At 36.8% G+C, this 140441-nt stretch overlaps 15 protein-coding genes, 1 long non-coding RNA gene and 1 pseudogene across 23 annotated transcripts; 11 read left to right on the forward strand and 6 right to left on the reverse strand.

Annotated features, from left to right (window-relative positions):
• The first annotated feature begins 81 nt into the window (after positions 1 to 81).
• LOC149400343 (uncharacterized) lies at positions 82 to 773 on the forward strand. The gene is made up of 3 exons (XR_016296280.1): positions 82 to 393; positions 542 to 648; positions 741 to 773. It is a non-coding gene; the product is annotated as an uncharacterized LOC149400343 (long non-coding RNA).
• An 11-nt stretch (positions 774 to 784) lies between these two features.
• Positions 785 to 1476, forward strand: LOC149400344 (ALBINO3-like protein 3, mitochondrial). Its single transcript, XM_089610250.1, has 3 exons — positions 785 to 869; positions 964 to 1035; positions 1197 to 1476. Exons 2-3 carry the CDS (start codon positions 1003 to 1005, stop codon positions 1428 to 1430), a joined length of 267 nt encoding a protein of 88 aa, XP_089466376.1. The 5' UTR covers positions 785 to 869; positions 964 to 1002; the 3' UTR covers positions 1431 to 1476.
• Positions 1477 to 18246: 16770 nt separating this feature from the next.
• Positions 18247 to 22622, forward strand: LOC149400345 (medium-chain-alcohol O-fatty-acyltransferase-like). The gene is made up of 7 exons (XM_089613645.1): positions 18247 to 18766; positions 18932 to 19519; positions 20747 to 20813; positions 21279 to 21391; positions 21495 to 21704; positions 21806 to 21943; positions 22174 to 22622. The coding sequence occupies exons 1-7, from the start codon at positions 18488 to 18490 to the stop codon at positions 22330 to 22332; spliced, it is 1554 nt and encodes a 517-aa protein (XP_089469771.1). The 5' UTR covers positions 18247 to 18487; the 3' UTR covers positions 22333 to 22622.
• A 4223-nt stretch (positions 22623 to 26845) lies between these two features.
• On the forward strand, positions 26846 to 27748 carry LOC149400346 (uncharacterized). The gene is made up of 2 exons (XM_089610415.1): positions 26846 to 26932; positions 27014 to 27748. The coding sequence occupies exons 1-2, from the start codon at positions 26864 to 26866 to the stop codon at positions 27746 to 27748; spliced, it is 804 nt and encodes a 267-aa protein (XP_089466541.1). The 5' UTR covers positions 26846 to 26863.
• A 5455-nt stretch (positions 27749 to 33203) lies between these two features.
• LOC149400347 (Cytochrome b561/ferric reductase transmembrane with DOMON related domain-containing protein) lies at positions 33204 to 35673 on the forward strand. Its single transcript, XM_089612490.1, has 4 exons — positions 33204 to 33570; positions 34380 to 34776; positions 34853 to 35139; positions 35234 to 35673. Exons 1-4 carry the CDS (start codon positions 33343 to 33345, stop codon positions 35507 to 35509), a joined length of 1188 nt encoding a protein of 395 aa, XP_089468616.1. The 5' UTR covers positions 33204 to 33342; the 3' UTR covers positions 35510 to 35673.
• Positions 35674 to 35725: 52 nt separating this feature from the next.
• LOC149400348 (Tetratricopeptide repeat (TPR)-like superfamily protein) lies at positions 35726 to 47012 on the reverse strand. Of its 6 annotated transcripts, none has more exons than XM_089612487.1 (25): positions 46719 to 47012; positions 46399 to 46498; positions 46251 to 46312; positions 45762 to 45854; positions 44559 to 44631; positions 44233 to 44439; positions 44086 to 44153; positions 43695 to 43826; positions 43564 to 43605; positions 42970 to 43470; positions 42704 to 42858; positions 42093 to 42615; positions 41955 to 42017; positions 41758 to 41859; positions 41330 to 41650; positions 41147 to 41239; positions 40946 to 41047; positions 40727 to 40831; positions 40459 to 40592; positions 39967 to 40150; positions 39739 to 39870; positions 39386 to 39498; positions 38936 to 39023; positions 36262 to 38403; positions 35726 to 36021 (listed from the first exon to the last, which is right to left on the reverse strand). In XM_089612487.1, the coding sequence occupies exons 2-24, from the start codon at positions 46457 to 46459 to the stop codon at positions 36385 to 36387; spliced, it is 5373 nt and encodes a 1790-aa protein (XP_089468613.1). In that variant the 5' UTR covers positions 46460 to 46498; positions 46719 to 47012; the 3' UTR covers positions 35726 to 36021; positions 36262 to 36384. The 6 variants fall into 6 exon arrangements, with proteins under 6 accessions (XP_089468613.1, XP_089468610.1, XP_089468612.1 ...); XM_089612484.1 differs by having other exon boundaries at positions 46399 to 46502; XM_089612486.1 differs by having other exon boundaries at positions 46399 to 46502; positions 46609 to 47012.
• Positions 46490 to 49973, reverse strand: LOC149400349 (uncharacterized). The gene is made up of 4 exons (XM_089610416.1): positions 49436 to 49973; positions 46719 to 46834; positions 46585 to 46607; positions 46490 to 46502 (listed from the first exon to the last, which is right to left on the reverse strand). Exons 1-4 carry the CDS (start codon positions 49971 to 49973, stop codon positions 46490 to 46492), a joined length of 690 nt encoding a protein of 229 aa, XP_089466542.1.
• A 5440-nt stretch (positions 49974 to 55413) lies between these two features.
• Positions 55414 to 58067, reverse strand: XRCC3 (homolog of X-ray repair cross complementing 3 (XRCC3)). 3 transcript variants are annotated; one of them, XM_089613515.1, is made up of 3 exons: positions 57992 to 58067; positions 56472 to 56669; positions 55414 to 56393 (listed from the first exon to the last, which is right to left on the reverse strand). In XM_089613515.1, exon 3 carries the CDS (start codon positions 56391 to 56393, stop codon positions 55554 to 55556), a length of 840 nt encoding a protein of 279 aa, XP_089469641.1. In that variant the 5' UTR covers positions 56472 to 56669; positions 57992 to 58067; the 3' UTR covers positions 55414 to 55553. The 3 variants fall into 3 exon arrangements, with proteins under 3 accessions (XP_089469641.1, XP_089469643.1, XP_089469642.1); XM_089613517.1 differs by lacking the exon at positions 57992 to 58067 and having other exon boundaries at positions 56517 to 57968; XM_089613516.1 differs by lacking the exon at positions 57992 to 58067 and having other exon boundaries at positions 56499 to 57968.
• Positions 58068 to 60571: 2504 nt separating this feature from the next.
• SDG14 (SET domain protein 14) lies at positions 60572 to 67376 on the forward strand. Its single transcript, XM_089611922.1, has 23 exons — positions 60572 to 61723; positions 61803 to 61858; positions 61945 to 62149; positions 62605 to 62730; positions 62837 to 62905; positions 63042 to 63110; positions 63228 to 63382; positions 63508 to 63612; positions 63732 to 63867; positions 63959 to 64031; positions 64122 to 64221; positions 64401 to 64525; positions 64697 to 64842; positions 64952 to 65056; positions 65243 to 65307; positions 65444 to 65657; positions 65872 to 65958; positions 66053 to 66106; positions 66212 to 66301; positions 66407 to 66493; positions 66593 to 66667; positions 66777 to 66877; positions 67049 to 67376. Exons 1-23 carry the CDS (start codon positions 61067 to 61069, stop codon positions 67137 to 67139), a joined length of 2991 nt encoding a protein of 996 aa, XP_089468048.1. The 5' UTR covers positions 60572 to 61066; the 3' UTR covers positions 67140 to 67376.
• Positions 67377 to 69594: 2218 nt separating this feature from the next.
• RMF (reduced male fertility) lies at positions 69595 to 72741 on the forward strand. The gene is made up of 8 exons (XM_089611924.1): positions 69595 to 69870; positions 70604 to 70803; positions 70904 to 70948; positions 71062 to 71223; positions 71310 to 71357; positions 71563 to 71733; positions 72072 to 72179; positions 72287 to 72741. The coding sequence occupies exons 1-8, from the start codon at positions 69614 to 69616 to the stop codon at positions 72367 to 72369; spliced, it is 1074 nt and encodes a 357-aa protein (XP_089468050.1). The 5' UTR covers positions 69595 to 69613; the 3' UTR covers positions 72370 to 72741.
• Positions 72742 to 73032: 291 nt separating this feature from the next.
• Positions 73033 to 75076, forward strand: LOC149400353 (putative RING-H2 finger protein ATL21A). The gene is made up of 2 exons (XM_089613430.1): positions 73033 to 73865; positions 74550 to 75076. Exons 1-2 carry the CDS (start codon positions 73166 to 73168, stop codon positions 75011 to 75013), a joined length of 1164 nt encoding a protein of 387 aa, XP_089469556.1. The 5' UTR covers positions 73033 to 73165; the 3' UTR covers positions 75014 to 75076.
• A 131-nt stretch (positions 75077 to 75207) lies between these two features.
• On the reverse strand, positions 75208 to 78272 carry LOC149400354 (Ubiquitin-like superfamily protein). Its single transcript, XM_089613429.1, has 3 exons — positions 77529 to 78272; positions 76017 to 76551; positions 75208 to 75550 (listed from the first exon to the last, which is right to left on the reverse strand). Exons 1-3 carry the CDS (start codon positions 78191 to 78193, stop codon positions 75404 to 75406), a joined length of 1347 nt encoding a protein of 448 aa, XP_089469555.1. The 5' UTR covers positions 78194 to 78272; the 3' UTR covers positions 75208 to 75403.
• Positions 78273 to 78541: 269 nt separating this feature from the next.
• On the forward strand, positions 78542 to 82774 carry ATG6 (AUTOPHAGY 6). Its single transcript, XM_089613431.1, has 10 exons — positions 78542 to 78699; positions 78996 to 79291; positions 79707 to 79877; positions 80185 to 80309; positions 81118 to 81166; positions 81378 to 81536; positions 81731 to 81816; positions 81926 to 81997; positions 82116 to 82265; positions 82374 to 82774. Exons 1-10 carry the CDS (start codon positions 78561 to 78563, stop codon positions 82594 to 82596), a joined length of 1470 nt encoding a protein of 489 aa, XP_089469557.1. The 5' UTR covers positions 78542 to 78560; the 3' UTR covers positions 82597 to 82774.
• Positions 82775 to 89225: 6451 nt separating this feature from the next.
• Positions 89226 to 89606, forward strand: LOC149400356 (putative non-specific lipid-transfer protein 2 pseudogene; annotated as a pseudogene).
• A 3764-nt stretch (positions 89607 to 93370) lies between these two features.
• Positions 93371 to 95312, forward strand: LOC149400357 (putative non-specific lipid-transfer protein 2). Its single transcript, XM_089610417.1, has 3 exons — positions 93371 to 93720; positions 93806 to 93813; positions 95257 to 95312. The coding sequence occupies exons 1-3, from the start codon at positions 93371 to 93373 to the stop codon at positions 95310 to 95312; spliced, it is 414 nt and encodes a 137-aa protein (XP_089466543.1).
• Positions 95313 to 109382: 14070 nt separating this feature from the next.
• Positions 109383 to 113898, reverse strand: CNGC13 (cyclic nucleotide-gated channel 13). Its single transcript, XM_089612004.1, has 7 exons — positions 113335 to 113898; positions 112653 to 113211; positions 111941 to 112153; positions 111546 to 111850; positions 111176 to 111287; positions 110450 to 111081; positions 109383 to 109965 (listed from the first exon to the last, which is right to left on the reverse strand). The coding sequence occupies exons 1-7, from the start codon at positions 113364 to 113366 to the stop codon at positions 109665 to 109667; spliced, it is 2154 nt and encodes a 717-aa protein (XP_089468130.1). The 5' UTR covers positions 113367 to 113898; the 3' UTR covers positions 109383 to 109664.
• A 6721-nt stretch (positions 113899 to 120619) lies between these two features.
• LOC149400359 (helicase with zinc finger protein) lies at positions 120620 to 125463 on the reverse strand. The gene is made up of 9 exons (XM_089612654.1): positions 124881 to 125463; positions 124016 to 124159; positions 123599 to 123754; positions 123386 to 123491; positions 123117 to 123299; positions 122826 to 123009; positions 121837 to 122150; positions 121067 to 121156; positions 120620 to 120971 (listed from the first exon to the last, which is right to left on the reverse strand). The coding sequence occupies exons 2-9, from the start codon at positions 124028 to 124030 to the stop codon at positions 120904 to 120906; spliced, it is 1116 nt and encodes a 371-aa protein (XP_089468780.1). The 5' UTR covers positions 124031 to 124159; positions 124881 to 125463; the 3' UTR covers positions 120620 to 120903.
• Between the last annotated feature and the right edge of the window lie 14978 nt (positions 125464 to 140441).

The raw sequence follows: 140441 nt of genomic DNA on the forward strand, positions 1-140441 counted from the left end.
TTTTTCCCCATCTACCCTCAACCCTACCTTCCCTTTACTTACGTTTTTTTTTCTTCTGAGAACCTATTGTGGCCGATTTTTTTTCTTTTCTTCTGAGAACCTATTGTGGCCGATTTCTGAGCTGGAGTTGATGAAGCTTGCTTGACGAGACAACCGGAATCTTGGGTCGCCGGAATCTTGCTCATCCAGTGCTCGCTCGATCTTCACTCGCTCCGATGACGATTCCATGTTCTCCGAATCCGACGGCTTCGACTTCGGCACCGTCGCCGAGCTGGCGGCCGAGTCAAAGGTTTTGGATTCTGGTCCGGTTGGTGGCGGCGAAGAGTCAATCCTACCTGTTCGCGCGGTCATTTCGATGCTTGATGGATTCCATGATTTTACAGGCTTACCTTGGTGAGCCTTTTTATTCTCATTTTCGCTGCAAGCCTTTTTTTCTTTGTCTACAATTTTTTTCGTTTATAAATTTCGACAACAAAGTTATTGATCGATTTATGTTGCTTTTGATGTCTAAAAAAATTAAAATTAAAAACAAAAATTATAGGTGGATGGTTATTGCTGGCTCTACATTGGCTCTCAGAGCGACTCTGGCCCCTCTGTATATCCTTGAACTTCACAAATTGAAAAAGATTGGGGAGTTATATAAAAAATGTGAGTTTTTATGTTTCTAATTTTTTAATTTTCATTTTATGGGTTGATTATATGCATATCTGACTTGTGTTGAAACTACTTATTGATCATAGTGCCTCCTTTATTACCACCGCTTTTCTCAGGGAAAGAGTTTTATTGATCATATTTCACTCTTTCGAGAGAAAAGAAAAGAAATTCGATGTCCTTCTTATTTGTGGTACCTCGCCCACTTCTCTTTGCAGGTAATTATCTTTCTATGTTGTTGAAAATGTACATTTTATACGAATTTCTTTTGAATTTTTTGCGACATCTGTTTTCTTCTTGAAATCATTCAAGGTTCCATGCTTTTTGTTGCTGTTGACAAGCATACGAAGAATGTCATTGGATCATCACCCTGGTTTTGATTCTGTAAGTCTCTGTTAGATTAATTTTATGATGCTGGAAGTATTCGAACACATAGTTTGATTGTGCTTTAATGAATTTATGTTCATTGCAGTATATCCATGTAGTGAAATGGCTGACTTTCTTTACGATTTGTTTAATCGATGAGAAATTCCTTGGCTTTTCAGGGTGGTGCTCTTTGGTTCCAGAATCTGACTGAATTCTCGCATGGAGCTCTTGGCTCCATTTTTCCTGTAGCGATTGCTGGTTTGCACTATGTCAATGTTCAGGTAGCTGATGCGCTGTTATTACGGTTAGAGTTTTGGGCTACGTTAAGCTTAATGCAACTTCGACGCGGGGGTCCCACTTTAATCGCCGCTCTGGGGGAAAAAAATTTGGAGTCAAACCAAAGACAATCTTAGACTAGCTTTTAGTGTAAGATAAAATTCGGGTATGTTTTTGTATTAGTCTTCTACATAAATTGTATCATTCAATGAGTTATTCAAGTAAATAGGGCATGTTTTTGATTTGTTATGATTTTTTTTATATCTCATGACCCACTGTGTTGATAAAAATTTGGTCTTGGGTTATGGATTTATGGTGTTGCTATACAATATGAGTTGGTCCATCACATAATAGTAGAATTTTGGTGGAATTCAACAACAAAAAATCATCAATAAATCACATACCAATTCAACAGAACCACTTTATTCTCACATAATTCTCGTCAAGTAAAAAAAAACAAATGCATTGAAGCTCGCATATATAACAACACTCTAGACTTAACAGTTACATACCAAATCACACACCCAATTCAACAAACTACATTTCCTTCACACAAAAAGAATCAAGAAAGAATAGTTTCATCATCAACAATGGCATTCAAGAACCATTCTTTCTTCTTCTTCCTCATCTTCTTCTTCTCATTTTCTTCTTAGCGCCAACGATTGTATCTTTCATGGGTATCATAAACACATATTTCACTCATTATTACCCACTTCCCGCTATGCTTAGCATATAAACATATTTCCGCCATACATGTATACGTTCACTCGTATTAGATATGAGTATTAAAAAACGGTTTTTAACATGGAAAAACATCCAGTTCGTGACACTAGTGTCACGAAGTGAATCCAGTTCGTGACACTAGTGTCACGAAGTGAATCCAGTTCGTGACACCCTGGAAAAACCTGGAAGTGTCACAAACTGGATTCACTTCGTGACACCCTGGAAAAATCGGGAAGTGTCACGAACTTGTCGTCCGGTTTCTTGCTCTTCTTGGCGTCATCGTCCTGCTTCTTCTTGTCGTCCTTGTCCTGCTTATTTTTCTTGTCGGCCTCGTTCTTTTTCTTGTCGTCGTCATCTTTTTTTTTTCTTGTCGGCCTCGTCCTTCTTATTGTCGTCCTAAAACAAATCAAGTCACCAATTTTCAACAACTTCAAGACCAAATACAATCCAAGAACACAAAATACATCAATAATTCAAGACCAAAAGACTTCAATAATTCAAGGAATAATTTATGCAATAACACATAAATACACAAACATTGGACGAGCTTGGTATCTTTCAAGAACAATAAACAAGGCATCAAACACGAACATAAATCAAAAACTCATTTATGTCATCATCGAAAACAAACTCTCAAATTCATACCCACCAAGTCGTTTATTTTAAATGTTCAACTATTTCATAATAAGTTAATACTAAACACTAAACCGAGACTTTGCGAGTCTCCGAACTGAATCCAGTTCGTGACACTAGTGTCACGAAGTGAATCCAGTTCGTGACACCCTGGAAAAACCTGGAAGTGTCACAAACTGGATTCACTTCGTGACACCCTGGAAAAATCGGGAAGTGTCACGAACTGGATCCACTTCGTGACACTAGTGGTTCACTTCGTGACACTAGTGTCACGAACTGGATTCAGTTCGTGACACTAGTGTCACGAACTTGTCGTCCGGTTTCTTGCTCTTCTTGGCGTCATCGTCCTGCTTCTTCTTGTCGTCCTTGTCCTGCTTATTTTTCTTGTCGGCCTCGTCCTTTTTCTTGTCTTCGTCATCTTTTTTTTTCTTGTCGGCCTCGTCCTTCTTATTGTCGTCCTAAAACAAATCAAGTCACCAATTTTCAACAACTTCAAGACCAAATACAATCCAAGAACACAAAATACATCAATAATTCAAGACCAAAAGACTTCAATAATTCAAGGAATAATTTATGCAATAACACACAAATACACAAACATTGGACGAGCTTGGTAACCTCTTCTTTCAAGAACAATAAACAAGGCATCAAACACGAACATAAATAAAAAACTCATTTATGTCATCATCGAAAACAAACTCTCAAATTCATACCCACCAAGTCGTTTATTTTAAATGTTCAACTATATCATAATAAGTTAATACTAAACACTAAACCGAGACTTTGCGAGTCTCCGAACTGAATCCAGTTCGTGACACTAGTGTCACGAAGTGAATCCAGTTCGTGACACTAGTGTCACGAAGTGAATCCTATAAATGAACATTATAAATGACTAAATGCTTTCTCTTTCTCACCCCACATAACAGCTACAATATAGAAGAGAATCAAATCTGGGCTATTATCTTATCATTTTTTTTTCATGAAAACGAATTGGCATAAAATAAGCACATGATATCATATCACAAAGCTATTAACACCGACTTTAATGGTTCACACAAAAAAATCTCAACACCCCTCTTTCCATATGCACCTACTTACCATTACCAACCCATTCTTGCAAAGTCCCAATTTAATACTCCGTGTAATCAAAACCAGAAAAAAAAAATGGGCCAGTCCGTGACACATATGTCACGAAGTCAGCGAGCTCGTGACACATTGGTCACGAATTCAACCAGTTCAGTGTTCTTGCTATACAAAACTTATCGAGTTTGTAATTGGGTCAACAAGACTTCAACCACATATTCAACCAGGTTGTTGGGTTAATATATATATATATATATATATATATATATATATATATATATATAACTGCATGAGAGTAAACGGGTTTGTAATTGGGTCAACAAGACTTCAACCACATATTTCACTCATTATTACCCACTTCCCGCTAAGCATATAAACATATTTCCGCCATACATGTATACGTTCACTCGTATTAGATATGAATATTAAAAACGGTTATTAACATGGAAAAATATCCAGTTCGTGACACTAGTGTCACGAAGTGAATCCAGTTCGTGACACTAGTGTCACGAAGTGAATCCAGTTCGTGACACCCTGGAAAAACCTGGAAGTGTCACGAACTGGATTCACTTCATGACACTAGTGTCACGAACTAAGATATGTCAAAAGATAAAACCTAAAAAATCAAGTCAAAAGAACCATAACATGTGACAAACACTAAGATATGTCTACAAACATCTCCAATACATAAATCAGATTCTAATAGTAAATGCGCATTAAGAACGTACTACACCTCCTTAAATATACCATCTTCGGTCCTATCCCAAAAGGGCCGTCTCCCACAAAGTAAAATACTGGGCCAATATACGATCCAGCAATTCACCACCCTCGCATAACCTGACAGAGGATTGTTTAAGTAGTGTTAACAATGATGAAAACAAAATGGGAAAAGAAAAAGAAAAAACAAAGATTTGAAGTAAACAACACTTACTCCATAACTATGTACACGTAGGAATCGTCCTCGAATGCGTTGTGAAACTGAACCACGTTTTCGTGGCCTGTGAGTTCTTGCAATATCTTAACCTCTTAACCTCTCGCTTCACATCCTCGACAGCAATAGGAAGAACCATCTGCCATGGTAAGAAAAACCAAAGGATTCTCCACTTTATCAATTTTCGCTACTCACTAATCAAATTGACTATTGTTAATAGAACCAAATAATTCTCTCAACAGCAAATCATTATTGTTAAAAAAAGGGTACTATGCAAGCTTTTCAATTATGAAGCCAACATGAACAGAGGAGACTGATCCAACAATTGATTAATGAATTCCAACTGTTCTAATATCCCCACGAAGCTTTTAAGGCATCACATCTCAACCTGAAAGTGGAGTATCTACAATTTTTTTTTTTCAAGTCAACAGACATTTCACCCAACTGGAATCTGAATCACCCAATCAAAAAGCCATTTTTTTTAGATTAAAAAAAACTCTCATTTCTATCATAATATTCCTGATTCCCATCCAAAAAAAAAAAGTCCCAAATTCAGACAAAAAATCACAACAAAGAAACAAGACAAACAGCTTTCTCTCTCAAACTCCCACATAATCAGACTCCAAAAGAACCGCACAACAATCAGAAGAAAAAACAAATTAAACCGAAAAAAAAGGCGACTACATTTAATATTTGTATCATCATTTTTTTGGCATCATCCTCTGTATATCTACCACCCATGCAGATCTAAGACTTCAATCAACTAGAAAAAGGAAATAATAAAAAATAAAACCCAAAAGTTCAAAACCACTGTTTAAGAGCTTACTCCATGACTATGTAAACATTCTCACTGTCTTCAAAGGTAAGAAAGTGAAGTGAGAGAGTTGATTACCTTAGCCTTGGGGATGACTTTGACCGCCGACGCCGCCGGAGCACCTCCGTCGCTCCCCTCCGCCGTCGCGCCCGCGCTCGGCTTCACCGCGCCGTGCCGCCGAGCCAACACCGCCTTCAGATGCTTCACCGGAGATAGCGGCGGAAATGGCCGCTTGAAGAGCCTCCTCGTCGGAGTGGTCGGAGTTTCCGTCGCTGGAGTTCTCGTCGGAGAGGAGGATTTTCGCCGGAAAAGGTAGTGAGCTGGGCTAGGCTGTAGAAACCCCCAAACAGAGACAGTGAAGAAGAAGAAGAAGATGCGTGTTTGGGTGGGGTTTTAATCTGACAGAGTGAAGAAGATGAAGTGGGAATTGGTTTGGATTTTTGGTTTAAATGAATTTTGAGGGTAAAATAGTCTTTACTAATTGGACTAGGTACTACATGTGTCAAATTTTGGGTTTTGGGCTATATTTGGTAAGTGACATTCATTTAGTATTATTAATGTCAATCTCCCTTTTTGAAATGTTAGCACTTTATTAATATTAGTTACAACTTGACAACTTATTGTTTTCAACTTCCATTAGTTAAATAGTCATGTTTACAGTTTGACATTGTTAAATAGTCAACGTTTCGTAAATCTTAGATAAATAACCACTTTCATATATTTACAGATGTAAATTTTAAGTAAATAACTACTTTTATTTATTAGGCTACGTCATCTTTATGGTTATTTACCTAAAATTTACGAAACGTTGCTACATAGCGATTTCAAACGTTTTAGTTGGCTATTTACCTATTTTTTTTTATTCAAATGTTTACACTTCTTGAAACTATTTACATTGTATTTCTTTACCCAGTTGGACGCTTTAAATTGGGTTACGAAATTCTTATTTTGTTTATTATTGGCTTATTTTTTGAACTTTTTCCTCGCTTGAAATTGGGTTACAAAATTCTTATTATGTTTATTATGGGCTTATTTTTTGTATGCAAAATTTTGTAAGATGTCTCTCAACATGTTTTGCATCTTATTAAGACATTTTGGCCGTTGCGATCAGATCTCGCAAAATATCATATGATCCGATCTTTTGAAAAATCTCCATTTTGTTGAAGAGTATCCTCGCACAACATATGCAACGAACATCTTCTACGCATATTAGTTAGGAAACCGCAAAGAATCATTTAGCTGGTCAACCACTATAACATAAAGACTCTTCCCTTCAGTGTTTTTTCTTCATGCATTTTTCTGTTTTTGAGCGTGTGCGTTTGTGTGTCAACAATAATTTGTGAGTGTGTGTGCATTGTATCTCTGTCTTGTTATTCTCACTTATTTGTGAGTGACAATGATCGAGTTTGTAACTTGTGAGTGTTGATTTACGACTTTTGTAATTAAGAGTAACAAGCACTTGTATTTAAGTGAAAGTGATGGAATCTAAGATTTATGGATAGTTTGAGTTGAAATTCACGAGTAATAAAAAAATAATAACTCTAAATAAGTGATCATTTAAATAAGACCATCATGTACTATTGATTATTAGTTAATTTCATTTTTAATGGGCCACACTACATGTAAGTGACATGACACCAAACTCGATTAAGATTTTTTTGTGTCTTTGCTTTATGCATATTCTATTTGTTCATCTTTACTATAGGAACATCTTGTTACACATTATTTATTGTATGTGATATTTTGACTTCGTCTAAACTAAATTAGATTTATACCTAACTAGTATAGTATATGATGGCTTCAAAGTAGAGATTAGATAGTTCATTTACAAATCATATATAGATTTTAAATACATTCAAAAGAGCCATAGAGTCAGTACAGCCAGTAGTAATTGAAAATTAGGTAGTTTTAATGTAAGGCCTAAAGTTCAATTACTACCGACTATATATATATTCTTATTCTTACGTTCCAAGTTCCAATTTACGTACATTTCTAGGATGTTCGTATGAGAATATCATAATGATAAATACAATCACGTGTCTATGTTAATGCGATTTCTCGGATAACATTTACGGGACACGTGTCGGAGTGCGAGCTTGCAACGTGTCTCGATATTTTGTAGTCAGGGTCACGTTTCCTCGGCTCTGAAGAGGATTTGTGTTTTTTGAGAAGCGAGTAGGGTGAATGGGGGGTGTGATCGCACTCTTCGTGAGCTGCCTACGTACCCACTTTGCGGGATCAGGTCATGACGTAGTTCAGGGCGAGTGTGTTTGCTATGTGAGTGGATTTTTGGATTTTTGTTTTTCTTCCTCCCGTCGAGAGGTGGCTCTCGGTCTTTGTTTATGATCCGGGATAATTTTGAAGTTGGGAGAGTATTTGGCTGAGAGAATTCTAGGATTGAGAGAAAAACTGAAAGTTCAGAGGATTCTCAGTTGTGAATTGAATTTTGATTTGTGTGAGTGAGCTATTTATAGGGAAAACATGTCGCTTGTCGCAAATTCGCTTGTCGCTTGTCTCAAATTCGCTTGTCGCTTGTCTCAAATTCGCTTGTTGCGTGTTACAAATTCGCTTGTCACTTGTTGAAAATTCGCTTGTCGCAAATTCGCTTGTCGCTTGTCCCAAATTCGCTTGTCGCTTGTCTCAAATTCGCTTGGTTTTAGTCATGCGTATTTTTAGCATTTTACTAAGTTGTCCTTTTATATTGTAACGTCGTTTTAGCAATTGAGATGTCATTTTTACCATAAGAAAAATGACGGTATAACATTAACCCCCCAGTTTCTTGTGCGACTTGTCGTGCGAGAAATTTAATTGCTCTGATGGAGTATGGAAGGTGCTCGTCTAGACCGCAAGGGGTCTAACTTTGAGTTTTCGTTGATTTTGGAGCCATAGGGGCTATTAGCGATCCCGAGAATCAGGCGACCCTAATCCATAGGGGTCGGGATTTTCAGAGCCACGGAGGCTTTAAGCAACTCAATCACGGGGATCGAACGACCCTAAATCAAGGGGGTCGGGATTTTCGAAGCCACGGGGGCCTTAAGCGACTCGATCAAGGGGATCGAGCGACCCTGAACCACGGGGGTCGGGATTTTCAGAGCCACGGAGGCCTTAAGCGACTCGATCACGGGGATCAAGCGACCCTAAACCACGGGGGTCGGGATTTTCAGAGCCACGGAGGCCTTAAGCGACTCGATCACGGGGATCAAGCGACCTTAAACCACGGGGGTCGGGATTTTCGGAGCCACGGAGGCCATAAGCGACAGGATCACGGGGATCGAGCGACCCTGAACCACGGGGGTCGGGATTTTCGGAGCCACGGGGGCCTTGAGCGACTCGATCACGGGGATCGAGCAACCCTGAAACGAGGGTCGGGATTTTCGGAGCCACGGGGGCCTTGAGCGACTCGATCACGGGGATCGAGCGACCCTGAACCACGGGGGTCGGGATTTTCGGAGCCACGGGGGCCTTGAGCGACTCGATCACGGGGATCGAGCGACCCTGAACCACGGGGGTCGGGATTTTCGGAGCCACGGGGGCCTTAAGCCACTCGATCACGGGGATCGAGCGACCCTGAACCACGAGGGTCGGGATTTTTGGAGCCACGGGGGCCTTAAGCGACTCGATAACGGGGATCGAGCGACCCTGAACCACGGGGGTCGGGATTTTCGGAGCCACGGGGGCCTTGAGCGACTCGATCACGGGGATCGAGCGACCCTGAACCACGGGGGTCGGGATTTTCGTAGCCACGGAGGCCTTAAGCGACAGGATCACGGGGATCGGTCGGGATCGGTTCCGTTGCCGCTCGGGGGTTCGCCGGGGGGTGGGGATTCCGTGGAATTTCACATCGAGCGTTTAGCTGTTGCCTTTGGTCTCGGCCATGGCGGGTCCCGGGTCTCGAGTTATGGACACGTCTTGGTGGCGCGAACCTTCGAGTATCGCCGCTATCCGCCATGTCCTCTTCGTGGCCTCGGCGATCGAAGGTGGACGGACGCGACTGATCTGTTCTAGCCTCGACGAAGGAGCGAGAGCTTTGTGAGGTGGCCGGGTGGTTTCGTGGCCTTGGGTCGACCATCGCTCGGCCAGCCTGACGGCGTCGATGATGGTAATGAACTCCTCGTGCTCCTTCGAGGTGGTTGTGGCCGATGTCCTGAATGCTCGGATCGGGGATGTCATCGCTTTCTCCTTGAAGGGGCCCGGGTGCTTCGCCTTCGGGGTTGTCGTCAGGGACTTGCTCCGAGTTTTCAATTTCCGATCCCAATGGGATATACTCCGGTACGTCTTGCTCGTCGAAGACGTCGTTGATGAGGGTGTCTTGGCCTCCGAGTCTTGCTACAACGCCGGCGAGACGAAAGATACCCGTCTCGATTTGCTCCATTCTTGCGTCTCGGTCGCCTTGAACGAGTGCGGGGAGAGATTCCTCTCGGGGGGCGTCGTTCTCTTGAGCTTAGCGGGCTCGGGCCCGAGTGTTGAATGCGATACTTCCCGCCGGAGGGGCGTCGCCCTCAGAGATAGCTAGGTGGCTAGCCATTTGTTATACGTGAGTTTCATGGTCTTCCGTAGAGGAAGTGAGTTTGCCGGTGGAGAGCTCGTGGTTGTTCTCGAGATCCCCTCTTTCTAGCGCCAAAATGGTAATGCGATTTCTCGGATAACATTTACGGGACACGTGTTGGGGTGCGAGCTTGCGACGTGTCTCGATATTTTGTTGTCAGGGTCACGTTTCCTCGGCTCTCAAGAGGATTTGTGTTTTTTGAGGAGCGAGTAGGGTGAATGGGGGGGTGTGACCGCGCTCTTCGTGAGCTGCCTACGTACCCGATTTGCGGGATCAGGTCATGACGTAGTTCAGGGCGAGTGTGTTTGCTATGTGAGTGGATTTTTGGATTTTTGTTTTTCTTCTTCCCGTCGAGAGGTGGCTCTCGGTCTTTGTTTATGATCCGGGATAATTTTGAAGTTGGGAGAGTATTTGGCTGAGAGAATTCTAGGGTTGAGAGAAAAACTGAAAGTTCAGAGGATTCTCAGTTGTGAATTGAATTTTGATTTGTGTGAGTGAGCTATTTATAGGGAAAACATGTCGCTTGTCGCAAATTCACTTGTCGCTTGTCGCAAATCCGCTTGTCGCTTGTCTCAAATTCGCTTGTCGCTTGTCTCAAATTCGCTTGTCGCGTGTTACAAATTCGCTTGTCGCTTGTTGAAAATTCGTTTGTCGCTTGTCGCAAATTCGCTCGTCGCTTGTCTCAAATTCGCTTGGTTTTAGTCATGTGTATTTTTAGCATTTGACTAAGTTGTCCTTTTATATTGTAACATCGTTTTAGCAATTGAGATGTCATTTTTACCATAAGAAAAATGACGGTACAACAGTCTACACCTTAAAATATAGTAACTTCTTAGTCTAAGCAACACTTAAATAAGGATCCAGGTGCGTGTATATATTTTTTATACTATTTCCTCCCTAAACTGTAATTCATTAAATTATCAACCGCGCTCGTTATCATGTGATACATTGTCACGTTGCACAATCATTAGAAAAATGAGTATATGTAGAAATGTAAATAATGAAACTAATCAACCGATATAAAGTGGATAAATATGGGAGGCCATTCCCAATCACTCCTCCAATATAAAGTCGCGATTCATAATGTCGTTTAAAAATAAATAACTGAATTGCAGATGGATGATAAATTATACATACAAAACAAGCTCTGCATTTGTGTGAAGTTCTTCGTCTTAAAAGTTAGCAATTACAAAGAAAAATTACAGACACGTTAATTGTCAATCCAGCGATGAAAAAATATGAAAGGAAAAAAATTAATATTATTTGTGTCCACTGATAAGTTGGTACATTATTTTAATCAAAATTACGAGGCGTATACATATTGACTAAAATTCAATGCATAACTAACAACTTATTATCAAGTTGTATTGTGTTTTGATTTGCCAATAAGTTGACCCAAATTAGGTTCCCAACTAAACATTTCTAATTATAATTAATGGCGCTGAGTTATACATCAAATCATCAATACTTTGACCGGCAGACCCTCAAGCAGCCTCAAAGGCAATTATTCACTTTTGGCACAAAACTTCTGACCCGACCTGGTATTAGGACTTGAAGAAAGTTAGAACCAGTATTATATTTGAAATTATTATTTTAATGGGGGTATTTTTTTGCAGTTGCGCCATCTCTCAATAGTTTTATCTCCTGAATTATAGACATAATATTTTGAGCCCTCTGATTTTAAATTATCACGCATGCAATTTCTTATTAAATTTTATTTTTCTACTTTTCCGTCATTCGTTAAAAGCTCAATTTTGACATCATATGCTTGAATTCCTTATAATGTATGAGGGAGTTTTGTACTTTTACGGTACAAATATTTCGACATTATAATTTACAAGTAAAATTTCATATGGCGGCTGTTGATTGTATATACAAGTAATGTTAATCCAAAAAATAATATATTATTTCTGATTCCTGACTGCTGGTTACGATTTCGTGATGCAGAAACAAAATTATGACAATATATATACATAATGCCCTCCGACATATCTTGATAACTTTATTTGTAGTATAGTAAAATAATTTAATTTTAGGATTAAGTTTTTTTTAATATTTTTTTAATTTTTTATTTTGGACCGTTTGTTTAGCGCTACGTCTTGAGTGACTACTCTCTATTTGTAATTTGATTTTTTAAGCTTTTATTTGAAAATATTTATTAGCTGACATAGTTAAGTTTGACTTCTTGTTTTGGTCTATTGATCATATGGCATACTTTTGTCTCGTCCGGGGCTAGAGACCGATGGCATTTACTGATCACCATATACATGCATGCCATGAAAACTATTCAGCGGACAACAAAGAAAAACTAATATAGAAAAATATTTTCATGATTATGCTCTACGCATTTAATATGTTATGAAGTCGTCGTGTCAATTGACCTAGACCACACGAGATAGCATACAGAAGAGATGGCTTTTGTTCAACGAGAATTTATTATCTAGTTTTTAGTCTGAATTGAGCTGGAAAATGAAGAAATAAAGCGTTGCAAATTTCTTATTTGTTTGATAAAGAATGAGGTCACGATCGGAAGCGAATGATAGTCGTTGAATTTTGAATAGGGTCTTGTGTAGAAGCCAAAATTCAATTATTTTTTCTTATTTTGGAACTCTTGAGAATAAATGAACATTAAAAGATAATAATTGACAAGTGGTTATGGACTAGCTAGATTATTTGTGTCAAAGTTGTGTGTACATTAAATATGTATTCACGTACGCTGTAACCGAACAATTTTAGCATTTAAATCCTGCCTAAATTGAAGAGGATGACTGAATGAAAAAAAAAGAGTAGGGATATGCTTATCTATTTTAAGGGTAAAATTGTCACTTTGACTAATTGTTTGAGCAAATTGTCGAAAAGACAGTTGATCAAATTAAGAGTTAAACCATCAAAGACAATACAGGATAGTTATTGAAAATATAACCAACCTTTTTTTTAGATAGTCACAAAAAAAGGTCCAAATTATTATGTGGCCTTAGCCAAGAGTTAAAAAATTAAGATTTTTTTTAAATATATATTAAAAATTAGATATAATAGTTTATTTTCCCTAAAATTTGAGGCTTTTTCCTCTAAAATTTGAGACCTTTTTTTAGATTTTTTTCCACAAAAAAATTTGGAGCCTTAGCCATTGTCTAAGTCATTTAAGCCTCGGGCCGGCCTTGACCAAAAGTATAGTTTAATTTTGTATGGTATCTTTTTCTTAATATGATTTTTTTCTCTCAACAATTTGCACAATTGGAAAAAGATAACTAATTATTTTAATTCAAATTATTTTGTATATTGTGGAGTTTTAAAAACTTTTGGTATATTTTTCTTAATATGATTTTTTCTCTCAACAATTTGCACAATCGGAAAAGATAACTAATTATTCTGATTCAAATTATTTTGTATATTGTGGAGTTCTAAAAACTTTTCTTTTATCGTTTTTCCTATTTAAGACAATTACCTCTTGTATACTATTTACCCTAATGACATTATTGTGCCATTCAATAAAATTTTTTTTTAACTATTTTAATTCTTACATTCGCATAGTACAATTGATTACATTGAATATGTAATCACAAATCAGACACAAATCCTTTACACTTCAATAATAAAGACATGTTTTTTACATTTTCGGAGACTATTGTACCATTCAATATTTCATGTCAATTTTTTAATTTTCAGTCATTAAATTATGTACACCCTACCACTCAAATTTAATCCTATTATCGTAACTTAAGATTTATCAAAAGTTTTGACTGAACTATAAGCTTTTGCTTAAAAATTGCTAATTCACAACTCTAGGTCTACAAGTTTCAAAACTATCTATTTAGCGAGATACCACGTATCATACTACTTACATTATGCTAGAGTAAGAGTTAGAAATCAAACTTGGTAAAAATAAATTAAAAGAAGAGTAAACAATTAAACATTATAATCAGTAAGTAGTTCAAATCCAATTTCACACTTTCACTTTAATATTAAACGGAAGAGTAAATTTACATAAATAAAATAATATTAAGTACTGCAAAAATTTTTTTATTTTAATTTTCCCCATGCTATATTTTCTAGAAGAAACTATGATTGTAGTTATTTATTCAAATATTATGATATATCCTAACTCTTGTCTAGTTTGAAATATTTTCTTAATTATTAAATAATTAGACTAAGAATTATAATGTAAGAGGTCTAAATTAACTATATACTCCGTATTTTCTCTCTAGCACTTAAAGTTATATATATATATATATATATATATATATAATATCTATCTTTGTGCTTAGTTTTTTTTTATTTTATTAAAATATCCAAATTACATATACAATATAGTCACTTGCATGAATTTTATAGCACAGTGTACGTATCGTAAATCGTAATGCACCATTATCACATCGAACGCAAAGCACAAGCAAAATTGAGTACAATATTACTTTGAGGGATAAAGTTTGTAAAGAGATTCAAACTGCACGTAGAGCAAAATTCTATCACTTGAAAGGATAAACCAAAACATGACCTCATATGGTTATTGAGTACAATGACGTTGCATTTATATATATATATATATATATATATATATATATATATATGTTAGATAAAGAATAAAACAAAGGAAACATGACATTCAATTTGTTCTTAGGCCGGTACGCAGCATACTATTTATAGATAAATAGACAACATAAGTTAATAAGTAATAGGTATATATATACTATTTTAGAATAATGCATATATACAGATCGAATAATCTAAATTGTTAATATCGTAATTGTATCAGCTGTTTTAATCACTGTGACATGATTTCACTTTTTGATTACTATAAGTCTAGCTATAACGTCATTTTCTACGCTAATTAAAGATTTTATACACAATAAATATACAAAAAATTGGCTACCTAAGCCACCTAAACTATATGAATTGTAAATTAGCCAACCTTTGTTAAATAATTTGTAAATAGCCAACTTGCATACGTGGCAGCCTATTAACTACCTAAAATATATGTTTGGTTGTGTTAAATAAGGCTTTTATTAATTTGTTAATAAATTTACTTGACTATTTACAAGAAATTAACCAAATGTGGGCTATATCTCAATCCACTATATCCGTGTGGCTATATAACTAAATAACCCATAAATATAATCAGATATATTAATTAGTTATATCTCGAAGCTATGAATAAGTATAAAGAGTGTACTAATGGAACATACGTGTAATTATAAGAATATATATGCTAGCTCGCAAAATTTTCAAGAAGTTCGTGGAAACTTAAATGCTTTACAACAGTACAACGAGCAACTTCGTCGGTAGCGTCCGGATGTGGTAAGTAACTAATAATATCAAGTTGCGTATATGTGATAGCAACACCGCTTACTTTATTAATATTTGTCCTTGTAATAATATATTCAAGTTGCATACATGTGTCATGTGATCTTAGTTAGTATTTCTCAATGTAATAATATAATTTGTAAAAAATGCAACAAAATATGTTGTGACAAGACCTGTAATCTGACAAGTACTTAATAAATAAACAATCAAATAATGCATATATATTGCATAATCGTGGTAGATCATATTATATAACAGTTTTATATGACATATTTGATATTTAGTGTAATTTATTTTATTAATATATTAGTGAATTCCAACTCAGTTTATTTCTTATTTGTGATCTTCCCACTTCTACTCAACACATAGAACGCTTTGTGTATGAACAAATCGCAATTACAAACTCACTCCACAATTAGTGACAACATAAATATTTACTACTACTAAAAAATAGTACATTTCACGTTGGAGTTTGCATGCCAGTCAAAATTACAATTTTTTTTGTTTGTATAACAATATTTAGTGACCATCGTGCAAATAACACAAGCGTTTTAAAATTATCATTAACGGTGAGGGAGAACATTCTATTGAATAATCTTCCTCTTCTCAACAAGCTCTTTAATAAAATGATATTGAATATCTATATGATTGGTTCTACTGTATAACATGATATAACATAATAGGGTAAGATACATGACAAGATGCATAATTAGCCGCTAAAAATAAACAATAACCGTTATTTGATCATGCATATAGGTAGTTTCCAAATGAAAATTGGTGACCTAGTTCGATGTAAATGTGACATGCATATAGACAGTTTCCAAATGAAAAATATATCACTAATAATGTAATACACCATTACTTTGTGAGGAAAAACTCGATCTTCATTGCATTTTCTTATTACTATCGTGAATTTTAACATAGCCTCTTTCTGAGTCTTAGATCTCTCGCTTACACTCGCTCAAGTATTGGCATACGTAACATTTCATGAATACAACCATAACAATTAAAAAACCCATGGTCTCTGACTCTCACGATCTAGTGAACATACACGCACACTCAAAATACCAATGAAAATTTCTCAATCCAAACTTGGAATAGTACAAACTTTTATCAAAATTTCTTAATGCATAAAAAGACCTATAGTACAAAACTTCATCTTTTATAGAGATCAATGAGTTTGGATAGCTAGCTAAAAGTTTTGAGAATATCAGATCAAAGATATTCAAAGAAGATCAAAACAAAATCAAATCTTTGTATAATAACAAAATCATGCCATAGAATTCAGAGAATCGAATCACACATAATCAGATGATCATGCCACATGATGTTCCAACATTTTCAATGTGTTAGTGTTTGGAGAGAGATTGACAAATGGAGAGTTCTTCATTAAGCGTAAATGAAGAAGACGATACAGTATTTACACTAGTCAATGAAAGCGTAGAGAAAGAGGGTTAAACATAGCAAATAGAAATAAGACAGCTATACTAATGTAATAGAGAATAAACGGAGGGCTCAATGCTGACGTGGACTAGCATCTCTAACACAATGACATCTTGAACCGTTTTTTCAAAACATAAAACAAGTCAATAAACCACGTATCAATTACTCTCACTCACTACAATAAATAGATGATTTAGCTACAAAATGGATTATCGCGTCACAACAATGTATAGCCGCGGTTAATTTGAATTTTCACCGCTTATCGCTTAAAGAATCATTGAAAATAATAGGTAGAGTCACACGACCTTTTCAAGCTCTAGCCGTGACGAATGTTGTGGCTAAAGGTAGTATATATAACTATAAAATACTTTTTTACTTCTTTTTTCTTTTCGATTTGCATTCAGACAGTGCATGCATGTCTCTTAAAATTAAATCATAAACCAATGACTTACTAGGGCTTATTGCACTTTTACAATGGTTAAGGTAACATAGCAAAATTATTCAAGACAAAAGTTACCTTATATTGTATGGTACATAATTTATAATTGTAACTAGTCAATTTCCTAATTTCTTTTGAAATTTTAACTAAAATTTTATTTTAATAAGAAAATAGTTCACAGGTCCGAAGTTAATTAAATTAATTGAACAGTTAATTTAATTAAATGTTCAGTTAATTTAATTAATTTTGCACTGATGGACTATTTTATTAATAAAATAAAATTTTGACTATTTTTTAAAAAGATGGTGGAATATTGGATACTAGTTTAATTGCCCAAAAATTTAATGCTTTTTTACTTTAGGATCCTAGCTACGAAACATATTTATAAACAGTAGCATAATACATCACGTTGTTAAAAAAAAAACCTTTAAATATATATATACGCGCACGCGCACACTATATGTACATAAATATAGTCGCATAACATAAAATAAGTAGCTGCTTATTAATTTTTTACACAAATTAATCGTTATATAGACAGCTAGTAGAAGCTAAAACGCTGTGTTATTAAAAAAAAAAAAAAAAAAAAAAAAAAGCTGAAACATTATTAGTTTCGTAACCTAAAGATATTTAAAGGGAAAAAGACTAAAGATCTACTCACCTATTACAAATTAAAAGATGGAAAGAGCAATAACAATACGTAGTAGTCTAAAATCTAAATAAACTCTAAATTATCTAAAGCGACGATCCTAATTCCAAGTACAACTGCTAGATACATTCAAAGAATGAAGTATATATAAAAAAAAAAAAAAAAAAAAAGGCTAGCTAGATATGTTTTTTTTATATATAAATTAGTATTGGGAGTAAATTATTTCGTCTCATAACCATAATTACTGGAACACTACGAGGGAGTGAAAACAAGCTTTGAAAATAGCATGGCACGCAAGAATAACACACTGTCGAAAAAGCACATTAAATGTCTTGGATATGGTAGTTGAAGGTTGTTGTGAAACCCTTCATTAATCAACTACACTCCATATGCAATGCCATCTACATTCCTATCACCAAGTAGAAAAAAAAATTATTTAAAAAAAAAAAAATCCAAAAGCTAGCTAGGACCAACACTCAGACTCAATGCCCACAAAGAAGCAACTGAACTAGCAGTCCATATCTGTAATAAAGTATAGTCTATAAATAGGGGTTTGAGAGCAAGCTGTTGTGGATCACATACCTTCACAGTTGTATTATTCTATTGACACCTTGTAATTGTGAATAATAGAAATGGGGTCTGAGGAAGGGCTTAGATGGAGAGCATTGAAGGTGGATCTGAAGCCGATAGAGACGAAGCGGCGGAGCAGAGGGATCGAGCAAGAAGTGACCGACAAGGGCTGTGGCATCGACGGAGAGCCCGTCAGCCCATCGGGCCGTATGTTCCACGAGCCCAACTTCAACGTCCACGTCGTCGCTATCTTGGCTTCCAAGACAAAAATCATGCTCGAAATCGCCAAGGCCAAGTTGCCCGATACTCTTCTCAAACACCCTCGCTTCTCAAGTATCTCGGTAAACAAAACCCTAATTTATTATATACATAAATTAAGTAAAAAAAAAACATTCCCCACCATGTATTTGGGGAAACTTTTGTTTTCATCATTGGTTTTAGCAAATTTAGGGCACATTTAATTTTAAAATTTTAAAATTTTTTTTTTTTTGGGGGGGATCGATCAGGTTGTGGATGAGAAAGATGGAGGGAAAATGAAGTGGGTTAAGACAAAAGTGGACTTGGACAAGCACGTGATAGTTCCGGAGATTCCAGAGAATCTGGAATCTCCGGACAAGTTCGTGGAGGACTACATCTACGAGCTTTCGAAGTCGGAGGTTGACAAGACGAGGCCGATGTGGGAGATCCACGTGCTGAACGTGAAGACGACAAACCCGGCCGCGGAAGGGATCGGAATCTTCCGGATCCACCACTCGCTCGGAGACGGCACGTCCCTCATTTCCCTCCTCTTGGCCTGCACGCGCCAGGTGGCGGACCCCACCGCGCTCCCGACTCTCCCCGAGAAGAAGAGGGACGGCCGCGGCTTCATCCGCTCCGTGGGCCCCACCCAGTGCCTCTTCGGCCTATGCTGGCTCGTCCAGCTCCTCTGGAACACCGTCGTCGACGTGGTGGCTTTCATGGCTGCCACGTGGTACGTGGCTGATACGCAAACGCCCATCTCGGCTCCGCCGGACAGCGTCAAGAACCCTCGCCGGATTGTCCACAGGACCATGAGTCTCGATGATATGAAGCTCATCAAGAACGCTATGAATCTGGTAAGTGCGCTTTAACCACTCTTCTTGTTTTCCTTCTCCCTGGCTAATTAATTCACTTTAATTTGTTGTCAGTTGCTTTGGAGTGGTTGAATTTTTTTCACACATAGTCGATTTGTCTCACTTGGTTTGAGTCAATGTTCCTCCTAAGTTTTTTTTCCCAAAAAGTTTTGTTCTTTCTTGTTTTTATTACGCTTTCATTTCATCCTATATCGGTGCAAAATCACTGTAAGCTCTAGTTCTACCGCGATTTTGCACTTCCATATTTGTTGTTATATTGTATATCAATCCCTTACTTTTATGAAATTTTCTTCTATATACTTTTTTATCTTTTATTTTTTTTTATTTTGTACTTCTATTTATATATTATGTACTTTTCTTCTATATATATTTTTTTCTTATTTTTTTTTTTTACTTCTATTTATATATTATGTACTTCTAACTATGGCTCTTTAATGTCTATCAAAATTTAGTTTCTAAAATGTTCTACAGAATTAATAATTCCCTCGGATATGGGACCGGTTTCATATTATATGTTATTATAACTTTGGTGTGCATAATTTAATCATAATAACTTTGTAAAGTTGTTGTGGGGTGTTACTTTTTTTATACAACTTTAAAACTAAAATTTATTATAGACGTTCAAGATAATTAATTATTTATTTTTTACTACAGTGACATCGAGGTAGTAGGTCAAATTAGCTTCCTTATAAATATTATGTATATGTGTTGTAGATAATATATATTGTCCAGCATAAATGTGTACCACATACTAGGAGAACCTTTATTTAAAAAAGAAATAAGAGGAACAAACTTGGAGGACCCAGTCCATAAATATATAAGAAGCTATAGGGTAATAACTAGCAACTAACTAGTTGTACCTACTAAAACAATGTCTTTATTACTAATAAGCTTATGACCTCTATGTATTTCCTGTCGTCGTTGTTTTCTCTTTGCTGGAAAACCTGATGAGAAGTTTGACAGCTCATGAATTTATGCACCTTCAAACAAACTCCTACAAATTAACAAATAAATTACCGCTTTGAAATTCTAAAAACTTGTCTTAGCATTTATGGTACATCATATACATCCTGCTCCTATATAAATGCTCTTGAAGAAAGAAAAAGCTATATGTATATATATATATATGTATAAATTTAGTCATTTACTCAATTCACATTATTCTTACTATAATAAATGCATTAACGAACGTGTGTTGCCATTTTGCAGACCATAAACGACGTCGCATTTGGAATCACGCAGGCTGGTTTAACCAAATATCTGAACCGGAGATATGGTAAGAGCTTAGTTTTTGAAATAATTGTGGGCTGCAGTTAGAATTTTGAAAAACATTGATGGTGTAAATTAACACAAACTAATAGTATTTTAACTTATGGACCTTTTATTATTATTTGTGGAGGTATACTAATATTTAATATTATTAAATATTAAGACTAATACGTAATGTATAAATTTTCTTAGAGTTAAATTTGAGGGTGTGTATTTGAGTAGATTGCTTTTAATATTATAGTTTTGAGGGTGGAGGACCTTCAAAATGAGATGCCCTAAATTGGGTAAAATAGTTGTACTATCATGATAAAAATATATATAGTTTATTTCAAAGTGATTATTTACTGCAATAATAAATATTATAATTACTATATATATTTTATTCATTAATTTTTTAAAAGGATTTTGAATACATGGCCAAAAAGGTATTGATGATCACCTAATCTGTATATGTGTTGATGTATGTAAATAGGTGAAATTAACAATAATGACAAAGGGGAAACCGAGGAGAAAAACAACCTCCCAAAGAACATTCGTATCAGGTCTATTTTGCTCATCAACATTAGACCATCAGCAGGAATTCAGGTAAGTATATATAATGCAAAATATTAAATCAAATTTTCTATTTGCTTAGCTATGAATAAATAGTCTTTGATACGATTTTATTTTCCAACAAAAAAAATGATAGGATTTAGCTGATATGATGGAGAAAAACACAAAAGCAAAATGGGGTAATTGGGTCGGTTATATTCTTCTTCCTTTGAGCATTGGGTTCAAGAAAGATCCACTGGATTACATTCGTACAGCCAAAGCCATCATTGACCGAAAGAAGCACTCTCTCGAAGTTCTTTGTACTTCTGCCATTGCCAACTTCGTTCTCAGATTCTTTGGCGTCAAGGTATATTCGGATATATGAATATAAAATATATCATTTACTGCTTTCTGTTCGTGTGGTTAATAGTTTGCTTTGGTTTTATAAATTGATAATTAATTATACAGAAAGCGAGTGACCAATCCCACGGCATTTTCTTGAATACCTCATTGGTGTTCTCTAATATGGTTGGGCCACAAGAAGAAATTGGTTTCTACGGCCATGAATTGGCGTACCTAGCTCCCACTTCTTATGGCCAACCACACGTAAGTGATGTTATTACTCATTAAATTTTTGTGCTAATAATTTGTTTCCCAGAGAGTTAATTAGCCTTTGGCTTCCCGAGGCTAGAAAACTTATTGTTTGGCAAAAATTACTTTTCAAAACATCGTCAAATTGTGAATTTAATACGTTCATAGTTACAGTTAATATTTTTTTTCCGCAGATTAAAAAAATGATAGGGCTAAAGGGTTAACCTTGTGTTATAATATTGCAGGCATTGATGATCAATTTCCAGAGTTATATTAACAAAATAACTCTTGTGCTGTCAGTGGATGAAATTTCTTTTCCTAATCCTCACCAGTTGTGTGATGATATCGCTGAAGCTCTCAATCTCGTTAAAGATGCTGTGATAGAAAAAGGGCTAGTCAAGTAAAAAAAAAAATTAATAGTGGGATGTCTTTCCAAGAACACAACCAAACAAGATACTCATATATTGTTCTATTTTTAAAATTGTCGGCTATTTTTATTTTTGTTCATTTCTTAAGAAGTTTGATCATTGATTGTTAAGTTATCTCATTAATAAATTCAATTGCTAAGTTGTCTCATATGGTTATTAGGATTTATGTGTTAGTCAAAAATTGGTTTCCATGTTGTACACACATGTATGTCCAGTGATACGTTTACTTTAATTAAATTGTATAATATTACAAGCCTGCTTCGCCACCTCGATCACAGCCGATTCCTTGTTTGTCTATTAATATTGCACCTATATTAGGTGTAAAACTGTAAATGATGTTATGAGTTATTCGATCGGTAGATATTGGAAATACAAAGCCACGATGAATATGAAAAGATACACACACACACACACACACACATGCGTGTATATATACATCACCGTCTTAAATTGAGGAAGAATAATATGTTGTCGCATAGTATCCACAAAAATACGGAAACTATTAATATTAATAGATGACTATCTCCCACCGCATTTTTTTTTTTTAATTTTTAGAAAGTGGGCTTTTTATTTTATTAAACCAAGCAACAACATCCTCTGGGTCTGGGGCATGAATCCCCTTAAGGATACAATTAGACGATAACCATGATGAGCGAGCGAGCTTATGTGCAAATATGTTCGCTGATCGTTTGAAAAGTGATAAAAATAAAACACCACTTAACTTAACTCAAGTAACGTATTAGAATCCTTAATACGAAGACCAAAAGAGGAAGACATGCATTTGAGTCCTAGCGCATTGATTCATGTTCTTGGCATTCGAAATTACATGTTTATAAATTAACATGGTTAATTGAACAAAAAATTATATTTAAACTAAATCATCCCATGTATTTGATTTTGGGGTGAAAGATCTTGCACATCGTATGCTACCGAAAAAAAAAGACTTCTACTGAAAATGTAGCGTACGTAATTAATGTATAAAAATGTCGATGTTGGTCTCCGTCACTGATGAGAACGGATCTGATTAAAGAGCCCCGCTCAAAATATGATATAAGTTGTCGAATTTATTTTTATATTTTAAAATATTATCAAAATTATGACCATAATTTCTTATTCCAAAAATATGATTTATTGACAAACATGTCAATAAAAAAAAACTCTGTTTATTGACATATATGGTCATATTTATAGAATTAAACAATATTCATAAATTTTTATAAAAAAAAGTTATAAATCATCATAGTTTTGAAACAATCCGATATTCATATTAATTAGTCATCTTTGACACCTCCAACTTCCAAAAGCACACTTTGTTTGTTCTCGCATTGTTGTTATTTTTGGATTATCTTTCCTTGGCCGGTCATACTCATCTTTGACCTAGTCTTCTCAAGCCTGAATTATTGCTTGGGGGGCTAGAACCACTTGAAAATATTTTATTTCAAAGAAGATATAGGTAATGGACCGTTTGACGTAGCTTTGTTTTAAAAAAAAAGTGATTTTAGATTCAGTTTTTGAAAAAAAACTGTTTTTTTCAAAAACTGACAAATGTTTGGTCAACCGTTTATAAAACAGTTGTTGCTGATAACAAAAGTTGATTTAGCGTTTGGTAAAATAAATATATTATTGTAAATAGACTAAAATAGACATGTTCTTAAAAATTAAATAAAAATTATTAATATGTTTATTTATATGCATATATATGAATAATATTTTTTTTCTGAAAAGAATCAAAGAGAAAAAAAGATAGCGTAACAAGAAATACTATTATTGGACTCCAACGGTCAACGATATTCCAATAAAATGCACAAATCATTTTTGAACAAGTTTCACTCTTAGATAGAAAAAAAAAAGATGAGGCAAAGAGAAAAGTTATGTATTATGGTACGAAAATTCTCACAATTTATGAAGGGAGATAGAATTTAAAATATCATACAAATGACTTAGAAATACTTTGTACGAGGATATTACGGTAATTTGTATAGCAAAATTAAAACCACTTTTTCTAAAAGCTAAGAATCCTAGCTTTTCCATCTCATGTACAAAATCTAAAATCGCTTTTGAAGTTTTTTGTAAAAACAGTTTTGCCAAACACCAGATAAGGAGTTTAGTTTTTTCTAAAAACAAAAACAGGGCATTTTAATCTCAACCAAACGCAGCCAATGTCAAATTCTTCGGTTATCTTTGGCGTTTTTTCAAGACATCCGATGATTTGGGTTAGAGTCAACGACTTGCATCCCGTTTAATAACTGAGGGTTATAGTTATCTAGGATGACCATGGTAACCCTCAAACCTCTGGCATGTACACTTTCAGCTTTTGGTTCATCTTTTCCAAATGGCTGACCTGTTCCTTTTATCTCCTTAAATTTCTTAAAAAGGTAGGGGGGCCATCATCTCAGTGACTACTTCAACTTCAGCGGTAAAATGCTCAGAGTCTGCTTGTGCTGTTAGATCCACTAATCTATCAATCTTCCCAAGGGAGACTGAAAGATTTGTATAATAATGTTTTGTTGAGATGTGGAGTCTAATCGGTCACGGAGTTGCCAACCTGAAGAATGGTGCCGTGTTGCTATGCGGAAGACTGAGGTCGGTATGCCGAGCTGACTAGGTCGGGTTGGAGACCAGGGGACAATGCGTATGTCGTTTTTGGTCAAGGTATTAGGTCAAAGATATTTCAGGCATGTCTGTTATCCTAATTTTTTTCTCTATAAATATCTCATGTAGCCGTCAGAAGTGGTGTGTGCGGAAATAATATAGAGAGAGAACATGTAAATACCATTTCCATATTGGTTTATAGTGAAATTTGCAGCGACAAAGTAGACATAAATCTCACGTTGAGATTGATCACTGTAAATTTTGTGTCCAAACATGTTATTGAATATTTGTGTTAGAAGATTAACTTTATCATCGGTCATGGGAGAGTATCTTCACCGTCAGAGGATTTGTTAGAACCTTAGGCCACATCCAAGGACGGAGCTAGACTCCAAACTTAGGAGGGGTTAAAGTGAATTTTTTTATGGGGGGGTTGATTTACAAATTTTCAGAGTAAAAATAATAGGATAAATTTAAATTTATGTAAAAAGTATTAAAAAAAAGGAAAAATGGCATGAACTAGCCAATTCAAACTATGACTTTTGCAAAATAGCCATAGTTTTATTATGTTAGCCAAAATAGCCATCACTCTCTGCAGACTCTCGATCACCTCGCCGCCGGGGATTCTGTCGACCGGGAGGACCATCTCGACTTCCATGCGCAGCACTGCGGGGCCCGGCCGCGGGCGGTGGTCGGCCATGTGGCGGGCGGCGGCGACTATCTCGCCGGCGAGGGAGGGCAGGAGCTCCGGCGACGAACCTTTCCAGCGAGGAAGCCCGCCTCGTCGCCGTAGCGTGACGGAGAGTCGCGAATCTCCGTCGATCTCCTCGCCTTCGCCGCCGTGACGGAGAGTCCGACGGGAGGTAAGATCTGTGCGATTGCGGTGACTGGAAGGAGGTCTGAGAAGAAGAAGATCGGAGAAGGTCGATGATTAAATTTTAAGGCTGAATAAAATCCCTGGACTAAATTAATCCTGCCTGGATTAAATTTAATCCCGATATCTTGTCTGGATTAAATTTAATCCTACCTGGATTAATAATCGCAGCTTGGCTATTTTGCTTATACTTGATAAACTTTGGCTATTTTGCAAATCCTTAAGTTCTATTTGGCCATTTAGCCGCTTGACCCTAAAAAAAATTGAGTGAGGCCTAAACCCCTCCAAGACTTTAGTTGGCTCAGTCTCTAGCCACATGTTAAGTCTATTTAAACAAATAACATGTTTGCTTAAACCCCAAGATTGTTTTTGTATGTGTTGTTTGGGTATATGTTGGGTATTATGGAAACACTGAAATTGAAATGTTGTTGCCTTTAAGTCGGCTATTTCCTTGAGAAAATTGATAGTTGACTTTAATTAGTCCGCCCCAAACATGAATATAACACCTATCTTTTAGTGTGGGCATAAAAAAAAATAATAAAACAAAAAAAATATTGTTAACAAAATGAATTCTTATTCAATAAGCTTCCCATAATTTTATTTTATCTGGTACTTTTCAGTTATTTAGCGAAACATTCCATGGAATAATATCACTAAATTTAGTACGTAAATATACCTAAAAGAAGGGCCCTAAGAAGAAGATTTTGAACGAAGAAACGAAACTCCGTAAAGCGTGCACAAAAATGAAACGAAAGTTGAATTATTCCTCTGAAATAAATCAAAACGGTACATACATAGGAGCTTTGACCCAAATGACTGAATGCATTAAATAGCTGTAATTTGCCATTTCAGGATAGTTAGTTTCTGCTAAATTTAGACACGGTTTTAGCAACTTACACGAAGTCGGACGCGTTTAGAGAAAGAAAAGTATTATCTCAAACATAAACCCTCTTACAGAAAACAAGGAGATGGATTTATATATAAATTTACTCCCAAGTTCGAAACAATTAATAAGTTTTTAATAAATCGACTCTAAATTCTAACATGGGTGGTTTGAGTATGGAATGGTCTGCAACATCAGCAACAAAAGCTTATCTTGACACCATTAAACTTGTAATCACACTTTCTCTCCTTGTCATCATGTATTTTTTTTTCTTTCAAATGCTTAAAATAATTTTCATGATTTTGTTTCAGTGCAAACACGAGACTCACAAGAGACGACGAGATGATATTCAATCAAGAAAAGCGCAAGAGCCTGGAAGCAGCGAGTTCGTCTCGGCTTTGGCAGCGGGAATGAGAGCGAAGCTGATCATCGAGGTGGCTCCGGTGGCGTCGCCGTCGACGATAGCCCTCGCCGCCGCCGCCAGACACACCGGCGGGAGGCTCGTCTGCATTCTGCCGGAGCCGGACGTGCTCGCCGAGTCGAAGAGAGTGATCGGAGATTCGGGACTCAAAGACCTCGTCGAGTTCGAGACCGGAGACCCCGCCCAGTTGCTCGCCCGCCACTCCAACGTTGACTTCTCGCTGGTCAACTGCGACGACGGCCTCGCGAGGGTGCTTGGCTCGATCGACGTAAACCCGAGGAGATCGGTGGTGGTGGCTAAGAATTTCTCGGCCGCCATGGGTGATCAGAGTGTCAAGCGAGCTGGGTTAGGGTTAGGGCTTTTCAGGAGGGCGTTGGATAAGAAGAGGCTCGTGGTGAGGTCGGTGAAGCAATATCCTATTGGGAAGGGTATGGAAGTCATTACTGTGATAGAGAGGAGTAATATTAGGGATTCTTCTTCTTCTTCCTATTCTAGAATGACTAATTTGAGTAGATCATCATCGCTAGGCAGTGCTCATTTTGCGAAGAAGAGCAAATGGGTAGCTAGGTTTGATGAGGAGAGTGGTGAGGAACATATTTTTAGAGTTCCTTTGCCTAGCCCTTGATTAGATATTGTTTCTCGGTAGAAACGTCGGTGAATCAGAGTTGTATATATTTATATATAACGCATCAGTTCTGAGGAGGCGGTGACAATAGTGCATATTTGGGCTCACTGTTGTACAGTTTGCGAGTGAATAGTGTCTCTTTATCGTGATTTGAATGTTTCGGTGAATTAAGGAAGGTTTAATCATTTGGTGTTCTTGTTGATCAAGGGAAAACTCACCGAGTTAATTTGTGAGTATAGTCATGCTTTGTTTTTATTATTGCCTTTTGTTTAATCGAATTTGATTTTCATGGTCTACTACAACAAGTATTGCCATTTTAGAATTACCTAGCTAAATGGCCAAGTCATTATAATTTGGCATCTATATATGCAGAATAAAGATTATTTTATTGTTAACTATTCTATGAAATGCCTCTTTTCTATCTGGAAATAGAAGAACCCTAGTTCTTTCTCAAGTGTGGCCGTCACACCCCCTCCCCCTCAGACTTTCTCACATCAGGGGTTGGGGGAGTCAAATTTTTTTATTTCGCTTTTGTATTAGATTTTTCATTCTCAAATCTACTCTCCCCTTTTTGCTCTCTCCAAGCCAGCGACGTCGGTGTTGCCAGACCTCCGTCCACGACGTTCTTGCTCTCGGAAACTTCCATCTCCGACTTTGCCTCCGTCTCTGGCATTGTTGCCGCTCTTCCCTGAGCCCTGTTCAGGTAGATCTCAACGGCGACGGCGACAGTTCTCGACGGCGAAGTATCCACCTTTTCTATAGCAGTAGATCTTGAACATGTCTTTCAGATGAAGGGGCGGTGGCGAAGTGGGGCGTTCCCGATGGTCGAGGCGAAAGGGTTGGATCCTGTTTTTAAGTGTTGGTTTTTCATTTTTTTTGTTTGTTTCTTTTTGTGTTGTGAACTTGGTGTGGTTCGTTGTTATGTTTTGGTTTGGAGTCGATCGGGTTAGTCGTCGTCCACATTCTCGTCCGGGAAATGCGGTTAGACTCTTGCCTATATAGCCTGAATACATGTCTCCATCCTGGTCAATGGACCGCATTTCATATGATCTCTCCACCATCCAGTAAGGGATATTTGAAAGAGCTTGATTTTTTTATATTTGTATGTAGCATTAGCAGTAGATCTTTTTCGATGTAAGTCTTTATTGCTCCTTGGATCTATAAAGTCTAATAGTGTATTTGCGAGGATTATATTCTCATGTTCTAATAGATGGTTCCGAGCCATTTTTCTAAAAAAAACATATATATATATATATATATATAATTTTATTGTTTGTTTCAAGATTCTATATTTGTTCAATAGCGCTCATATTGATTTCAACCAATTTTTTTTTGCTGAAGTCGGATTTTAGACTCATGAAGTGCTTGAGCTTGAGCTAGAGCTCGAACTTATTGGAAGTAAATAATGAAGCTTATTAGAAGCTACATCTTGATATTAGAAGCGATTTGTTGCTTTTACGCCAATCATCGAGTAATTAAAATTTATATATAAAAATTCAAAAAATATATTTAAAACTTTTCCGTATATTAAATGCGACATGCTGCTTCTAGATTTGGTGAAATTTTTAGCAGTTCATTTAGCCCTTCATTTATTTCAGTTTTTAACGAAACGAGGTCGCTCAATTTGACTTGAAATTTAGAAGCGACATGCCACTTCTAAACATTAGGTCACAGTATAAGATCGCGGTTGTCTTCTTCTTCTTCCTCATTCCGATTTTGGCCAAAACAATTTACCAAACCATTCTTGCGATGCAATTTTTGTCTCCGACCACCACCTCAGTCCTTGCGACCTCCGACGAAAGGTTTGGGGGGAGTATCTCTCTCTCTCTCTCTCTCTCTCTCTCTCTCTCTCTCTCTCTCTCTCTCTCTCTCTCACACACACACACACACACACACAAACACCGTCTCTCTCTTCTTAGAAGCTCCGACCAGATCTGCTATACTCCTCTCGGCCGGCTTCGACGACGCCACTCCATCTCGCTGCACCTCCGACGCCGCCGCAAGGTATTCCCGTGACATTTTCAAGTATTTTGAAGCGACAATTGAGGTGACATGTCCTAAATATGTCGCTTCTAAAATTTATAAGCGACGAATTTTTAGAAGTCGGTATTAGAAGCAACAAGTCGCTTCTAATTGACATTAAAAAGCGACTTTTTAAGTTTTATGAACGAATCAAATTAAAAAAAAAAACAAATTAAGACAAGAAGCACCGTCATATCGTGTGAGAGATATAGACATGAATTAAGTTATATTCTTAATATTTGAATAGTTAATTGAGATAGTCATTCAATTATTTGATATAATTTAATTCCAAAATTAACATGACAGTTTTATGTCAATTAAAAAAAACTTCTGAAATTCAAATTTATCTTTGAAATAAACTATATAATGATTCATAATTAGCTAGAAATAGATAACGCTATTTATTACTCCTACAATAAGTACGAATCTTTATAAATTAATTAAATTTTTTAAAAAAGTGTCTATAAACTACATGCCCTATATTTCTATAAATTAGGACCATTACGTAAATAGAGATGCCAGATTATTAACTCTGTGTCTGCTTTAAAAATAGGAAAAAAAAAACTGATGAAAACAAAAGAAGAAAATAATTGCGGATCAAAGATTAATTAGAAATTGTTAGATTAACATCAAGAAAAAAAAAATGAATCACAAAGGAAGGACATAAGAGTAAAATGAACAAATAAAACTTGTTTAAAAAGTTGAAAAGACTTGCTATTTAAATAAAATAAAATAGTTAATATTTTTTAATTATAATTGGTTCAAGTAGCCTGAATGATTTCTCATTCAACTTATTGTAGGACCATAAAACAATTTTTTAGGACCTATCAGTAAATGTGTTGTGAAAAAATTATTATACCCTTGATGAAATCGATTATAAAATTGTTGGATTTCATGACAGATCAATCACGAATTCTCTAATTATCGTGACATATGGATCACCAAATTCAGAAATTTCGCGAAAAATTTTGTTAAGCGTATGATAGTTTTTTTTTCACAATTCAGTTACTAATATATTCGTAAAACTTACATCATAATTGATTTTGGTAAAATATTGTTAAAATGGTATTACCCGTGTAAATTTCCCTTTGGGCAAATTAGCTCTCACAAGGCACACATAAAAGGCTCATAAGTTGATCATTGCATCAGTGAAAAAAATAAAAGGAGAGAGACAGGAGAAGACATGTTAGTTTTTCATCTATGTTGATCAAGACAAATGGCAAACATGGTTTATTTATTTATTATTACTAAAAATAGTGGTACAGAATCATCATTTGGAATTCAAACCTCTGACAGTTCATCATTATTTATTGAAGCGGCCCAACAACTAATTACCATTTAAATTAAAAAAAAAAAATAAACTAACTAATAATAATAAAAAAAATGGCATGAAGTAGCCAATTTAAACTATGGCTTTTGCAAAATAGTCATAGTTTCATTAGGTTGGGCAAAATAGCCAATTCAAAAATCCTTCCCCAAAAATCTCAAACAAAACACGGTCCTCACACAATTTCCCCAAACAGAACACGTTCGATCGTGGCTGATGAAGAGGCGGCTCCGGCGGAGCCCGATGCTACAGCGGCTGCTCCGGCGACGGCGGAAGAGGGTGCTCCGGCGGCGGCCAAACAGGGCGGCGAGGCTGCTGTGGATGAGGGGCTGCCGTCGAATCCACTCCTGAATCCCCGTCGATCTCCTCGCCTCCGCCGCCGTGACGGAGAGTCCGACAAGAGGTAAGATCGACGGAGCGATCGGGAACATCGCGAGCGTCGAGGACGCAAGAATCGCGTCGCCGAAGAAGGAGATGTTTCGGTTCTGCTTCAGATCCTCGATTTCCAGATTGTCATTAAATTTAATCATGCATCGATTAATTTTAATCCAGCCATCATAAACCTTACATTATGTCTTTATAGTTCGTTGGGATTAAATTTAATCCAACCTAGATTAATCTTACTTTGACTAGTTTGCTTATAGTTGACAAACTATGACTATTTTGCAAAAGTTAAGTTCTATTTGGCTATATAGCCGCTTGACCTCGTCATAATAATACTAATCTAATTTTCAATAGACCCATGAAAATATCATGAGTACCCCTCGTGTTTAATCGAAATGTGAGATTTATCCCCTCTATTTCTAGAAATATCAGACATATCCCTTCAGTTAATATAAATGACATATACATCCCCTAAAAAATGTTAAATTACAAATATCATCTTTTTTCGTTTATTTTTTACAAAAAAATAATTTAAACTCCCCAAAATACCCTTAATGAAATAATTTTTTATTTTCTATTCTATATACAAAAAAATTAAATTAAAAAATTTCTTTATAAAAAGTTAATGATTTTTTTTATAAAGAGAGATTTTGATTTTTTTTTAATAAAACAGTAAATAAATATTTATTCTATTAAGGGTATTTTTGGGAGTTCAATTTTTTTTTTTTTTGTAAAAAATAAACGAAAAAGGTGATATTTGTAATATAACATTTTTTAGGGGAGATATATGTCATTTATATTAAACTGAAGGGATATATCTGATATTTATAGAAATAGAGGGGATAAATCTTGCATTTTGATTAAACACGAGGGATACTACAGATATTTAACTTTAAATTAAAAATATTTATTTTAGCTATATATTCTATTAAAATTAATGAATTTGTAAAATAATCAAAGTTTGTTTAAAATTAGTAAATTAATTAAAAAGTATAAATATCGATAACTTTTTAAGATCTTATGATTATGATTACTTTCAATAGAGTCATTTTATTTTTTACAATTTTTTATTCGTACATTTCATATACTTGATTACATGGAACATTTAAGCTCAGATTACTATAAAAAAAAAATATTTGTTAAGATTAAATAATGGAGATAAATCGTTGTCTTGAAAGATTGTCTTTTATGCAAGAGGAGTCCTCATGGTTGGGGGTATTAAAGAGTCATTGTTGTACATTGCACTATTGGTGTTATGTTATCATACTATGGCACACTTTTGAAACCACAATACTTGTATTTTATATTATCGATAGGTTTGATTTGCCTTGAGAGAAAATCAATTTATGTAACGAGACTCTTAAAATTTTCATTATAGTTGTTGTAAACCCCCATCATATCCAATAGAATTCTTTGATTTTAAAAAATTTAAATAAAATAAAATAATAAAATAAAATAAAAAACCAAAATTTGTTGCTAACCTTTCTCAATCAAAACAATGGGGGCGGACAACTAATTAAAGTCTAGAATGGCTTTACTTTCTCACAAAGGAACTGAAATAATTATCAAATACATAATTTGAGAGAGAGAGAGAGAGATTGGATTGGCGGGAATCACAACTACCAAGGCCCCACAAAGAAGCAACAACAGCAGCTATATTCGATGGAACCTTAGAACCCAAGAGACTATATATTACTCATCAACCACCTTTTAAGTAGAAGTTCAGTCCTTTTCACTTCTCTCACATCCACTCGTCTCTCTCTCTCTCTCTCCCCTCTGTTTTTGGCTTCTTATTATTCTTCTTTCTGTCTTTCCCAGTCTGTCGGTAGAGTCAAACCTCTTGTTCTTTCCTCTTCCAATAATGGCCAACAAAATTCCTGGAAGAGGCTTTTGTCATGTTTTGAGGTCTCTTGTTGTCGTTTTATGCGTAGCGACGACGATAGTTGTGGGCGAAGATGAGAGTGAAAGCAGCTACAACGCAAGTGGCAGCGAGATTTGCGACAACGATCTCGGAAGCTTTTTGCCACCGCCGTATAATAATCTCTCCAGCCTTGTTTGCAAGCCAATTTGGAATACTTTCGTTTTGAGGGTACGTAATTCATCACGCTTTCCTTCTTTTGTGTACCCTGCAAGGTCGATGTTTTTTTTTTGTTCTTTGCCTTCCTTTCTAAGATTAGAAATTTAACCCAGGGAAGTTATGTAACAGTTCCCATAAAATGCAAGGTAATGTAAAAATGTCAGGGTAAAGAAAAATAAAAGAAAAAGGGAAAGTGAGAAAATAGACACTAACGCGAGTTTCATATCACCAATAGTTATACATTTGGTGATATATCACCAAATTATGTAAAAATTTGGATGAATTTCGCTTTCCACCCAATCCCTTTTTAGTTATACATTTTTTCCTTATATATCACCAATTTCTGGCTGCCAATGTCTCTTTCCAAGCGGAATCACCACAACCACTTCCATAAGAGGACCATGTCCCTCTTAAGCCCCAACTCACGTCACCTTCCATGAAATTAAGTGCAGAGATAGCTATTCCTCAAAATTCTCCCAAAAGAGTACCATATCATTTTCTCAATTTCTAGGCTAACTGTGGAAGCTATACAAAAAAAAAATGAACATGTAGCATGTGGCCGACATGGGGATGTAATTTTTCGTCACTTCCGACATGTTCCACGCCTCTAAATTTGATTCACAACTCTTTCCATTTCAAGGATCCCAAATCAGAAAAATAATAAGAGCTCACAACATTTATAAGGTGATGAGTTACTTGTCTAATTTTAAATTGGAGCAAACAGCAAACACCAGTCCAAAAAATAATTGGATCCGACCCTGCAGTGATAGCAATGAAAATGTAACAATAACAAAAAGAACAAAAAAAAAATGTGGTTGCAGTACACGCAGAACGAGGAGAATGTGGTGAGCATAATCTTATCGGCGGTTTACACGGCTGGGTGGGTTGGGATGGGGCTGTCGAAAGACGGGATGATGGTTGGGTCGAGCGCGATGGCGGGTTGGGTCACAAGCAAAGGAGAGGCCAGGATGAAGCAGTTTTATTTGCAGGGCTCCAGAAAGTCGCAGGTCATCGCCGGAAAAGGCGAACTTCCGCTCACCGGAATCCCTGCCTCCGTCGTGCTCCACGGCCCCAGAATCTACTTGGCATTCCAGATGAAGTTCAACCAACCGCTTGCTCGCCAGCCACTCATTTTCGCCTTCGGCTTCGGGTATCCCACGCGCCACCATTTGACCCAACACGATGACAAAACCACCCTCGTCTTTGATTTCTCCGCAGGTTTCGTGCTCTTTGCTGAACCTCTTAACTAGATGTTTACATGATCTGGTAAAAAAAAAAAAAAAAATTTGGGCAGGGTCTGCGACAAGTGGGCCGAGTGATTTTGGAGGGATGAAGAAGAGGCATGGGATATTGGGGATACTGGGATGGGGTCTGATTCTTCCATGTGGAGCAATAGTGGCTAGATATTTCAAGCACAAAGATCCTCTGTGGTTCTATCTTCACTCGATCATCCAATTCATTGGGTTTGTGTTTGGCCTTGCTTCTGTGGTCCTTGGCCAACAGCTCTACAACAACATCGGAGCCCATTTCCACACGCACAGAGGCATTGGCATTTTTGTTCTTTCTTCAAGTATCCTTCAGGTCCCAAATCCAGTATTAACTATGAACATTTGGTTGCGTGAATGACAAGAAAACGTAAATGACTGGTTTATCTGGTTTGTTCTGTTATGCATAGATTTTGGCGTTTTTCGTTCGGCCAGGAAAGGAAACAAAGATCCGCAAGTACTGGAATTGGTATCACCATTCGTTGGGAAGGCTTGCTCTCTTTTTTGCTGCTCTGAACATATTGCTCGGCATCCGAATCGGAGGCGCCGGGAACGATTTGAAGATAGGCTATGGATTCATTTTGGGCGCAATTCTCCTCTCAACCGTTGCTCTTGAAGTGTTGAGATGGATCAGAAGGAAAGAGGATCCGAAAACAGACCCGAACTTTGCAACGGATGAGCACTGAACAAGGCTTTTTTTCGATGTTTTGTGTATATAGCCTGTAAAAAGGTTTGCCAATTTTCCCGCCATAAATTGACATACAATTTGAACTGTGGCTGCAAGTACTTTTTTAAAAACAAGATCGATCCATGACAGGTTTTTTGTTTTCCTTTCGTAGAACATAATTGTGCCTCAGATTGCATTCATCTTACAACTTTTTTTGTTTTTTTTTTTTTAACAAAAAATAAAATAAAGTAAAGGTTGTAAATGGCAAACTAGTTTAAGAAATAATGAATAGGCCAGTCAGAAAGGCAAACAAAAAAAGTTACCGAAAAAAAAAAGAGGACAAAATTGGAGGTCGTATACAGTTTATTCCAGTTATTGAGCAAAATCAATGCTATAAAAATCGAAAAAACTGATTTCAATATTAATGCTGTGGTCCAAACTAAGAAAGATTTCCTACTGTCTGATTAAGCCAAAATTGTCACCTCAAGAGCACAGCCTCGAGGAATTCCACGATATTTTCCCAACATGAACCTGCAATTCAAACATACAAGAAAGTTCAAACATTTTTAGTTACTTCAGAATCCTTCATAGGTCCCAATGTTGAAAAATTGTAATAGCTGAAAGCCTAGAACAACTCCAAAAATGTTGGTGCTTTTTTGAATCAGTCGTTCAAATAACAAAACCAGTTTTGGAATGTAATACTAGGTTTCTCAAGAGAAGATTATCTGAATGGAAATACAGATGACAAACACCAATAATCAGAAGACTAACCTTTCCCGTTGCTCGGTTTACTCGGAAAACGCAACATCTTATCCTCCATTGTCCCTTTTTTGCTTTTACAATAGATGTTTTTCCATAAACATAGTACATGATCGTAAAAGTAACAGGGCGGTTTCACGTAGCACTGGCTTTGCTATCTTCCCTTGGAGGAAAGTCGGTTGCGTTTGGAGCATCACTCCCTCTGATTACTCTGTTATATATGACTTTGAAGGCCTGAGAGCCATAGGGTCGGCTCAGCAAACTGATCGGCATTCTCAGAGTCTGCTTTCTGTTCCTTCTTCCCCTTATCAAAATACTGAATGTTTTCTCTCTGTCCATCTTTTCCTCAGCACTTCCGGCGGGCTTTCCATAATTCTTGATTTCGGGCTCGGCCCCAGAACTTTCAACCGTTCCTAGATCTTGAGGACCATTTTCTTTCACATACCTGGAACCAACTCCAGCTAATTCATCGGCATTATTACCTGATGCCTCATTTTCTACGAGGCTCACTTCTTTCGCTATCTCCACCACGTTGTCGATGTCGGCGGGAAGAATTGGAGAAGAATCGTTACGTTCTAATTTCGGCTCCGGTACAGGATTAGCCAGCAATTCGGAAATCGGTGCAGGGATGGGAAAATCAGCCGGGTGGCCGCCGGGCCAGACCGGGCCCGCAACGAACTCAGGGCCATTTGGGTTCATGTTGCAATGCCACGTGAAGTGGTTCGGGTGAAACCCGCTGCTTGTCACAGGAAAAGTACTGCAAATTGGTTGGGGCTGAGTGAAAGGAGGGTATATGAACGGCAGCGGCTGAATCATGTTCGGGGTCGGAGGAGGAGATGGGAACATGTGATGAGGGGACGAGCACATAGGACTGACCGCAGACAAAACTCCCCCAGGACCCGCGTGGAGATTCATGCTCACTGACCAAGGTCCCATTGGTGGAACGGAGCCGGGACCCACAGGGAGAGTCAGGTTCAGAGAAACGGGCACGGGATGTGCAATGGGTGGTGATGGGTTGAACGGAGCCGCAGAGGCTGATAGCTTCTTATTGGTAAGTGCACGGCTATCGCCTGAAGGCACCACCACAGACTTGTCCTTCACTTCCTCTGTCCCGGCCAAGTTAGGGATGGGATTCTCATGAAGTTCAAAAGCAGTTGATAATTTCTCGGATATCAAGTCTGTAGAAGCAAAAGAGTCTTCAATTACATCAAGAACCTCGACATTGTCTTCGAACACCGTCGCGGGGGTTTCTTCTGCTGAGTTCGCCAAGTGAGACTCCACTTCCTTTATAATAACTTTAGTCTCCTCCTTCAAAAGATCCGCAGCGTTCTCATTTTTCTCTTCAACCATTGTTTCTACACTTGAAATGATCGATTCTCCACTTCTTTTGGCGTCGTACGCTTCGTCTACGTGTTGGTGGGGTGCCCCGGATTGTGTCCTAGTGATAGTACCGGGTGGAGCCAAAGCCACTTCTTTGTACGAAGGAGATTTTCCTAGACTAACAATAGAGCTCTTCACAGCAGTAGGCTCAACCGATGAGGAGCTTTGACCAGGCTCCGAGGGAGAGCTGAAAGACGGGCCACCATTCCTTGAAGTCTCTGACACGTCAGTTTTATCAGACAAAGGCACCGACTTAACCCTGTAGGCTACGGATTTAACCATCCTCCGACCATGCTTTGTAACCTGGGAGGGATTGGAAGCCTGTTGTTCCACTTGGCTTCCATTTCCATGAGGTATGGCCTTCTTCTTTACAACATAGTACCTACTGTTCTGAAGATTATTTGAAGCAGCAGGATAACTGGTGTCAGTCTCAACTTGCTTCTTCTGGTAAACGTAGACTTTGCCAATAGTTGACCGGCGGTGCTTTGGACGCCGCCCAGAAGAGTTCGCTGATCTAGGCTTTTGAACTGGCTGCCATCCTTCATCTCCTTCGCCAACAAATGTATCAGAAGATACATCACTGGAACTGTTTGGCCTTTCTGGGGCAGAGTCTTCTAATGCTACCAAATGGGGCTCCCCTGGTGCATCGGAGATTTCCTGGATCAGCTCTGCCTCGCTTTGAGGTTTATGTACCAGTGTCTCTTCATCCGACGTATCTTTTGGAGACTCGTCGGAACTTGCTAAACCAATTGTTTGATAGGATTTTCCCTTCAACTAGAGAAGAAGATTGAGTTAGTACTATAAGAATTTGCATTGAGAAAAAAATAAAAATTAAAAAAAATAAAAAAAATAAAAATAAAAATAAAAATAAAAATAAAAATGAACAGTGAATGCTTTCATGTGACATAATGCAGAAGAAAGTACAGAAGCCTAGGGACAAGGTTTTCAGTACCAAAGTGGAGATTTGTCACTTTTCTAATTGAAATTTGGGTATCCCTTCTAAATTTTTTTCACAATTTTACGTGGTACGAATCATAGGTTCTAACAAAACTTATTTCTCACTTGTGCGTGCATGTGTGGGTGTTTCATATTTCTTGCAAATAATATATAAAGACTAAGACAGTCAAGTTTCCTCCAAAAGTTGGAAACTTGAAGCTGCAGCCACAAGCACTTCTAGAGTCTCAAAGATTTTCTTGAATCGTAAACCTTCAAAGAAGATTTTAGCTCAACTAATAACCTGAACAAAAAAAAAAAAAAAAAAAAAAAAAAGCTATCCATATATCAGAAGTTTCAAAAGCTAATTTACCTTTGTAAAGTTGTTCCTCCTCTTTGCTGCTGCATCTCTTCCCTTTACATCTTGATTCGGATTAATGTAATCAAGCAAATCAGACACACTGGCAAGTTTTATTTCAGATAAAATATTAGTATAAAGAATTTGTACTAAAACAGGCGAATTCCATGCCCATCATACAGAATAGATAAGCACATAAGTGCATGATATTCTTAATACAGATGGATTCCCTCCATATTTCATCTGGAACAGATTAATTATGTTATTTATCTTATTGTGATCTATAATTAGTAAAAATAGGCTCAAGCCTATGTAGCCTCAGGTATACACAAATAATGAAAGCTTCCAAGGAATTATAGGCATGGGTAGGCATTTTTGTGCTGCAAGCCACAGAAGAAAATGAAACCCGATGGAATCACGGTCAAAATAACGATGAAATGAAAATGAGTGACCATTTTTTTTTACCTCAGGTGGCCTTTGCTGGCTATAGAAGCATCAGGCTTTCGAGTGCCGTTCCGTGCAGCTTCTTGCTGTTCAAAAGCCTTGGACTCAAAATACTCAAGCCACGCAGCAGCGTCCTGAATCAATTAATCAAACAAATTCAACGTTAGTTCAATTGTGGGTGATAAAGAAAAACGCTGCGTACATACATGAGCCTTCAAGTGTAACAATTGACAAACCACACCAAAATCTAGAATCACGCGGTGATCATATCTATCCAATTATTTGTATGGTCAACTCAGACTACTAGAGCAGAGAAGATAAGAGTGATTTAAAACAAGAGATATAGAGAAGCTGTCGGTATGAACAGAGTATACCTGGGTACGCAGGTCATCGGGACCAAGCTTTGCCCTCAGAATTTGTAACGTGGTCTGCTCGTGCTGAACACTTAAAGGGTACGCTTCCATCAATGACAGAGCTATTGCGATGGCATGGTAGCTTGCTGCTGTCTGAAGGATTAGAAAATAGGAGCGATACTTAAAGTTTCAGAGCAAGAAACTAAATTGCCTCGTAAAAATTGAAGTGGATGAATAAATGGTACAAACCTGAATATGGTCCGGTCCAAGTAACCTCTGGTTACATTTCAGAGCTTTGTGAAGATATCTGAGAGCGACATGCACATTTCCGAGACCTTCTTCCATCATAGCCACATTGATGTACGTTGCAGCAGTGTTCGGGTGAGATGGACCACATGTCAAGTGCAAAAGGTACAACGCACGTTTTACATACCTGGACAACAATTTCCATACATTAGCGGCGGAAAGATGTTTGGCATAAGGGAATTCATTATGCACATATATGAATGGATTAGAATAACTGTGTACTGTAGGATTACGATAACCTATTGATATGAGCACCATATAGATGTATTTTTGTTGGTCCATTTTCTGTTCGGTTAGAATAAATTATCGAACCACAAAGGTGTACGGAAGAATTACAATAAACTAAAGCGTCACCGGACAAAGACCATAAAGGAAAACCTACATCAGAAATCACTCAACAATCAAATATATTATATAAGAACGAAGAAAGCATACTTGAGAGCCAACTCCGTGTGCTGAAGCCTGTAGTAGAATACAGCGAGATCCCCATAGCTCTTCATCGTGTCTGGATGATCAAGTCCTAACTCTCTTTCATTGATGTCCAAAGCTTTCTGTTGGTATATTGTAGCCTGGAAAAAACAAAACAAAAAGAAGAATAAGGTCAGAAGATTTCTATTTCTCACAACACATGTAAAAATTACAAGGTTGATTACTTTAAAATTACTATAAGTCTGGCATCAAACAAATAGTATGAAAGGCAGACCTGATTGAAATCCCCGGTGTGATATAGAACTACAGCAAGGAGGCTATAAGCTCCTGCAGTCATTCGATGGTATGGACCGCACACTGCAACAAGCTTTGCAAGCGCCTACGAGACCAACATCACAAGTTATTACAAGCTGGAATGTAGGGACATATTTGAAACAACACAGTTTGCTATATATACAGTAGTGTAAAGAAAACCTGCCAAAACACAGTATACCTTTGTTCCATAAGCAACTGCATCTTCGAGCTTCCCTTTGTCCAAAGCTGTTTTTGAAGATTCTAGCAGCTGTCTCCCATCTGCAGAAGAGCACGCGGCTTGCTGCGCAAAAATAAAGAATGCAAAAGCAAGACCCGAATCAGAAAACCTTATGAAGAAATTACTTCTACGTTTAGAAGGAATTTGTATGAGAATCCTTACCTTGTGCACCGGGACAAGGCTGACAACATCTAACTTGCAGAATGGATCAGGCGAATCCATGTCATAATCCCTCGGAACCAACTCAATACCGACCTAGAAAAAAGGGTTTCAGTAGAACGTAAATGGGTAAAATAATAGTGCTGAAGTGACTAGATCCAAATTCTCATGCTGTATCTGGCGTACCTTATGACACAGTCCACGCAAGATTGCAAACTTCCTCAAGTCCTTGAAATCGAAGCTGCTGCTAATATCCCAGTTGTATCGCTTTTTCAGGAATACCTCCAGCCATCTCCACATGAGAGAATGAACTCTAGAAGACTTGTCAACCTTGTGACTTTCAGGAATCCCAAGCATCATATTCAAAGCCGCAGCTATTGATACAGCCATTTTTTCTTTGTCGGCGACTGAAGAAATTACAGCCTGAAGAATGTGCTTGAATGCACGTACTATCATCTCATGAATGCAAAGTGACTGCACATGAGATAGCTTCTCGGAAAGCTTGACCTGGTCAAAAAGGATTAAAATCCAGTAGTTATGGAAGGTACTACAATATTGAAAAATATTTTGATAACTTCAAGAAACACACTTGTTGAAAGTTACGAAGCACTTACAACATGTCCCAGAGAACGCATCCGCAGACCCCTAGTGTGCATGAAATCGGTCAAAGTCCGACCATCAACTGGAGAAAGCTCCAACGAACCGAAATCTGCTACCTGTAGTTTTTAAAAACACTAAACCCAGGAATCACCATAACCATGTCAAGTGCAGAAATGTAATGCTGTTTGATCAAACAATATCCAGTAATTACCAGTTTGGGAAGCGCAACATCCAAGTAATACTTTTGAGATAAGTCGATTAGCTCTTGAAGAGACTGCAAGCATGCAATAGGGTTAGCTCAGTTCATGGTCAAGAGTAATAATAAAATGAGACACTACAGATACAGTACCTTGCAGTGTAGCCCAGTTTCTGATTCTTTCAATCGAGCAAAGGCCGCGTCGGATAACAGGTTCTTCAGAGCAACTTCATTGTCTTTGGCACTGGTTTCATGCTGCAACTCTAAAGAGGACGACGAAGCACTTTCGGCTTCCTGGGTCACACTATCCGAGGGAGACTTTGAGCTCTCTATTTGCGCTTTGTCTGACTTCTTTTTATTCTTGAGGGACCTAAGTGGTGTACCAAGTCCCTCAACCTTCAATTCGTTCTTAGTCTTCTCACCGCTTGGTTTCTTCTCCTTTTCTGCATTTTTCTGGTCTTGCAAGTGCTGAATCCAACAGGCTCCAAGTTCCCACCTCACGAACTCGTCCGAACTCGCGTCCTCTTGCTCCAGTTTCACGAGACTGTCTTCCAACAGCTTCTCAACGAAAGCCCGGGGAACAGAGAGATCTTCACATTCCATTGATTGCAGATCCAATCCGGCCTTATTATTGTTCTCCGTAACTTGTGCGTTGTTGTGCAGTATCAATCTCAAACTAGGAAAAAAAAATGAGAAGAAATTTTACATAAAATCCCAACGTTTATTCATATCAAGATCAATTGATCCAAACGTATCAGAATTACCTGTTAATATTAAGGGCGTTTGCACCACCTTCGGGCTGATCAAGAAACTCACTACCTTCAAACGATAGACCGGCTTTTGCAGCTCTACCCTCGACTTTCACAATGGCAACATAGCCGCAATACCTCAAGTTAACGACCCCAAGAGTAGAAACATCCTTCAGCAGAGATAAATAATGAAAAAAAAAACATTAAAAACCTAGTTTCACCAATTTAAAAATATAGAACAAACTGGAAAAAATTTCCGCAGCTTTTTTTTTTTAACTTACATGGGCAGCGGTGTTTTCATCAGCCGTAATCCCTTTCAACAGGTTTCTCTCGATCGGGCTCTTATCGGCACCGTCCCCCATCGCTTGAACCCCATCGATCTTGGTGTCTATCTTTCTGCTGGCGTCGGAAGCGTCTTTCGCGACCGTTATGCTCAAATCACCCACCACTTCTCGCCCTTCCGGAGCGGAGCCGTTCATCACGCAGCGAACAGCTTCGACGGCCTTGAAAATTGAGACGTCGACGAAGAGGCTGTGGAGTAGGAAGGCCCTTCGGTCTCGGAGCTGCCTCTCTTCCGGGGTCGTGCAGGGCATTGACGCCACGAACGAGAACTCGGAGGCCCAAGGCAAGAGGTCGCTCTTCCCGTCCCTCCCGAGTCCGCCGCCGTTCCCTCCCCACAACTCGTCCTCCGCCGGAAGGGGCGGGAAAGCCGCCGGAGACTTGGCCGCCGTCGGTGGCACCAGCCATGTGTTTGCTCTGAACCCGTACGGAAGGTTCCCAAACTGCAGATCACATCACACACACCTCCACCGTTACTATTATTGTTTATTTATTGCAAAAGAGACAATTTGGGAAGGAAAAAAGAATGGCGTTACCTTGTTCCGCTCCGAGAAGGCTTTCATGAGATCTCCATAAGCCTGAAACAACACGAAGATTCGTTGAAACGAGAGAGAGAGAGAGAGAGAGAGAGAGAGAGAGAGAGAGAGAGAGAGAGAGAGAAACTGACATTGTCGAAAGCTCTGCTGAGCTGACGAAGCAGGTCAATGAGGTTGCGGGAGTGAATCCGCTGTTTCCCGATGCTGTAGAACCCATTCCGACAAGCCTCCACGTGGACAACCTTCCCGTTGCAAAGCTTCGCCTTTACCACCCAAAAAAGAACGACTCAGCTCAATCAATAGAAGAAATTAAAACGAAATTAGTCGAACAGTATATTTTTCAACCTAAGGTCATACTTCGAGAAAAACAAACGACTCAACCCAATCAATCGAAGAAATCAGACGAAATTAGTCGAACAGTGTATCTACTTTAGCCTAAGGTCTTACTTCAAGAAAAACAAACGACTCAATTAATCGAAGAAATTTGACGAACAGTGTATAGTATTTAACCAAAGGTCTTACTTCGAGAGAGAAAAGATGATCGACCGGCGAGAGCTCGCCAATTCGCCGCCTCGGCACTCTCTTAATGACTGTCAAAAGAAAAAAGTGTGAGAGCGAGCGAGACAGAGATTGCGGCGAGGGAGAGCAGGGGCAGAAAAGGGAATTTACACTGGATAGGGGGAGCGAGGTGAGAGAGGGAGAAGAAGTCGTAGAAAGCGCCGAGCTCCGGGCACGACTGGCTTGGCTCCTCCTCCGGCGTAGACGGCTTCTTATCCTGCGCACCAGGCGGCGCAGGCTTACCGGAGCTTGTCGTGCACGCCACCAGGTCCAGCGCCCGTCTAACGTGCGCCGTCGCACTCTCTTCATCGTACTCCTCTGAAAAAATAAAATAGAAAAGCAAAAAAATAATTAAACCAAACTAAGCCTGAGGTGAGAAACGACGTGTCGTTAGTTACTTATATGGCGGGAAATGAAAGTTAGAGTAGATCATGTACCTTCGAGCAACGTTAGAGTGCACGGCTTGAGTGCCGACACGTCCACCGTATCTTTTAAGCGTGGGCCTCTTACCTGTGATTCACAGCCAAGTGGCTGATACTGATAAGTCCGTCTCGTTTTTAAAGGGGAAAAAAAAAAAAAAAATCTTACGATATTACATGGGGTTTTATGATTATCATATACAAACTCCATTTTGATTTTAATATTCTCGGGACCCGGATGTCGGAATGAGTGAATTATTGTGAAGTTGTTCTCTGGAGAACTGTTATTTTATCTTAAAAATATAACCTATATAACTCTTTAATGTTAAACGTTAAAAAAAAAAAATTTAAAAATTAAGCGTTCTCTAGTTGCTTGCTTACTTAGTTAAATATTTTAAAAATGTCGTATAATGTAGCTTCCATATACAAATATTTCTAAATATTTTCACACGGAATATATAGTCATAGGTTTTAAGTTGCATTTATATTGGGTAAAGAAAATCATTTAAACTGAAATTAACATATACAATTTATGTTCAAATGATTTAGTTGATGAATGATTTGTTATGATTATTCAATATATAACGAATACTTGTTTGTTGCCATTAAACTAATGATTGCGAAAAAAGCATATCCTAATACTCAATTTTTTTTGTATGAAGAGTTGATCAAATACCTTTAAATTCGCTCAAAGAAAAATACGGGGTATAAAAGAAGGAGAAAAAAATAACTGAAGTTTAGAAATTACGTTGAAGAGTATAATAAATACAATAAAACCTAGAAAAATTAGGTAATTATTTATAATTATCATTATATCATACAAAATAAATGGCTTCATTATATATTTTATAGTTTCTTAATTTAAGACAATAATTTAGTGTATTTAGTTTACAGTCATGACTATATACAGTACACACACATATGTTGTGCCCAATTTTTTTAGAGAGGAAAATACTGCTATATTTTAGTCAATTGGCTTTCTTTACTCGTAGTTTCTTTTGTGTCAAGGAAGATTTATCACAAACCTCAACTTCATTTGGCATTTTTCGAATCCTCATTTAAGTTATTAGTCACAAAATGTCAGGAGGTATGCATAAAAAAGAAGGGGATTAATTATCCTTGATATATGGAAAATTAATTTGCCATTATAGATTATAGCATATAATTAATCTACTTATCAAAAAAACTTATAGTTCCCTTATAACTATTCTGTAATATTACCTCATGAGAGAGTGAGTAATTTGTGATGTTGCAAGTTTCTGTGTTAACAGATAATAACCTGCGAACGTCGATTATCCTGTCCGTCGATATCCCCTGTTTAAAAATTCAAAAAACAAAATTAATGAAAACTTATAAAATAATCGAACCTAACTAACAAACTAATAAAACGACAAGTTCGTTTCGAAAATTATAATTACAATGCTTCGCAAAAAATTAAGAAAATAAACCTCTTCTAGAAGATTCTTGGTTCTATCATTATTCCAACTTTTGGATCTTATTGTAAAGATTCGAAACCAATTCATTTTTATTTCCAAATTGGCTTACCATGTAACGCACAAAACAAAGCAAAACACGAACCATAAAAGCACAAGAAGAGAATTTGCTGTATTCATGAATAACCACGGTGGTTTTTGTGACCCGAGTCATATAACAAACAAAATTAAACTCCGTGAGTTCCAAAAAAAAAAAAAAAAAAAATTGAGTTATGACCTTGAGATTGACTTGGGTCTCGTCTGGAAGGTTCACAGTGATGTCCATGACCACCGGAAGAACTGCAAATAATAATAATAATAAACTTGAATTAAAAAAAATTAATACTTTTATAAATAATACATATATAGAGAGAGTCCATAAATACTTTTCTCTTCTTTCTTCTTCTTGTCTCCCTTGACCTTTCCACGGTTGTTCTTCGGTGCCATTTTCGACCTTGCTGAAACTTGAAACGTAAATTACGTGGCCTTCCTGAATTGAAAATATATATTACGTTATATTATATAGAACTTTGGTCCTTTTATGAAGGTACTAAAAAATACACTGTTGGGACCTCAGAAATATTTCAACACCTAACTGTATTAAAGAAAGTCAATTCTTGAGAAGTTATGTCAAAACGTGATAATTCAGAGCAAGCAAGAGAGAGGTCACTTTCTATGGCCTATGGGAAGTTGGAGAAATGATTACCAAACTAGCAGAAGAAGAAGAAGAAGAAGAAGAAGAAGAAGAGCTTTTTTCTGGGGATTGAAAGCAAAAGAGACTCTCTTTAATGCACTTGAGAAAATGAACCAGAAATAAAAACACTGCAAACGAGAAGCCTTTTATTGGGTGTTATGCATATTAGAGAGAAAGAGATGAACTTATTGAACTGCCATGAATATGAAATGAAGCGAAGAGAAGATGGGTTTTTTTTTTCTTTCTTTTATTTAAGGATAGAGAATGGATAATGAAGAAGTAGAAGCAGAGTAAAGGAAAGAAAAGGAAATGAAGTAACGGTGAGAGGATTTTAAATGGAAATAAAACCAAATATTGCGAGAAAACGAAAACAAAATAAAATAAAATAAAAATGAGAGAGAATGAGATGTAGTAGAGAGGTGAGAGTGATAAGGAAGGAAGGGTTGAGATTAAAGAGTCAGAATGGTGTACTTGGCATTTTCTGGGCAGTCCCTCTGGCTTATATGCACAGTGATTATCATTTTGTGGTTTTCCTTTTAAATTTTGTAATTTCGTGATTAGAAAAATTGACATTATTACACATTGTTTTGTAGGGAAAGAGGGATGGTGCACTTTGTAGCAGGATAAAAAAGGTCGGAGATGGTAGTGGGGTCCACTGTAATTAGTCAGAAAATCGCAACCGTTCAAAAATTACCAAGCGAATATATTTCAAAAAGAATAATGATTCTGACAAAAAAAAATTAATTAAATAAATAAAAGGTTGATAGTGAAGATTCTAATCGCACTTATACTTCCAAAATAAAATTAATTAACAATAGCCTTTCTATTAGAAATGTATGATTTTAAGAAGAAGAAAAAAAATGATAAGCGTTGATGGCGCTAATGCACTCACGGAGTGAGTCCCACTTGACAATTCCATTTGTTGTGAAATCACTTAGCCAATACGTAAAAAGACAATCTTGATCATAACTTGAATTTCAAGTAGCCTCAAATCGACTTCATATCAATGTATTCTCACACACGGATTGGGCCAATTTCCTCGACGATCGCCTCTCAACTTAAGTCCGCGTACGAAGAAGGTGCTTTCTCGTTCAAGCGCTAAATTGACGATCGCCTCTCAACTTAAGTCCGCGTACGAAGAAGGTGCTTTCTCGTTCAAGCGCTAAATTGAAGCTCGAGGCTCTTTCACAAATTGCCAAAGAGATCCAATGGCTCGGCTCGTTAATGATTTGGACTTCGTGTCCCTCTTACCTCATCTACTACTGCTATATGGCATCACAAGCAATCATCATAGACTTTAGCTTCGAACTTGGTGTTCCACGCCCAAACAAATCATATTTGTGGCTTGCCAAAAAAAAAAATCAGAATATCGTGAACTGGAATAGACCACTAAAATTTAAACTTTTGGTGCGGTCTAAAACGATTTTTGTCTTTACCATTTCGGTTGGTTTTTAGACAGATCTATAACGGTCCAGTCCAGTTTCAAATTTGAAGCAACGGTTAGTCATTTTAATTTTTTTTTCCTAAGAAATTATAACCTACTAATATGGATCTAACATCTAATTAATAGAACATTTATGTTAATATTGCTTCTAAAGATTAGCTAATCTCTTATTTAAACCGATCTAAACCTGGAGCATGTCTAAAACGATTTGGTCCGATTTGATTTTTTTCATAGACGATCTGATTTCAATATTTTAAAACCATTTATAATGGTTCACACCAATTTAGAGACTGATTTTAAACCAAACCAAATCGTGCACATCCCTAACGATCAACATCTATTTTATATGCGATCTCGTCACCAAAATTATAAAAGTATGATATATACACACGGAAGAGCAGCTTATTGATCTTATGGCCAAGCCGTTACCTGAGTGTCGCTTCAACATGCTCGTTGGAAAACTCGGGTTTAGACCAACTCCACCCGACAACACCATTTTCTACTCTATTTTACAGTACATGTCACATCAAACACTATCTCATCTCCGACCGAACTCTATTTTTTACACCAAATTGAAATATTAATTTTATATTCAACTTTCTCTTATTTATTTCTATACCCTTATATTTATTTAATATCTTTCAATTATACCACTTATTATTATTTAATAATGAAGTATTACTCCATAAAATTATTCAAAATACAAATTAACACAAAGTAAAATTAATATTTATTAAAAACAAAATACAATACAAAACAAATAACATAAAATAAAATAAAATAAAGTACAATTACACATCTGAATTAGAATATCTCTCCCACAAGTGGTCGATCAATGCATTCCGGAACGTGATATGTGCATCTTTGTCTCTTATTTGTCTGTAGCGACTGAAAAACTCTTAAAATCGCGTATCATCATTCTCCGCTAATTCAACCCTCAATTGTGACGTTTCTATGTTAACTTCAATGGGCACGTTGAGATCACGCTCATCTTCTATTATCATGCATAATTATGCATGTAGTCATTATATCTTTAAGACATCTTTTCTCCAAAATCTTGACGGTCCCACCACAATTGCAAACCGTTCTTGGAGAACTCCAAATGCACGTTCTACGTCTTTTCTACAGGATTCTTGCTTCATTTCAAAATATTGTTTTTTTCGGCCACGGGGTTCTCGAATAGTTTGAACAATAGTAGACCATTTTGGATATATACTATCAGCCAAATAATAACCCATATTATATTCATTTCCCTGTATGATATAATGAGCGGGGGGAGCAATACCTTGAGTGAGATTGGAAAATAGGTGAGAAGACTCTAACACGTTGATGTCATTGTTGCTTCCCGGCATACCAAAATAAGCGTACCATATCCAAAGATCGTAATTAGCCACAGCTTCTAGAATAATTGTAGGTTTTTCGCTACGACCCGTATATTGTCCGGCCCACGCGGTAGGACAATTTTTCCATTTCCAATGCATACAATCCAAACTACCCAACATTCCCGGAAAGCCACGTTGTTGACCTATATGAAGAAGTCTAGCAACGTCATTAGGAGTTGGTGATCTTAAATATTGCTCAGAAAATACCTCCACCATTGCTCGGCAAAACCTCTTCAGGCTTTCAATTGTCGTGGACTCTACTATTTTGCAGTACTCATCTGTGGCATCTGCCGGAAGACCGTAGGCCAGCATCCGAAAGACAACAGTTATTTTTTGAAGTGGTGACAACCCAAGTTTGCTAGCACGATCCAACCATTGTACAAAATAGTTGTCGTGACTTTTAACAGCATCCACTATTCGGAGGAATAAAGAGCGAGACATTCGATACCTCCGACGAAACATGGCCTCGTTGTACAGCGGAGATTATGAGAAGTAATCATTGAAAATTCGCCGGTCTGCACTCTCTCGATCCCGATTGATGAAAGCATGTCCTGGAATCGAGCCTCCTACGTTGCGCTCAATGGTTTGGTCGGCGGCATGGTCGTTGAGAATTTACATGATCGTGATATTATTTTGGATAATTTGATGACATATAGCTTCCTCCTGCTCATCAATTTGAGTCATTTGAAGTTGAAAATCATCATCAGAGGAAGAAGATGATGAATTAAAACTCATTTTGAGAGATGAATGATGAAAGATGAAGTGTGTTAGAGAATGTGAATTCAAAATCATTTGAACTGAGACATTATTTATAGGGCGTTGAGTGTAGATGCCGGTTTGGGAAGCGTGAGATTCTTGATGGGTGATGGCATTGAGTGGTCACATCACGTCAGAACCCAGGAAGCGTAAGAGCTTTGATGAGTAGTGGCATTGAGTGGTCACATCACGTCAGAACCCGGGAAGCGTAAGAGCTTTGATGAGTAGTGGCATTGAGTGGTCACATCACGTCAGAACCCGGGAAGCGTGAGATTCTTGATGGGTAATGGCATTGAATGGTCACATCACGTCAGAACCGGTTCGGGAAGTGTGAGAGCTTTGATGAGTAGTGGCATTGATTGGTCACATCACGTCAGAGCCGGTTCGGGAAGCGTGAGAGCTTTGATGAGTAGTGACATTGATTGGTCATAACACGTCAGAGCCCGGGAAGCGTGAGAGCCTTGGGTGAGAAAATATTCTATAAATAGTATCTTCCATAAGTTGTGTTTTCATCCAAAAAATTACTGAGCCTTGTGTACGATACATTACAAGAAAATGACAAGTCGAGCTTCTGGATACTCTCATGAAGAAGACCGACTTCTTTGTCAAGTTTACATAGAGATTTTTCAAGACCCTATCATTGGTATATACCAATCATCTGATAGTTTTTAGAGCCGTGTTGAAAACACCTACAACAATGCAAAAAAACCAACTTCGGAGATGCGTTCAAAGCGATCAATTCAGTCCCGAATCCAAGTAATTGAGAAAGCTACAAGGAAAATGCATGCATGCATTTGGCAAATTGAGAATAGACACCCGAGCGGTGCTTCAGCTGAAGATATTGTGAGTATTTTAGCTATTTTCATTTTTTTAATATTATGTTATTGTAATTGGTTATATATCGACTTGCAGATGGATCAAGCTAAAGTGTTGCTTGCAGATGATGAAAAATTCAAGAAAGGTTGGAAGTTTGATCATGTGTGGAACATCATCAAGAATTTTGAAATTTTTTAAGACGGAGCCTCAAGTGCGAGACAAACATCTCGAGGTTCGTGTTCTTTTTCGGAGTCCGAACAACAAACTCCTGAGTCGGTTAGACAATCATCTCCTTCTGAGCGACTGATTGGAGTGAAAAAAGCCAAACTAAAAATGAAAACGGATGACAAAGTAGCGTCTTCCATCAGCAAGCTTTATGAAGGAAATAAACTACTTCTTGAGCAGCTGAAGAAGATAAGTGATATGAGGGAACGCCTCTTGAAAAGTATAGATAAAGTTAATAATTTGAAAACAATCAGAGAAGAAAATAAAATTATGAAAATGGATTTAAATAGAGTATCAGATCCTCATGTTTGTGCATTTTGGGAAGCTGAACAAGCCAAGGTTTTACAAAAGAGAGCCGAACAACAACAATCTCAAACACCACTTCCTAATTCCGATTCCGATCCGATTCATATTCGCAATATTTCACCGATCTTGGAGGATCCGACGATAATCTCCCCGAGTATTAGTTTATGTATTGTAATTTTATTTTGTTGTATTGTGTTTTTTTTTTTTTTAATGTCTTTTTTTTAGTTTTGCATTTCGATGTCATTGTAATGTTATTTCGTTTCGGTATTAATATTAATGTCATTTTAGTTTTTCTCAAACTTCAAATGTCAATGTTGTATTTTAAAATATTGTGGTCTTTTAAAATATTTAATATATAAAAATAATTTTTTAGATAAATATGAAATACTTTTATGAAATAGTGATAATTGAGTAAATAACAAAATTTGTAAGGACTAAATAACAAGTGAAATTGCTTTTGGCGTGATGAATAGTAATGCATCATATATAGCGCAAAACAATAAAGGAAAAGCAGTTCACGCTATATTGGCGTTGTATTTAACGTTCGGTTGGAGTGAATGGGAACACCAAATCACACTTATACAGCTCGGGTGGAGTTGGTCTTACGGATGGCTATATTGACGCGTACATTGTCAAGCTGAGCTAAACTAACTATTGGCAGTTAGTGCATTGTTAGTGTTCTTGTAAATAATCACGTGTTATTATTAACTGATCACCTAATAACTAACGTATTAATAAAATAAAAAAAATATAAAACTGATGATGTATTTATATACTCTCTGATCACCTCGGATATCGTTAATGAAAAAAAATCATTTCCTAGATTGATACTTTCTCTCTCAATCTCTCTATCCTTCTTACTCTCGCTACTCAGAATCTTCATTCTATGTGTGTCGTTCGTTACTTTGCTAGAACGCTTACAAAAATATAGTTTAAGAACTGGATTATAAAAATTCCACGCGGTAGTAACGGTCCTTTTGATTTTCCTCTATTGTGAAAAAGAAATTAATCGATACATATTAGTTTTCAGCATGAAAACAAAACAAAGGTCTAATGATCAATTTGCTGTTGCGTGACGTGCTTCTCCACCAATTTTTTTTTGTTTCACAATAAAACATTTCTTAATTTTAACGGTTCTGAGTTTTCTACAATATTTGTAAGTTGTAATAGGTCTAATATCAATCGAGTACGCTTTAGGTGTCAAGTGTCAACTAAAAGAGAAAAATAGCATTTAATTATATGTTTGTATTTTTCCTATTCGGATATGATTAAACAATTGTTTTATCCAGCCATAGCATACGTAAACGGACGGGAATGTATTTTTATGCTGGCATGGTATATAGCTTTACTGCTTAAGAAGGATTTAGACACCGCTAAAAGTGTTTTTTTAAAGTTTTTTTTTTTCGTATTTTCAGAAAAACTTCAGAAAAAAAAAAACCTGATATAAGAGTGTTTACTGACAAATATGTCATTAAGTCACATAGATTATTAACAAACTTGTCACTAATTCACATAGATTAGTGACATGTTTGTCAGTAAACACTCTTATATCAGTTTTTTTATTTTTTTTTTATTTTGTAAGAATGTAGAAAAATTATTGAAAATACTTTTAGTATTGGCAATTCCCCGCTTAACGATTCCAATGTACGAAAATTAACATATCGATGTTTACATTTGAAGCCCATTTTAAATGCGCATTTTATTTATGTTAGCGTGAGTAAATTTATGTAAATAGTGACTGGAGGCTTATAATAAATGAGATTTTTAATGGGTAATAAGTTTATGACTTCGATTATATCAAGTCTTATTAAATATTTCAAAGTGAATAGTGATGAAAGAGTGATTTAACATTATTTTTATAAATTTCATAAAAATTGGTCGAACACTTGAAAAAATTGGAAATGATTAATGCGGTGGTATACGACATAACTATTGCAGCCAAATATGGTCGCATAAAAAAAATTAATGGGCAACAACGATTCCTTTTGAAATTATTGTCTTTTAATTTAATTGTGCTACAGACTTCAGCTGTCATGAGTTGTGGTCTTACGGGCTGCGGTGACTTATGGTAGCTAAAAATGGTCATATGGGATCCTGTGCTATCTCATTTCCTTTATTATTGGTATCACATAGAAAATGAGAAAAAATCACATTGTAAAAGATGGTACCGATACCAACCGTAAAGTGGGTCCAATGACCCCCTCAACTTTTGAAAAGTATAATTTTACTCTTTTTTTTTAATAAATTTTTATAATTTTAGCCCAAATTTTTATAAGTTTGCTCTCCTGAATTTTTTTCTTTCAAATTCTTCACCCTCCTCTCTCTTCCTCATTGGAATTCCTAGCACCGTCACTCGTCACTGCAGATGAATGAGAGTGCGAAATCTCTTTCACCGCATGCACTATAATACTGTCCATATGGATAGCAAGATGACATGAATAAATCAACTATTTGCTTCCCTGATTCTCTAAAATCAAATGCTAGCAATTGGACAAACAAAATACCATAAATGAATCTTAAAATTAATGTCAACTAGTGGCCAGTGCCACTCAAAACTAAATTGGTTTTGTTGGTTATATTTAGCCACTTAGTTTAGTTGGGTGGGCGGTATGAAGTTTTTTTTTTTTTTTTTTAAAGGCAGCTTAGCTGCAGTGGGGATTGAACCCACGACCTCCACACAGGATAAATCTACATAGTTTTGGTTTTGGTTTTGTTTTGTTTAATTATTAACTAGTAGATAAATCTTTTTTTCCCCTACTATAGAAGCATTATGCTCGGCATCCAATCCTATAAAAAAGAAGATAAAAAATAATCAATTTGTAATTGGTTAAATTTACTCATTTTGGTGCCAAGTGTTAGTTCATAGGCTTTTGGCAATGATATCATATCATCGCGATTTTGTTGGAGAGCCAATCAAACCGTCCCAAGCGCAAAAGTCAACACGAATCCATGTTTGCTTCACAAATCACAATATAGCAGTGTTGTGTTTATTTACTCAAAGACACTCTTCTTTTGACCTGCATGACCTCACAACGACAAAACTATAGCTCTTCCAAAGAATATATCACTCCTTAAAGTCTCTCAAAAAAAAAAAAAAAATCACCTTAAAGAGCACATAACCAGAGAGGGGCTTTTTTCCTTAGCTCTCTTGTGGGTGCAAAGTGGAAAATCCGAATGGCTGATTGTTACACCTCACGAATCACACTTATTCGAGCATTACAACACTAACCTGCCAAAGGTATGAGAGAGACCATTTCTAAAATTTAAAATTTTTACCAACACTTTTGCTGGAATTTCAGATTTCCGGCAAAAATAATTCACCATATTTTTTGAAAATTTTCGCTAATCTTTTTCAAGAGAATGAAATATTGCACATCTTGTGACTGGTAGACGATTTAGTAGATTTTTTCTATTCTTTTTTAGCCATACAACCTTGCGTGGAATCGATTATAAAAGCGGTTCCTAACGAATGTCAGTTGTCAATTAAGAAAAAGAGAGATTCTGAACAGGAAACTTGTTTCCAAATGACAAGCATTTAATAAGAAATTGTAAAAATGCCAACTCTCCATACAATCATTGTGTAACGAAATCGTTATAATTTATACAAAGAGCACGTATCTTTTCTATGTTCTTCTAACCTCTTATCATTTACATTTTTCATGGACATGATTTAACGTATATACGTTGGGCAATATGTTATCAAATATACAAACGACATGCAATTGAAGGACCTCTAGAAGAAACATTAGGCTTTCGTCCGTGTGAACTTGATACCATATTTCCTTTAGAATTGGTTCTAAGAAACCCCCATATGATACTCTTGACTATTAGAAAGGAATATTTAGTCAAAACAATCGAGTTAAATTTACAATGCCTTAAAAAATGAAACATGATCTGACAGTCCTCCGAATACAAAGATCATGTACGAGTCCTCTCAACTCCGAGAACCCCATCTCTGGTGATCACAAACTCGGCCGAGGATTCAGGCAAATGGGGCGCGAAAAGCACGTGAAGCCTCCTCGTCGTGGATCCGTCGGCCTGTTCTTCGCGGGACAAGAACAGCCTCGAGTTCACGCAGTTGGACCAACCCAAGCCCAGAGCCGGACAAACCCGCCGGCCCGACGAGCGCAGAGACCTCAAGTTCCCGATCTTGAGCCCGTTCCCGTTCGACCCCCCCGCCTCGCCGACGAAATCAACCACCTGGTTGGTCACCACGACCGCGAGCCGGAACCGCCTCGCGACCCGCCGGAGCTCCGCGGAGATCCGGAAGAAGAGGGCCGACCGGCGCCGGAGGTCGACGGCGGTGTTGTCGAACTCGGAGCGGAACAGCGCCGCGATGGAGTCCACGACCACGAGACGGAGCGGAAAAGCCGGGTCGGAGGCGGAGGCGAAGGATTCGATCTTCGGGATGTCGTCGAGGAGCTGATCGGCGGAGTGGACGGCTCGGACGAAGACTCGGTCGGAAGGGTCGGAGCGGTGTCGGAAGGAGGGGCAGAGCTGGAGGAGGCGGCGGGTCGGGAACGGGAACTCGGTGTGGAGGAAGATGGAGGAGGCCGAGAGGCCGCCGAGGGAGCGCGGGAGCTGGGCCGCCAGGCAGAGCTGAAGGCACAGCTGGGTCTTGCCGGAGCCGCTCTCCGCCACGATTTCCGTCACCGACTCGCAGGGGACGCCGCCGCCGCCCACGCACCCGTCGAGGATCGGGCACCCGAGGCTGCATTTCTCCGCTGCCCGCAAGGCCTCCGGGGCCGGGAACGCCATCTGCAAAGATTCGATTACTTGGTATCTTTTTATTTTTTTTTTTTTTTTTTTTTTTTATAATAATAGCTTGAAGCTTACGATTAGAAAATGGGTCAGACATCTTACAACCAAGGAGAATAAGACCTCGAGGTGACAAAGATTCACGGCTAGATTCGAATGAAACGCATATTATGTGTGAACTTCCGGCGGACCTCCAAGGGAATATCCCTAACCTCACTGATTGACTCTGTGTTCCATTAGATAGCCCAGTCTAAAGAAACAAACCCCTAAACTGACCTGTAAACACTTGAAAAGGCTAAGTATAATAAAATGGTTTATTATCTTAAACCCAGGGTCTTATCAGTATCCATATTTTTTTTTTCTATGTATTATAGAACAATTTTTCGAGAATATCATCATCTGAAGTAATGTTTCTAGTAAAATTGATAGTTTTTTTTTTATATCTATGAATGTGCTTGGAAGCTAAATTAAGAGCTGTTTGGGAGAGAAACTGGATTGTTAGTATGCACTAGCAGATAATATCGTATTGTACTCAGACAAATGTGATCGTTTTGACTGTGAATCAGTTCCGTAACATTATTAATAAAATAGATATGAGTACACAAGAGAAATGGATCAGCAGTGAGGTTTTGATCATAGCAAGAAGCAAAAGTGACTGGAGATGGTAAAATGGGAAAGAAAAGTGTCGGATAAGAGTCTAGATTCACATCCAATGTTAGGATGAAACCCGCGCCTTTTACAATCACTTAACCGGTAAAAATTATACCATAAATAAGCATTGTTTTTTTTTTTCCCAAAAGAACGAGAAAAAAAAAATTACATATTTATGTTTAATTTATTTTGATGTGGAAGAGATTGCGAAAGCCTCAAATTGCAAAAACTAATGCAAGGACTTGGGGCTCTCTTCCTATCATATATATTTCTTTCCCTTCCCATAAACCATCTCCAATATCGCCACAACCGTTTCCTGCTCAAACCTTTTACTATTTTAAACATCATATCCGATTTCTTTGCTTGTTAATGTTCCATATGAACCCCAAATTTCGAAGAAAAAAAACAGTAAATACAATAAAACAACAAACACGCGCAATATATTAAAGCAAGGTTTTAAAAACGTACGTACTGAGGCGTGGAAATGGTAAAACGCCCGGAAAACGCCTCAGTAACGTATATTTTAGGTCTGGAAAATGAACTAGCTTAAACACCACTTTGCAGATTTGGACTTGTTATCAAGACTTTTTCTTTTTCATTTACTTTTATTCAGTTTCGAGACTAAGAAAAACGCAACCCTAAACTTCTAAGTCAAAACCCAGGACAAAATCCCCCAAAATCCAAATACACGAACAAAAACCATCATAAGCCCTAAAATCAGGGACTCTGGAATGCTCTACCTGGTATATCTTGGTTAGACTTTACAAAAAACGGAATTCGAATTTTAGACGATTTCAAATTACATTATTAACCACCAAAAATTACTCTGAGTAAAAAACACATCAATTATATATTTTCGCAATGAAATAGGGAATTCAAGCAATACTAATCAACACGTCGACAAAATTAAATAAAAAAACTGAAACTAAGAGTTTAAAGAACATCACCTGGGGCTCGTGACAATGAGGCGGTGGGAGAAGGCGAGCAATAGGGAGCGACGGCTAGAGGGTTTTTATAATCGTACAGGTATCACATACTAGGTTTTTATATTTAAGAATTATATATTTTTTTTCCGTTATATATTTTGATTGTATTCTAGAAAAAAGTTTGAAATACCGTTTTCGTTGTTATTGAACCTCATGATTTACGAAAAAATTGAGAAATCGATGAAAAATTGAAAGAAAAAAAAAATGAAAAGGGGTAATCGATTTATGCATTTTTCCATGAAAAACCGATAAATTGATAAAAAACCAAACGAAAAAAATGTGACAAAATATATTTAAAATATATACATGTAATATATATACATTGTATATAATAAATACATATATTTTTTAATTTTTAAACATGTATAAAGTAAATAAATTGTGTATATAGCCTTTTTTATATACATTGTATCCAAAATCAAAACAATCACAAAAGATCGATTTGTTATTATTTAATGGGACTCGAATTCAAGTCGAAGATGCTCAACTACAAAAAACAAATAACTAAAAATCAAGAAACATGAACGTACAAAAATATGATTTTATTGAGAGAAAAATGTGTAATACAATAATTAATTGAGAGTAATAAATAATGTGCGAGGGTGATTAAAAAAAATGTACATGAATACTCCTATTAGATTCTATTTATAATATTTTATAATCCTAGATCTTAGAAATAAGGATGACATGCTAATAGTCGTTGACGTGCCAACTCTCCCACTTATTTCCGAGTCTTCCCCTCTTCTCGGATTGACAAACACGCCTTTTCAGTTTGGCCGGGTCTGAGTTGATTTTGTCTCACGATCTTTCTTCTCGTTAATCCTCTTCTCGCTTTCATGTGGGTTCCTTTTCTTCTCGGGCCAAACTAGATGAGAGACCAAATTATTAGCGAAAGCCCAATTGGGAATGACGAGTCCCAATTGAAATATGGACTTTAATCTACCCCTACAATAATATTTTATAAATGTGCTATTAATGTAAATATATATGCTTAGGGTGGTGGGAGATCAACATTTTTGTTGCATACTTTTCATTTTTGCCATAAACGATTGCACCACAAATGTGATATTTTCCACACTTTTATGAACCGGGGTCGAGGCAATGTTTGAAATATTTCCACATTTCGGATCAAGTCCTATTGTAAAAATTTGTTTGTGGTCGGACTTTACCCTCTTCTTGTGCATATGGAGTGTTGGTGGTGGATTTTTGTTGCGGTTGGATTACATTGATGGGAAGATACTCTTCTTCATCCACGCCGTCCTCCACATCATCCACCTCTTCGTTTTTTGACGGAGATTAAGTTATGTCATCGTTGTCTTCATCTTCATCTTGATAATTTTGTCTCTCCACATCGCTAACTAATATGGGATTCATTTCACGACTTCCCCCGCTCGACACGAGATGACATGCATAGGCCTTCAACTCATCAAAAGAAGACCCAAATGAAAATACCGACTCAAGACGGCTATTGGAAGGAAGCAGAAATACCATTTCCGTTAGTGTGCCTTCCATGGTTTAACGAAAGAGGTATTTTCATCCGACAATTTTTTGCCTTTCGGATGTTAATGGAAATAAAAATTTTCGATAAAGATAAAGCAAAACATTTTTGGGCCTTTGATTAAGTACGGTGGCTTGATCTAAAGGTTCATATTTTTAATTTTTTTTAAACATCAAATAATCGGAAGTCACCTGACTCACTTCCACTTCCGTCAGGTGTCGAAAATCGTCTTATCAATTTTCGTGGCTCACAGAAGACGATACTTTCGTCAGACAGAACAAGCTATTCGACACGTTTCTTTTCGTAGCCTTCCGTACCGAATGCCAAGATGAATCCCACGTTGTCCAATGGGACTCCTCTTTCTTTTTCTCATTTCTTGATAATTATTCACATTTGTGTTTTCCTTAAAAATCTCCTCTCCCGCTCAAATAGTCAATGACTAAATACTCACACCAAAACCATGCTCAAAGCACGAAAAACCAACCTAAGAGGCTAAGAGAGAAAACCTCACTTTTGCGCCAAACAAAAAAAATATCAAGTACAAAGTACAAAGTACAAACTATATGAAGATGTTGTTATCAAACGTTTTACGCAAAAAAAATATATAAAAACATAAAATTTGTAATTTGTGACCAAATCTTCAGTCTGCGATCACTGCGAAAAGTTGAACTTGAACCCAAATTTCCTCTCTCCCTCCCTCCTAAATTTCGTTTCGCGCTCTGACGTGGAACCAAAAAGCCACTGACCACAATCTAGTATCTCTCTCTTCTCTGTCTCTCTCCACATCCCAATTCTTTTTGGAGCCAAATATATTTTACTAATGTGAACATTTTATTTGAGGGAAATTAATAATAAAATAATATTTCAAATATTTTAATATCATAATTACACATTTTAATTTTTTTTAAAGATAATAATAATAATAATAATATTACAAAGCACAAAACCAAAGAGACATTTTTGTAAGTTATAAAAAAAATAATCCATAAAAAATAAATATGAAATAAAATACACTTTTTTAAAATTAAATAAAAATAATTTTCGTTATATGCGCGAAGAGAAACGGAAAGCGGCCTCTCTCGGAGAAACACAGCTGGTATTTTCTTTTAGATTTTTGTTCAATTTTCTTCGATGGTTTTCTCTCTTGAAAATTCTTCGGAGATCATCGGATTTAAGATTTGAAGGTCCCAATTTGAGTTATTTCGTTCTCTTTAGTTTGTTTTCGAATACTGTGTGGCTCGCTTTCGTCAGAAGAGAAGCCGGTGCGAACGTTTTTAATTGCGATTGGTTTTCTTCTTCATCGATTTTGTTAGGTTTTGGGGGATTAGGTTTTCGTGTTCTAATTCTTGACGGTGTAGTACTTCCGAGAGAGGTTTTCATCGAGATTTGTTACGTATATATATACTCATAAACGTACAACGCGGTTCGAGAATTCGGGTTTTATCGCGTTTTAGCCTGGTTCTTTATCTGCGAGAGTTAGGGTTAGGTTTTGGGAGAGTTCGAACGAATTAATCGCCGAGGAGGTGAATGGTTGGAAGATGATAATCAAGCGAACTTTGAAATTCGAAATGCCTAATCTCAAAAGATGCAAGCTAGAACAGCCCGGCGGCGATGGAGATTGTGAAAATCCGAAGGATTCGAAGAAGCGACGAGCCAATGGGTATTACTCTCTCTGCAATGTCGTCGGAGAATTAAGCAGCGGATCGGGCTCTCGGTTCAACGAAGACTCTTGCAGGTCCGGCGAGGTCGACTCCGTCAATGGCCGCCGGAGGAAACTAAACTCGAAGTTGGAGTCGTCTCAGAGGTCGTCTCGTGGCCGCGTTCGGATGATTCCGTCGAAGTTTAACGATTCGGTTCTCAACTTCTGGGAGAAGGACTCGAAGCCCTCCGAAGAGGAAAAAGCCAGTGCCGACGAATTGGGCGGCGCGGGAAAGCTCAAGGTCGAGAAGCGCAGGCTCAGCACTCTTGAAAACGGAGACTCTGGGTTCCAGGGCGTGAAGAGGAAAGAAGTGTATAGGCTGGAGGATTTTTGCTCCGGCGATTTAGTGTGGGCAAAGTGCGGCCGGAGATACCCGTCGTGGCCGGCGGTGGTGATCGACCCATTCAGGGAAGCTCCCGATGCGGTTCTCAGGCGTTGCATTCCTCGCGCTGTTTGTGTCATGTTTTTTGGCTTTTCAAAGGACGGGAAACAAAGGGTAAATGTCTATTTGCTACACTTCTGAGCTTTGACGGCTTTAGACTTTAGATTTGCTGACGAATATTTATGATGGGCAGGATTACGGGTGGGTTAGACAAGGCATGGTTTTCCCTTTTGCGGAGTTCATGGACAGGTTCGCTAGCTTTTGATTTGAAATATAGTTTCGATTGTATTTTATTTTTTATGGGTCTGATTGTATGTTCGTGCGTTACTGTTTAGGTTTCGTGGGCAGACTCAACTGTACAAGAGCAAACCGAGTGATTTTCAAATGGCTATCGAAGAGGCTCTATTAGCGGAAAACGGAGTGATTGACTCCGGATTTGGGGCTTCGAAACTGAGCGACGAGTCTGAAGAATGCCCTCGCGAAACCTTGGAGGAGGCTACGGCTTCGAGTCGGGGACAAGACTGTGACGACCATAGCTATGTAATTGTTCGTTCCCCTTTTATTCTTCTTGTTGGTCTTTATCTACAAATTAATCATTGATGTCTTGATTCGATTTGATGTCCTGCTTTGTAGCGGTTTTGTTTGTTATTGCTAGTAACCTTGAAAGGAGTTTCATTTTTTTGTTTCGTCATTAATTTTGTCGGATATATTGCTTGACTCATTTTTTTTAGAAACACCGCTTAAAAAACTAATAATGATGACTCATACAACTGTTCATATATGTAAGATATTCGAGCAAAAAAAAAAAAGTTCATATATGTAAGATATATATCCTTTTTTTTTTTTTTTTTTTTTTGTAAATATGTTTTCTTTTCTTATATCGACTTCTAGTTAAACGCTTAAACGTTTTGGGCCTTGTGATATTTTCCTTTTCAACTACATGATAAAAAACGTTTTGCTCTATCATGTGTTTATTTAATCTACTTGGTTCGCAGGAGGGAAATCATAAAGATGGTACTAGACCTTGTACTAGCTGTGGCTTGAGATTGCCCTTCAAAGACACGAAGAAAGTAAAGGGGTCCAATCAAAAAGCCCAATTTTTATGTAGACATTGTTCTAAGGTTCGCAACCTCTCTTCATATTTACATTATTTGACTGCTTTATCGTCGCATCTAACGCGAGGTCTTGGTTTCTAAGTTCTGTTCATATTACTATTTGTTAATGTAGTTAAAAAAGTCAAAACAGTATTGTGGCATATGCGAGAAGGTATGGCACCACTCAGACGGCGGTAACTGGGTGAGTCATCCGCAAAGTCGTCAATATATATATATATATATATATATATATATATTGGGTTGATGTTTGTTTCCTTGGATTATTGATTATATCCAATAAAAAATAATGCTCGACTATCTTATATTTTATGTATCAGGTATGTTGTGATGGCTGTAACGTCTGGGTGCATGCTGAGTGTGACAAAATTTCCGGCGACCTTTTCAAGGTACATATATATATATATATTTATATACATTACATACTCGTCTTTATTCCTATTATTCATATAAAGGTCACTGCTGTTCTTGAGGAGTTGGAAATTCATTCTTTCTTTCTGGTTCAGGACTTGGAAAAAATTGATTACTATTGCCCTGACTGCAAAGCAAAGTCCAATTGTGAATCAACGGATGTAGAGAAATGCCAGCTCAACAAAGACTGCATAGCAAAGTCCAATCGAGAATCGCCGGATGTAGAGAAATGCCAGCTCAAGAAAGACAAGTATGCAGATTTTGTGCGCGTTTTCGTTGAAATTAATTTGATTCTATAAGCACGCTGCGAATGTATTAGCTAAGTTCAAAATCTAATAATATTTCGTTTTTCCTTTTGCTCATCCATCGATGAAGTTTTATTGGAGAGGCCAAGCCGACTTCGAAGCCTGGGAAAACACCCGAGAATATAACTGTCGTGTGTAATGGCGTGGACGGAAAATACATTCCAGATCTTCATCTGTGAGCTTTGACTTTAACTTCAGATTACATGTTAACTTATATCGCCATTGTTTGTTTTGAAAACTTAAGTTTGTACTTGAGATGATGAATTCTGAACCACTCTGTATCTGTGCAACTAGGGTTATGTGTGAGTGTGGTTCGTGCGGGTCGCAGAAGCGAACTCTCAGCGAGTGGGAACGACACACAGGCTGCAAAGCTAAAAAGTGGAAGTACAGCGTTAAAGTGAAAGACACGATGATGAGGCTGGAAAATTGGGTTTGTACATTTTTTTTTTTGCAACTGAGTGCGATATATTGTTGCACTGCTTCATTAATTACGGATAAAACTTTGTTGCACGTCTTTCCAGATTGCCGAAAATAGCGGGATTGTTACCCAACCTCTTCAGTTAGACAAGCAACATTTACTCTCTCTATTGCAAGGTGAAATTATCGAAGCCATTCTCGTTAATTGTGATTCTGTATTTCTGAATGTTTAAACTGCTTAATTTACATGTCGATTCATTATAACAGAGAAATATGAGGCAATAAATGCAAAATGGACAACAGAAAGATGTGCTGTTTGTAGATGGCAGGAAGACTGGGATGACAATAAAATGATCATTTGCAACAGGTATGCTTTTTTTTTTTTTTTTTTTTTTTTTTTTTTTTTTTCCCATTAGATATATGTTCCAGCTTTTGGATGAATAAATTTAAATAGTTTACAAAAATTGAATGGGTTCGTTTATATAATTCAAACTCGTACGCGTATGATTGGTGTTTTTATCATTTTATTACCATTACTGAGTGCAGGTGTCAAATAGGTGTCCACCAAGAATGTTATGGAACAAAGGATGTTCAAGACTTTACTTCATGGGTTTGTAGAGCATGTGAAACTCCTGAAGTTAACCGCGAGTGTTGCCTTTGTCCCGTCAAAGGTATCTACTACTTTTCTATGCTTGTGTTTTGACTTAATGTTTTCAACTGGGTCGAGTTAACTTTACTTTTTTGTCTGCTGCTTGTTTTACCTATGCAATTTTGTATTTTTCTTAGACAGTAATGATGTTGTGCTTCTGATTGAACAAAAAAAAAAAAATCTATATCTGCAGGCGGTGCCTTGAAACCTACTGAGGTTGATGGACTGTGGGTTCATGTCACATGCGCTTGGTTCCGACCTGAAGTTGGTTTCTTGAATCACGAGAAGATGGAACCTGCCATTGGAATCCTAAGAGTTCCAGTAACTACATTCTTGAAGGTAAGGCCAGGATCTACATAGTTGTAATAAAGCTTTTTTTGGAGATTTGTTTTCTTCTTTTACCATCATATCCTAACTTGTATTTCCTTGTTTGTTGAAAAAAATGCAGAAATGTGTAATATGCAAGCAGAGTCATGGCTCCTGTGCACAGTGTTGCAAATGTGCAACGTATTTTCATGCAACATGTGCATCAAGAGCAGGTTACAGCATGGAAGTAAGTTCTTGATAATTTTATTCAAAAATCCATCTCGGGTTAAATCGATATTTTCATTCGATAGTTTAAATAAATAGGCATCCAAGCGAAATCCTTTCCCTCAAAATAATTGACCCCGAGCCATTCCTATGCTCTATAACTTTACGTTGCAAGTGAGGATGGTAACATTTTACGTCGAACTTTCAGTTGCATTGCTTTGAGAAGAATGGAAAGCAAGTTACAAGGAAATCGATATACTGTGCAGTTCATAGGTATGAGCCATGCCTTCCTGATGACATTCCCTTTAATTTAATGTATTTTTGTCCATGCGAGAAGCAAGATTATGTTGACACAGCGAATAGCTACGTTTCTTAATTTCTGCAACATTTTTTTTCTTATGGTCTTCAGAGTCCCAAATCCAGATGCTGTGTTAGTTGTTCATACCCCATCTGGGGTTTTTGCTGCAAGAAGCTTGCTTCAAAACCAGAAGGGTTGCTTCAGGGGTTCGAGGCTTGTTTCGGCAAAGAGAATAGATCTTCAGGAATCATTGGCATCGGAGACTAATGAGTTTGAACCAGACTCTGCTGCAAGATGTCGAATATATACAAGGTCAAACCATAAGGTAATAGATCGGTCTTTTAAATTCCCCTTTATTTGATCAAGTAAGCCGGGTCAAGTTTTTTATCCTGAGCCACTTGAAGTTGAAGTTGTAATCGTCCATCTCACTCTCTTTTCTTTTGTTTTTATTTTTTTTTGCTGGGACATTGTTTTTTCTTGCGTTGATCCTGATGGGTTTTTTTCTTGGGTTGATCCTGATGGGTTTTCTTTCCCCCCAGAATTTTGAGCTGCAGCCAATCTTCCATAGACCAATGGGACTGTCACATCATTATTTTGAGGCTGTACATAGCCTGAACACGAACAAAGTATTGTTACCTGTCCATTTTAATTTATATTTTCTATTTGAATATTTTTAACTTTGTTGGAGGGCTTACAATGAATGTTTGTTGCTTGTATTAGGAAGAAGATCCCATTGTTTTCTCTTCATTCAAGGAAAGGCTCAAGTACTTACAGGCAAGTCCACACTCCATACAAATAAATTTAAAAGATTTATTTACTTTTTGTTTTCTTCCCCTTTTGAAAGTGTAGATGGTTCTAACTTCTATGTAATGATTTCAGAAAACTGAGAATTATCGAATTTGTTTCGGTAAATCTCAAATACATGGATGGGGCCTATTTGCACGTGCTAATATCCAAGAAGGCGAAATGGTAACACATACTATCTTTTATTTAAGAATTACAATTCTGTTTTAAATTTTTTTTTTTTCAATTGAAATTGTGTGGTGATTGTTGTTTTCTAATGCCTGAGTTCAGGTTGTTGAGTATCGAGGTGAGCAGGTGAGACGTAGTGTTGCAGATCTAAGAGAGGCGCATTACCGATCACAAGGCAAAGATTGTTATGTGCGTTAAATATTTTGTTTTATATCTAATAATCTGTTATTAGCTGATCAAACATCAAAGTATTAATCTGTTGTTTTTACTTGCCTTCCTCTAAATCAGCTATTCAAGATCAGTGAAGAGGTGGTAGTTGATGCAACAAACAAAGGGAATATCGCTCGTTTAATCAATCACTCTGTAAGTATCATTTATTTTTTTTTCTTTCTTTTCTTTTCGATTTCTCATTACATTTTAAAAAGCATCGTCATATCTCTTTTCGAATAATTTTTTTTCCGGGCTAAATCAGTGCACACCCAACTGCTATGCGAGGATAATGAGTGTCGGTAATGTGGAGAATAGGATCGTTCTCATTGCCAAGACAAATCTCTCCGCTGGCGAAGAACTAACGTATGTTTATTTTTCCCTCGCTTACTTTTCTGAAAATATACGCGCGTGGTAAAAATGACTGTACTAGATAGTCCATTGACTCAAATCATCATGAAGTTTTGTGATAGGCTAGAATGTGTTATCATAGTTGACAGTGTTCTTTTTGTGCTCCTTTTATTTATTTCTTTGCAGGTACGATTACTTGTTTGATCCTGATGAATCTGATGATCTCAAAGTCCCTTGCCTATGTAAATCGCAAAGCTGTAGAAAGTTTATGAATTAGTTCTTACTTCTAAGCCTTCTAATAGCCAGAAAAATTACTTTTGACCCCCCGCTGAGTTTGTATAGCCCATTATTTTATCCTCCGTAAATGCCTATTTTTTCAATACATTTTTTTTTCTTTCGTTAGTCGGCCATATTGATCTTCTAACACATTCAGTTAGGATAATGTAAGTTCACCAGCTGTTTATCTGGTGCGTTGAAGTAAAAAAAAAAAAAAAATAGAGAGAAAGAGTTATGATGATTGTCGTTGTTTTCTCCTCCTTCCGTTCTGGTATCATCAAGCGAGAGTTAATAATAATAATGCATATATGCAGACAATATTTTAAATGAAATCTCACTTAGTAAATAGTGCATTAGTCTTTTTAGTGCAGCAATTAAATCATAAAGGTAATTTAAAATGATTAAAACACTTCGGTGTACTTGAACTTCTACTTCACCGAAAAACAAGAAGATCTACAAGATAAATCATCATCATTTATCATATTATATCCAGACTTGATATCAAAACAATATAAAAAAGAAATATGTCACAAAAAGGTTGCCCATGTAAAGTCAACATTGATTAAACAATAACCGTAAAAACTTGGTGAAGATCACACAAAAAAAAATCGCCATTTAAAGAGCACCACAAAGCTACACATACCTAGGACACCCTGCCACAGCCTAGCACGAGGATGAACCGCTGCAACATCCATGGAAGGACTCTAAGATGACTTAGTTTGTTGAACTTAAACTCTGCTTCATTTTCGCGATATTATCTTCACTCAACTCTCACCCCGACAAGTTTAAAAAATAAAGATGACTTTTTTGTTTTTGGCGAAAACAAAAACTTGATGTAAGAGCATAATGTAAATGCACAAAAAAAAGCTATTCTCATAACAATTGAGATATTATAAATAAGATTTTGAAAACCGGGGAACCCATATAATTTCACTTTCATTTTTAAAGGGAAAATCACCGGAATAGTATTTTTAAAGTGCAACATTCTCAAGATATAGTGGTTATTTTAGGGGCTATTTTGTATATTAATTCAATCAGCTCACTAATATTAGGAAAATAACACAAGTTCTCCTAAATTAAGGGAATAGCCAAACTAACTTAAACTACCTAAATTACTCCCTAGAAAGAATCTCCCACGCCAGAGCCGCCTCTCGGCGATCTCATACACCGGGTTCATCATCAGAGGCAGAGTGAAGAATAGGTTCACGCACGGACCCAGCTTCACCAGAGTGCTCACCAATATGGGGCCCAAATTCGCAGTTATAATGTCTTGAGTCTCTTCCCTGAAGGTGGAGTAGCCCAAGAGCCCAAAGCCGCCGTACATTACGGCGATGAACGCCATGGTCATGGTTAAGATGGTCCCGAACTTGCTCTTGTCTTTGATCTCCGACTCCAGAGGCAGAACCATTCCGAACCGGAAGACTCCGGTGTTGGAGTAGTGAGGGACCTCCTGGCCGGCTCCAGATCGGGAACGTGGACGCAAAGCACAGGGCGTCGGACGGGATCGTGGAGGCCATGAGGGAGGACGAGAAGCGCGTGACGGAGGTGATCGGCCAGATCAAGATGGCGGCGCTCGTCAGCCTCCTCTCGTCCTCGCCGCCGCCGATGGTCAAGGAGAAGGCCGTGGCGGTGATATGCTCTCTGGCGGAGTCCGGCGGGTGCGAATAAGTTAATTAATTAACTGGTTAAATTGAGTTAGGTTAATTAATTAACTGATTGGTTGAATTAAGAATTAGCTTAAGTTCTGATTTTTTTTTTGTGAGTAAAGTTAATTTACTAACTGACTGAATTAGAAATTAGGTTAATTAATTGAATGCTTTGAATATGAATTGAGTTAAGTTCTGATTTTTGTAAATTTTTTGTGAATTTATAATCCAAACATTCAGTTAATTAATTAACCTAACTAAATTCAATCGGTTAATTAATTAACTGATTCACAAAGGGTATAATTGTCTGCTAAGAAAAAATGGGCTATTTACTTAATTAAATAAAACTTGAGCTATTCCCTTAATAAGAAGTGTGAAATGGGTTAGTGACAACAAATTTCAGTTATTTTAAATCCTTTTAAAATTGTGCTTTTTGAAATTACTTTTCTTATATATATATATTATAAATATAAAAAAATTTAAAAAGAGAGTAAAAAAGTAAATAATTTTTGTTTAAATATGTAACATCAAGAAAAATGATTATTCACAACTTGAAATATATTATTTTCACGATAATGTTTTTAAACATTTGTGGGTAGTCAGCCACAGTAAGATCTAGTTGGGCCCAAATTGATTTGAGTCCATAAAATTTAGGTCCAAACAAATTCAGAATTATTACGCGTTTAATAAATTTCAGTTTTATAACATAACAAAATAAAAAAATTCAGACAAGTTTCATAGTTTTTCGCATTTGAAATTGGCGCGCATATATAAATAGCAACAGTGCGAGTCGGGTGACTCACTCTCACGCATATCAAAACAAACAGCAATGAGAAAGCGGTTGAGAAGCAGAGAAGAAGCCTCGGAGGACGAGAAAATGGAGAATCCAAAGCAAGTCCGATCGAACAACAGTGACGAAGGCGAGAAGATCTTGAAGCGGAAGAGAGCTATCGATTATTCTTCTTCTCCTCCTCCTCCGACTGAACCTCCACAGAGAACACGAAGGTCGATGCGAAGATCGAAGACGATTTGCTCCTGCACATCTCCTACGTCGACTTTCCTAAACGCTCATTCCACTTTCTCCTGGTTCGTCTTCTTCCTCTCACTTCGTCATTTTCCGTTTCTGTTTTCAGCTCGATTTCATAGCAGGAATTTTGTGGTGGTGAACGATATTCGAATCTGATGGTTTAGGCGTTTAATATTTGCGACTGATGAAGTGTGAAATGTAAACGATATCTCTGTAAATTTGAGCTGAGCTTCACTTTAGCGCTGTAATTCGAAAATTCAAATTTCGCTGAATTTTTTAATTTCTGAAAAAAGCTAAACGATATCTGTTATATGGATTTGAATTTATTTTAGAGATTCAAATTCAAATCTGCTAAGTGAAGGACAAACTGTTTAGGTGTGAATAAGTTTAATTTGTTGAAAACGGATCTCTGTTCAGTTGATAATTATAACTGTTTCAGGCAAAAAGAGTTTATTACGAACCTGTGGCTGCAAGATTTTGAAGCTGAATTGAAACAATTTTCGCAAATAAAATGAACTTAAGTTGCAGCGTATAAATTTAAGGCTCAGTTAATTTCAGTAATTCTTCATTTATTATTTACCATTTTAATGTGTTTCCTACAGTTATATGAACAACATAGAGCGAATTCAGAATACAAAAAATCTAATTTATGAATTAAGGCTCAGTTAATTTCAGTAATTCTTCATTTATTATTTACCATTTTAATGTGTTTCCTATAGTTATATGGACAACATAGAGCGAATTCAGAATACAAAAAATCTAATATATGAATTTTCTTTTCTATGAGAACAGGTACGAAAAAGATTTGTGGACAGAGATATCAAAGTATCTAGATGGAAGATCGCTGGTGATGCTATCAGCCACAAACCGCTGGTTCAACCGTCAGATCATGGAAGAATGCATCTGGAAGTACATTTGCCTGCGTGATCTTCAGGTTTCGGGTCCTTGCAACGTGTCCTTCCGGTGGATCGACCTCTACGCTTCTGCTTTCAGTAAGGATCACGCATAAATCTTCTATCCGTGTCCTGGTTCGCAAGCACAAAAACTAGCTGTCTCTGATCGAATCTCTCGCTGATGAATGGTATTTTCCAGATGGAGGCCATTCTTTCATGTTCCGCCAGCAGGAGAAGCACATCGGTAAGTGTTTGGCATCGACAGAGCAATTGAATGTTGCATATAAATTCTTATTTGGTATCTTTGAGAACTTGAATTCGGAAACTGATCGTTTTGGACTTTCTGGTGAAAACCAGACTGGATGCGGATTGGTGCTTTCTCGCTCGACTCTTCGGTGGCTTTTCTGACAGAAAAGCTAATCGCTCCGATGAATCTTTCAGACAGCGATGCACAGAAGGCAGTGGAGACTGATGGATTTTGCATCCTAAACAATGTCAAGACCGGGATATGGATAGCCGGTACCACTCACTTCTTAGCTCTCCTTTTGTTGCGAGGTTTTAAATATGGGATTCATTTTGATCGTTTTGTTTTTCTTTTTGCTCAGATCTTCAGCTTGTTCGCTGTCCAGTCTGTGACCTCAACACATGTGATGGTGAGCGAAGTGTAAATAAAATTTATCCATCGGCTATACAATGAAAGATTTAAAATATAATTTTAGTGAAAATATCTTGTATGCAACAAACAACTCATGTCTTGTTAAATCAATTCCAGTGGTGATGCCTTGGCAATCAAGTTAACATCAGTGACCGTTCTCTGTGGAAAATTTCATAGACCTTTTCTTCTTCTTATTTATGCAGGAACAATGCAGACTTTAGATGCAAGGCACATAGAGCTATTCCTGAGCGAGGGGTTTCGCGATGGGAGTTGGGATTACGAAGTCATAGGATCTCACGACATCAAAACTCACGTGGATGGTGCTTCAGGGGCTATCATTGACGTCAAACACATCGGCAAATCTTCTACTTCCGGTAAAAAACACGATATTTATATGGACTGAAAAATCTTTCATGTGTTATCTTCTTAGTGTTCTAAATTCGAGACCGCATAATTTCCTTACTTAAAAGTAATAGGTAATTTTGGTTAGGGCGGGGAAGGAATTTGCAAAAAATAAAGGTTTAGAAGAAAGTACCACTCTATGGGTCCAACTACATTTAATTGGTCAAGTGGATAGACAATATTTACCATCATTGAATAGTTACTTCTTATAAAAACTTTGCCTAACTTACATGTCTAGAGATTGATTTTGTTGCTTTTGAAACCGAAACTTGTAAAATGAGATTTGTGAAATCCCCAAATGAAATCGCAGCGGTCTTTAGTACCAACTCATGGATCGGAAAGCCAATGGATTGGCAACCAAGGGCTGTGATTACTCTTCATGGAGTCGCTGTCAATACCAATTTACAAAAAAATGACGGTACAGCCCTTCTTATCGTTATACATATCCATGTAAATTACTTAAATAACCAACCAACCATCATGAATAAGTCAATCGACTCACCGCTATTGACTTCATCGTGACAGGACTTCATGTGAAATACCAGGCGATGAGAGCTGGGACTGAAGGAGAAGTTGTTTCCATTAGAATCTCCCAACAGCTTCTGTGATTTTTTCCCAGGTTCTTCTCAAAAGGACAAATTATTGGATTCGTACGTGCCTTCCATAAAAAGATCGAAGAAAAATTGTTACTGTGTTTTTGACATTGATATTATACTTTACTAGGGGTATCAGTTTAATGCCCATTCAGTCAGTAGGTTGAGTAGCTTTCAATATTGATTACGAGAGAGAGAGAGAGAGAGAGAGAGAGAGATGGTCATAGCTGGTCTTCCCTGTTTTGTTTTGTTCATGCTCATTCATGTATTTTTAAGCACAATTAAATAATAACATTACATGTGTAAATAAATCTATTGGCAGAAATATCAAACATCCAGATATTATATACAACAAAAGAGAAAGGTTATGATGAAGTTCGCTCTTTTATTAGCAGCATAGTAATGTGCAATTAAAATTTAAAAGAAACATAAACTAATGTTTTGGTATGTTTTATCCTAGGCTCCTAGCCCATTAAGCTGTCAGACACACGATTCACTTTGGGTTGATTAGAAGTGAGCCTATTTTCAATCTATATTTTAAGGTTGGTTAACAGTTAATGACCCACCATATCTGCTATATATATCTCCACTCTTACATAACATTTTTATTTTTTATTTTTAATGAGTAATGGCTTGGTAATAATAATAGAGTATTTAAAAGCATTGACGATAACTCAAGCATATTATATTCCCCTCCACAGGCCATGCCCACTATTATATGTAAATTTGACTTTGTAACTTTCTTAATATTCAATGCTAGTTAATAATACAAGGACTTTCCTTCCCTCTCCTAGATTCAGGCTTCCAAAACATGGCAACTACCAAACATGTTTTGTTTTCTCTTCATCTTCTTCTCTTCCTCTCCCTCTTCTTTCCCATCATCCACTCATCACGAAACTGCAATACAATCTCCACTTGTGGAAACGACAACATTCCCATCAGATTCCCTTTCCACCTGAAGAATCGGAGTCCCGAGGGGTGTGGATACCCGGGATTCGGTCTCGGCTGCAACGCCAAGAACCAGACCACCCTGTCGATTCCAAACTCCGGCGAGTTTCTGGTGAGACAAATCATCTACTTTGGACAAGAGATACTCATCTATGACCCTCAGAACTGCCTCCCGAGCCGGCTCTTGACCCTCAACCTCTCGGCCTCGCCTTTCTCCTCCGCCCACTACCAGAACTACACGTTCCTGCGCTGCCCGGCCTCCGTGGCCAAGTCCCGATACGAGCGCATCGAGTGCCTCAGCAACTCCACGCACTCCGTCCTCGCCACGTCATCCGCGTCCGTGGCGGCCACGATGAACCGATCATGCCAGGTCATCGACACGCGGGCCGTCCCGTCCTGGCGGCAAGTTCAGTTCGAGGAGGGCTTCGCGGGCACTCTCGGGGGCGATCTTAGGCTGACTTGGTCCGACCCCGATTGCAGTTCGTGCGAGATTCAGGGTGGCATGTGTGGGATCAAAAGCAATGGTAGCGTCCAAACTATCGGTTGCTATTTCTCCAGAGGAGGTAATTAGAAAAAATCATAATTTTTTTTTTCCCTGCAACTTGTGACCCGGTCAGAGTGAAGCTGATGATGATGTGACATTGATCGGCAACTTGGTAGAATAGATAAATTCGGGCGAATGAAATCTATAGAATTATAGGTTCAGGTGACGTATGAAGCTTGTAATTAGTGCAAACCTTACGCATTATGGAATAAGATTAGTGTTTAGTATACACTTGCATTTGATTATTATTGTTGACTTGTCAAAACAATGTCAACGATCCAGCCGTAGTATACGAGTGCCATGATGTAGCTAACTCTCTCACCTTGTGCGTATCATCATCTAATTCTAATATAACAATTAGCAGAGAAAAATAAAGATGCGGAGGTGAAAATAGTCAATACGTTGTTCATCTTCTCATCAACAACGTTGTCAATTTTCCCACCTACTTGGCCATAGAAAATTGATGGCGTTTCATCAAATTACCCAACAAGATCTAGGTCCTCAATTCCTATCAACTTAGCTGATTCGTTGCCGTAAGTTGCTTAGTCAGCACAATAATTGAAGATAAAGCAACCACCTACTGACCCACCAAGCAATGGCTACTCAATTTCTACTTCAAGAAACCAACACTTTTTTTTTTTTTTTTTTAATTTTATTTTTTATAAACAACAAATAAACTGAAGAACATGTGCTCAAATTTCAGGTAGATTCAACAGCGGCCTGCAAATATTCCGAATAATCTGCTTGTCGATCGCTGTGCCAGCCGTGACGTGCGCATTCGGGATCGCATGCTTCGCCTGCTACGTGGACAGAACGGGTCCCAGCCACGCTCGCCGGAGGGGCCCGAATGCGGTGGCAGCGGTGCCGGATTCCGGGCCCATGATGATGGTGGGGCTTGACGAGACCACCATAGAGTCATACCAGAAGCTCGTATTGGGAGAGAGCCGGCGGTTACCGGGACCAAACGACACAACGTGCCCAATATGCTTGTCGGAGTATTGCTCCAAAGAGACGCTCCGTTGCATTCCCGAGTGCAAGCACTGCTTCCATGCTGAGTGCATCGACGAGTGGCTCAGACTCAACGGGACCTGCCCCATTTGCAGGAACACCCCCTCTGCTTCTCCGTCCCCTGCTCATGTTGACTCCGCTGCCGCCGACGCCGTTTGATCGAACGAGGAACGGAATAACTTTTATTGCCTACTGTAAATTCTGGTTAATTTTTGTTTCTCACTCATGATTCGAGGGCCGCAGTAAAAAAAAAAAAAAAGTCACGAGATTTTGTTGCTACTCCGAAGCGTTGCACCATCTGGTTTTCACCTATATATTTCGTATAAATACAATGTCCCCCGAGCGAGAGCATATACCAGCAGAAACGTTGTAAATGTGGATTGAGTTCTTATATCGTTATTGTAACATTTTTTGGGATGGTGAGAAATACAAAACGTCCAGATACTATCTGATTCGTAGGAGGATTAAGTTCTCAATATACACATCATAATTTGGTAGTTTAAGACACTCAGTACTGGAAAATGAAATTAAGGTACCTAGAATAGCAAATCATTTTTTAGCAAGCAACTTTTTCGGAAGCTTGTCCAACGGAGTGGATTTTAGTAGGAAAAGCCTTGCCGCACGCTCTTGTAAAGTCCCTCCGCATTTTAATCCGCGATCCTGGAGTTCAGATTTCAGCCTCTCCATGCCAAGAATCTGTCGTGCAAAGAAGGTAAGACTTGTTACTGTCTGTTGATGTGGTAAAAAATGAAGCTTCCCAAAAATATAAAATTTCAAAATAAATTTGAAAACAAAAACAAAAACAAAAACAGATACTAGTTTAATATCAGTGCAACAGCGGGGAAAAAGGTCGTGTCAAACATTTGCTTTCACATATAATAATTCAAATCTTCTAAGAGTTGGATTGAACAACCCAATAAAAGTAGTTCTACTGATTGTTAAATCTTACAGGCTTCATTCATATTATCCGTTCGATGAGAATTACTAGTTCGCACAATGGTTAACCAAAGCCTATAACAATGCCATGATCAATACCCTAGAGAAAATATAAGATTTGAAGTAAATATATAAAACAGAACGTTCAAAGAACACATTACAGCATGTCGGGTAGACAACAGGAAAATAAACACAATACAGAGGGTTCATATATCGTCAAACATACCTCTAGTTCTGATGCCGAATTAAAATTATCAAAGTTCAGTGGGATTTCTGGTTCCGCCACTTCTCCACTAGAACCTGCTTCTTCATTCACTATTGGATCCGGCCCTAATGAAAGGGACTCAGAAGACTGTAACGTGCCCTCAACAGCACTTTCGCAGACCACATTCAAAACACTTTCGACAACATGTTCATCACAAACTGTCTTTTCCAAGTCCTGTTGAACTGTTTCAGTTTCAAATGCCTGAGATACTTTCTCGTCATGACTCGTCGGTTCAGGCACCTCACTGTGCTCCAGAAGAGAATCTTTGACTTTTAGGACAAGCTTCTCTTTCTCTTCCTCAGAGCCGCTTTCAGAGGAGCCACCTGCAGATAGATTTCCATCCTGTTTTGTACCAGTAACAGAGTCAGAACTCCCCTCGGCATCCTTACTAGAATCTGAACGGTCGCCATTATCATCTGATATAGCTGATTTCTCATTCTCCTCTTCCTCATCAGAATCATCACTATCACTTTCAGCCAGTTTACGCTTCCCCGTCCTGTACAATATCAGTTGATCAGCTCAAATCCAAAGAAATTTCCAACGAGAGATACAAAACAACAAGGTGAAAAGAAACCAATCCTTCAGCCATATAATCCAGAAAGAAAAGGTTAACTATAAAACGAGAAAATCATGAAAATCAGAGCTATGTTATGCCGTTGTAAGGGTTTCTACGCCTGGAACCCAGCTGTATGCGTATTATAGGGTCCTGTAATTTAGCTTCTATACAGTCCAAGATCGAAGTGTTAAAAAAAAAAAAATCCAATCAAACTAAAGAGAAAATCCCCAACTCTACTCTGAGACCAAGCATCAAAGCTTATTTCAATTAGTCCCCACTGTACGTAACTTAAACCAATGGCATAATTTTTCATGATCTCCGGGTTATAATATCAACTCAAGTGATTGTTTACTGATTCTTTAATTTAGCATTTAACACCAACTGCAAACAGTAATATAATAGACACATCATTGGGTTTTAAACTAGGTAATAAAATAGTTTCCACCGCGAGTGATATTATATCCTCACCTAAATGCCAGACCATAATTTCTAACATTATCTTTAAGTGAACCAGAAAAGACAATCTCTAGAATACAAAACAAGTAATTAGAAGAAAGAGAAAGTAGAAAAAACAACCATAATCCCTGAATTAACGGTACCAAATTAATTGCTCCAGTAAAAGAACTTCCAAGCCACAATCTATGACTCGTTATTTCTCAATTGCTCCCGATACGGAGTGGAGTGTTATAAGGTTGCTACTTTTTCTTCAGCAAAAACATACGAACTGCAAGCTGGTTCGATCCCAAACTAAATACGGAAGAAATTCTTTCGCCATGAGCCTATGACTATCTACTAGTCCAACTTTTCAACCAAGTAAGTCAGAAAGACTATCTTTTTACTCAGAAAAATAACCCTATATCAAGACTAAGACAGTAAGTGAAGAGAACAACATATAAAAGAGTTGCAGAGAAGATTACCAAATCTTTAAGCGCTTAGCCTCGGAACCCATCTTCCCACGATCCTTCCTTTTGACCCCCTTCACCGCGGCTTTAACCGAATCCAAAACCTCGGAGACACAGCGCTCGGAGTCCTCTCTGTACTTGGCCACGTACTTCTCGGCCTCGCCGTCTCCGACGCCCTTCTTCCCCTTCTTCGCCGCCTTCTTCAGAAACTCCTCCGCCTTCCTCTCCAGCCGCCGCTCCTCCTCCGTCTCCCGCCACTCCTCCAGCCTCCGCTCCGCGTTCACGTGCCTCAGCCGCCGACCACTCATGTCCCGACACGCGTCGAAGTTGCTCGTCTTCTTCTGCCACGCCTTCGACCCCGCCCCTCGCAGCAGCGACCCGAACCCTCCCTTCCCGCCTCGCACCCGCAGCGCCACGCTCACCGCCGGGAAATTCCCGCCATCTCCGTCGCCGGAGACTATGGACTCTTCGCTGATACTTCGGGTTCCGGTGGCGAGCCGCTGGAGGTGGGCGGGGATTCCGGTCGCCTTTGCGATGCGGCGTTTCAGTTCGGTGCCGGAGATTTGTGGAATTGAGGAGTTTAGGGTTAGGGTTTTTCCGTCTAGCAGAGTTACGAAGAGCTGGTAGATCTTCGGGTTGGTGGAGACCTCCATTGTCGGAGAATTGGAGAGCGAGAGCATACAGCGCAGCTAGGGATTCGAATTTTGGTTCTGCGATCAAAATCGGATCTTTAGAATGACGAGAGATGGAAAGAGGACTTTGACTGGTGGGTCGTTTTGGTTATAAAGTTAAGTTGACCTCGTAATGGGCTTTTAGGCCCATTATATTTGGGCCTAATATTACACGAGATAAACGCTTGTTTTTCTTCTTCCGAAAACGTCAAAATTAAGGGAAACGAGCGAAGAATATTTTTCTTCCAAAGCAACCACACGAGGAACAAAGAAAGTACTGTTATGATAATGGTTTTGAGTTTTAAGAGAGTTCTTTGAAAATTCTGGGGAAAAAAAATTGTCTGGCTTGGAATAAAAACAGAGAGAATTTGATCGAATGGGGGAGAAAGGTCGAAGCTCGACGGTGGATCCGAATCCGCCGAGATGGGAATGCCAAAACTGCCGAAATCCTCTCTGCATCGTCGGAGTCGATTCCTACGCCGACAAGTTCTTGAACAACTCTTCGTCTCGCTCCGGTCAGTTATCTCACGATAAATTCTTCTCCTCTCTTACTTCATTCTTAGTCCACTGAATTACATCATATATATATATATATATATATATATATATATTATTTTCTCTCTATTTGTATATTGGAAAAAAAATAAAAATCGGTAAACAAATTACTCTTATTCCTTTGGTCATGGGCGTTTCGAAGTCGATCACTTGTATAATCTTGTACTCAATCTATCTGAAAGCCAATCACAGTTATAGAATCGCGAATTCGATGGAAATATAAAAAAACAAAGTTGGAAATGAGCTTCGTTTCCAGGTTCTCAGTCGTCTGTTCATGGGGCGAACAGCGTGGTATCTTCGACGCGAATGGACAATTCGTTTGTGGTGCTTTCGTCGAAGCAGAAGCCTCCTCCGCGTCCACGTGGCGGGAAGTTGATGGACGAGTCCTTTGTGGTGGTCGATAGATCCGAGTCTAACTCTGATGTGGCCGGACCTCACTCACCCTTGCCCGATGGAGGACCGAACGGCTCTTCTCACCCACACAGTTTCGGCTTCAATTCCACCGTCACTGTTTTGAAGCGCGCCTTCGAAATCGCCACCACTCAGACGCAGGTACGCTCGGATTTATGCTTTTTGTTCCTTTTTATTTATTTATGAATCTTTATTTATTATCAGTGGTTAACAAAACTAGGACGAAAACTGGAAAAATTAAAGAGAAGGAGATGAATCTTACTTATAGAGTTAGAGTGTATAACCGCCAAACTGCTATTCTGAAGGTTAACAGAGTACTCAGAAATCTTATTTATCATTAAAAAATCCTCTTATTCCTTTTCTGGGTAAATATCTGATTAAAGTAGCCAAAACAGCTCATAATAGATGCCAATCTTCCTATGAATTGTTCTTACTAGTGGATGAGATTGGTCAAGTGGTCTCAGCTGGATGTTGATTTTGAAGCAACTACGCGTACGGGTTGAGGACTCAAATGAGAATCGTTGATATCTGTATTTTTGGATTAAAATGTTTGCAGGTTGAGCAACCTTTGTGCCTTGAGTGCATGAGGGTGTTGTCTGATAAACTCGATAAGGAAATTGAAGATGTGGATAGGGACATTGAAGCATACGAGGCCTGTCTCAAGAGATTGGAGGGCGAGCCTCGTGATGTTCTCAGTGAGGCCGACTTCCTTAAAGAAAAACTCAAGGTGCTCATTGGCTTTCTCTGCTGCTCTATAATTTTATTTTCCAGTTGCTACATTTTTTTTTCCCACTGTTTGGGTAGATTTCTGACCAACATTCCCGTGGAATGGAAGAGCATTACAGTTTCGATCGGTAAATGAATATGTAAGGTAAACATATAAATCAAACGGAAAGTTGGAAGGAACTGTTTTGTTGGAAAGGGATTCGAGAATTTGCTGTCTTGCCAATAATGTGTCTTCAAGTGCTTACCAGCTTAGCTCGTTGAGAAATAAGGTCCATCATGCTCATTCAGTGTTGTGGATGATGTCTCAGATCGAAGAAGAAGAAAGAAAACTCGATGCAGCCATTGAAGAAATAGAGAAACAGAATACGGATGTAAATGCCGAACTGAATGCGCTTGAGTTGAAATCGAGTAAATTTAAGGAGCTGGAGGAGCGGTAAATTTCTTTTCTGAGTCATCTTAGTTATCTTATGGGTTCAGCTCTGGGTAAAGGAATAGTGTTACGGACACATTATTAGGTTATATATAATGGAAATTACCCGAGCCGACTACCTTGTTTTATTAGGAAAAACCTCGTTTTTATTGTTTTTTTCCTTCTTGTTTTCAGTTTGGTAAACTTTTTTTATTTTTATTTTTATTTTTTATTTTACTTTTTATTAGTGGTTTACGGTTTCATTAAAAATTTCGGCACAAATCGTCTGAAAAAAGCGAGGTATGTATGATTTTTTTTTTTTAAATCGAGGTACTCAGGAAATCACCACCTTCACATGAGTTATCTGTGAAATTTCCCCAAAAATTTACCAAAGATGACATCCGAACAAATAAGGCCCAGAGGTGGGCAATGGGCCTGACAATGGGCCCGACATGGGTCAGCGCGACCAGCCCCTGCTTCTATAAGTCAGGGGTAGTTTTTTAGATAGCGTATCTAATATATTTGCTTTGATAGGATTATTTTTAAAATAGAGTTTGATTTTATTTAAATAGGATGTGATTTTCAGTTAGGAGATTTGATTTTATTCTCTGTTTTAAAACGTGGCACACCTATAAATAGGCCCTTGATTATCAGTAAAAGGTACGTTTTCAGTCCATAGACTAGCTTAGAAGTAGTTAAATTAAAGTAAACACAATTGGGTCGAAGAAGATCACCGGATCGAGACCAGTGACGAGATCGATCAGTTGGGACCATTGCATATTGTATGTGTGATTCAGATCTTTAGTTCTGATTGGACCTCATTATGTTTCAGGTACTGGCACGAGTTCAATAATTTCCAGTATCAATTAATTTCACATCAGGTCAGTGGCGATGACCTTCCCTTTTTAATAATTATGGCTTAGGAAATCTTCAAGTATCTTAATTTTCAAGTATCTTTTAGACATATAGTTTGTCAATGCAATCCCCAAATTGTTTCTGTGGATACGAAGTTAGATTTCATTGCATGCCCATCTTTATATGAATGTGATATCACTCTAGGTATCTTTCTAAGCCTCGTCTCATGGTAAACAGGAAGAGAGAGACGCAATTCTGGCCAAGATAGAGGTTTCGCAGGCGCATCTGGACTTGCTGAAAAGAACCAATGTGCTAAACGACGCTTTTCCGATTGGTCACGATGGGGAGTTTGGAACAATTAACAATTTCAGACTGGGACGTCTACCTAAAATTCCAGTAAAAAAGCTGAGCCTGTTGCGTCTGGATATTGATTTAATATCTCGAATTTCCTTGTCTTAAATTAGCTTGATATACTTGCTAATCATTGTTTCTGAAACCTTTTTGGAGCAAATTCTTAATTTTTCGGAGCAATTTCATCTACAGTGCCAAAGTGGAATATGATAAGAATGTTGTCGTGTGAAAACATTTAGGTGGAGTGGGATGAGATAAATGCTGCGTGGGGTCAAGCTTGCCTTCTCCTTCACACCATGTGTCAATATTTTAGGCCGAAGTTTCAGTAAGCTCTCTGGAAGCTATCTTATATCATCTAAACTAAACTGATGATAGAAGAGTTATTATTCTTATTTTTTCGGTTGCTTCAACTGTTTAATGTTTGCACTTTTTAGATCCCGGATAAAGATACTGCCGATGGGAAGTTACCCTCGAATTGTGGATAGCAGCAACAATACTTTTGAACTGTAAGCATATCTTATACTCTGGTCGCCTTTTAACTTGCTTAGATTATGAGGACTGTTCTTTTATGAGTAATTTTTTTTTTTTTTTTTGGTTTGACATTACATATGTGTTGTGGCTTAGGTTTGGCCCGGTGAACTTGTTTTGGAGTACCCGATATGACAAAGCGATGACGACATACTTGACGTGCCTCAAGGAGTTGGCCGAGTTTGCTTACTCCAAGGATCAGGAGAACAATATACCTCCCGAGAAGTGTTTCAAATTGCCTTACAAGTAAGTTCTTGCAGACTTTTTTTTTTCTTTTCTTCTTTTTTTTTTTTTTCTGAAGGACCATCGTGATTGAAGGGTGGTGAATGATTTGATTGTGTGGTGCTGTGATAGGATTGAGCTTGACAAAGTGGAAAGCTACTCTATAACGCAAAGCTTCAACAAGCAAGAGAATTGGACGAAAGCTCTAAAGTACACACTGTGCAACCTGAAATGGGCTCTCTTTTGGTTTGTGGGCAACACCAACTTCCAGTCTCTATCCGCCATATTGCCTTCTCATGCCCAACTCCCACCTCCTCACCAAAGATCCCAGTTTCGTGTCCCCCGGAAGCAATAATAAAAGGAATTTTTTGTTTTCTCTGGAAAAATAATGAATATGATCAGTATGTAAATATTAAATCCTCCAGAGTCTTGTATATAAATACCCTCAAGTAGTATTTGTTCCATAGGAATAGAGCTGATGTGAAACATGAGATTATTTGGGAGTGAATTCTTTTATGTTCCCTTATCGCTCTTCCTGCGCCTTTTATCGTTATTGTTAAAAGAAACAGTGGTTTGCTGGTATTCGTGACTCAATGACCCAAATAGTTATTTATTGAAATACTTCATTCATTCAAGCCTAACCAGCACATGATAGCCATGGATCCGTCCATCTGCTTGAGGACGCAGAATTTCATGTTCCATGGATAAGGAAATTTCGTTTCTGTGGGTATTTTTTTTCGATTTTTTATTTTTTATATTCTTAGCCATTGGCAAAGGTGGAGCTGCCTTGGGCCCACGGGGTCCAATGCTCCCCTCAACTTATGAAAATTGTAATTTTTACCCTACTTTTTTAAAAATTATTATAATTTTAGCCTAAATTAATATATTTTTTCTAAATTTGCCCCCCTTGAATTGATTTTTTTTTTCAAATTTGTCCCCCTCATTGAAATTTCCAGCTCCACCACTAGCCTTTGGATCATGTTAGTGGGATCCATAGTCCGAGAAAATAATGTGTTTCTGATTTTTACCCACTCGTCATTATTTTTTGTTTTTTGTTTTTCAAAATATTACAATCGAGCTATGAAGAAGATGAAATAATGAACGGAGGAAGAAGGAGAGAGGAGATGAATCTTCAGTCGAATCAAAATTGAAGTTATTGAATTTTCTTATTAATATTATTAACTACATGTACACAATAAATATCATTAACAAGTTGCCAGAGGCAAGAACGTCGGCCATTGGAGGCAAGGACGCATGCCGTAAGCGAGATTAACGTGACAATGAAAATATCGAGCGACGAGCTTTTTAGATATTTATGAATGAATGATTTTTCGAAAATCTCAGGGTATTTATTATTTGAGTAAGTGCTGGGTATTATAGAAATATTAAAATGTTGTTGTCTTAAACCGGCTATTTTCTTAAATATATAAATAATTAGTCTAAAATTTTAAAGAACGTGAATTATTTGAGCGGTATATTTAATCCGCCAATACGAATATATATCAAATAGTTGACTAACCTCAATTAAAATTATAATTCAATATTCAAACATTTAAAAAAAATAGTCGAACTCACGCCTACGTCTCACATAATATTGTGCATCGATCACCTTGTTTTAGTTTGAGACATTTTCTTCATTATTTAATAAACATTTTAGAATCTGATAGTAAATATTCTAAATGGACTACATATATATCTAGCTCTACTAATAAAAAAAAATTATATATTAATCTACATTTTGTTGGATTTCTCCTTGGTAATTCTCGAACAATTATAATTTTTTTGGTAAAACCAACGCGTATAAGGTGTAATACAAGCAGGGCCGGCCCAATGATTGTTGAGGCCTTAAGCGAAACATTAAAATGAGGCCTTACAAAAATAAATAAATATTAAATTCAAAAGTAATAGTATGACTTTTTTAACAGCAATTTTTAACATTGTCTTCTTAAATTAAAAGGAAAAAAAAAAAGAGAAAATGTCTTTGGGTTCGTGATTTTTGGTACCCGTCTTTCCGGAACGGCAATACCGAGAAAGTCGCCTCTGATCTCCTACCCATGGGCTGTTGAGTCCGTTACGGCTCTATCTACAATCGATCGATCGGTTTGTTGAATTGTTGAGCTATTTTGTTGAATCAGTGCTAATTCGCGAATCAGTTAATTAATTAACTAACTGAATTGAGTTAGAATAATTAATTAACTGATTGGTTGAATTAAGAATTAGCTTAGGTTCTGATTTTTTTTTTGTGAGTAAAGTTAATTTACTAACTGACTGAATTAGGAATTAGGTTAATTAATTGAATGTTTTGAATAGGAATTTGAATGCTTTGAATATGAATTAACTTAAGTTCTGATTTTTGTAAATTTTTTGTGAATTTCCAATCCAAACATTTAGTTAATTAATTAGCGTAACTCAATTCAGTCTGTTAATTAATTAACTGATTCGCGAAGGGTATAATTGTCTGCTAAGAAAAAATGAGCTATTTCCTTAATTAAATGAAACTTAGGTTATTCTCCTAACAAGAAGTGTAAAATGGGCTAATGACAACAAATTTCACATAGTTTATTTTATAAAAAATTCGAGGCATTTTTTTCAAAAATATGAGGCCTTTTTTTAAAAACTTTTTTCACAAAAAATTTGGGGTCTTAAGCCTTTGCTTAAGTGGCCTACCATTAGGGCCGGCCCTGAATACAAGGATTGTTTAATTGTTTAATTAAACAATAAAACAATAATAATAGGTGGAGGATTATGAATGCCGTTAGATTACAAGGTGTATTTCAATACATTCAATTAAAAACCATGAACTCGTTTAAAAAAAAAATACATGAATGATGTATATCCCTCTCTAGCCAGAGAACATACACAATAGCGAGTTTCACTGGTTACTTGGTAATATCGATGTGAGTAAAAGAGTGAGAAGAAAAAGAGGGGAATGACTAAACGTATGTCCAATAATACAGAGAGGGTTATTAGAGAGAGGCTAAGCGCGTGGTCGTCGTTACAACCGTAGATAATGCACATTGCAGCCGTGCGAAACGCTGCTTCATCAATCCTCCCCCTCACGAATCTTGCATGCATTCTATGCCCTCTTAATACTCTCACCACTCCACTACTATATATATATACACACATACATCCCATCACTTGCACATTCAAATATAACTCAGCATCACCAAAAACACACACACATAGAGAGAGTTGGTTAATCAGTTATGTCTCGGACAACGGTGGCGATCCTGGCGGTGGCGGTGGCGGCGGCGGTGCTGTCGGGGCTGTCGTCGGTGGCGGCGCAAGGGGTGTGCGCGCAGGTGGCGGCGGAGCTGAGCCCGTGCATAAACTACCTGAAGGGGTACCGCCGGACTCCGTCGAGGCAGTGCTGCGACGGAGTGCAGCAGATGTACGACGACAACAACGGCGCCACCGACTGGGCCATCACCTGCTGGTGCGTCAAGAAGACCCTTTACGGCATCTGGAAGTACGAAACCCGCCGCGTCTCCCGCCTCCCCCGCCTCTGCCACGTCAACGAAAACAGCGACAGCGAGGACGAGGACGAAGACGAAGACGAAGACGCTCCCGCCCCCGCCGCTCCCGCCACCCCTGCCGTCCCCGCCGCCCCCGCCGAGCCCACGGTCCCTCCTCCGGCCGACGACGGCGGAGACAGCGAAAGCGACGATAGCGGCGAAGACAGCGGAGAAGAGGACAGCGGCGAGGATGACGAGGAGAGCGGGGTCGACGGGGATTACGGCGCGGAGTTGGTGGGGAGGCGCCACCACCGGCACCGGCACCACCACCGCCGCCACCACAGGCGGCACAGACGGAGCAGGGACGAGGAGGACGCGCTGGCGGCGCCTGGAGACGACGGGAGCGACAGCGATGTGACTGACGACGATGATGATCCAGCTAGCGGTTCCGATGAAGACACTGATACCGACAGCAGCGATGATGATGATGGGGATGAGGACGCTCCTCCTCCGGCTCCGGTTACTCCTCCTCCGGCGGCTCCGGCGACTCCGCCTCCGGCAGCTTCGCCTCCTCCGGCTGATGACGAAGAAGATTCCGAGGGCGAATCAGAGAGCGAGGATGAAGGCAGCGACGACGACGATTCCGACAGCGAATACAGCTGCTTCACGTAATTCACTAATTAGTCTCTAATACTTGCGTAGTTTTATTTATTTATTTATTTATTATTAATGCTTATTGATGGGATAATATTAATTAACGCAGGCTGACGGAGGCAGACAAGGTTTCGCTGGGGCTTACAAATTAAGAGGGAGGAGCGTCCTCGCGAGAGAAGTTTTTATCGCGATAAAATTATAAGAGTGTCTAGGCTAATAATAAAATGTTACTTTTAATATATAATCTATATATATGTATGAATAATATTGTCGTATTATTAAGTGATGTTGTATTAACTCTGAAATTGTATGTTTGATCTCTTTCTTTCTGTTTTCACACTGTGTAAGTCCTTTATATTTCACTTGCATGAATGACCCAGATTTCTCCTGTCTGTTTTGTTCTTGTGAATCTGTCTTGTTATTATCAGTCAATAAAAGTTAATTGAATGGTCCTATAGCAAAGGTTTTTCTAAATGAATCAAATATAACTACAGTTTAAAATTTAAATAACTCCGAAATTACAAGTCTATAATTTATGTAATATGGAAATATTTTACTATACGGAAAAAAGTTGAAGAAAATTAAAAATCACAAGAATACGAAACAAAACAAAAGATCTAGACAAGACAAGCGATTTCGACAACGTTGTCTCATTTTTTAAGCAGCATACAGGGTCAGCCTAAGCTATTATGTGACCTTAGACGAAAAAAAAATAGATTTTTTTAAATATATATTAAAAAAAAAACCTTAATACAATAGCTTATTTTTCCAAAAATTTGAGGCATTTTTTCCACAAAAAATGTGAGGCCTTAGTTCATTGCCTAAGTAGCCCCCTAGCTTAAGCCTCGGGCCGACTTATATATTTAGGGAGACTTGCCCCAATAACACAATAGTCTTACCTACTTAAAAAAAATTAGTTAAAATTTTCTTTTATTAGGAAAGTATTATGTCAGAGTTGATACAATATTATAAATCCTAAAATACCCCTTCTTATATACTTGAAAAATATCCCACTGATCAACATTCAAACTATTTCCCAAATCAAAATCCTAACCTAACAAATTGCTCCGACAAATTCAAAACCCGATTTTGCTCCGACGAGACCTCGACGACGCCGGATGATATCTCGCTGTCGCGCCGTCGCCGCTCATCACCGCCGTGCTGATCCATGCTCCATCGCGTCATCTCCATCTCTCCGCCATAAGCGATTCTTCTTATATATACATAGTTTAATCGATAAAATTCATTTGTAAACTCATAATATAATCAATTCGAATTATTCTGCCTGGGATTTTTGTAATGATTTTCGTAGTTAACTCTAAATAATTTTCTGGTTTTTTCAATTAATTAAATTACCATAAAAGTAAATTCAATTTACCGTTCGTATTTTTTTTGTTTGGAATCGGTGATGGTGATATTTACATAGCTTCATTGATAATATTTGTTTACAGGCTCATTATATAATCAATTTGAATCGTCTTGCCTGTGATTTTTGTTATGATTCTTGTAGTTAAATATATTTACTAGAAAAATAAATTTATTTACCGTTCGTGCTCTTGGATATTATGGTTTACTGCAATTAATTTACTAGTAAAATAAATTAATTTACTAGCAATTTTATGATATTATGTTTGAAAGATAACCATCCCATTGGAATATATGGTTAAGGTTATGCGTTCTCTTGGGTTCGGGACCAATCAGTTATGAAACTCTATAATTCGTGACCACTTCGATAACAAAATTTTAAAATCTGTGATCAATGTCACAAAATTAAGATATTCTTGACCAATTGATCATAAAATTTGAGAATTTGTGACCAATTGATCACAAAATTTTATAATTCCTGATCAATCGATCACAAAATTTAAATATTCATGGCCAAATTGGTCACAAAATGTTGAATTTCGAGACTGATTTCATTAAAAGTGTAACTGTTTTCTACAAATCATTTATTAACACTTCTGTAATTTTTTATTTATATTTTATTATAAAGTATTGTTGAAATGTTAATATTCCTATAAATTTCCCCAATTTATCGAATGAACCTCAAGTGAGCAACTCTCAAACCACTACTAAAGTTACTAAATTTAATTTTATACTCAAATCCAACATTTTCTCCCTCTTCCCCAACATATTGATCTATCTATTGACAACCAATTGAAATCCGCATACTTTACCAAAATCACATAATTAAATAGACTATTTTAAACATAAGAAAATAAGAATATGTGGATCACACACCTACGATTTCGTCTAAAAATGAGAAAAGCTACGTAAAATGGTCACCATGCCCATTTTCAAAGCTTATGAACTGGTAAAAAAAAAAAAAAAAAAAAAAGAATAGTGACTTATCTACCCCAAATTATAAAATTGAGGGACAACAAAAAAAATCCAACAAATACAGGCTTTCAAATAGCTTTTACTCTATCTCATTAAAAGACCTATGAAAAGTGTGATCAACATACTATCACACTTCCGTAAAACCTCCTGAATAGTTCCGTGCATATCTCCTTCTTTGCCCAAAACCAAAACCCTAAAAAAACTATCAGAAATAGTAAAGATGAGCTTAGAAGCTAGAACAGTACAAACTCAAAACAGAAACCGTCATTTAAAGCAATAAAACACTACGATCTCATCAAACACGCAAAAAAAAGTGTGATCACATAAAAGAGACCCTCCATCAATTCCGTCAATCACTCTCCCAACACAATCCCTCCTTCACTCCCACACACACACACACACACACACACACACACACATATATATATATATATATATATATATATAGCCACACAATCTAACACCATCATCATCAACACAAACACAAACAAACAAACACAAATAAAAAGAACATCAATCATATCCCATCACAATGGCGGCGACCAAAACAATCGTGATCATGATGATGATCTCGGCGATTATGATGATGATCTCGGCTACAATGGTGGCGGGCACGGAGGACGGTGGTGGCGACGATGCGGGTTGCGTGAAGGTGGTGGGACCGCTTCAGCCGTGCCTGGACTTCCTGCGGGGAAAGGGAGACAAGCCATCGGCGGCTTGCTGCGACGGAGCCAAGGAATTGGACGCCAATGCCAAGACCACAAAGCAGAAACAGGAAGCTTGCAAGTGCCTCAAGGACGCCATGACCAAATTCAAGAACATCGACTTGAAGCGCATCCCCGAGATCCCCGACAAGTGCAAGATCACCACCTCTCTCCCACCCATCGGCCCCGACTTCGACTGCTCTACGTAATTTATAACTTACCATATAATTAATATAGCCTTCCTAATACATCATTAATTTGTATACCTATTTATTAGTTTATTTATTGATCTTGTTTTTTTTTTCTTATCTTCTGCTAATTGTGCAGGCTCAAGAGTGAGTTCGGAGGCTTGCTGTTGAACAGCTACTGAAAAAAGACACCACATGCATTTGTGTGGGAGGAGGAATGATTTTATTATTATGCTATATCTATATTTGTATGAATAATAAGAATAAGGGTGTACTAATTGTATTTTGCGTGAGATATTTCATATCCACTATATGATCAATGAAATTATATTATGTTGATCTTTATGTTTTTTTTCTTATTTAAACTAAATAACTAAATAAGGGCATTCGGAAGCCAATGTTCAACGGGACCAAAATGTCAAAATAAAATTTAAGCGGACAAAAAACAAAACTAAAATTTATAAGCGGTCAAAAATTAAACCCAAAGAGGAGTTTAAAGTAAGTTTTTATATTTTTTTTTTGGTATCGTAATTATTAAAATATTTGCTATTTTATTTTATTTTGATGACTTGTAAAAGATTTAAGAGATGATAATCAAGAGACACCGATTCAGTTCCACAAATATATCTTTTTCATCGTCTCCAATGCAGTCCCTCTTGCTCTCCGTCGCTTAATTATTGGACTTTTTACTACAAAATATTCGATAAAATAAAATTCAAAGGGCATTGCAGATTTGTAACCAAAACTAAATTATAAAATTAGGGTGTAATCAACGTTTGCAAACGTTTAGGAAAATGGTCAATAACAATTATATTTGACTTAAATATCCTTATATTAAATATGTTATAATTAACAACAAAAAAATGTAAATAATTTACAAAATTTGACAATTAATGTACAGATGGTGAACTCCGGCGGAATTCTGTAGTAATAGACATGATTTTTCATCCAATACAATGGACCTATTTTTAAAGCTCTCCTCACCACGAATCCGTAGAATTTAGAATCACTCAATTTCGAGTTCATATGAGGAAGATATGGATTTTTGAAGTTTTGAAGAGGAAAAAAAATTGCATGAGAGAGAAATAGTGACGAATCACAGTAGCAAAAAAAACGGCTGTAAAGACAAAATGAAAAACTTAAATGGCTTATTCAAGTATCATCTCATCTGTTTGGCTATTTTTTAATAAGTTTTCAAACGTTGGCTATATCTCATACGTGATATTTGGAATGGCCTAGTAAGTTACAAATTTCAAATTCAAACCCTCAATTTGAAGATTTTTAGCCCCCTCAAATCAATTTACAAATATTTTTTCCTCAATAGTAAAAATGACCCAAATTTTCTTTTATGGAGCAATTAGGCCAGCAGCCCAATAAGTCATTCTCCTTTTAAAAAATAGTCCAAGTTTCATTTTATTAAGAAAATAGACCACCAGGCCAAAGTTAATCAAATTAACTGTTCAGTTAATTAAATTAACTTCGGTCTGACAGACTATTTTCCTAATAAAATGAAACTTGTCTAGATTTTTAAAAAGAGGTAGATGATTGGTTAGTTGCAACAAATACTTGTTCATTTATCTTAGGAAAAAAGGTGTTTGACAAAATTTTATGTTGTTTCAGACACTTGTGCAACTATTTGTTCAAGATTTTTTTATTATCTCTATCGCGTGTTGTTTCCGGCACAAATTAAATTAGAAGAAACTGTACCAACTAGCCAGATAACTACCTTCCATTAAAATTAAAGCTAAACTATTTAAATAAATAAATAAATAGTCCAACGTATGCTTGCGTCTTCATTATATGATGCATGCGTCATGTCTTAGTTTTGGCTACTTTCTTAATTTAACATAGTTTGACTAGAATTTTAACGTAAGGGGCTTGAAAGGGCTATATGCCTAACTCCCCCAATATATAATGTTTTTAGTTTCGAGATTTTTAGAGATATGATTAGATTAGGTTTTCGATCTACTAATTTTCTGAAAATATGTAGTTGATTTTAACAAAACCTTCCCATGATTTTCGTAGAATAAATTAGGAATTTTAGTCGCACACACTGATGAATCTCTTTCACAATTTTTTTTATTATGGTTTTTTCATTGACAACCGAGTGTGATAAATTTATTATTTCAATCTTTCAGTAAACCATACTGATCACCGACTTGGTTGTAATTTGTGTTTGCTTTTATTTGGCTGAGACGATCTTTGGTGGAGGGTCGTGAAGAAGAGAGAGATCTTTGATCTAAGGGGAATCTAAGGAGAGTTTAGATTATAATTCATCTGGGTATTATATGAGACAGCTACTTGAGAGAAATTATGCAAGTTTGACTTATTGTGATAATTTTGGTGAATTTATTTACACCACCGGGCTTACATCATCCTTTAGATCATGTGATTTGTCACTTAACTAGTTACCAATTCTCTATGTCTTTTACTGTTTCTCTATTTGTTATTGCTTGCTTTATCTGTTTAGAATAAAATAGTCAGTTGTTATGTTAAAGTATTACGGGGTTTCATCTCAAAACTCATGACCTTTATAAATTTTTGTTAATTCCCATCTCTTTTCTATGTGAAATTCTTAACGAGCTCCCTCAAGACGACAGTCTTTGTGTTCGTTCATCTTGGACCAAATCCTAGCGATTGGACTGATCATACCCGTGTGGGCTGAATGATCTCTGATAGCATGTTAAAGTATGTGAAAATTGCACGTGGTAGTGAGCATTTACAAGTAATTTCAAAAATAGTGTGCGTCATTGTTTTATATTAAAAATTGCACGTGGTCTACTGAATGATATTATCATCCTAAATATTTTAATAATAATATTTTCGATATGTTTTGAAACACAGTTATTTTGAAAAAGAAGCATCTGAAAAATCATTAGTCATATTATTCTCTCTTAAAGTATCTGGGTTCTATCTCAAAATCAATTGACTATAAGAGAAGTAATTTATGACGTCCTTTATAAATTCTTATTAATTAGTTCCCATTTATTTTGAGGGAAAATTCTTCATTGAAAAAATGTGTTTTAGCTGAATAGCCAATTGAAATGAATATATTTATAAAATAGTCAGAGTTTCTCTAAAATTAATGAAACAGTCAAAATATGAGTATCACATTTAAATAGATTTTTTTTACCTTATGATTAAGTTTTTTCTTAAAGTGATATATTGTTTATATAAATTGTCAAACATTTGAATCGCATTGTCAATTTTTATTTTTACGACGTAAATTTGACTATCTTCTTAAAAACTTAAACTTCTAACTATTTTACAAATCAATAATTTTCAAGCCACTATTTTGTATTATTTTTGGTGGAAAAAAATTAATAAGAACTAACAAAAGCGCCATGCTCGTATGCATGAACGGGTGAAATATTCTTTCACTTATAAGTCTTTTATGAATGATAAATTTATAAAGTTAATCGCAAATTTGAGCGTTCAATCATTTAAGCCTTTAGACACAGGTAGAAAGACACTAATTAACAAACAAGTCATTCTGAGTCTTTGTACGTAAGCTATATATAACGTAATAAAACACTGATCATATATCCTCGAAACACAAAAAGCGTGCATGATCAACAAAAACCCTCATGTCAATGCCGTCCATCACTCCCCAAGCATAATATCTCCTCTCGCACACACACATATCTCTCTCTATATATATATATATATAGCCACACAATATCTCACAACATCAACAACAAAAACAAACAAACAGCACAACATACAAAACATTAATAATCAAGACATTCATCAGAATGGCCGCGGCAACCAAAACAATCATGATAATGATGATCTCGGCGATGATAATGATGGTGTCAGCGACGGCAATAGTAGTGGCGGCCTCGGAGGAGGAGGGGGAGGAATCGGGGTGCCTGAAGGTGGTGGGGCCGCTTCAGCCGTGCTTGGAGTACCTTAGGGGGAAGGGGAAGAAGCCGTCGAAGGGGTGCTGCGACGGAGCCAAGGAGCTGAACGCCAACGCCAAGACCACCAAGCAGAAGAAGGAAGCTTGCAAGTGCCTCAAAGACGCCATGACCAAAGTCAAGAACATCGACGTCAAGCGAATCCCTGAGATCCCCCAGAAGTGCAACATCGCCACCTCCCTCCCCCCTATCGGCCCCGACTTCGACTGCTCCACGTAATAATTACTATAATACCCTCGATCATGTTCTCATATATCTAGTTGTTACACACCCTATAATTATTATTGACTAATTGTGCAGGATCAAGAGTGAGAGCACCTTCTGAAGACACGACGTGCGTGCATTTGTGTGGGAGAAGGAATGATTTATTAGTCAATAATACTTGTATGAATTAGCAAGAATAAGGATGTACTCTGCGTGATATTATGTTGTTCTTTATATACTAGTGCATAAACCCTCACGGGTATATTTGATGGAATATAAATACTTGATGTTTGTTCAAAATCATACTTACATAACTATTTTTTTATGTTGAAAAACACGACAACAGATAAATCTTTCAGTTTGCCACGGCTGTATCCGGTTGTTGCGGCTAAATTAATATATATTTAGCCGTGACAAAAATCGCGGCTATAACCTCATCCTTGTTTATAAACAATCGCAAATTTTCTTGTTGTGGCCGCGTTACTCATAACGTGACCTTCACTCACGTTGTCTTCGTGCAGAGTCCTCTTAATTAGCAGGTGGTGATGACGGCAGTGTCTGGGGAGGCGATCTTTGAGAAGTTTGGCTAGTAAGCGCGTGAGTGTTACGTTGTCGGCCCTAGTATTGAACCGTGTAATTTTCTCTGCAAAATCTGAGGAAATCGGAAGGGGAACATCAAGGGTTGTTATCTGAAATATGCGTTCACAAATTTTTTGACGATTCCAAGCATCATGGGTATTGATCAGGCGGTGGCTGGCTTGATGACGACGCTAGTGCTAACGATGATTAAGTTGCGTCCTCGAGCCGCTCTGCATCAATTAGATCTATCTTTAGTGTTGTTACATTAATTGGCGATTTAATGTTGGCAAAATATTTAAAGAATCGTGGAATATATTATCGGATAGCGTTGGGCTTTGTTACAATTTTCGGTCACAAGTGTCGCAGTTTGTGTTGTAACAGTCCTGTATTAATTTTCGCTACTCCGACTTGAAGAAAGATTCCAGCGTGGATTAATGAGATAATGGGATGGTCTTCCTAATCCGACTTCAAGATTCGTGTTGACCTAGTTTTCTCATATAAATAGGTCATCACCTCACCTTCTACACTCACGCCTTTTGAGAGATTTATTTGAGTGTTTAGCTGAGCTTAGAACGACCTGTGTTCAAGCTTTTAAGGTGTCTTTTACCTCTGCTTTGTTGCCTATATACGGGTGATTGTATTAGAAGCTAGAGGTTAGGTTTTTCAATTGTTTTTGTTGGGAAACACGTTTAGAAGTCTCGGGAGAGATTTTCTGTGGGAATCGAGGGGATCTCGTGCTTAGGGGGAGCCTAAGTTGCTGTTGAAGAGGATAGACGTAGGTTGGGTAGCTAGCGAGGGAGTCGTTGAGTGTAAATCCTTATTGTACCACGTTATCATAGTAAATTGCTTTCCACCGGGCAAAGGCCCTCCAGACGTAGGCACGGATTGCCGAACTGGGTTACCAACTCTGGTGTCTCTTAATTATTCCGCACTCATATCGTTTATCTTTTATTTTCTCTAAATTTCAGCAACTGTCGAATTTTCTGTTACAACACTTTCTGCAACAGCTGCGCAGATTCAGTAATTTCATTTAGGATAACTTGGACGTATTTCGGTAACATAATCACGTCTGACCCCTAGAGTGATCCGCATCGCCTAATTCAAATCTTATGGCTGACCCTGGCTCATTCGATCTTTTATATGTCATGTAGAGGTCCACTATCTCAGCTGCATAAGAATGGAAGAAAAAAAAAGAATGATTACAATATCTAAAAGAATAACCAAGAACGTCTAGAAAAACAAGAGTGTTACGTGTGCTCTCACGACGGCAACAATCGTCCGTTCAACTTTCTCGGTAGTCAGATCACTGGTTTTTTAAACCGACAATCCGGTTTAAAATGGTTTTTATCTAATCCGGTCCGGTCTAATTTTTTGGACCAGTCTAAAACTGTTCGGTCAGGTTTCAAAAGTTTTTAAAAAAAAAATAATTGTAAGACATTTGAACCCACTAATTATTTAAGCTTGACATCTTAATTAATATATCTTTATGTTACTATAAAAAAATAAAAATAAAAACTCAAAATTGTTTAAACTGAGCCGGACCGGTCTCAAACAGTTGGGTCTGATTTAGTTTATTTTCTTAAACAATCCAACCATTTCTTAAAAAATTCAAACTATTTCAAACGGTCTGGTCCGATTATAGACCGGACCGAATCGTGCACATTCTAAATAAAATATGTTGGTAATAGGATTATTGTGGATAAGATAATCTATCTCTCTTTCTCTCATTAGTTGTTGCAACATAACAAATGGCATTAATATAATTAATCCACATCGAAATTTAATGTAGAGAAATTACACAAATTAAGCCAATTAAAACTATGACAATTAGAAAATAGCCATAGTTTACATATTTTTAAATAACTAATCAATTTGAATTATTCAGGCAATTTTTGTTTAACGAATTATTCTTTTGTCCTTCTACTTTTTTGTTTTATTTTTTGTCTCTTCCATAGTTTACTTTTATATTTTTCCCGAAATTAATCTAGCAGATATTATATGTTAATTTTACATGTGTTTGACTTTCGCAATTTAAAGGCAATAAATCTGGAGGTTTTTATTCATATGTTTTCAGCAGTTTTTTTTTCGTAAACGTATTTCAGTGTTTGCACGTTTTTTTTTCAATTAATTAGCAAAATAGCCAAATCAAACCTTTAAAATTGCTAAATAGCCAAGGTTTTGTAAATACTAAGTAAATAGCCACTGCATTTTAACTACAAGCGCAATTTTACCAAAATACCCATAATTTTCATTCCCGCCCATTACAAAAAAAAAAACCTAATCAATCAGTAAATTAAGATTGCGTAAATCAAGGACATTTACTGAACAAATCCATTATCCCACGTATAACCAATTCGACCTCATTTCATTTCAAAGAAAAAAAAAAACAAGAAAACGATCGTCCTCGCCCCGTTCATCAAGCGCCCCTCTCCGTAGTGACGATCTCCAGTGCCTCCTCTCTTGCACGAGGCTTCCTCGACGCGAAGGACGGACTTGGCGGTCACTTTTTCCGAGCGACGAACCAGTCCGGTGACAGCCATTTTTTCCGACGAGCCAACTTTTGTCTCCGATCTGCGTAGCAAGTCTTTGCGTCTTAAAGATCCATACCTCTTCCTTCGGACCTGGGGTTCCGTCGTGACAATCTCCAGTGTCGCTTCTCTTGCAAGAGGCTTCCTCGACGCGAAGGACAGACTCGGCGGCCACTTTTTCTGAGCGTCGAACTAGCCTGGTGGCATAGCCAACCTTCGTCTCCGATCTGTGCGCAGCAAGTCTTTGCGTCTTCCAAATCTGGTCAATTCGTGCTCCTCGTCTGTAAATAGTTGTAAATAGTTATACATAATAATGTAAATATTTGTTCATTTAGCAATAAAAATCAATATATCGTAAATAAGATAACAACCAATTGGAAACTTTCAAAATTTGAAAATATTTTCACCGTAATTTAGTTCAGATTTACTCATATGTACTCAATATTATATGTTTATTTACGTGTATTTTACACAAAATATTAATAGAAAAATATGTAAATATTTGAGACTACCAAAGAAAAAAAACACAAAAAAACATCGAACGTCTATATTGCGCAAAAAAATTGAAAAGGAATATTTAGAATAACCACCGTATAAAATAATAACAATTATAAGATACTTTTTAATTTTGAAAATCAATTAATCATGATTTCGAAATCAGTTGCTATAAAATAGGGATTTAATTGACAACCGATTATATGTTTAAAATTTGAAAGAAACTGTGAAAAAAAAATTAAATTTAAACTAAATTCGGAAATAAAATGAGGGAGACAAAGCTGGTAAATAGATTTATTCATATGTACTCAATATTATATGTTTATTTACTTGTATTTACACAAAACGTTAATAGAAAAATATGTAAATATTTGCGACTACCAAAGAAAAAAAACGGAAAAAAATCGAACCTCTATATTGCGCCAAAAATTTGAAAAATAATATTTAGAATAGCCACCATATAAAATAATAACAATTAAAAGATACTTTCAAAATTTGAAAATCAATTAATCATGATTTCCAAATCAGTTGCTATAAAAAAGGGGATTTGATTGGCAACAGATTTTATGGTTAAAATTTGAAAGAAACTGTAAAGAAAATTCAAATTTAATACTAAATTCGGAAATAAAATGGGGGGGACAAAGCTGGAAAGTACAAAATTTCTGATTGGGTCACGTCATCCGAGTGGCTATTTATTTAGTATTTACAAAACCTTGGCTATTTAGCAATTTTAAAGGTTTGATTTGGCTATTTTGCTAATTTACCCTTTTTTTTTTTTGCATTTTTTAAGAGATGACTTTCCTAATTTATAGGATATATTTCATTAGGTTTCTAAATATTTTTTTTTTTAAAGAAATCGTACTTATTGTAGCGTTAAAGGTCATTTCCTTTTCAGCATCTTAACAAATATAATTTCGTTAGGTTTTTAACAAACAAAAAAGATCAGTTTTTTTAATTAAAAAAAAAAAACCTCAAGTTATTTTACTAACGAATATTAAACTGATCAGCTTTATAGCATATAACAGTTTGTATATTAACAAACAATGATCAAGCAGTACGTAATAAGTAACCAAGTTCTTAATTGAATACATAAACAAAAAATAATTTAAGCTATAAAAAAATAATGCAAAATTAAGTTTATTATAATTGTACAAACGGAATAGAAAACCAAAAAACAACAAACTAAAAAAATTAATTAAGAATTTTAAAAACTATTTTTGATCAAACATCAATATTAAAAATATAAAATATAAAAACACAAACTCAACAACACAACGGTTATTATGATCAATACTCATTTAGTCTCAAACAAAGTTATATTTCCATTCTTAAAAGCATAAATGGGGTTTCGTCCATTTTTCTTAAGAAAAGTGCCTATAAATAACCACCAAACAAAAAATGGAAATAGAGAAATACTTATAGTTTAGAAGCCTTATTTGTGTTGGAATTCAGAGTTTTAGGTTTTCTGAATGAGAAGTTCGAGAGAAAGATAACAAGAGAAAAAATAAATCTCTGTAGTATTGAGTTTATGGAAAGCTCTACTGATGAAACAGTCTGAACTTGCTTTTATAAAAGCGATACAGAAAAGAACGATAACAAAAACGACACCGTTACAACTAAAAGAAAACAACCGACATAAACCAGGAAACGACATAAAACAGAGCACACATATCACTCTCTCAATACGCCCCCTCAAGATGGAACGTAGATGTTCTTCAGTGACATCTTGGACATGAGTGTGTGCAAAGCCGGAGACGCCAAAGGCTTGGTGAACATATCTGCGATTTGGAACGCAGAACGAATCGGCAACAGCTTTAAAACGCCTGATCGGAGATGATCTCGAACAAAGTGACAGTCGACCTCAATGTGTTTTGTTCGCTCGTGAAACGCATGGTTATTCGCGATGTGAATCGCAGCCTGGTTATCACAGAACAATGTAGCCACTGGTGTAGAAATGACCTCAAAATCCTTCAAGAGTTGTTGAAGCCAAAGTATCTCCGCAGTGGCTGCACCAAGAGCTCGATATTCAGCTTCGGCTGACGATCTTGACACAGTGTTTTGTTTCTTGGACTTCCAAGAGACCAGTGAGTCTCCGATGAAGACACAAAACCCAGTCACCGATCGCCGAGAGTCAACACAGTTACCCCAATCTGCATCTGAGAACGCTCGGAGTTGTAAGGACGATGAAGATGCATAATGTAGCCCTAATCCTGGTTGACCCTTAAGGTAACGAATGAGATGATGCGCTGCTGCTAAGTGAGGAGTGCGCGGCGATGCCACAAACTGGCTGAGACGGTGGACAGCGAACATGATGTCCGGTCGCGTGATGGTTAAGTAGAGTAATCTACCAACCAAAGTCCGATAAGCAGTTGGCTCGGGCAGTGGTTCACCATCACTGTCATTCAATAGCAGCTTTGGATCCATTGGGGTTTTTGCTGCCTTGCACTTCAAGAAATCACACTCTGCCAGGGTATTGAGCGCATAATGCCTCTGAGAGACATGAATCCCACCTTTGCTCCTTGCTATTTCCAGGCCGAGAAAGTACTTCAGTGCTCCTAGGTCCTTTAGCTTGAACTTGGTGTGAAGCATCTCTTTTACCTCCTGAATAACTGTGAGTGATGGTCCGGCTATGACAATGTCATCTACATATAATAAAACAGCAACAAACATGTCAGTTTTTCCTTTGATAAACAATGAATAATCAGACTTTGATCGTCGAAAACCAAAGCCGTGAAGGACTTCAGTGAACATAATATTCCACTGTCTTGACGCCTGTTTTAATCCATATATGGATTTGTGCAACCTGCAAACCAACTTGACCCCATTATTATCAACTTGTTTCTCACAACCAAGAGGGATGTCCATATAAACCTCCTCATACAAATCGCCGTTCAGGAATGCATTATTAATGTCAAGTTGTGCTAAATGCCACTTCTGTGAAGAAGCTAAGGCAAGTAACATCTTGACAGTAACCATCTTTGCTACCGGCGAGAAAGTATCAATGTAATCCACACCTTCCTTTTGGTTATATCCCTTAGCTACAAGACGGGCTTTTCGTCTGGCTAATTGACCATCCGAATGAAATTTGTTTTTATACAGCCATCTACAACCTATAGCCTTTTTACCCATAGGCAAAGGCACAATGGACCATGTGTGATTGGCTTTCATTGCATCTAGCTCTTCTTTCATAGCCAATTGCCAGTCTTTAGACATAGCAGCCTGATAATAGTACGTGGGCTCATAGTGCGAAGATACACTAAGAACAAAGTGTCTATGAGTGTTTGATAGCAAATCATATCCCAACACCTGTGAGATATGGTGAGGGGAAGTGAATTTACTGTCACTCTCGGAGACAGTCAGATTGCAATGATAGTCTTGAAGGTAAGTATGAGGTTTTTGTGGTCTTGTGGATCTTCTAGTGGTGGCATGAAGATGATGATCTTGGGTTTGGATATCTGGTGAAGGTTGGTCAGAGGTATTGTTGGCAAGATCAGGTTCTGGGGCATTGTTTGTATTGTCGGCAGTGTCAAGGGAATTGATGGTAGGTATATTCACAACTTTGTTTGTAGTAGGGATTGCACTATGATAATTAGTGTGATCATCATAATGTACATCATGTGAGATATTTGGTAAAACATGGTTGGGAAAGGGATCAGGTGAAACACTTTTATCTGCTAAACCTGCAAAAGGAAAAAATAATTCATGGAAAACAACATCTCTAGAAACAAAGATGTCATATGAGGTTAGATCAAGGAGCTTATATCCTTTAATTCCTGGTGGATAACCAATGAAAGCACATTTGCGTGCACGTGATTGGAATTTGTCCCTGTTTGCCTTGAGTGTGGACGCAAAAGCTAAGCATCCAAAAGATCTCAGCCCTTTGTAGTTAACCTGTTTGTTATACAGCACTGTATATGGAGCCTTGTTATGCAAAACAGGTGTGGGTATACGATTGATCAAAAAACAGGCAGTAAGAACACAATCACTCCAAAATCTAATGGGTAGAGAGGATTGAAAAAAAGAGATCGAGCAACATTCAACAAATGTTGATGTTTACGTTCAACCACAGAATTTTGCTGAGGCGTATCCACACATGGGAATTGATGTATGATCCCGTTCTTGCCAAAATAGTCAGAGAAGACTAATTCTTTGGCATTGTCAGACCTGAAGCTTTTTATGGTTGTAGATAATTGATTTTCAATAGTCGAACAAAATTTTGGTATGATATCGTGTACATCAAACTTTTGTTTAAGCAAGAACAACCAAGTGTATCGACTATGATCATCAACCAAAGTTGTTGAAGTTTAGAGAGAGAAGATAAAGAAAGAGAGAATCGGAGAAGAGAGAGAGTGTTCCGAGACTTTGAATATTTCTTATATTTAATATTAATTTGTATCACCTATTTATACATAAGGTGGGTACAAGAAAGAGTGTAATAAATACATGTGTAAAAACTACTTCTAGGAAAAAGAGAATAATTAATATACACAGAGAGCAAGACATCGAAAATAACATGAGAAATAAATGTGACAATTTCCCATGAGGAATGACTTCCAAGGAGAGGACTTCTGAGACAAGCTCGACGCGAAGGGCGAGCTGACGAGCTCGACGCGGAAGGGCGAGCTGACGAGTTCGACGCGGAAGGGCGAGCTGACGAGCTCGATTTCAACACTCCCCCTCAAGCTTGACTGTATATGTTGAGGAGGTCAAGCTTGCTACATAGCTCGGAAAAGGTTGCTCGCGGAAGGGCTTTGGTGAGAATGTCGGCGAGCTGATGACCTGACGGAATGTATTCCATATCGATTATTTTTCCTTCAATCTTTTCACTGATGAAGTATCGGTCGATCTCGATATGTTTTGTTCTGTCATGATGGACTGGATTTTTGGCTATGCTGAGAGCAGCTTGATTATCGCAAAAGAGCTTGATAGGACCTTCGGTGATGATCTTGAGGTCGTCGAGAACTCTCTTCAGCCAGATGCCTTCACATACTCCACTTGCTAAGGATCTGAGCTCGGCTTCAGCACTACTTCTTGAGACAACAGACTGCTTCTTGCTTCTCCAGGTAACAAGATTTCCCCAGACGTATGTGCACATGCCTGATGTTGATCGTCTGTCTGGAACATATCCGGCCCAGTCTGCATCTGTGAATACTTCGACACCTCGACTTCGTCTTTTCTTGAAGGAGAGACCAGTCCCTGGGGCAGATTTGAGGTATTGGAGAATCCTCACGACTGCGTCCATGTGAGTTTCTGAGGGATTACTCATGAATCGACTCACCATACTCACTGCGAATCCAATATCTGGTCTCGTGTGAGTTAGGTAGATGAGTTTTCCTACGAGCTGCTGAAATCTTTCTTTGTCGGTGGCGGCCTCGTTGGTTCGAGCTAGAAGTTTCACATTGGCATCCATCGGAGTGTCAACTGGTTTGCAGCCAAGCATGCCAGTTTCTTTGAGGAGATCCAACGTGTACTTGCGCTGGGAAACAGAGATGCCCTTTTCTGATCGAGCTACCTCCATGCCGAGGAAGTATCGTAGGCTGCCGAAGTCCTTGACTTCGAACTCAGATGACAAAGTTTGCTTCAGCCTCCTGATCTCTTCCAGGTCGTCTCCGGTGATGACTATATCGTCCACATACACACTAAGAATGGTGTGCTTGCCTTGTGTGGAGATTTTTGAGAAGAGTGTTGGATCAGCTTGACTCTGCTCGTAGTCACAACGTTTGAGCACGTTGGTGAATTTTCCAAACCATGCTCGAGGGGACTGTTTTAGTCCATATAGTGACTTCTTGAGTTTGCAAACTTTATTGGCTCCTTGATCTTTGTCAAATCCTGGTGGGAGTTGCATGTAGACTTTCTCTTCCAGTTCGCCGTTTAGAAAAGCATTCTTTACATCGAACTGGATGAGAGGCCAATCTAAGTTGGCTGCTAGTGAAAGGAGGATTCTGATGGTATTGAACTTTGCAACTGGAGCGAATGTTTCTTGATAGTCAATGCCATACGCCTGCGTGTACCCTTTTGCGACAAGTCGGGCTTTGTATCTCTCCACTGTCTCATCTGGATTGTGTTTGATGGTGAAGAGCCATCTGCATCCAACAGGTCGCTTGCCTGGTGGTAGCTCGACGATATCTCACGTATCATTCTTTTCGAGGGCTTGGATCTCAGCATGACTTGCGTCTCGCCACTCGGAACTTTGAAGGGCTTCCTCGATGGAGTTCGGCACTTTTCCTTCATCTAACTTCGCCACATAAGCTTGGTAGCTCGTAGATAAATTCCCATAGTACACGTGATCTGCTATCTTGTATTGAGCACACGACCGAGGAGGTTTTCTCAATGCAATAGGTAAGTCTGGAGATTCGATGTTACCTTGTTCAATAGTGTCGTGGTTCAGGTTCGGAGAGACATCTTGGTCGCGAGCTTGTACCGGACTCTGGGTGGTATTCAGTTCGCATAGAGAGGGTTCAGAGGCTTGCGAGCTGGGAATTTCTTGAACAGGTGAGGTCGGCGAGGTAGGAATTTCTGGAACATGTGAGGTCGGATTTTGAGGCGAGCTGGGCGAGCTGGGAATTTCTGGAACAGGTGAAGTCGGATTTTGAAGCGAGCTGAATTCAGGGTTTATGATGAGCCAATTTGGGAAGTCATTTTCGTCATTCTCCCCCTGACGAGCTGAATTGGCGAAGTAAGGACTGAACTCATGAAAAGATACATCCATTGAGACTATGAATTTTTGTGATCGGAGTTCATAACATTTGTAGCCTTTCTGGGTTGCTGAATAGCCAAGGAAGATGCATTTGAGCGATTTTGGTTCAAGTTTACCTTGGCCATAAGAGTGGGTGAAGACTGAACAGCCGAACACTTTCGCAGGTAGGGTTGAGATGAGTCGACAGTGAGGGTATGTCTCTAGAAGGACTTCAGATGGGATTTTATAGCCAAGGACACGAGATGGCATTCTGTTTATGAGGTAGGTGGCTGTGAGGACAGCTTCTCCCCAAAAATGAGATGGGACGTTTGAGGAGAACATGATGGCTCGGGCGACCTCGAGAATGTGTCGATTTTTCCGCTCGGCTACCCCATTTTGTTGCGGGGTATGAACGCACGAGCTGGAGTGAATTATGCCATGTGTTTTGAAGAAATCGCCGAGCTCAAAATTAAAGTAATCTCGAGCGTTGTCAGTGTGGATAATTTGAATGGATGTGTCGAACTGTGTTTGGATCATTTTGTGAAAGGTTTTGAATAGATTGGATGTTTCAGATTTTTGTTTCATCATGTATATCCAACTGAGTCTAGTGTGGTCATCAACAAAGAGAAGGAACCATCGAACTCCAGTGATATTGGGAACTTTTGAGGGCCCCCATATATCATTGTGAATTGTGGCAAAAGGATGAGATGGTTTGTACGTGGTGGGGTGATACGAGCTTCGAGAATGTTTGGCGAACTCACACATGTCACACTGAATGGAATTGATATTTTTATTGATAAACAAAGAAGGAAACATTCGTTTGAGATACATGAAATTTGGATGCCCTAGTCTAAGGTGATTGAGCATGATCTCTTTGTACTGGGGTGAATGTTGGGCGAGTTGACACATGGCGGGCTGATCTGGCTTGATGACATAGAGTCCGGTGCTTAGCTCGGCATTACCAATCTGTCTCCCCGTGACCTGTTCCTGAAACACACATGAACTTCCATCAAAAACAGTTCGGCACTTAGAGTCTTGGTTGATCTTATGCACAGATAAGAGATTGCATTGTAGTTGAGGCACAAAGAACACCGAGTCTAGCCTCATGGACTTCGTCAAGACAACGGTGCCAATACCAGTGACTTGAGTTTTGGCTCCGTTGGCGATGGTGACTGATATGCTTTTATTGCAAGCGGAGTAAGTTGTGAATAGATTTCGATTACCAGTCATGTGATCAGTGGCACCGGAGTCGACAATCCATGCTTTGGGATTCTCTGAACTTACATTGAGGGCTCTAGGAGAGTTACCTAGAGGGCCAATGCCCGAGTGTTCTCCACTGAGTTGGACTTGTTGAAGAAGCTTCTGGAGAATAGCGAGCTGGTCGTTGCTGAAGGGAGAGGAGTCTGAGGTCGAGGTCGAGGCAGCGGACGAGGTGAATACTAAGTTTCCGACTGAGTTAGGATCCTTAGTATCTTGGGTAGACTTCGAGCTCGGTGGTTTCCCATGCAGTTTCCAGCAGGTTTCTCGGAGGTGTCCAGGTCGTCTGCAATGATCGCAGTAGGGGCGAGGTTTGCGAGGTTTCTCTGTTGAGACGCGGGCTGCAAGAACTTCGTCTCCATGTGTGGTGAGGGCGGACGAGTCTGAGGATGAGCCCGGAAGTGAGCTCGATTTGATAACTCCCAGCATGAGTTTCCTCATGCTTTCCTCGTGTCTGACCGCGAAGAAGGCTTCACAGAGAGATGGTAGTGGTTTTGTACTAAGTATCCGACCTCTGACCTCATCAAGGTCTTGGTTGAGGCCGGATAGTAGTTTAAACACACGTTTGGTCTCCACTATCCTGCGGTAGATTTTTTAGTCTACGGAGCTGGTCCACTGGTGCTGTTCGTAGAGGTCGATCTTCTGCCATAGATGTGTGAGCGAGCTAAAGAACTGAGTAACAGACATCTCTCCTTGACGTGGGTCATGGAGAGTGTTCTCAGTTTCAAACAGCTCAGACATATCTTCTGAGTTGGAGAAGATTTCTCTAGCTGCTTGCCAGATTTCTGCTGCCGTTCGGTAAAGGAGGAAGGTTTCTCCGATTTCGGGGAGCATAGAGTTTATGAGCCAGGACATCACCATGCTGTTTTCGGCCTTCCAACTCTTGAACGTCGGATCTTCGATCACAGGAGATGTGGCCACGCCTGTGAGGTAGTCATCTTTACCTCGTCCCGATATGAACATGAGCACAGATTGAGACCACTGTAGGAAGTTGTGGCCATTGAGTTTGTGGCTCGTGATATGTTGGGAGAAGGATTCAGATTGCGACTGAGTGGGCGTGGTCTGAGTGGTGTTCATGATGGTTGATTTTCCCTGCTCTGATACCATGTTGAAGTTTAGAGAGAGAAGATAAAGAAAGAGAGAATCGGAGAAGAGAGAGAGTGTTCCGAGACTTTGAATATTTCTTATATTTAATATTAATTTGTATCACCTATTTATACATAAGGTGGGTACAAGAGAGAGTGTAATAAATACATGTGTAAAAACTACTTCTAGGAAAAAGAGAATAATAAATATACACAGAGAGCAAGACATCGGAAATAACATGAGAAATAAATGTGACAATTTTCCATGAGGAATGAGTTCCAAGGAGAGGACTTCTGAGGCAAGCTCGACGCGAAGGGCGAGCTGACGAGCTCGACGCGGAAGGGCGAGCTGACGAGCTCGATTTCAACAAAAGTAAGAAAATATCTATGATTGCAGTGAGAGACAGTATGAAAAGGTCCCCAAATATCACAATGAATCAAGTCTAAAACAGATTTTGATATATGATGTGGATCAGGAAACGATAGTCTATACTGTTTTGCAAGAGGACAAATGTCACAAGGACACTGATTATTAGCAGTACTAAAATTAAGAGTATTTTTTAGAGAATCAAGTCTAGCCTTAGAGGGGTGGCCGAGCCTGTTATGCCAAACAGAAGCTGAGACAGAGTTTATAGATGTTGAAATAACATCAGTTCCTTCATGTAGCACGTACATGCCTTCAACTTGATTACCCTTCCCAATCATCTTCTTCTTCGTATCCTGTATCACAAAATTCATATCTGTAAAACTGATAACAGTGTTTGGCATTGATGTTAATGCACTGACAGATAAAAGATTGTATTTAAAACTAGGCACAAAAAAGGTGTTAGTCAAGACTAGGTCAGAGTTAATTTTCACATCACCAAGAAAATTCACAGGTATCGTGGTACGGTTAGGGAGAGTCACTATGGCGTTGGAAACTTTCTTAAGGTGCAAGAAACGAGAACTTTGGTTACAGATATGCCTTGAGGCCCCTGAGTCTAATATCCAACCCCTATCAAGGTTAGTACAAGACTTCAAGGTCTCAACAAAGCAACAATAACCTGTCTCACTGGTTGCCAGATTGACTTCAGTGGTGGTGGTTTGGTTGCCTGACTTCCCGGCTGCCACAAGTCTGTTGGACAATTCGTCGATCAGTTGGTGCAGTTGTGCCGGTGTAAGGTTTTCAGATCGAGTAGTCGATTGCTCTCCACTGGCCTGAGTCAGATTGGCTTGAGTCTTGAGCTTGGGGTTGTATCCAGGAGGATAGCCATGAATCTTGTAGCACTTATCGATTGTATGACCTGGGATCTTGCAATGTGTGCAATAAGGACGATCCTTCTTCTGTGTTTTCTTCTGAGTAGACTCTTCTTTGACTGCCATTGCCAGAGTATTGTTGTTGACGCTGTCAGATTGAGAGGATTCAGTTCCCACCATCCTGTGTTGTTCTTCTTGATCCATGAGAGAGAACACCTTGTTGATTGGCGGAATAGGGTCCATTAGCAGCACTTGACCTCTGGTTGTGGCGTAAGAATCGTTGAGTCCCATCAAGAAGATCATGACATAGACATTGTCATTGAAAATCGCCAATTTCTTTGAGGCACCACATTTGCAGTCTCCACAAGTGCACACAGGCTTCGAATTCTGGAGTTCTTCCCACAAGGCTTTGACTCTGGTGTAATGAGCACCTATCGACCTCTGATCTTGAGTTAGGTTGACCAGATCGCGGAGGATATGGAAGATTCGTGGTCCATTGCGTCTTTGGAAGCGTTCTTTGAGGTCGTTCCACACAATCTGCGCCGAATCTCCGAATTGGATGCTTGCCGCGATTTCTTTGGTCACTGCGTTGATGATCCATCCGACGACGATGTTATTGCTTCTCTTCCAAGCATTGGACACGTAAACATCCTCGTCTGGTGGCTTGATCACCGATCCATCGACGAAGCCAAGTTTATTCTTCACGGAAAGCGCCATTAGCATCGACCTACTCCAAGATGAGTAGTTATCGCCGGTGAGGAGTTGAGACATGAGTACCGATCCAGGATTGTCGCTGTGATGAATGTAGTACAGACTCATTGGATCCTCGAATTGAGATCTTTGAGTCGAATTTCCTACAACCAGCAGATCCGAATCTTTCGTAGTCTTCGATTGAGGTTCCATGGCGGTGAAGAAGAAGATGACGGTGCTAGGTTAGGGAAGGATGATCGAGGGAATGAGCAGCGGAAAATTATCGCTTTGATACCATGTTGGAATTCAGAGTTTTAGGTTTTCTGAATGAGAAGTTCGAGAGAAAGATAACAAGAGAAAAAATAAATCTCTGTAGTATTGAGTTTATGGAAAGCTCTACTGATGAAACAGTCTGAACTTGCTTTTATAAAAGCGATACAGAAAAGAACGATAACAAAAACGACACCGTTACAACTAAAAGAAAACAACCGACATAAACCAGGAAACGACATAAAACAGAGCACACATATCACTCTCAATAATTTGCTCAAAATATTCTTCAATCACACGAGAAGGATGAGACTGCTATTGTCTTTTTTTTTTTTTTTTTTTTTTTTTGGTAGCTCTCTAGGGATAGTTTTTCTACTAACAAAAAGGCGGAACTGAAGATTTTGTTTTTAAACATCTACGTACTAATTTTGAATGCTTTATAAATAAATGTTGTGTGGTCAGATAATCAATTTGATACGCTTTCATATTTTAATTTTAATGAGCACACAATTTAAGACAATGAATGATCATTTGATATGTTTCTCAAAAAAAAAATTGATCATTTGATATGCACGTTTATTCATTTTCGTTATTTATTTTATTCGTAAACTATAAAAGGCATAGTAGTCATCACATACACACTTAATTGACGTAGTGGCTATTTATTTAAAAATTAAGAAACTATGGCTATTTGGCAATAGTCCAAACTTAAGAAGGCTATGTATTTGTTTATATAAATATTAAATACGAAACATTAGGATATTCGAATAGAAAGAAAAAAAAAAAATTAAGACGAATGCAACTTTTTTTTTTCACGCCTAATTCTCTTGTACTATAGTACATGTGGGGATTGATTCCCTTTTCGAAACAAAACTCAGCCCTCAATCATTCACGTATTTGTTTATAGCCTAATAGTATCCTAAGCTGAATACAAAACTATCCTTGTGATATGTACACATACATAACGCACGATCTCTATATTTATACACTTAATTTTTCAGGGGCATATGCGGAGTGAGTTCGAAGCCACGACTTCATTACCACTTTACGAAGCCAGGAAGGAACCACAAACAAATATACACGCCTTTGAACCATGTAAACACACAAAAGAAAGCAAGCAATATATATTACTAGTGAGGTTAAGAAGTGAAATCGGGCTCGCAGGGTTTCTGGGGCAGGAGAGGCAGCAAGGTGTGGTGGTGGGGCCTTGAAGCGTTGGACCCGTTGCGGCGCAGGGCTCGCAGTGCGTTGGAAGCGAACCGAGAGGCGTACACTGTGGCTCTCAGGCTCGGAGCCGACCCGACACCTTCTTTGGCCAGAGCGTCTTGAAGCCTTTCCTCCGCCTCCCGAAGTGTCTTTTCCAGCTTTCTCTTGCAGTGTCGCCGCCACGCCACTTGAATGAAACACGCCGCCCAAGTCCTCCATTGCAGCGAGTAGTACCTGAATCCCAAAAAAAGAGCCAAGTTAATAAAACCGGCCTCTGAACTAAAAGTGAGAAACTTGGCACAATAAGTTTATCCGACGCAAGGATTAAAATGTCGGTTGCAGATTTTACTGAAACGGCCTGTCGACAACAATGCCGATTAAATGACAAGTCTATTTATAAATTGTTCTGTTTTCATCGACAAAAAAATGCCAGAAAATCATAAAAAAAAAAAAAAAAAAAAAATACGTAGCAAAACAAACTACTATTGGACTCCAACGGCCAATAAAATGCACACATTGTACATCCTCTCAATTTACTATAAGTAACATTTTATTAGTCATTTTGATACGAGAAATTTTAAAAACTAAATAAAAAGAGAACATTTGTTTAACAAGTTTCACTCTTAAATCAAAACAGATGAGACAAATGGTACAAAAATCTTTACAATTTACGAGGGGAGATAGAATCATACTGGACAAAGAAGTATAGATGACTTACTTGAAGGTGTGTTGAAGTTGCTTGCTCTGGAGGCGGCGAAACTGCGACGCGACGACCTTCAAATCTTCCGCGGTGAGGGCGAACCCGCCGACCTCGGTCCTGGCCACGACGGTCCTCGTGGAAGAAGGAAGGTTCGGAGCCGAGTTCGGGTCCAGAGCCCAAGTGAGAAGCTCTTCCCCGCAGAAATCCCCGGACTTGAGGTCGGCGGTGTTGAGAAAACCCGTCCTCCCGCCATTGGTGGTGGAAGTGTCGAGCTTCCCCCGAAGGATGAAGAGCATCTCGTCGACGGGGTCGCCTTCCCTCGCGATGGAGCTCTTCTCCGTGTAGAGGACGGGCTTGAGGCGGTCGCACATGGCGTCCAAGAGCCGATCGTCCATGATCTCGAACATCGGGACTCTGGTGAGGAGTGCGAGGCATAGGTGTCGCTTTATGTCCCTTCGAAGGTCCCTCGGAAGGTTCCGGATGAGCGCGTCTTCTTCCACCCCTCGGGTCTCCTGCCACCGGAACTGCTCGTGCCTCCGGATCCGCTCCCTCAGGCTCTCCGGAAGCATCCGGTGGGACATCCATTGCTCCGCGTCTCGCCTCTTCACTCTCATCTCCTCGATCCTCACCGTCGTCGACTGTAGATATTTCTGTTCAACCGAGGCATTGAAGCCATTCGTTATATGTTTGTTTACGAGGGCCACGATGAGATATTGAATTGGTCTTTCTTTTGTTCACGCTTACCTGCATGTTGCCGATGAGCAAGGAAAATAGAACTAGCCCGCCGATTGATATTGACACCGCGAATATGATCTCGGCCACAAACGTGCTGGTTTTGAGGTTTTGCCCTAGAGAGCTAAACACGAGAAGCGGGGAGGAAAAAGAAAGTAGGTCAAGATGACATATTTGTCGTTTGAGCATGTTGGGGTCTGAACCATATTTCGAAATTAATTGACAACGAGAAGAAACACGTTAGAACACAATCTCGGCGACAAACGTGCTGGTTTTGAGGTTTTTCCCTAGAGAGCTAAACGCGAGAAACGGGTTGACCATGTTGGTGTCTGATACCATATTTCAAAATCAATCGACAACAAGAAGGGTATAGTAAACTAACCTGAGATTGCGAAGCCCCCACCAAAAGCAGTAGATGAACTTGGAGGAGAAATCCGTGGACGCGACAACGCCAGAGGTGAGAGCGTCCGTGAATATGCCGAAGTTGAAAACAGTCGAGTTCGAAATGTCTGTGGTTTCGATGAAAGGGCACGAAGCGTTAAGTCTCTGAGCGACCGACTCTTTGATTGAGCTAGAGTGGTCGCTGCAGTAACGGTGGTACGATCCTTGATTCAGCTTCTTGAACTCCCTTCGCCAGCAAGCATCGGCTCGCTCCAGAGAGAACAAGTACCAAAACGCTCCCACGCCCTAAAGAAAAAAAAAAACAAGCATCGCACATTCTTCATGAGTGACAGTCACACACAACAACAAAAAAGCGATTTGGTTCGAACAGCTTACATGGCTTGCCAACATGTAGAGGAAGAGATTGAACGCTGCCCCGGCCCAGGCGGTCTCGGTGAGAATTCCTGAAGTTCTGGTCACTTCTTTAAACAGTGGGTATATTCGCCAGATTCTCGGCACGTATTGACTGAAGATTACGATTTTCAAGAGCTCCTTTGTAACCAGTGGAACCGGGCGATCTATGGAAGGAATGACGGCCAAAACCACCACCTATATCAGTCAGCAAAGCAAGTCTCTTAAGTACCTTGGTGAAAGCGTCTTTAAAAAACAGAGAGACTCGTAGTGGGGAAGGGAAAAAAACATCTTAGCTTCTAAGAAATTACTGAATGACAATTACTATCTTAAAGTTTCAACTTTTGAGCAAGAAAACAAAAGATTAAAGAAAACCAGTCAGCCAAAGCAGTCTTAAGCGGCTCATCGAAAGCTAGAACCCTTTTTTCAAAATTTCAGTAACTTGTTTCCGAAGTTAAACACTGTATCAAAAGTAAAGCTAGAAATCTCCATGGAATTTTCAACTCTGGGGAGTTTGTGAAAGTGGTTCACTAAGAACTCAGAACTGTTTTTCAAAACTTTGGTAACTTGTAACCGAAGCTAAACACTACTAAAAAAAGAAAGTGAAGCTAGAAATCTTAATGAAAGTTAAAACTTTTCAAGGATTGAGAGACTAAAATAAAAGAAACAAAAAAAAAAAAAAAAAAAAAAACCCTACCTGTGGCAGCGGAAGGATCGAGAGAACATCAACGATGAAGTAAGAGGACAAGTATCTCTTAGCGATCGCGGTGGGATCGTCGATCAACTCTCCTCTCCCAAACACCCGAGAAGAAGGTGCAATGAAAGCAGTTCGGAACTGAAAAACGATGCGAAGAACGTGGAAGATATCGGCGAACGTGCGAAGAACGCAGGCGATGATCTCCAACGGCCTGTCCAAGTCGAGGCATTTCCTCTCGTCGTCTATCACGGGAATGTAGAAGAACAGCGGGTCCACCGCGATCGCGATCACACATGACAGCACAAAAATCTTATTCCACTTCTGAAGTAAAGTGCCTTGTGGGTCAAGTATCTTTTTCCTGGTTCCCAAATCATCATTGTCTTGTTTTTTTACGGCTATATCAGAAGAAATCGGAATATTCCTGAGGCTTTTGATCCTCTCGGAGCCCCTTTGAAACCCTCTCCCGATCGTCCCAAACACCCTTCTCACAGAGTCTCCGGCGTTTGTCGGGAAATCATCTTCGGAACTATCTGATTTCGCTGATTTCGAGTCCTCAAATCTGGAGTTTACAGGTTAGTAGTGGTTAAGACATGTCACCTAAAACTCTACTTGAAGATTGATTAAATGAAAAAAAAAAAAAAAAAAAAAAAAACAAGGCTTGAATTGTAATAATTAAACTGACCTTACAAACTTGCTGACCTTGGATTTCATCATAGCACTTGATCAGGTTAGATTGTGGGCACTGCAAGTAAGAGTTAAATTTTCTGAGTCTGAAATTGATTTCAAAGCAAACCCATAAAAGAAAATGACATTTAAGGCTTGTGCAAACTCTCTCAAGATTAAGAAATGATATAAACTAGACCATATGAGGATATATAAAGCTATGACTGTCAACGCGAAGACACGGTCAGCTTTTGGTAGCCCGTGACATTTCAAACCCTTTCCTACAACACCTAAATCAATTCACATATACTTTTAGTATTAATATATAATCGTTTAATTCTAAAGGCAGAGAAGAAAATTTGATCTGGTGTGCGGTTATATATAGAATTGACTTAAAAGCATAAGACAAGTTCACAGCCATCATATAAAAAAAAAACGATTATAATTATAAAGGAAGAAACAAAACAGACAATAAGATAATCAAATATAAAACGGCGTGGGAAATGAAAAAAAAAATGCAAAAATAAATATAATAATAAAAAGCAGGGTTGATTTTGACTTTATGTTTTATTGCTAAAAGAAGAAAGAAAGTGGGTTTCTTGTGCATAAGAATAAACTTAAGCACGAGAAAATCAGACCTGGGTTAAAAAAAAAAGGGGGGGGGGGGGGGGGGGTTGCATTAAACTCGATGATCGAACAGGATCGGACTAAAAAGAAAGAAGAAGTTTTGGGGCTTTCTTGATATTGGCACGTGTTGAATTTGAAGGAGAATCGAAGACTGTGTGTGTGTGTGTGTTTGTGCGATGAGGATTAGAAGCTTCGTCGTTGTCAGTGAAGACTGAAGAAGAAGGAAGGTTCGTGGAAAAAAAAGAGAGAGAGAAAGATAAAGATTATTGTGAAATGGCAGTTATTGTATTGATAGTTGATATGTATAGAGATGAAAAAGAGAGGGAAAATAAAGGAAATAGGGACCAAGTCTTGAGTCTAACGAAAACGAAGTCAAGTCAACAACTCCAAAACCCAAAACCAACCCCAATACAATATTTTTTTTTTTATTGCATTTTGGTCTTTGTTGGGTAATGAATATTAAAAAAGAGTCGAGAGAGACGTTCCCTTAAAAAGTTGGAACAATGGAACAAACATATATATATGTAACTTGTCTTGATTTATTAAATATTTAATGTAGGAATTTGATGACATGTCTCCTTCAAAATTTACATGTTTTCAATCAAAAATTCAATTTGAACTTTATTTAAAAGAGCCAAAATTGGATAGAAACATCGAGTTAGACATCCTCGTTTATTGGAAGTAATGAATGTCGTTATTCTATCGTCGCGGCAATGACTCGTGATATATTAGCCGTTTCCGTTTCAACTGTTGCTTCGGAATCTTCGTTTAGTACCAACGGTAGGGTTTTGGATGCATATCATAGCCGACTTATTCCTATCACGGTCGAGACATTAGTTTGCACTCGTGATTGACTTTATGGTAATTGTGTTTTTATTTTATTTTATCATTTTAGTTTTATTAGTCTTAAATTTATTTTTGTGTTGTCTAATTATAAAATTTAAGTAGGATCAAATAGAGAAGTCGATGGTTTCATAAAATACGTTTTGAAATTTAAGTTACATGACGAGAATGTAGAATCCGAATGTTCAAGTATTCGTATTGACTAATAAAACTAATCGTATGTCTTTTTTATTTGCGTTTTGTGAAAGATGATTGTATTTTAGAGTTTTATTTTCCTATGACTACTATGTTTGTGTTAATTTTATTTTGTTAAGAGTATTTTTTTTCTTATGACTATTATGTTTTATATAATTTAATCGCAATTAATTGAATTCGAATGTCTAAACACAATTAAATAATCCATTTAACACAACTATTAAATGATTTAATTTAAACGGTTATGGATCTGTAAAAAAAAAATAAACGGTTGGATTTGGATATAGACTTCAAACACGATTAATAAATGGTCTGATTTGGTTCTAGTAATTATTTATGTAAACACGATTAACACAACAAGATAACGACACGAACACGAAATTGCTATCCCTAAAAAAAATATCTCACAACTTTGCTTCGTAGAAAAATATTCAATAAAATAAATATCATTGTTAGAGTATTTTCAGATTTTTAATTTTTCGTGTTTTTTTCTTTCTTTGTCGAGTTGTTAAGAGTATTTTCATATTTTTAATTTTTCGTGTTTTTTTCTTTCTTTGTCGGGTTGTTAAGAGTATTTTCAATGATAACAACATGTAATTTCTACATAAAATATAATACCGTTTTATACTAATTTTTAATTTTACTTCAATAATATTATATTATATTATATTATATTTATATCAAACAGAGTATTATAATGTAAATTCAGTTTAATTTATTTCATTAATAATTTACTAGTTATATATGTAATTTAAAATATATACATTATGATTATCTATTATGAATTAATTAGATTATAATAATATTTAAATTTTCAGTGTAATTTTACACCAAATGAATCTGTTACATCAAATTTTGTGTAACACTATTCAATTAATGTAAAAATTATATCAAATATTTCACATTTGTGTTATCATCCGAGATTTTAAACTCTATTTATGAAGTTTTAGAGTTCTTCATTCGAAATGGTCTAATTATTATAAAATATAATTAAGTTCAAATTTGTGTTTGGATATAATATATTTTTTCAAATTCCAGCATATTTCATTAAACTATTTTTCTAGAAGTATTTAATTTCTATCGAAAGTATATAAACATGAATTTCTTAGTTATTTGATAATGATTTATTAGTTTTAAAATTGTTTGCAATTTATAATGGGTTGGCTAAGCAGATAGCCCAATCAACCCACCTTTAGAATTTTAGCCCATAATGATTATTTTATTTAAGAAAATAACAAATACCATTATAAACCGATTACCTGCTAGGATCACCTGGTAGATATCCATGACCTTCATAACACCGATCCAGACTATGGCAATGAAGCTTGTAGGCAAAAGCCATGTGCGTCTTCTGATTTTTCTTTCGTAAATCATCTTTGATAGCCATAACAATTAACAAGCACACTTTAAATGCTAGGATCATCTCCAATAGATCTCAATTTCTGTTCTTAAAGCACATGAGAAAAGACCTTAATTGGTGACATCAAATCCATCAAGAGCACCTCCTCCAAGTATTTGCAAAAAACATCATTGAACCCCATAAGAAATTTGATAACATACTCAATGTGAAGGACGACATTCAAATTGAATGCAAATTGTTAAGATCCTCATTTGGTACATATTCCATAAAAACAGTTTGGTGAAAAAAAATTGTTAAGATCCTCCAAAATTGAATGCATCCTAGTGAAATAAATTATCACATAATTCTGATATTGAAAGAGATTGATATGTTCTCTGCGTAATTGAAAGATCCTCGGGCCATTTCTCTATTGACATCTCTCTTGAAGATCGCTCCAAATCTCAGCAGCGTAATCTCCAATTAGAACTAAGAAGTCTGTCTCGTCGTCGATGCTCGTGGAAACCAGCTCCACCATGGAATTCCGTGGCACGAATGATTCATGGAGCGAGTTTCTTTACAAAAAAGAAAAAAAAAAGTTAATGCAATTAAATTTTCTTAATATTGATTAATATTGTTTACAATAATGCACTGTATGTGTATCAAAACATTATACAACTTGTTGGATCCTCTGTGGCATAGTTTTTGTAAAAATAAATTGTAACAGCTGTTCAAGTCAAATCTTCAAGAAGTTGTTCAAGCTACTTAAAGATATCGGAGTACTTATGTATTTTTCCTGCCGCACGAAAATAGAAACTACATACTCTGTTTGGTTCCAAGTTTTATGGATATATAAGATCGGATTTGTTAGGAGTCATATAAATTCACTAAGGGCTTGTTTTGAGCGACTTCACTTGCCTTTTTGGTAAAATTCACGTAGCCATAACTTTGAGTTCATCTCTCTACTCCGGAGATCATCATCGACAATGAGGTCAAAGAAACTTACAACTTGTGTACCGTCGTACTCAGGCCCGGCCTTAATAGTAGGCGACTTAAGCCACCGCTTAAGGCCTCAATTTTTTGAAAAATAATAAGTCCAAAAGAAGGCCCATTTTGAAAAGCGGCTCATGTCCATGCTTTGACTGCTCTCTCTCTCTCTCTTCTATGCGTACCCTCTTCTTTCTCTCTGATAATTTTTGTTTTGCTTTTTTACTGCTCTCTCTCTCTCTCTCTCTCTCTCTCTCTCTCTCTCTTATTTACTGCTCTCCTCTCTCTCTCAAACATCTTTCCTTTCTATAATAAAAAAATACATCTTTTCTTCCCATAAAACAACTACTTTTGTTTTGTTGTACGTGCTCCAATTTTTTTTATTTATTTAATTGTGCCTTATATTTACTCAGTTTTTTATATTAGAACAAAGTTCTTTTTTTTTTGTCACTAACAAAATTTCTAAATTTCTATTCTTCCATTCCAATGTGTAAATGCTATTTTCTTTTATATGAAAACTGAGGCTTGTATCCTATGCTATTTTTTTGTGTATATGAAAATTGAGATTTGTATCCTATTATTATTCCATATTGTTCGATCCTATCATTTATATAGCCAATATCCTCATTCTTTAATATTCACGTCACAAGTTTTATAACATTCAACTTTTTTTTTTTTTTATAATTGCTATTATTTATTTATTATAATGAGTTTAACTGTTTAATAAAACAATGCACTAATAAGTCTATTTTTTAATCTTTATTTAGTGTTTTAATGGTTAATATATAATTTGATTAGTTTCTTTTATAATATAATAAGATAGTTTAATTTGAAAATATGTTTAAATGGTTTAGGTATTAAATAATAATGAATGGACTAAAATGTTACGAAATCAATATATTATAGACCAAAACTATGCCAAAAAAAAAAATTTGTAACCAAAATGCTACAATGATGTAAAATTGCGGACTATTTGATTGAAGAAAATTAAGGCCTAATTATTGATTTTCGCTTAAGGCCTCACTATGTCTAGGGCCGGCCCTGGTCGTACTGAGTGTGTGAGAGCGTGTATTTTTGCATTGACATGCTTGTTAATCATCGGGAGAGGATTGGGTGAAAGTGAGAGAGAGTCTCAAACCTAAAGGGAGCTTAGGTTGCAAGAATCCAGACGAAGGTGTTTGCAAAGGAGAGTTTTGTCAACTTAATATATTTGTACCTTTGACTATTCGTATTAGTGGATTGTTTTTCACCCCGAACGTATCGGTCCCTCTGAATAGGTATTTTATCACTGAATATGGTTAACAATTTTGCGTGTTCTTTATTGCTTTCAAATTATTGTTTGATTGATTGTTGATTTAATTAATCCTGTTAAAATCAATCAAATGTTTGGTAAGTAGTCGCAACAACTTCGTTATTCAAAGAATTGCCATTATTTGTGAGTCTTATTCATCTCCACAATACGTTACTAATTTTGTTACTCTCCCGTGTAGATACCAATTTCTCTAAAATCCAAGCAGAAAAATAGGAATAAAGGCATTATTTTTCGTATATATTATTTTAAAACATATAAGAAACTAATGTTCATTTACAAAATGATATTTTTTTTATAATATTTACAAAATTATATTAAATATATAAAATCATTAATAGTATATCAATGAAAAGTAGCAAATCTTCTTAAACTGGATTAAAATACAGACCACTGTGAGAGACTACCTGCTTGGATATATATATATATATATATATATATATATATATATATATATATATATATATATAGTGAATTTGGAGGAACACATACTTCTTCTTTTATTAGCTTTGTCATTTAGCTAGCCATGCTGTATATGATTGAATGAAACAAATGGAATCCATCGCAGTTTTTCACCCATTCTTGAATTAAAACCTGTGGAAACTGGAAACAAAAAGTTGTTTTCAAATCGGAAGTACAGTTTTTTAACTCATCTCTTTATAATTTGAGTAAACATTAAACAAGAAAATAACTCTCATTTAAAAACTAATATAATCTTAGTAAGATACACCTATAGGGAAATAACATTTCTAATATATCTGCAGCGGTCGATAATTTTACTTTTTTATCAGTATGCTCAACTTTTTCCAGCTCGATAAAAGGTAAGCATATATAGATTTTCTTTTTTTAGAACACAGTCCCACTTATTGGCCATTTTCCTAAAGCATCTAATAATCGACTAATCAGTGAAAGCAATCACTAAGTAGTATTTTATTCCAAATATATTCTTCTTAAAAAACATACACATAAAACAAAAAAAATTCAGCTGGAATATATCATTGAGAAAAACGACCCCTCACATCATGTGACAATGCAATTAAATAGGAGGGAAGTGCTATCTTAGAAAGAAACTACTTCGCATACTGATTCCTCAAACTTAATTTCACAAGTACCTACATTTTTCTTACCAGTTTTATTTAACTTATTTTGCTTGATGTTTACCTTTTTTCCCTTGATATTTACTGGGGGTTTTTTTTTTTTTGCTAAGTGTTTTATTTAGAGCACGAGTTATTTAGTTCAACTAGCTATAACTTTCAATTTTTTTTTAATAATTATGTATATGATTGCTGGCGTATATATGATAAAAACTAATGGCTTCGATATTTTCTCATTTAGAGGCTGTCTGTCTTTCGTTGTCACAATAAACGTACAAGTTTGTCCCAAAGTGATTCTATCTTATCGCATTAAAGACTTTTTGGAAGCGACTTTAGCTTATTTTTCTTCGGATTAAAAATCTTCTCAACTTGTAATTGGTTTGGTCGCATTATTTTCCATAAAGACAAATAATTTTGAAAAGTATTTAACCACTATTTATTATCTCATGCCAAAAATTTCAGGATGAGAAAGAAAAATCATATCTTTAGAAATGTAAATACCTATATAAATGTACAACACATTACTTGGGTGTAAATATATATATATATATATATATATATCGTAGACAGAGACTAGAATTGTAGAACACCCACGAAGACGCAATTTCTTTATAAAGCCAATTTATTTATTTAATTTTGTGCTTGCTTTTAATGGAAGCCAATTTATTAGATGAAGAAATAAACCTAATAAAACTAGTCAGATTAAAATTTGGCCTCTGGTTTGTCAACCAAAAAAAATGTGGCCTATCATATGTTTCCTTAGTTTTATTTTACTTTATTGTTTTGGTCTTGTTTATCATAATCAATAGCTGTAGAAAAGAAAAACATATATTAAATAAAATGATATTGTACTTGTTGCTCAAGACTCTATCATACTACAAATAAGTATAAATAAATCCGTGACAAAGAAAAATAACAAATTAAGGCATGCCTTCATAGATGATTGTTTATCATAAAGTGCTCAAATGAAAACTAAGAAAGAAAGTTACAAAGTTACTCATATTCTGCTCTCTTTTTTTGTTGATACAGACCGAACTAAAAAACAAACAAATGTCTGAATGTGTTGGCATCAAAATCCCAAAATGCCACCTAATTAACAACAAAAATTTTATTCATGGAATCTAAATCCTTTCTAAGTATAAAAATAAATTACATTAGAGCGAAACGAAAAACAATGTTATTTTTTCTTTTTTTTCTTTAGCTTTTTTCTTCGTCTGATTGAGAGCAAGGCGGTCCGGGCACGGAGTCTGCGAAGAAGTCTTCCACTGATGAAATGAACAATACTCTCTGTTAGGTTTAATAAGATGAGACACTTTGAAAAAAGTTGTCACAATATATCCATCAATTTATGTACACCTACCGATATCATCTTGCTCGGGAGAGTCTAATAAGATATCAGAATCGGATGGAAGAAAAGGCGAACCGGGATAATTTCCCAGGGCTCCTAACTCTGCAAAAAAAATCACGATATTGCCATACGTTGATTTGAACAGCGACAATCGAATCATAAAAAAAATAAAAAAAATAAAAAAACCTCAGATCCAATTCTGCTAGTAAACAAAATGACACTGAATTGCATTTTACATGACACAACACTCAAGTAACCCCGTAGATATTTTCACACACAAAAAATGGACAAAATTACAGGAATACTGTTTTTAAAGTGCATCATTTATAATTTAGTGTATGTTTTAGATCTTTCCAAAAATAATTTTTTTTTCCAAATGTAAACAATTATTTAAGATTATTTTCTTTATATATGAAACAGTAAACAAAGTTAAATCTAACAAAAAAACAGTCAATTTAAATTTCGAAAGTTGTAAACATCAAGAAATATGACTGTTTACAGCTTGAAAAAAAAAAAAAAAAAAAAAAAAACCCTATCACATGCAATTTCCCAAAAAGAGGCCCGTATTCCATTTGGCCAATACAATGTAACCGAGTGCGGTATCTTTATTAGCAAATTAAATAGCTTTGTTTGTGCATTAATTCTATTTGAACTGGGTATAATTTTACTTCCATTGAGAAGTGGGTCCCTATCTAACAAACTAGAATCTCCGGATTGGAATGATATAATATCAAATTAGAGAGCAGTTTGAGGTCAACAAAATAGGCATTCCAAGGTCATACCTCCCAAGTTGGATAGATCAGCAGTGAGATCAGACAAGCTAAAGTTCCACTGAATCTGGTCCAAGGGGCGCAAGGAATCGCGGGAGTTTCCGACCCCGCCGTCCGGGGCCAGCTGGAGGCCAACGGAGCACGCCACGTCAGAGGTGAAGGCCGTGTCGAGTCCCGAGGCGTCCACCATCCCCGAAATCTCCGACGCCGTGAATGGGATGTGACCGCTCGACGCCACCGACGTGGGGCTCACCGCCATCTCCGACATGCTTCCGTTCCCCATTATCACCGGAGCCATGTCAGCACCGTCGCTGTCCATCATCATCCTTGAGAAAAACAATATAGGACCCGAGATATTATTATTATTATTATTCATAATTAGCTCCCTACAACCACTAGGGGGGTGAAATCGAAAAGATTCGGTTCAATTTTTGGAAGATATTTTCACCGAATTTTTTTCTTTTCTTTATAACTACAGAAAATTATGTTACTAGCCAACTAAAAACGTTTGTGATTACTATATAGCCTAAGATTTACGAAACGTTGACTATATAGTAATGTGAAAATATAAATATGACTATATAGTTAATGGACTCTTATAACTATGATGATTGGGTTAGACCTGACTACAATCCACGAGGCACTAGCATTATCGACTGGGAGACTACCCAATGGCCGAAATTGTTGCATCCAGGGATAATCCAACTGGGGACTGACAAGGTCCCAAGAATCGCATTTACCACTGGACCAACCCATTGGGATTCGATAAATTTTTAATTTTAGAAAATTCAAAACCAAAACTGAACCAGTTTATCCTTGAAACCGAATTCTAATTAACCAGTTTAATCGGTTCGGTTTCGGTTTGATAATATATATAGTAAACCCTGATTATGAGCAATTAGCAAAATAACCCAAACAAATGATAATGATTATTACTAATAGTTCCGTAAATAATCTCAAATAAATGATCATAAAGTTGGTCCATCAGATTTCTCTCTTACTCGTTGCCGGAATTCATTCTCATAGGGTGATGGTGGTGGTGGTTGTGGTAGTTACTCGGCGCCGGGACTCCATTGACGACGTGGCAGTTTGACATTCCACAGGCCATGGGGTCGAGATGGGGTTGCCCCGGGGCTGCCATTGGAGGCTGTGGAAGGACCGGGTATCCCATCGGCAAGTTGTTGACTGCGCTGCCAAACAAGCCTCGGAGGTGAAACAACCGATAAACAAACAATGTTGCGTCAAAGAGTAAATTAAAACGATGATGGCGATCGTGATGAAAAAAAAATTACCAGGCATCGGATGAATCCCGTTTTGCATGGGAGCCAAAGGAAGCTTTGGAGGCACCGGATACTTCATGAGATGGTATTGGTGTTCCAGCAGATGGTTAAACAACAAGATCTGCCTTTTCAATTTTAGCCTTATGTAATACGCTCTGAAGAAGTCGGCGTTCTCTTCCTCTAGCTTCTGCCACACTGAGATTATGAAACCACCAAGAAGAAGAAGAATGAGAATAAGAAACTATGAAGACTTTTTTTTCATATGTTTTGAAAAGCCCTACCCAATGTAGTGAATCCGGGCTCGATCCGTGCTCGAGTCAAAAGTGTCTTCACTACCTCCTCTCTGTTCATGTATAATTGTAAGCATCTTTCTATTAAGTTCTGGACCTGAAACAAACAAAAATTTAGAACGGAACAAAAGTACAATCATAATAACCCATCAAATTTTTATTTTTATTTTTTTAAACAAACTAGTTGAACATGGTGAAGCTCACGAGTTCGATGTCTTGACGCGAAACTTTCTTGCTGTCGTTATTGGGTGTTGAGACAGAAGCGGAATCCGTAGCCGGTGTCTCGGTTTTGAGGTTTGGGGGTTTGTCTCCGTGCGAATCGTGGGAGACTTGGGAAGCTGATGGTACTTCTTGCGCGCTCTGCGGACCCCACAACAACCAAACAATGAAACCAAGGCACGGGTTATGAATGAACACGCAGATTTCACATGGAAAATCGTATCCACAATAACAGGTCTGAATTCCTAAACACAGGAAGTACTGAATCGTGTCGCAAAGTCAAAAATTCAAAAATGTACTTTTTTTTTTCCTTTCTTCTTCGAGGAGATGAAACGATGGACCAAAAGAACATTTTTCAGAATCTATTGATAAAAGGAATGCACCGAGAAAAAGAAAGCAAACCTGAACGGTCTTCATTTCATTTCATTTCAGATGAATGGAAACCGACGACATCTCTTTCGATACCTCAATTGCTGTGCTGCTTCTAAGATTGATGCTAAAGTGAACGCCTTTTCAGTAATAGTTAATATAAATAAAAATCCGGGCCTGTGAAATGAAGCAAAAGAAGATTATAAACAATTGAATAATTAAAGAAAAGAAGCCAAAAGGTTTGGTACTTTCCAAAAACAAGACAAAGGCTCTCATAAAGGACCTTTCAACAATTTCTCATTTCAGATTTCAGATTTCAGACAAGCTTAAGCATTACTAGAAAGCACTAAAATTCCAAAACCAAATGAAAACAAGGACAGTTTTTTTTATTTATTTTATTCCACGGATTCAACAGTAAAGAAGGCACATCGTCGCATCGCAGATTAAGACGCGCAAATTGACACAAACACAAATCGATTAGCAACGTTCCAGAGGAGTCTAAATCTCTAAGAAATTCCGTCGTAAAGCTTTTAAACTTTCTGGGGAAACAAACAGAAGAAAATCCAAGCTTTTTTCTGGAATATTCCTTTCTTTCGCATCGCTTATTATTAAATTATCGAAATCCTGGCACGTGCTTAGCGTAACTAAGCTTAAACACTAAACAATTGAGCCACTAAATGATAAAGACCGTAGCTTTGAGCACACTTAAGTTCAGCTTTGAAACAATTATATAAACTAATCCAGATCCCAAAAAAAAAAACAACTTACTCCTCAATCGAAGAATAGTCTAGATTTGAATATATAATAATAAAAAAATTGCAAAATATTCTGAATCCGAAAAGCCCAACAAAGAAAAAACAATTTTATATGGGAGATATGAAGATTCAAAGAACAGTACCTTGGAAATCAGCTTGAAAAGTGTCTTCAGATTCAACAATTCGACCAAAAACTCTTTATTTCGACAAATTAAGACGAGACGGAGCTCTGAAGATTCGGAGTAAAACAGAGCAAATCTCTTACCACACAAAAAGAGCAAAAAAGAAAGGTACGATTTATTTTATTTGAATTTTAAGGAGTGCAAAAGATTAATGGCCAGTTGTACAAGCAGAGCTCTTCAACAGCAAAGACCACAATTTTTTTTTCTTTTTCTTTTTTTAATTTCAAGCTCGAGTCTTTTTCTACAACGTTTCGCAGGAAAATCGTGAACTGCAAAGTCGGTTATTGCTATGGCATTATTCAAAGCAAGTAAACGAGTAGCGAGTTTTAGAGTAGAAAGCAGACAAACTGACTAGTGACGAGAAAACGGAACTGAAATTGAGAAAGAAAAATGAGTGCCTTTTATAGGGATTCCGTATTATAGTTTTTTTTTTTTTTTTTTTTTTTGGGGTCCTGTGGTTTCTATTTTTATGAGAAATGAATTGGTGAGAGAGGAGGGAGAGAAGGAGGAAAAGAGAGACAGACTTTCTGTATCGGGAAAATCTTTTCTGTGCTATTAAAATATATTTTTATTTATTAAAATATATTGATTACTGCCTATCTGATGTAAGATTTTTTTATTTTTTTATTGTTATTCAAAATTTCAAAGTGATGCAAGTTAAAACGAGAAAAATGAAGACACCGATCAAACTGATTGATTTTGATCGAGAAATTTGATAAATATGCCTCGAAACTTTTGAGAAAAGTTTTATTTTCATTTTATGTCTAATTTTATCAAAAAAATTATATATATGCTCTTTTTTTAATGATGGCAAAAATATTAATGTTTACCCTAAATGATATTTATATTCCAATTTCTTTTTATGCTAGTAAAAATATCTAATAATACGTTTAATTGCGTCGTAAGAACTTCATCAGTTAAGTTAAATAGAAAAACACATGGCATCCTCTAATTAAATGAAAAATTAATAGTTTTATTTTCTTAAAATTAGTTCAACATATTTTTATAATACAATAAATTTAAAAAAAATAAAAAAAAACGTCTCTCACCTCAAGAATATACCAAAAAAAAATCTTACTAATTAAACATTAAATTTATAATACAAAAAGTTAATAACTATATTTCTTAAAACTAGTAACGATTAGCTATATTATTTTATAACACAAAAAAATTATTAATAAATTTTCATAAAAATGATTAAACATTCATTATATTATTTTATAATACAAAACATGTCGATAATATTTTTTAACAATAATAAAATATTTCTTATAATATTTTTTATTAATAAGGAATTAGATTTTTTTTCTTTTAAATTTTTTTTGTATTTTTTAGTTTTAAAAAGAATCAATAATTTGTGTATACTAACGAGGAGAATTTTTTTTAAAATTTTTTTGTATTATAAAATGATATAATTAATATTGAACTATTAAAAAAATATCACGTTTTCATTAAATCAAATTGTCGGTGCAAAAAAAAAAAAAAAAAAAAAAAAAAAAAGGTACATAAGTATCATTTTGGGTAAACATTAAGTATTTTTGCCGATATAAACCCTTTTTTTACTCTAATATCTTCCGCCTCGTAACTAATCCTAAGCAATCAGCATGAAACAAAATTATAAATTTGTTTCGATACCAGTATTTTGTTCTCATATTGTCCATGAACCAGAAAATAGACTCGATCTGTTATTAAATTTCAATCTATTAAACATTGGAATTCCGATTCGGTTAGAATGGAATTTCCAATTTGGTCATAAAATGGAATTTTTGTTCCGATCAAATACCCATGATTACTCATAAATCACTATACCTCACTCACGTTCTCTATCTCGCTATCTCACTATCCGGTTTCTCTCTTACTCACATTCTCTGTTATCGAAGCACAGCGAACCGTTGTTTGGAGATGCTTCTCGTTAAGTTTGCATTGGTGATTACTAAACCAAGTAAACATCTTTGTCATTTGATTTGAACCGTTTGTTTTATTTGTTTTATAGTGATATTTATACTACTTGAGCCCGAAATAACTAGTTTATGTAAACCATTTAAACTTGTATGGTAAATTATCTACGTCTAAAAAGCTAGATAAGAAGTCATATATGTGAAATTTGTATAGTGACACTCAATGAGAGCGATAAATAAAAAGCTCTATTAGATATATAGCCATATTTACAGTTTCACATTGTTATAGATCCAAGGTTTCGTAAATCTTAGGTAAATAGTCATGTCCATGTATTTACACGTGTAAATTGACGCAAATACCCCACCATTTTATTTTAATGAAATGGAAAACCAAGAATAACACGTCATGCTTGTAGCTATTTGCCTAAAATTTACGAAACATTGGTTATATAGCAATCCCAAACGTTTTAGTTGATTAGTTACCTATTTTTTTATAAATAAAATGTGTTGGTTAAAAAATTATGGCAACGCACATATCATAGTCACTATATATCATAATTGATCTTAATCCTAACGCCCTAAATTATATTATTGAGTTATTTGATTTGTTTGTCCTAATTGGGGCTTAAAACAATTTGAGAGTTCAAGGAATTACTGATAAGAATTTGTATTTATGTATCAAATCTAACACTTGAAATATACTAGGGTTTGAATTTTGGAACTCGGTGATCGCTCACTTGCTTGATGTGATAATGATTGAATCGTTTGATTGGGAGTTAATGTATTTTCAGGTGGCTCACGTCTATCTCAAATAGTATAAAAGTAAAATAGACGTGTTTTGTGGTAACTAGTTTGGTCTAGCGGTAATCCCACACACACCTCGACGGAGAGGTCATGGGTTCAAGCCCCCATGGGATGCAGAAATGCATGTCCCCTAGGATTTATTCTAATAAGTATGTAATATTGGTCAGTAGTGCCACCTACTATGTAATCTTGGCCGATAGTGCCACCTGCGCTTTGCACTGCTAATATATCATGTAATCCTGGCCGATAGTGCCTCTACTCAAAAAAAAAAAAAAAAAATAGACATGTCTTTACATGAGTGAGTCTAGAGAATCAATGATTATGTATAGAACATATCAATGGAAGTTCAAATTAATTTAGTTTAAATTCATAATTATATTTTGATCAACTTGCTTGAACTATAAAATTTATTTTGTTCTTAGTTTTAATGTGTAAATATATGAAAATAACAGATACTAAGCAAGTTACAAAGTAGCCAATGTCTCAAATAAAATAGTCAATTTTGATGATGCGGTAATTAATTTAAATTTTGCAGTCCGAATTTATCTTTCTTTTTATTGATTTATTTTTTATGGTAAATATAAATATGGTGAAAACTATGTCTAGCTTTAAGGTGGTAAAAATGTGGTGAAAACTCAAAGTAGCAGATAATACTCTCTAGCATGATGTACGCGGATTGTTGGAATGAAGTATTAGAATTGCATTTAATACTTTATGTGTGGTTGATTTGTGGCTAAGATTTGAGTGGGGTCCACTCATCGGAATTGATTAATTCCAATGTATTCATATTCCTCGTTGCGACGGGTATAAAATTAAATATTTATTTGTCAAAATCAATATTATATTGAATGAGAAATTGATACTCAGAATGGGTTGGAAAATATCAATAATTGTGAAGGAAATATGAAAGTATAGTGGTTAAGAGTGTTCTTACAAAAGTCTCACATGGAAGAGATATGTGGACTTTGTACGAGCTTCTATACCTAATTTGGTCAAAAGGATTTTGGTTCGCAAAGGTGACCCAGTTTTGTAGAAGGACAATCTCAAGTCCACCACACACACATGCGCGCCGCCGTCGTCCGGTCGTGTCGTGCTTGGCTTGGCTCGTGGTCTACTTTTTCTTGGTCGTTTTATTTATTCATAACTTATTTCTTAAATTATTACATAAATATTAATTGGTTTCAATTGCATAGTATGCAACCGAGCAAGCACTAAGTGGACAGTTTTCAACCTTGTAAGCGTGCTTTAATGGGTTGTATACTTTTGGGTTTTATTTAAACAAGTGTTAATGGACGAGCATTAAAGATCCTTAATAGCTATAAACGTTGTCTGAAACGTTTGTAACCGAAGGCTTGACTCTCCTATAAAAGGAGACATTGGCTTCTCATTCGAAACACATCGAACTTGCTCTCCCCACTCCCTCCGAAATTGTGCACTTCACTTCACTTCACCATAAAAATTGCTCTCATCTCTCCTCTCTCCAACATATTTTTACCATAACATGTGAGTACTTCATTTCACCTTATAGAACCTTATAGAGATCAGTGTTAGCTATATTATGGAAATATTGCACGGAAAACAAAAACAATTTGCGAAAAATAATTAGAAATTTCAGAAAACTAATAACCAAACAACACAAGGAAAAACAAAATAAACTGGTACAAATCTTAACCGGAAAGAATAAAAACAGAATGAAAACGTAATATGTGAATACTTCTCAAGGTTGACTCAATTTTGTAGAGGGACAAACCAAAGTCAACCGCACATACATGCGCGCCGCCGCCGTCCGGTCGTGCCGTGCTTGGCTTGGCTCGTGGTCTACTTTTTTTTTGCCGTTTTATTCCTTCATAATTTATTTATTTAATTATTAAATAAACATTAATTGGTTTTATTGCATGGTGTGTAACCGAGCAAGCAATAAGTGGACAGTCTTCAACCTTGTAACCATGCTTTAGTGGGCTGTACATTTTTTGGTTTAATTTAAACATGCGATAATGGACGAGCATTAAGGATCCTGAATAGCTATAAACGTTGGTTGAAACGTTTGTAACCGAAGGCTTGGCTCTCCTCTAAAAAGAGACCTTGGCTTCTCATTCGAAACACACCGAAATCAACAAGTTTCTTGCTCTCCTCTCTCCCTCCGTAATTGTGTGTTTTCTTTTGCAGTCCGGTGGTAGTATTCATACCATGGTTCGCCGTGGTCAAGTCGAGTGATGCTAAGCTTGTCTTGTTGTCGTTGTATCGTGAGAGGTTTTTGTTCAACTAATCCAGCACATGTGGAAGGCGATAAAAAAACTTCAAAAAAACCGTCCAACGGACCTCGACATCCTTTTGTTTCATTATGTTTTTATTTTTTCCAATTAAGTTTTATACCGGTTTAATTTTGTTTTTTCTTATATTGTTTGATTATTAGTTTTCTGAAATTACTAATTATTTTTTGCAAATTATTTTATTTCCCGTGCAATATAAGTTGTCATGTCTTTGAGCAATGAACACGCATATAGCTCTTCGGTGTTGCAAAGTGCAACTACGAACGAGGGAGCGCACATATTTTTACCATAAAAATATATTATTTACTTCGCTTCACCTTCTATGTAGAAATATATCACCTGAGTTCACCATCAAAACTGGAAATACTCTATAATAGTATTTACATTTATTTAAACATATAAACTATAAACCATGAACAAGCATTTATAAGCTTAGATTAATGATGAAGCACAAAAAATTTACCTTCTTGATCGAGACTTTTGGACAAATCGTAACTATATGTTCGTTTTTTCTTCCTTGTTCTTCACTAAAGAACAAAGTGTTTAAAATTCAAAGTTTTCTTTTACTAGTTTTTGTTTTAGCCTAAATAATAGAGGTTGCATTTTCAGGGTTGACATACCCTAAAAAATTATGTAATTACACACAGTTTTCTTCTCTTTTATCTTTATTTTGATTATTATTATTATATATATAAGGAAAATGAGTATGAAATGGCCAATTCAAACTAATTGTTTAGCAAAATAGCCATAATTTCATTAGTTTGGTAAAATAGCCCCAGCCCCAACCTCGTTCAGCTCTCGGTCCTCAGCCCCGTCCCCGATTTGAGGAGCCCCAGCCTCGACGAGATCGACAACTCCGACCTCCGCCAGCGCATTGCCGTCATCTGCCGGAGCCACCACACTAGCATCGTCAATTAGGGCCTATCGTCAATCTCCTCGGCGCCTCCATCTCCGACTTTCTCGCCGGAGTCGGTCTCGCCGATTGCCTCCGAAACTCTAGAAACCCTAACTTCACCGTCCTCGACACCTGGATCTCGCGGATCCAGATAGCCGCCGACCTCGTGCACGAGATCGGGCGGAACTGGAGCTCCGGCAGAGGAGGTCTCGCGTCAGGCGGCGATGGAGGATTTCAGAGCTAGGTTCAGGATCACGGATGTGAAATCCGCGCTGGAGGAGTCGGACATGGTCGAAGAGAAGCTCAGGGCTCTGCAAGCATCGACGCAGGCTCGCTCGAACGTATGGCCTGAGAAGACGATCGCCGGCTCCGCCATTAATGCGTCGGCGTTCATGTTGTTCACGAATTGGATTTCCAAATTGTCATTAAATTTAATCATGCCTTCATCAATTTTAATCTTTCCTTCATTAATTTTAATCATGCCTTCATTAATTTTAGTTCTGTCTTCATTGGTCATTTTGCATGTACTTGACAAACTTGGTCTATTTTGCAAATCTTTAAGTTTTATTTGGTCATTTAGCCGTTGGACCCTCTTTTAAAATGCGGTTTTGGTATAGAATGGAGTATTTGTCCCATTAGATCTGTTACTTTCTAACTATTTTGTAATTTTTGACCAAACTAGAATGCAATTTCAATATTTTATCTTGGCTATTTAGTTAAAATGAATAACTAATATACATTATGAAATGAAATAATTAAAATAAAGATTTATATAAACAATTGTTTATATGTGTTTAATTCATGGACCGTCACCACGCAAAAAAAAAATAAAAATAAAATAAAAATAATAAAAAAATCACTAAGTGACATGAAATGTTAGAATTATATTCTAGCCAACATTTCAATAATATTTTTATTATATAGCCAAATCATTGATGTGACAATGAATCCACATTTTGGTTTTCTGATTCATCTTTATTAAAATAATAATAAAAAAATCAGCAGTTTCATTTTTTTTAATTAATTAGGATAAATAATTTGATTTCCTTAAATCATAGCTCTCTCTCTCTCTCTCTCTCTCTCTCTCTCTCTCTCTCCACGACCAACAACAACAAAGTTTCACGCTTTGTAAACGGTTTTGTTGAAGAACTCTCTATCTCTTGCTCTCCGACCAAAGAAATGAGTAAGCACAAACCGACTTGACCCAATGTATTTAATTTAGACAACCACACCTTATCGTCATTAAATCGCAACAAAAGTCTCCATTATGCTATTATCTCGCACCCTTACTGCACTGCAGTGTTTTTTGAGAGAAAGATTGGTTTTATTGGCTTGTACTGAGCATTGGCACAATCGGCCATTAAAGAAGATCGAATACAATAAGGGGTTCACCAATTATGCTATTATCTCGCACCCTTACTGCACTTCAGTGTTTTTGTTTGTTCTTCTAATGAGTTTATAAGATTTAATTTTGAGTTTATCGGGATGATTTAAAGTACAATATTTTATTTATACAATTAATTTCATAACTCCATATTTATTCGGAAATGTCAGGTATTCTTGTATTTTAATGAAGGATTTTTATTCTAAGCTTTTATATCAGGAGTCAACAATGTCATTTTTTATTCCCATGTTTTATGTTCTTTGGAATGACTCGAATGAGTTATAAGTCTATAACGAACTAAGTTATGGGTCTGATGTTATTAGTTATCGACTCTCTAATGCCACTAATTTAATATTAACAAGGATTTAATTTTAGTTTAAGATTCTCATTCGATCCAATTCTCCATCCTGGAGAAATTGATAATGTCAATTCCATTTTGAAGCATTAGTATAACATCAAACAGATTCCTTTACATTAATTTATATGAGATAATACTTATTTTTATTTTCTATATTTTAATATTAAGTGATATATATTAAAACTTGTTTTGTATTTTTTTTTTTCATTTTTGAATATCTTGCTATCTACTTGGTGTTAACAATTATCGATATTTTTAATAGTGAAATCCGAGTTACCGCAAATAACGAAAATATCATGATAAATAAATAATATCAAGGATTGAGACTGAAAAAAAAAAAGAGAGAGAAAAAGATAAATTCCATAAGAATAAAGACAATAAATAAAAAGGATCATCTTGATTACTGTTTGACCAATATATTAACGCTTCCTTTTCTTTTAAATTCTAAGCTCTAACCAACAAAAAGAGAACGATTTGTGCTTTCAAAAAAAAAAAAAAGAGAGAGAGAGAGAGAGAACGATTTGTACTCATACTCTCATAGTCGTTATGCCACTTTTTGTTTTGGCACTATTCTAGTTTGGTTTGGCCAGGAAAGAAAATGAGAGAAAATTATGTGGGATTTTTCGGTCTGTGTGTGGACATTTCTTAATCAAGGACATGTTTTTATATTAAAAAAATATGACAACTAAAATCTCTATATCAAAATCCAAGTTGTTGGTTTTTGTTTCACCAGTATTCCTGACCTTCACAGTATGGAGCAAAATTATTAAAAGTTAGAATAATATATTTTTTTAATCACTATAATTTTATTTTATTTTATTTTCTCCAATTGATCTCTAATTCTCTATATATTGGGGACCACTACAATTAGTATGGTCCAAAGTCCAAGCCCATCATTTTGATCCTTGTTCATGGTAATTGTAAATCCTTAGATATTATTCTTAATTTTAAAAATTTACTATTCGAAGGCAGGACCACTTCGGTTCAACTATCAAAGTAAATATATACATATACATATATATATACCTAATATATACGTACTCATATGTAATCGTTGCAATCAGAAACTATAAAGGTCTGAGAGCAAGCAAAACTGGATGACAAGAAATTAATTATTGAGTTCATGATTAAAGGACGAAATTCGCTCAACAAAATTTATGTTATCGAAAAAGTCAACGGGAAATAACGACTAGTCAAACTATGACGCATAAGTGGTAGTCAAAATTTATGCTTCAGGTCCTCCTCCTGAATGATCGAAGAGGTCTTGAGGATACTCATTTAAAAAAAAAAAAAAAAAAAAAAAAAAAAAAAAAAAAAACACTTAAAGGAATTACCGTTCAAAACTGATGACTTGACGCTAAATAAAAAACCGTTCGAAGTCACAAACTCGGCCGTAAAATTCCAATGAGGGTAGTATAAAATAAATCTCTCATCCTTATTACATATGTTCAGGATTATAACGTGTTTAATATGGTTAATGATTATTAGGTAAAAATAATGATAGAATATGATTTTTTTTATCATAATATTTAGAAAAATATTTTACAATATAACCCTTTGAAACTAATTCATTATCAATGTTTTAAGTCTGTATAATTTTGTGCGAAGTTACGTGTCCAAATTTTTTTGACACTCACAATACAAATATAGACCCCAATATATAACTAAATTGTCACTACCAAAAGATTGATTGATAGTGTAAAACAAGTGACCATTGTGCGTGGTAGTGATTTTTTTTTCAATAAGTGTCAAAGTTTTTGTAGTAAAATATTTTTTTTCAAGTTTTAACCAATCATTTTTCTTTATATTTATATAATTTTCTTGAAATTTTATCTAGTTTTTTTTTTTTTTTTTTTTGGGTTTTATCTAACTTTGATTAGTGTTTACAGTTTCATTTAAAAGAAAAATAGTTGTCTAGCTTGAAAAATAATATTTTTATAAAAAAAATAATCTATACCTATTTTCATAAACAAGCATTCGAAAATAAGTATTTATACTTATTATTTTATAAATCTATTCAATTTAAATGACTATTTTGTTAGAAATCATGAAAACGTAAAGTGTTTTATAAGCATAACAGAAAAAACACAAAACATATCCAGAATCCATAAATTCAAAATAAAATAGCAAACCATTAAATGTAAAAGAACTTACAGTTTTGGAGAGACGACATTTTGAGCGGAAGCGTAAATATTGATCTTCAATCGATTTTCCTTAGACAAAATGATGGAGACCTTGGCGTTTTCCTTACACTTTAATTATGGCTTAGTGGGCAGTTATATTTTCGGAATAAATGGAAGTGGTAACTACCCCAACATGAGGAAAGGTCTATTTATAATAATTCTAAGGTAACCGTTGGATCAATATATTTAAAAAATGGCAGTTTGAATTTTTCCATCAAAAATTACTTGTGCATTCTCATTAGTCATATCCTTTCATTAGTGTTATTTAATGAAAATAACATAGGCCACATAATAAATAAAAAATAACATATTTAACTATAACCCTCTTTCTAAATATTCTTTACATGTTTAGCCAATCATATAATAGGCAAATATTTAGATTATTATGTAAAAAAAATAGGTACATAAATATTAACTCTCAGCTTAAATATAGACTTACCTTCCCAGGTGAGAGTTTTTTGTGTACAAATTATTATTATTATTATTATTATTATTATATATATATGTATGGATTAATTATATATTTTCTCCTTAACTCACCCTCTGATTTATGAAATCGTACAAATGTGTCCTTGTAATCCAACAGGTCTTCAAAAAAATCTTACGGTGTTAAACAATTAAAGGTGAAATGGTATTCTTTCTTTTCTTCTCTTCATTGTTTTTTTTTAAATAAAAAGTAAAACATTATAAATTTATAATTAAAATCTCTCTCTCTCTCTCTCTCTCTCGGATTTCACGTCCTTCACTCATACTATTCTCTCGGATCTTTAAAGTCGATCGTGATTCTGGTTTAGCCAACTCTCGCGACGGAGGACATGAGAACCGAAAGATTCACTCCAAACATCTCGAGACTTAGAAGATCTAAGTATGCCTTTGTTAACGCAGATTGTTCTCGATCAGAATCCCGTTGCGATCTTTAATGACTCAAAAGTTCTTCTCCTCGTTGAGATCTTCAGCTGGAACCCTGGTCCATCCGCTGTTTCATTTGCTTAGCCCTCGGACCTTGCTTTCTCCGAAAGCTTACTCACTGGAGACCTCTTTAGCTTCACATATCTCATCCCCGCTGGGACTCTATTTTATTTTTTTGGATTTATTTTCCACACATTGAATTGAAATTAGCTTAAAGGGGCCTTTTTCCTGTTTTTATTTTCTTCTAACTCTTTTTTCAAATATTGAAAATTGAACGTTGATAATGTTTAGTATTTTAAATAATTAAATGTATTTAAAGAGAGAGAGCAGTGAAATTTGCATTGGTTTGGTCATTGCTATAAAACGGTTTCCCCTCTTTTTTTTTTTGTGTTGTTGTAAACTAATTATAGAAGGAAAACGAATTTTCACTTGCTTGTATGTTATCTGTTTGTTCTTCGGAGGAGTTGATTCGTTTTGGCGCTCAGCTTACTGCAAGATTGTCGTACCGACTTTGGAATCGAATTCTCTGGTGGCCAATAAACTTGGTGATTCACGTCTACGTGATGAGACACGGTCTCCATTTTGACGTGTACGCTTTTAAGGTGGTGGTTCTATAGCTTCTCTCCGGCGAAGAGTTGCTGAGGTAGAGGGGTTGCGATTCGGGGGTTTGTGAAACTGTAGCTTATCACAATTCAACACAGTTAAAAGCAAATTATAAATTAAAAAAATTTAAGAATAAAAAAAATAAAGATAATTTAAGTAAATTTATTGTTCAACACATTAAAAATGACACGTGGCTTATTTTTTTGGCATTTTTTGTCAAACCTTTAACCGAATAAGTATATTTCACAACATGTATGATTATAAAGGTACTTGGGGTGTGTAGGTAACAATATGTAATAGCATTTTAAAAAAATCTAAGAGAGTGGATAGTTGGAACAATTTTTTTGTTAATTATATATATATATATATATATATATATATATATATGTGTGTGTGTGTGTGTGTGTATAAATGTATTGTATATTTAGGAACAAAAAAATATATATAAAAAAAATGCCAATAATTGAATGAAACTCGTAATGTTTAAGGGGGAAAAAAAAAAAAAAAAAAAAACCCCGTGATGCGGAACGAGGCCGAACATGCATTGACACGTGATCGAATTTAAGACACACAATTTAATCATATTATAATCACGTGAAAAGGGGTTCAATATAGTAGGTCTAATTAATCACAAATGATAGGTATAAAATGGGCAAAAAGAGAGCAAGTGTCAGACACACGTAGGCAAAAAACTCGAATCCGCAACACATCTACCAATGACTTTGAAGCACACTAACGCATCCTGACAACAAAGCCGACGTGTCGCTTTCGTATCTGTATATCCACGTGTCAATCGATTAGCTACTGATCGTGGCTCTTTTCTTGGCCGTTTATATTTTTCACCATTCTTTTTTTACATTCGATTCGATAAAAAAAACAAAGCGTCACTCTCAAATCTCGATCAAATTTGAGAAATAATAAAGATTACTGGAGCTTTGGACCTCGGAGGATGAATAGAGCTTGGAGGATCTTTCTTACTTTTGGTCTGTTTTTATTTTCTTTCATTTATTGGACGCTCAGTCTGAAAACCGTACAGAAATGGAGTTCTTTCTATATTTTTCAGGATTATCAAACTACATTGATTCAAATGAAGACCATTATTTAAGGTTGTTCTTCTTGTACATCTGATTTTAGTCGAAACAGCTCAGGAGTTGTTTCGAAGCCTGTTTGTGTTTTTACTTTTTATTGCTCAGCGAGTCAATTTCAATGACATGTTTTTGGATCCACAGACCAATACGAACAGAGACAAGGTAGTGAACACACTTTTGTAAATCATTTATTATTTTTATTTGGGTGATGCAGTTAAATAACCAATTTAAAAATTATGAGTTTGCAAAATAATCAAGATTTATCTCAATTTAACCAAAATGTGCGGTAATCTAATTTCTATATTTTTTTTACTCAAAGATTAATTTTTTTGAAAGTGATAAATTGTTGATAATAATCGTAAAAAAATTTAATCATGACTGTCAAATTTTTTTTGAAAACGTAAATTTGGCTACTTTCATGAAAAGTTGAAACTTTTGTTATTTTCTAATCAATAAGTTTCAAATGACTATTTTGTACAATTTTTCCTTTTAATTTTATCATATCCGGTTTTACTTTGTAGTTTGTACTTTGTACTTTTCTTTGACACAATCAATGTTAATTATTTTAAGAAAGTCATTGTAATAAAATAATCAACAGGCAACGTTTAATTAGTTAACTTTGTAATCTTGATATTAACCATGCAAACGAGCTAATATAACTATTAAATTCTTATGTTTATTTGCCTATATTTAAAATATATAAAAAGGGGATAAATTTGAAAGGAAAATCAGTTAATCGATGATAAAATATTTTAAAGGTCCATTAGGAAAATAACAAACTTAAACGTTTGACATTGTTAAATAGCCAACGTTCGATAAATCTTAGTTAAATAGCCATTCTCATATGTAAATCTTAGATAAATAGCCACTTGCATATATCAAACGTTGGCTATTTACTTTAGATTTACGTCTGAAAATGACTATTTATCTAAGATTTACCAAACTTGGCTATTTAGCAAAGTCAAACGTTTAAATTAATTATTTTCCTGATTTTCTGATAAATTAATTCATATTTCACGTTTTTAACAATTAGTTATTTTGAACTCTCTCTCTCTCTCTCATATTAAAAAATAACTTAAATTTTGTAGCCCATTTTATAAGTTTGTAAAAGTTTATACTAATTAATCTTAGTAAATAACAAATTATGGTGCAGACGGACAAATAAATTGTAATGGTTAATTCTAGTAAATAACGAGTAATGCACATACAAACAAATTCTACACATATTACGTTTCAAATGACAAAATTTGAATAATCGATAGTGAAACAAATAATTACTTCCCAAAATTATGGTATATTACAAGTCAAATATTAAAATGTAAAGAAGAGTTCGGCAAACCAAGGTTTCAGTCACAGGAGTAAAGGATGAGTTACTGCCCGGATCGCAAGATTTTGATAACGAAACGTACAAAATCGTGAAATACTAAGAAAATTAGAATTTACCGCATTGCATGTAAAGAATTCAGTGATGCAAAAAATCAGCCCACCTCAATTAAAAACTTAATGAAAACCGTGGTTTACTGCAATTTTAAATAAAAAATAAAAAGTATGGAAACTTATTTTATATTGATTTATTATGAAGAGTTTATCGGTTTTTTTCCTCAAAAATTAACGATAAACTTTTACGGTAAAAAATATACTCATATAATTTGAGTTCAGAATTTTGACGCGATAATGATAAACGGTAACTCAAACCTCACAACAAACTACTTGGATTTGGATTTGCATTGCATTCGTCCTTATTTGTAAGCAAACGTTTCTAAAGCTTTGAAGACAAGATTTTATATTTCTAAATCATTTTAAGATGGCATTCCACGAGTCTTAACAATTTTTATTTATTTATCAAAACTGTGCTTTTTAGATTTGCTATGCATTTAACTTTTTGTTACGGAAAATGAAAAGGAAACAACCATGAGATTTATAATATGTGTCGGGACATTTCCAAAAGTGGCCAAAAATGACCAACAAACGACTGCAATGCAAATCCAAGTTGTTGATTGTTATTTAAAAAAAAAAAAAAAAAAAAAAAAAAAAAAAAGTTGTTGATTGTTATTTGATTGATAGTATATCTGACCTTCATAACACAGCATAATTATTGCAGCAATAATACTTTTCCTAAGATTCGTTCCAAAAGAAAAAGAATTCCTAAGAAATAGGGTCCACTTAAAGGTCAGCCTTTTAATCAGGTAAACTTAATTTTTTTTTTACTGATAATAAAATTTGTTAGCAATTACTTGATCTCCTATTTTTTAAAAATTATTAATAAAATAAAATTTAAACTATTTTTAAAAAGAAGATGAAATATTGAGATACGAACTTAATTGTAACTGTTATTTTTAAAGATATTTTAATTTGTTAGTTTCTTTTTAGTAACTGATAATAAAATGAAATTTGTTAGTTTCTCTTTAGTAAGTGTTATTTTTAAAGATATTTTAATTTTCAATTATATAAACCTAACGAAAATTATACTGAGTTTTAGAAAAATTATGAGAATGTCTCATTTTTATAGTTTTTTCTTTAATGTTTACTTTTTTGATCTTTCATAATAGTGTCATCTAAATTTTTCGTAGTTATTTATAATTTCATTTTAAATAACACCAAAATCATCTAATATATATATATATATATATATATATATATATATATATATATATAAAGTAATTTAGCAAAATAGCTAACTCAAACCTTTAAAATTGCTAAATAGCCAAGGTTTTGTAAATACTAAGGTAAATAACCAGTTGTCATTTAATATACGTCCAAATTTACAGAAATACCCAAATATTCCCCCCCCCCCAATCGTCAAACCTGCTTACTAAAAAAAAAAATTGATATCGAGATTTCCGAGAATTGAGGACATTAATCACATTTATTTGAAACCGTTCACCTTCATAACCGCATATCTCTCAGTCATAAGAAAAAAAAAAAAAAAAAAAAAAAAAACTCCGAAAAGTTTTCCAAAAACGTTTCACTCTTCCCGACGAACTCTATTCATCTTCCCCGACGAGCAATTTCGGCCATTAAATCTCAATCTGGTATGCATGTATAGATTTCTTCCTATTGTAACTCGTATTTACAATTTTTCTTCATCGATTTACATAATAAAACAAGGAAAACATGATTTTTTTGTAGC

The sequence above is a fragment of the Urtica dioica genome, chromosome 4 (genome assembly GCF_054948205.1).
Source record: "Urtica dioica subsp. dioica isolate 48M chromosome 4, U.dioica_male_clone48M_v1_H2, whole genome shotgun sequence".
In the NCBI taxonomy this organism is placed as follows: domain Eukaryota; kingdom Viridiplantae; phylum Streptophyta; class Magnoliopsida; order Rosales; family Urticaceae; genus Urtica; species Urtica dioica.

What these genes read in the sequence shown, in the direction of transcription:
- LOC149400344 (XM_089610250.1), top strand. Translation starts at nt 1,003, where the DNA reads ATGTCATTGGATCATCACCCTGGTTTTGATTCT. An exon ending in ATCACCCTGGTTTTGATTCT is followed by an intron (nt 1,036 to 1,196) that starts GTAAGTCTCTGT and finishes TTGGCTTTTCAG; the next exon opens with GGTGGTGCTCTTTGGTTCCA.
- LOC149400345 (XM_089613645.1), top strand. Translation starts at nt 18,488, where the DNA reads ATGGGGTCTGAGGAAGGGCTTAGATGGAGAGCATTGAAGGTGGATCTG. An exon ending in GACCATCAGCAGGAATTCAG is followed by an intron (nt 21,392 to 21,494) that starts GTAAGTATATAT and finishes AAAAAATGATAG; the next exon opens with GATTTAGCTGATATGATGGA. An exon ending in CTTCTTATGGCCAACCACAC is followed by an intron (nt 21,944 to 22,173) that starts GTAAGTGATGTT and finishes ATAATATTGCAG; the next exon opens with GCATTGATGATCAATTTCCA.
- LOC149400346 (XM_089610415.1), top strand. Translation starts at nt 26,864, where the DNA reads ATGGGTGGTTTGAGTATGGAATGGTCTGCAACATCAGCAACAAAAGCT. An exon ending in ATCTTGACACCATTAAACTT is followed by an intron (nt 26,933 to 27,013) that starts GTAATCACACTT and finishes ATTTTGTTTCAG; the next exon opens with TGCAAACACGAGACTCACAA.
- LOC149400347 (XM_089612490.1), top strand. Translation starts at nt 33,343, where the DNA reads ATGGCCAACAAAATTCCTGGAAGAGGCTTTTGTCATGTTTTGAGGTCT. An exon ending in CGTCTTTGATTTCTCCGCAG is followed by an intron (nt 34,777 to 34,852) that starts GTTTCGTGCTCT and finishes AAATTTGGGCAG; the next exon opens with GGTCTGCGACAAGTGGGCCG. An exon ending in TTTCTTCAAGTATCCTTCAG is followed by an intron (nt 35,140 to 35,233) that starts GTCCCAAATCCA and finishes TGTTATGCATAG; the next exon opens with ATTTTGGCGTTTTTCGTTCG.
- LOC149400348 (XM_089612487.1), bottom strand. Translation starts at nt 46,459, where the DNA reads ATGGCACCGAAGAACAACCGTGGAAAGGTCAAGGGAGACAAGAAGAAG. An exon ending in CCTCGCTCCCCCTATCCAGT is followed by an intron (nt 44,154 to 44,232) that starts GTAAATTCCCTT and finishes TTCTTTTGACAG; the next exon opens with TCATTAAGAGAGTGCCGAGG. An exon ending in TGCGTGGACTGTGTCATAAG is followed by an intron (nt 41,240 to 41,329) that starts GTACGCCAGATA and finishes CCTTTTTTCTAG; the next exon opens with GTCGGTATTGAGTTGGTTCC.
- LOC149400349 (XM_089610416.1), bottom strand. Translation starts at nt 49,973, where the DNA reads ATGTCTCGCTCTTTATTCCTCCGAATAGTGGATGCTGTTAAAAGTCAC. An exon ending in ATTTTCCAATCTCACTCAAG is followed by an intron (nt 46,835 to 49,435) that starts GTATTGCTCCCC and finishes TCTCGTTTGCAG; the next exon opens with TGTTTTTATTTCTGGTTCAT. An exon ending in CTTCTTCTTCTGCTAGTTTG is followed by an intron (nt 46,608 to 46,718) that starts GTAATCATTTCT and finishes TCTTTAATACAG; the next exon opens with TTAGGTGTTGAAATATTTCT.
- XRCC3 (XM_089613515.1), bottom strand. Translation starts at nt 56,393, where the DNA reads ATGGCGTTCCCGGCCCCGGAGGCCTTGCGGGCAGCGGAGAAATGCAGC.
- SDG14 (XM_089611922.1), top strand. Translation starts at nt 61,067, where the DNA reads ATGATAATCAAGCGAACTTTGAAATTCGAAATGCCTAATCTCAAAAGA. An exon ending in CAGTAACTACATTCTTGAAG is followed by an intron (nt 64,843 to 64,951) that starts GTAAGGCCAGGA and finishes AAAAAAATGCAG; the next exon opens with AAATGTGTAATATGCAAGCA. An exon ending in CTCGTTTAATCAATCACTCT is followed by an intron (nt 66,668 to 66,776) that starts GTAAGTATCATT and finishes GGGCTAAATCAG; the next exon opens with TGCACACCCAACTGCTATGC.
- RMF (XM_089611924.1), top strand. Translation starts at nt 69,614, where the DNA reads ATGAGAAAGCGGTTGAGAAGCAGAGAAGAAGCCTCGGAGGACGAGAAA. An exon ending in GCTCATTCCACTTTCTCCTG is followed by an intron (nt 69,871 to 70,603) that starts GTTCGTCTTCTT and finishes CTATGAGAACAG; the next exon opens with GTACGAAAAAGATTTGTGGA. An exon ending in GACCGGGATATGGATAGCCG is followed by an intron (nt 71,224 to 71,309) that starts GTACCACTCACT and finishes CTTTTTGCTCAG; the next exon opens with ATCTTCAGCTTGTTCGCTGT.
- LOC149400353 (XM_089613430.1), top strand. Translation starts at nt 73,166, where the DNA reads ATGGCAACTACCAAACATGTTTTGTTTTCTCTTCATCTTCTTCTCTTC. An exon ending in TTGCTATTTCTCCAGAGGAG is followed by an intron (nt 73,866 to 74,549) that starts GTAATTAGAAAA and finishes CTCAAATTTCAG; the next exon opens with GTAGATTCAACAGCGGCCTG.
- LOC149400354 (XM_089613429.1), bottom strand. Translation starts at nt 78,193, where the DNA reads ATGCTCTCGCTCTCCAATTCTCCGACAATGGAGGTCTCCACCAACCCG. An exon ending in GCTAAGCGCTTAAAGATTTG is followed by an intron (nt 76,552 to 77,528) that starts GTAATCTTCTCT and finishes GATATTGTACAG; the next exon opens with GACGGGGAAGCGTAAACTGG. An exon ending in ATTCGGCATCAGAACTAGAG is followed by an intron (nt 75,551 to 76,016) that starts GTATGTTTGACG and finishes TTTGCACGACAG; the next exon opens with ATTCTTGGCATGGAGAGGCT.
- ATG6 (XM_089613431.1), top strand. Translation starts at nt 78,561, where the DNA reads ATGGGGGAGAAAGGTCGAAGCTCGACGGTGGATCCGAATCCGCCGAGA. An exon ending in CAACTCTTCGTCTCGCTCCG is followed by an intron (nt 78,700 to 78,995) that starts GTCAGTTATCTC and finishes CTTCGTTTCCAG; the next exon opens with GTTCTCAGTCGTCTGTTCAT. An exon ending in TCGCCACCACTCAGACGCAG is followed by an intron (nt 79,292 to 79,706) that starts GTACGCTCGGAT and finishes AAATGTTTGCAG; the next exon opens with GTTGAGCAACCTTTGTGCCT.
- LOC149400357 (XM_089610417.1), top strand. Translation starts at nt 93,371, where the DNA reads ATGATGATCTCGGCGATGATAATGATGGTGTCAGCGACGGCAATAGTA.
- CNGC13 (XM_089612004.1), bottom strand. Translation starts at nt 113,366, where the DNA reads ATGATGAAATCCAAGGTCAGCAAGTTTGTAAG. An exon ending in AAGGTCAGCAAGTTTGTAAG is followed by an intron (nt 113,212 to 113,334) that starts GTCAGTTTAATT and finishes TGTAAACTCCAG; the next exon opens with ATTTGAGGACTCGAAATCAG. An exon ending in TGCTCATCGGCAACATGCAG is followed by an intron (nt 111,082 to 111,175) that starts GTAAGCGTGAAC and finishes TCGGTTGAACAG; the next exon opens with AAATATCTACAGTCGACGAC.
- LOC149400359 (XM_089612654.1), bottom strand. An exon ending in GCCCGGATTCACTACATTGG is followed by an intron (nt 123,300 to 123,385) that starts GTAGGGCTTTTC and finishes TCATAATCTCAG; the next exon opens with TGTGGCAGAAGCTAGAGGAA. An exon ending in CGGGATTCATCCGATGCCTG is followed by an intron (nt 123,010 to 123,116) that starts GTAATTTTTTTT and finishes TTGGCAGCGCAG; the next exon opens with TCAACAACTTGCCGATGGGA.